This window comes from Stegodyphus dumicola, chromosome 7 (genome assembly GCF_044657685.1).
Source record: "Stegodyphus dumicola isolate Sdum_Otavi_A_Nest chromosome 7, ASM4465768v1".
In the NCBI taxonomy this organism is placed as follows: domain Eukaryota; kingdom Metazoa; phylum Arthropoda; class Arachnida; order Araneae; family Eresidae; genus Stegodyphus; species Stegodyphus dumicola.
Window position 1 is genome coordinate 25,887,107 of NC_140774.1, and position 113,701 is coordinate 26,000,807.

Sequence of the window (113,701 nt, forward strand, 5' to 3'; positions counted from 1 at the left end):
AAAGAAGTTTTTCGAATTTAATTGCAAGGGTGCTTTTATGATGGTTAACTAGCACCACTTGCTTATTCTTGTCCAGGCTTTCTTATCTTATCTAATCATAATTTCCTATCTTTTTCATTTGAGGTTTTGCAGCTGAGGATGGTGGTTAGGTAAAACCATCGAAACTAGTCCTGTGAAAATTTTGTAAATATAACGCTGATTGTTGTTGTTTGACTTCTGAATTAGTTTTGATTTGGCATGTTATTGTGTCTTAATCATATATCATTAGTTTATTTTCACTGCAATGCCAGAGCATGGATGATGCAACTTCTGTTAGAAAATTAGTTTCTAAGTTGTTTTATTCACAAATACAAAAATACTGCTTGGAGGAAGAAGCTCCTTTCAAAATTTTATTACTCTCTTCAATTTTATTACTTTTCTTCAGATATAAATCCCAGTGTGAATACTGTTTTCTTGCTCAAAAATACAACGCTGATCTAGCCTATTGAGCAAGGTTGCATTTCTGCATTTAAGGCAAATTACTTATGTGTTACATTTGCCCAGGCAATTAATACAGACTCTCAGTTTTGTGTTGATTTCTGGAAGCAATGACATTTTGAAGGGCATTAAAAATTTTTGCTGCAGACTGGGTTGGTTTAGTTGATTACAACAAAGCATACAAAAGCTAGCTTCCTAAGGGGAGGGATTCCTTCAAGGAGGACTTTCGAAGGGGAACTGGCTCTTATACACATTACACATGGGAAAAACCACAAAAACATGCACGCAGCCAGCTTGTTAAAACGAGTTTTGAACCGCATATTGAACTACCAGTGATCTGTGACTTTATCTCAGCAGCTTGGGAAAGCGTTACTATTAAGTGTAAGAACTGGATTTGGAAAATGGTTGTTAAGCGTTTTATAAATAAATTCGAATGTTTCAACAGACAGAATCATCTCCAAGGAATTCATGAAAACATTCTTAGAAATGCTAAAAATCTTTCCTTGGAATGCGAAGCTGAAGATGATGAAATTTTGCTTGCGAACTAGCTAATGATAAGTTGACTGAATTAGATGAATGAATCCAGTTTTGAGAGATTTACAAGAGAGAAATAAAATAGAAAGTAAAAGTTTATACTCTTGTCATGAAATCTATGGTGAAAAAAACAGTCCAGATGGAACTAACAATGTTTATCAAAAAGCTAATGCAAGGTATTGAGAAAGCAAGGTCTGTTACACATTGAGAGAGCAGCTGCAGCAAAATTAGTAATTGACAACGAGCAATAATGGAAGCAATTAAAAAGACATTTTCCGGCTTGAAATAAACTTTATACCTAGGCAACAATTTATTAATTGAACTTTTTTCTATTATTTGTATCAAGATACAAACGGTCAGTTGGAACTAAAGAGGAGCATAAGTCGACGATTGCTGAGCTGCAACAAAAATTTGTCAACAATGATTCATGCGTTAATTAACAGAAGCCTTTTTATAGTACATGGTTATACATCCTGAAATGTGTGGGGAAAACCCATTAGCCACACTTTTTTGTCCTTTCTCTCTCTTACAAAGTGAAACATTCAGAGTAAATTCGACATACAAGACTATTTCATGAAAAAAACAGGACCTTTCTGAGGAAAAAAGAGACAAACAACAACCCTTAGAGCAAAAGATCTTCTCTCAGTTACTGAAAAACTCTAATATAGTATTCCACCAATTTACCTCCTAAGGCAAGGGATTCCTTCAAGGAGGACTTTCGAAGGGGAACTGGCTCTTATACATGTTACACATGGGAAAAACCACGAAAACGTGCACACAGCCAGCTTGTTAAAACGGGTTTTGAACCCCATATTGAACTACCAGTGATCTGTGACTATCTCAGCAGCTTAAGAAAGCGTTACTATTAAGTGTAAGAATTTGATTTGGAAAATGGTTGTTAAGCGTTTTATAAATAAATTCGAATGTTTCGACAGAGGAAACTTTTCAAAGAGCGACTGTGTAATGCACAAAATACTAGGTGCAAGGACTAATAGGGAAATATAGCAGTTCAGCTTACAGCAGAGCCCACAACAGAACATGATTTCAAGTCATAGAATTAAATCTGGCTACAGCACATAGGTACCGTTTTCTGTGGTTCACTTGAAGAGTAATTGCGAAGACTTGACTTTCAAAGAAATTAGAGGCCAAGTGGCTAAAGCCAAGAAATACTGGTAGTTCACTATTGGTTTTATTACAGGCTGTGGAAGAGGCCAGTTATTTGGATTTCGCATGTTTTTCTCCATGCATAACATCAAATCCATGCATCCATACAACGCCCACCTTGACAATTGGGTTTATTTGATTATGGCAAAGCATGCAAGGACTATCTGCCTCAAAGAAGGGTCATTTTCGTGGAGGACTTTCTATGGCAAACTGGCTTGAATCCACATCCCATATGGAGGGAAGCCATGAAAATGGCAATGCAGGCAGCCCATTCTCTTGGAATCAAATTCAGGTCGAATTATCGTGGTTCAGCGACTTTATTGCTAGGCTGATGGTAGATCCTCGAAGAAAAATAGCCCATCCATACTTTGCTGTAATCAAACACATCGCACAAAATTCTCAACTTAGGCAAATATCTCATTCATGCTTTAATAAAATCATTTAACTAAATCATCTTACAGAACAAAGCTCTGCTATAGCTAATTTGCCTGCTAAAAATTTTCTGACTGATAATTTCAATGAATTGAGACTAAATGTTATCTTAAGACATCCCAATTTTTGTCATTTTTGTCAAATGTTTTTCTGCTTTATTTTTTTTAGAATAAACACACTTTTACTAAATGTAGTTACAGGGACTGACAAGCATATGAAAACTGAACAGTACATAATTTTTACAAAATTGATTTTTTAAATTTAAAAATGCATTGACATGAATACATGGTAAATGTTTTAAATAAGGGAATTATTTAAAACATTTTCGCAATTGAAAGTATGTGTCTATGATCAGTGGTTTCAAATAAAGGACAAAAAAATACTTTTATGAACACAGTGTTAAAACAACTGCAAATGCTTGGGGTTTTAAAAGAAAAATAGAAGGTCTAGGTAATAGTAAAAGTATTTTATTCCATAAATATTATAATTTTATAAAAATACATTTTATACAACAGCTTCACCTGTTGAAATATTTAAAGAGATCTAATCAATGCTTATATATGGCAGTAAAATGCATATTTGCATAAATCCTTTAGAAGCACTTTGGGCCTCGTAGGCTTCAGCTCCATAAATTATTAGACAATGGAAAATTATCATCCAGCTATTAAATACATTAATAATGAGTTTTAATTTATTAGTAAAATGTCCGCATGTATTTTCACAAAAAAATTTTCCCAACTTTTTCAAGTACCAAATGAAATAATACTTTCTAAACAAAATCTGAACAAAATCAAAATAAAGATTCAGCAGATCTTATCAAAACTTGATGCCAAACAATTACTTTTACTCAAAGGTTTTCTGATTTTATTTGTAGCTATGTCTCACATATTTCACATATTCATCTCATATTTTAAAATTCAAATCTTATTTATTAGCACACACTTTGTGTATAACCTGTTCTTGCAATGAATATGTAACTATCTATAGCTGATAACATTAAACATATTTCTATTCAGTAAAATCAAAATAATCTATTTTCTTTTTTTGACTCTGAGCTCCTGAATAGACATTTGTACTAGGAAGAGCTTTGATATCTCGTGCTAAAATTGGAGTTGGTCCTTTGCGGATGCCCATGTCCCGCTGAACAACAGTCATTATGCTAGCAAAAGGTAGATAACATTTTGTCCTAAAAAATAATAAAAATTACATTAGCATCTAGTAACAGTTAATGTAAAATATGATGAAAACTTTACTATACAACTCATTAAAAAATTTAATACAAACTGTAGAGAAATTTAACACCAAAATTATTTCTATTATAACTATCATATTTTGAAACAGTCTGCTTGACACTAAAATAAACTTTTTGACACTACACAAAAAACTTTCAAGGATATCCCCAAAAAATATAATCAATACAATTAACTAAATGACTCAATAGAAATAATATGAATATACAATTTGTTTCAATTTAAACTTGTCAAGCTTCAAGAAACTTTTAATAGGGGCACAAGTTGTTGCCCAAAAAGTGTTTACAAATTAATCAAGTTCCAACAATTGTTAATATGTCAGTACTTGAATTTTTAAATACATACCTATTAGGAACATCACAATCTCATGCAACAGCAGATTTGCATATAATTTTATATTAGATTTTCTTTCCTCAAAAGAAATCATTAAAAAGGCCTATGTTGACAGACACACACACCAAAAAAAAAAAAAAAAAAACTACTTACATAAGTAGGTGATTAAACACGCCCTTTAAAACACAATCGCTAGTTTTATTTAGCCTTCTAAACAAACTTTACACTATTTTTTATAATGGCCATGGAAAAAAGAATAAGTTTGTGTCAAAAGCTGTAATCATTTAAAATAGATTAAATGTTTTGGGATCACTCTTTTAGTTTCGAACTGAGAAAATGCAATATAGATAATTAGGTTTTATACTGCACTCATCTTCCCCACAATTCTTTATTCTATATTTGTGTTCTAAGGATCAATTAAAAAAAAGAAATAATAAGGGGAGGTATTTGAATGTTAGCCTGAACCTGTTTATATACTGCTTAGAAAACCAGACCTGACTCTGCTTTCCGTATTTTCCCCTCTTTTACAGTTACAAGCTTATAAATCACACGTTTGTATAAGTTCTTGCCCTGAGAACCAAAACATTTTCTATGGAATTGACATCCCCTCGGTTTTAGAACTATTGGTTAAGGAAATGATTATCCAAGGAGAGAAAACAGGTGATAGAGCACTGTCTGGGCAATAGGAGGACAAGGTAAGACTTCCCAACCAACAGTGTTGATCACCTTCTAGGTTGCATTCGCCATAAGAGATCTAGCATTGTCTTGAAGAATGATCATTCCTCTCCTATTAACTTACTGGCTGCATATAATACAATGCAGCTGCAATTATTTGCAACTAGAGCCAGCACAATGATGGTTTTGCCATACTCTAACAATTGAAAGTGCACACTACCACCAAACACAGAACACTACCTTCTGTTGATGAATGTTTTATTTGGAGGCAAATATCACAGAACTAAAAGATGACCAATGACCAATGATGTTTTCTTTTGCGGATACTGTACAACAACCATTTCTTATCACATGTCAATATCTGATTTAGGAATGGGGGCTTTCTTGTGCCATGACAGCAATGCACAGCAAACAGAAGGAAGTCACTAGAAGTTTGGTTTCCTCAGTCAAAATGTGAAGAACCTAATTACTGAGATTCCATGTCTTCCGAAGTTTGTGCAATCTGATCGTTCTGGCAAACGAACGGTTTCCTCCGACACTCCAAACTCTTGTGCAAGTTCTTTGCATGTTTGATGTGGATTATGCTCAATATCCTCTTTCTGCAGAGCTTTGTCAATATGTGGATAGATGGCCAATTCGAGGCTTTTTTGGAGGTTCTCATCTCTCAATGCAAATTGACAGAACCACTTTCGTGCTCTGCGCTCACTCCAATGCCTCTCCAAACACAATGCATATTTTTTTTAGTAGCTTCTGCAGCACTGTTGCCCAATTTGAACTCATAAATTAAACACAGCCCTAAAACCTCCTTTCACGCTGGCAAGTTAACTTCAAGATTGTAGTTCCTTATAGAGCTGCTTCCAACACAACTGAAACATTTCCCAATTCTGTACTGTCTGATGGCTAATGTGGATGTCAGTATCTCTCATCATCCCAACCCTGTTCTTTGTGTTTTGCTTTTTCACTCTAATAATATGAACTATTTTGGATCGTAGTTGTCTTAAAAAATAAAGGCAAAGGATATTTTAATTAAAGTTAAACATCCAAGGAAAATTTTATGTAGCATATTACTTTGGATTTAAGCTGCTCTTTTTATTCCAATTTTAAAAAGATGCAAAACCTCAGCACACTTTAAATTCAAAAAAAATATTTTCACAAATTATTGCTGCTGATTTCCCAATCTCCAGTGATCAGATTTTAAATAATAAGGTTTTAAAAATCAAAATAATTTTCTATAAATTATTTTTCAATACCTATTACAAAATCATTTTTACTTTTATTTTATTTCAAATTTAGAATCCTACTATTCCTATTTATTGTCCATTTATCAGGCAAAGGTGTTACCAAATAAAGATACAGCACATCAGAAAACATACGAGTGACATTGTATAATTCTGTGCACAAAATGGTATCAATCTTATCATATTATTGATGAAGGTGGGCTATTTTTTCATGGACCACCCTGTATTAATTTGACACCTTCTTAGATACAAATGGTAGAAAATTTTTCAGTTAAAAATATGAACTCACTTGTATGCAGTCACAACAACATTCTTCTTTGGCTCTTCATCATAACTCTGTGTTTCACAGCCAAAGAATTCTGCCAATTCATGTACAACTCTACGTTGATCTCGATTCATGGGAGGAAAGGAATGGCTTCGATATTTCTGTTTTGACTGAAAAAAATTTGGATTCAACATGCACACTCTTTCAAAGGTATCATCACAGAAAATTTGATCATTTTGAACAAGTTAAGTACTGATAACAGTATAAAATTATTTCAATTAAAAAAAAAAAGAAAAAAAAAAAAAAAAAAAAAAAAGAAGAAGAAGAAGGAATGCTTACACTTTTTGCTAACTGAACAAGTTCAGTGATTTTATCATAAACACCAGACACAAAAGCAGGATTCTTTTTTGCTTCATCTTTTAAAAATTCAGAATAATTTGGAGGTCCAGGAGAGCAAGATAAATCAGGATTCTGTATTTGAAGAGCTACTGCCAAACGCTTATTCCTTTCAATAACTGCACATTCTTCATTGCACTGCAATCTATATAAAAGAAATTAGAAAAATTGTATAAAAGAGTATGTAAAGAATTACATTAGATAATCATGAATAATTTGAAGAAAACAGGAGCGAGAGAAACAGTTTATCAAATTTACCAGCATCGAGGAACAGGAAAAAAAAAAAAAAAAAAAAGACTGGCCTTTTGATGAAATAATTTATAAATAATCAGAATGAATTTCCTTCCATCTATCTAGCAGCAGAGATAAAAGAATGTCTAAAGTTAATTTTTTAAAAGGGTAGTCATAACTGTTTTATATAAATTACAGGGTTTCTTTTATTTGCACTTGTCTTGGCTCAGAAGATATATTCAAGTACTTTTTAGGCTTTTATTAAATTACACGGCCACCAATTCAATTACTGAGCTTATTTCAAGGCAATATACTAGAAACACATAACTCTGATAATATTTACTGCCACTGAAACTTCAGTTATTATCTCAACAATACAGAATCTTATTACAAAAAAATCCCAGAGACTTATATAACTCTTTGGATCTTTCTATTAGTCTAAAGTTGTCTTTCCGTTTTTTAAGAACTTTAAACTAGTTTTACAGCAGATCTTTTCATTTTGTCATTTCTTTATATTTACTAATATAAGCAAATGAACCTGACATTACAGCCTGCCTCAGTACAGAAGCATCACACCTCAATTTTTGGGGCTTTTGACAATTTATACTTATTAGTAAGTGGTTTGTTAGAAGCATATTATATTTCTATGCTAGAACTCTTTGTAACCACGAACATCCAAGCCATAGTACTGTATTCATTAGATCCATTTAATTATTTCAGATTTCTTAAGCAGAAAAACTAAATCTTTTTGGAGTGACAGCAGCACAATAGAAAGTTGGCAATAAATTCTGAACCTGTATAGTAGCATAAGTTACACAATAAAGTCAGTCTCAGAATGGACTAAAGTATTTGCAGATGCTAAGGCACCTCTGAACTTGAAAGACATTTTTCAGCCCCCCCCCAATTTTTTTTTGTTTTTGTTGTCAATAAATATAGGGCCCAGATTTGCTTTGTTAAAAGCTGTTGACAGCTCTGAATAATCTAGATAGCAGTCACAGACACTGAGAAAATTCTTTAACTGATGAACATATTGAGAATGGCACCAGCCACAAACAGCATTTATCAACAGGATGACATTTATATTTTTGAAAACAATAACATGACTAGGTTAGCTAACCACAGGATAAAGAAGTTTATAGTTCAAAGATCTCAGATTCAGATCAGCGTTTTAAGTCTTGTAGCAGCTTTTATTTTATTTTATTTTTTAAAGTTCAGCATATTATAATAATGTCATTCAGCAATATTAGAAAGACTGCATGAAATAATCTTTTAAAAATTGTTTATACAGTAGAAAACTAAAAATCAGCAAATCTTTATGTAAACAAAGAAGTACGTATGGTTTTGACAATACTTGGAAACCATTAGCTGTCAAGAATTCCCTACTCAGTATTGATAAAGCAAGTTATCACATTCTATTGATTAGCATTTTAATAACTGTCATGAATAAATATTTTGCCAAAAGCTGGTAGACTTCTGCCCACAACTGAAATTCAGGTTCTGCTGGGTCAGTCAAGCAAGGTTGCAGTTGTGGGAATTTTTGGGCTCTTTTATTATTGATTGGTTTATTTGATTATGGCAAAGCATGCTAGGGCTATCTGCATAAAAGGAAGAATGCTTATGTGGAGGAGTTTATAAGGGAGACTGGGTCATACCCACATTACACATAGGGGAAAAACATAAAAACATCCATGCAGCCAACTCATTTGTTTGGAATTGAATCCAAGTTGAAATACAGTGTTCAGCGACTTTATCACTAGAACAACCTTCCATAACAAACAATACAAAACATTAACACTCACCATGTTTTGATCCTAGTGTTTAATCTGCAAGATTCTAACTTAAACAAACCATATTCTTTCAATTATCTCTGATAGAATTTTATGATTTAGCAGTTGTTAATGACAAAAAGTCTGTCTTTCAGGAAAAATGAATGTGAATTCATAGTGAGAAATTATCTTTTCAAGTAATCACATGAAGTTATGTTTTAGTGCTCATATAGCATAATATGTGCAAGTGCTAAAATGGCATAGCAACCAATGATCATGCCAAAAAAAGAAGTACAGAAAACTGGTTTGATGGAATTATTCCCTTAAAGAAACTAATATGCCTTTCATATATTTCACCGATGATTACATTTCTGAGCAGCACTGTTAAGTTGCAATCACTACTTCAAGACAAAATTCAGGCAAATATTTACGTTTGATGACACCTGCAGTATTTATACTTTTACTCTGATTAAAACCAAAAGTAGCATTTTTTCCAATATAACAGAATAGCAAGTTCTAAATACTTCATGACCTTCATGTGAGTAATAGTGAAAAAAAATTCAAAACAAAAAAAGTAAGCAACTTGTCAGAAATTAATGATTATGTCTGACTGGGTGGAACACAAACTAAAATATCCAAAAGTTTAAAATAAATTACAATGAACTGTATGGAAAAGGTAAAAATGTTTTTCTTTTATACTTTGTTCTAATGTTGTTCTTATATAAAATTATAACATACTTAATAATATTTGCTTTTCATTAAAAATATGAAAAATGGAAATAATTGCCATATAAGTGCATTTTATTGTTATTATGGTTCTTAAAAGCCTAAATCTAATTATTTTACTTTTATGTCTAAAATATTTAAAATATACACAATTTTAGGTTCCAAGATGTGTGGTCTGTGATCTACTTCAGTGTGTAGTAAGTATTCAAATAAAAAGATAAATAATAAATAAAAATGTTCAAATAAAAATGAAAAATAAAAGTGTTCAAATGAAAAGTCTAAAAGGCAGCACTTGGAAATTTCATAATATTTATATTTTGCAAAACACTGGCATTACACAATCATGAAGAATTAACATTTACTTGCCATATGTATGAGAAGGAAGACTAAATTCCAAAGCACAACATTAATCCTCTGATTGCTCAATTTGTGGACTGAAATCGCTTCCAAAATTGTGTATTTTTATTATTATTATTATTATTTTGCATATTTTAAATCTATATATATAAGAGAATTGAAAAATGCACTTTTTCTTTCTACAAAATATTTTTTATATCGATTTTTATCATGAGAAACTAAATTGCCAGAAAAACCAATTTCAGATTCTATCACCAAAAAAGAATCTTTTTAAAAATAAATTTCAGTCAATTTCTATTTATTGCATAATATAAAAAAGTAAAATGTATAAAATTTAAGAAAATATAAAGCGCTGAGGGAAAAATACCTTAGAAATGCAGTTTAGCATGATAGAGTTCAAAACAGGGTTCAAGGCAAAGTCTAACTTCAACATCTTTGCACCAGATTCAATAAATCTAATTAATAATTCAATAATTTAATTAAATAATTAAAATAATCACTGAACGTTTTCTAGCAACCATTTCTGTAAGAAAAAAGCAGCAAAAAGCGAAGCGAAGTTTGAGTGCTAATAACCACGTGCCTTCAAATGCCGCAATTAAGTGGACAACTAACGATATCTTTTGGTCAAAACGTAAACTAAACGCCTAATACTGTATATAATTTATTTCAATGATTAACAGGGAAAAAACAGGATCCGCTCCTCAATAAAGGGAGAAAACATATGCCCACGGAAATCGCGGGAGGAGCAAATTTTGCTACATTTGAGTTGCTAATGGAAATCGCATGATGATCAGCCGGAGGGTTAATAATATTGGTTTGATGGCATCTGCATTTCCTACTACATCATATTATTCAACATTTATAAAGTTATGAAAACTTTTGCATAGTTTTAGACACATATGATGGGTAGTACCATTTAAGGCCTCCTGAATGGAAAAGTAAAATACAGTCTACTCCCAATTAACTACGTCCTATCTTAAAAAGTACAGTTTATTTACTGTGAAACGATGGAAAAATTACTCTCACAAACCAATGAAGTAAAACAAAAACTATACAGGAAACTAAATATGTATGTGTATATACATCATATAAGAAAAGCTTGGGATAAGTCAGTCTGTAATTTATACAGTTCAATTACAGATCACAATTTAATTTATATACACATTGTTACATCATCTGCTCGACATTTACTCTGAATGAAAATGATTTCTTCATTTCAAAAAACTTTTACTCTACTATTATTTACATTAAATTCTTTTTGTTTTTAACAGCGACTGAACTTAAGTAACCAAATGAACATACTCTGCATTTGAGTTTTTTGAATGAATGGATACTGATACATATTTTTGATTGTCTAGCCATCCTTGCTGAATTGCTAAAAATTGAGGGTCTTGTTCAAGAGACCGAACCTCCATTATGACAACATTTTGCAGATTGCCAGACCTATCATCTTTGTCTATGGCACTATTTGAATAGACTTTATCATAGACAGGTCAACAACAATGAATATATAAATTGTAAATATTTTTGTGTTAATTGTAATACTAGTTGTTGCTTTTTTGCTATGTTTTTCAACTGCCTTAAAATTAACTGAAATCTTGAACTAAGTATGGACATCCTCCCAGGAAATCTGGTGTTAAATATATTACTGACTTAGATGTTTTTACATAAATCTTTCAACTTCTGTTGATTAAGGGAAAGGGTCAAAAATGTATGTTCTTAAAAATTTACTTAAAAAAATAAACACTAACCTGCCATTTTTCGATTTCTTCCCAAGAACATCATTCAAATTCACACATTGGCCATCTTTAATTTCTTGCATTTTACTTGCCAAAACTGTGCCCGATATTAAACGATATGATTTTGCGCTATCATAACAAGTACTCGTTTCTGAGCGACGACCACAAGGACAATTTAATGTAACCTGAGAAAATTAAGAGATTTTTCAATTATAATAATATAAAAATAAATAACAAAAAGCTGTGCTGTCTTGCATTATAACAAAATAAGTAATTAAACCTAAACATTATGAAAAAGATACATAAAGTAAAACTTTAAAAAAATCAGTAAATGTGCTTACTATTTGTAAAAGAAGCATTTAGTTCAAAGGTTAGTTACCCTGAAACATATCTCACCATCCTTCCTTTCATAATCAGAATAGTCTGACCTATAAAGTGATCGAGTTCCATGCACAAATAAGCTCTTTTGTGATGTATTTATTCTATTTTGACACTAAATTTTATCAGGATTTCAGTGAATTAGTAGCAGACTAAAAATGTTAACAAAAGTGTATGGGAATTCTACAATGATGATATCAAATATCTGTGGTAATAGTGACATTTCAAAGACCGCCTAAAATCCATGGACAGATGTAAATATTAATTTGACGCTGCAGTATATTTGCCAGGATCATTTTCAAACTTTTGAGAATAATACTAAGGTTACTTAGTTTATTAGGACCTTACTTACCGTTGCCTTTTGATGAAATTTCCTTACATGTCCCTTGTATGTAGGTGTAATATTATTAAATAACTAATCAATTTAAATATTTCCATTATATGTGTGAACAAAGAAAAGAAAGCAAAATAGTGTATAAGTTAGAACTGTTTAAATATTGAAATATTCCTAAGAACTAAAATTCATGTATACAGATTTTTACATAAATATCTATACATAAAACTATTAATGATAATGACCACATAAATTGCAATGATTGTATTCTTGTTCAGTCAACATAAGAAGAAAAATTCAATGAAATACCACATCAACAAATAAATGAAAATTTTGCCACACTTACTGGATTTAGGCAGAAATTAATTAATTTGCATTTTATTGCACAAATAATACAACATTTAATTTCAAGTTACACTATTATTAATAAATTCATCCTGTTTAGAAACTTTATGGGTGCATTACTGTTAATTTCTTTCAGTTCTGTACAGTTTTTTCCACTTTCTTCTAGATTTAGAGCTCACTCCTTTCTTCACAAAACCACAATAGAACACTGTGCCAATCCAAACACATTGACTCTAAAAAATACAGTGTGCCAGCTTTTAGCAAATGGCAGCTGTGAATGAACAATGTAAATTTACAGATTTTCAGAAAGACAATGTTGTTCAGTTAACTATGTAGATCATTCATAATCAGAGGCTGACTGAAATACTGCAGATTTTGTGCACGACTGTGGCAAGAATATATGCCAAGACTACATCATTACCTGGAAAAGTATCACCAGCTAAAGTTTGTATACCTAGACATCAATCTTGCAAGAATATGGTTTTTATTGCCTAGTCATTTATCAACACTTCTCTACATCAGTGGTTCTGTCTTCTACATCAGTGGTTCCGAACCTGTGGTGCACAACTCCTGGGGGTATGCGAAAGAATTAACAATAACAGAAAACTTGTATTACAATGAATACTGATGAAACAAATGTTTATATAATTCAAATTTGTAACTCAATATAGTGAAAAGTATTTGGTAGGATTTTCAGTTTTACCATGACTAATCAAAATGCATGCAAAAGCAACAGAATTCACTGTAACTAGCTCTATCCACCATTATTTATATTGCTTTGATCCCTTTAGTCATCAAATATAGCCTCTTGCTTTGTTACAGTATGTCATATAAAATGACTGGCAGCCAATAACATATTTACATCGAGTAAAACATCAATCGAATTATGTAGCTATTTTCTTTATAGTTACATTAGAGTCAAATTAGACTGCAGAGTTATATTTTCTTATTTTTATTTTTTCCTTTTAGATTTGTTAAAAATAACATTCATTTAAATAAAAATAGATGAGCGGTTAAAAAGTTCATTTTCACACAGAATTAAAAAACTACCATGGGTAATAGCTCTGCATCTATACCAAGCATTTCCAAAGAACTAGCTGGACTGGGATGAAGCTATAATATGGTAAGAGACAGCCGACTAGTATTAAGAGAGAATTTCAAATAGCGGTCTTTCTCGCAAGAAAAGAATAGAAACTAAATACTGTAATTACAAACAAATATTAATAAACATTTTTCATCATGTCTTAAGGTCCTAAAGTAAAATATGGCCCATGAAAATACAGATGAAAAAATGCAACTGAAGCTTCTTCAGAATAATGTATCACAAAAAGAGGTAAAAACCATACAATTGCTGAATCTTTCATTCATCTCAATGAATGCTTGGTTTATTTGATTATCTATCCACCTAAGGAGATGGATGCCTTCATGGAGGACTTTCTAAGGGAAACTAGCTCATATACTTGTATACACTGTACAAAAATGCCCATGCAGCCAGCCCGGTGTTCAGCAACTTTACCTCTCGGCTGCTTGTGGGTTTCAATGAATGTTTGAAAAAGAATATATTCAAAAAACTAACAGCATTCTTTTCACAAAATATACAAGTTCTTTGAAAAGCAAGGCCATGTTTGATTATTTTTGAAAATAAAGCAATTGAGAATTTTAAAAAGTCCCATTTCCCACCCCCTTTCTTTTTCATAACATTGACGAGACTACCAATGTACTGGACCTCCAAGATCAAGTCTTAATTTTTGCCTTAAATTTAGTATATATGAAGCTATATATTAATTCATTTTTAAATAGATATAATTTTAATATTTTACCATGATACAACACTATTTCAAGAATGCTGAGAATTTTAGTATAGGCTTACATATCAACAATGGTTAATAAATTAATCAATTCATTCATTTCTTTTTATTTCCATTTAAGGAAAACTCATATTCAGAATAATTACGGTATATCAATAATATTGTCTTTTGCTTCAAAATATACGTATTATTACTGTACTTATTTGAAATAAATAACATTATATTCAATCTTTATTTCATTATATTTTTCTGACATTATTCATTGCAGTCAATTAATTTTATAGAATTAAAAAAATAGAAAATAGTAGACAATAAGAATACAGTAAAATAGCCATAAATTAGACTATGAGAACAAGTACGAGTGGGGAAAGGAGACGTTAGAGCTACTCTGTAAAAATGACTTATCAAGAGGTAAGCAATAGATAAGGGGTTGGAAATCACTGTCCTAGACAAAGAATGAATGTGAACCAACAAGCCATGCATTTTGGTGCATAGATAGTTGAGAAGAATGCAAAGAATATCCAAAGAGCAATGCATCTCGAAATTTTTACAAATATCCATCTTGTCAGTTAGCTTACAGAATTTATTTACTGCAGTGTATTTATGAAATTTTCAACCAGTATTTTGGAAATGCTTTCAAGTTTATTGAATTATATTGTATCAGAAGGTTTTCTACAACATCTTTGATGATGATAAAATTATTTGTTGTTTCCACATACTGAACTTTTAAAGAGTATATAGATTTGTTTCAAAATTCCAAAAATAGTTAGTTTTTTGGCTACTATTAATTATTTATTCAGATCACACTCAGGTCCTCAGAAAACAATATTAAAAGCAATTTTATTGCCAAAAGAAAATGGAATGACACAAAAATATGAAATATATATGATTTTTATAAATGTATACAGCATACTGAAAAAAATTACTTCTAATTAAGAATCAACAAATATCAAGTGACTGAAAACATCCCAGACTGAATGTCACATAGCAGTTTCAAACACAGGCATTAAATTTAAAAGTGTAATAATTTTTAATCATATAAAAAAGATAAATACCTGAGCTTTGCAAGGAGTTTCAGGACAAAGACCTTCATGACATGGATTCCCACAAGGATGACCACAATTTGGTCGAGGTATAGAACATGGTTGTGTACATTTTGCATCAGGCTTTAGGCATTGACCTGGATGACAAGTTAATTGACATTTATGAACTCCACAAGGAAGTGTCTTATTGCAAGGCATTCCACATGACACACCATCTAAGAAACACATCACAGTTCCACATTGCTGTAATATAAAAAACATAATCAAATAATTTAAAATAAAACTTTTAAAAATGCCTGCTAAAAAAATACCCTAGCACTACTCAAAATTTAAAACCAAGACATAAAAATTACAATTTGTCCTTATGGTTCTAGTGTAGAACTGGGTGCCCCTTCGATTAGTGACAATTTTTTAAAAATTTTGGCGATGAAATCTCACTTCTGGTTACCATGATGGTTTTAACTTTGTTTTAGCTTCCTGATTTTATTTAAATGTGATGTGTACATGGACAAATTTAAGGCAGTGCGCAATGCCTAGTTTGTGCAATTCTAGGATGTTTTTTAAGTGAAAACAGATCGATGTGTACATGGACATAGAGTTTGTGCAATTCGACTTCTTGTTTTGTTTTTGTGTAGTGGCCATCTTGAAATTGTGCCTTCCTGGTGCCAACCTTGGCATAAAAAAAGAATTGCCAAAAAAACAAGGAGCACCCAATGGTAAACTTTTACCATCCTTAGATATAAACATTAAATATTATGCAGTTAACAATTATGCATTATCTGAAATCATATTATAATGAATCATATTATGAAGTTATGCTACAAGAAAAAAATTTTATCGACTTTGCATTTATCCCGTAAAAAATATACACAGCTAGTGTCCCATGTGTTACATTCATCATGTACTGCCTTGGATATTTTTGTATAAATGACACATCAAGAAGTGTATCGAAGGGGTGTAAAATCCCCCCTTTAAATTACAAACAACTAAAAAATCTGAGCATTAAAATAACTTTCCTTCAAAACTGAACTAAAATCACATGAGAATGTATAAGTTATGATTGAAAGTTTTTAGAAATATCAGAAAAATACAGACTTTGGAATTAGTAAAGTTGAATGATAAACTATAATAGGGAAGTAATAATAAAATTGAGTGATAAAATATAAGGAAGTTACTCTGAAAACATGTAGAATTCCTTAAATTCATGTAATCCTTCTGTAAGAAAATTATCAGTGTGACATGAATAGAGCAACAAACAATGTGCATGTTATTTTGAGCATTCTTAATGCTTTTACAATTATGATGAAATTTAAGCATAAAACAACTTCTTTTAAAATTCATGCAAATTTTAATTTTTACTGCACAATTTTTTGTTTACTTAATATAATTTTAACTTCTGTATTGTAACTTTTGAAGTTACATTTACAGTATCTAATGTTTTTCATGCTCCATCAAAAAACTATATCAGCATTTTTTTTAATGATTTTTAAAAATTCCTTTTTACTCCAGAACACCAATATAATTTTGAAAATATATTTCCTTTTTTTGCTATCGATATGTTTTTCCTTCAAAAACAGCTCTTCTTATAGTTAAAATAAAGAGAAAAAGCATATATAAACTAGTAATCACTCATGCAAGAATGTTTTAAAAAGCATTCTGGATTGAAAAATATAGAATTATTACTGTTATTGGATTAAATACCTTATGTTTTCCATAGCACCATTTCACAGTAAGAGATGTACATGGTGGACAAGTTTCATCACTATGACATGTATGCTTTACATCATGCTCACATGAATGACTGCGGGTACAAGGTTTAGGGCATTCGGGAGGCTTAGTTCCACAGTGAATTGGAGGATACGTAACAGAAAATCCACAATGACATCTTAACTCCTCAAAACCTAAAAATGGAAGTTCATTTTTATCTGGACAGTGAGAAAATAATAAATAAAATTAATAATTGTATTGTTGATCAACATCATTAGGAGCAAAGTAACTATGCCCAAGATTAATTTCAGGTTTTATGAAACTAAACCTGAAAAGTAAAATTTCCGCATATGCATTTCTACACATATCTTAAGAGCTTTTAAAACACAATGAAATTTTCGTATTGTTATGCTTACTCCATGACCAGACATAATAACTACAAAAATTTTGTATTAAACTGTAAATAGCTTTTGTAAAAAAAATTCCTGTTAACTATTTTGATCAAATTAGGTTAAGCTTACTACAGTAAAAAACTTCAAAACTATTAATTATAAATGTCTGTTTCAAATAACTTCAAATAGCATCACATTAATTTAGCATTTTTAGAAATGCAACATGTTAGCTTTAATGCAAACATGAGTTCAATATCCAATTGCTATTTCACCACACATTAATTACCATAATAAATGAATAAACTATATAAATAAAACACATACCTGATGGCATTACATAAATGAATATAGGTCCTACCAAGTTAAGTGTACAAACAAAGCTACGCTCTTAGTAATGCCAACATTATTTTTTTCAAAAGTTGGAGAAATAAAGACACAGAGTAGGGAAAAAGTTGTTTTGCAGCAGATTAGAAGTTAGTGACATCATACAAGAGTAAACCTGCTAGTATAGTAATCTTGGGTATTACAGAGCATAATACAAAAAGAATGGTGCAGATTAAGTCAGAGAATAATTTAACTTTCAATACACAGGGGCACAACACACACCATCAACAATGATAACTATAAATTTCTCTTATATTGATTACAATATTTCAATGTGCAGATCCTGGGTCATAAAACTCATATCCATGCAGTAATCAAATTCATTCTTAATTTGGTAAGTAATGCCTGCTGTAATGGCCTGCAGTGAGTTCACTTTCAATTGCAAATTTCCTGGATGATTGTGGGTAAAGGTGGTATGTAAATGCTGTCTTGAACAAACTTTCAAAGAAAATGCATGGTGTAAGATCTAGCAAATAAAGGCAAAGAAGATTATTTCCATCTGCAGCAAAGCTGATCCATAAATGAAAGAACACAACTCAGAAGCACTCATTTGTAAAACATTTCACATTCCTGCGAAAATGGGAGTGGGATATAGAACATAATCATCATGACTCATATTCAGTTGAGTAACACCAGTTTTCCAAAATGCCCAGAAATGTCATACTTACTTCAGGAAAGAAAAATGCCACTTTCTTACTGGCCACTGCACAGAAAATATTACATTTTGAAGGATTAAATCATTAAATGGCTAATTCAGAAATCAAACAACAAAAATCAGCGTTATATTTACAAAGTTTTCACAGGACTAGTTTCGATGGTTTTACCGAACCACCATCTTCAGCTGCAAAACCGCAAAACTAGTCCTGTGAAAACTTTGTAAATATAACGCTGATTTTTGTTGTTTGATTTCTGAATTAGTATTTATTCGGCGTGTTATTGTGTCTTCATTAAATGGCTTTAAAACCGTGCATGAAACTCAAGCTACTCTGTTCTTCATGATTTGGATGCCTCAAAACACAGCATTTAGAAAGCCTTCTGCTGAGAAGTCACTTTGAAAACTGACTCCAACACCCCTTAATAAGAAAGAGAAGTATACTGTTAAGGTAAACTGCTGCCAACAGTACAAGCTGTGTCCGAATAAGGTGAGGAAATACATTTATTATTAACTTTTAAAACTATACCATTCTTTTGTGCCTACAAGTGCATATATGAATAAAACATAACTGATTAAACTATGAAAGTGCTAGATCTGTCATAAAGGGGAAGTGTGATCTTCATGATATATATACAAGATACAAGTTACTTCCGTACTATTTTGATTACTTCTGAATAATAGGATTTTTACCAACTGTGCAAATTAGAGTATTCAATTATATGACATTAGAAACTAAAAAACACATACTGACATTCCCACACTGAGGACAGTTCCCCATGTGGCAAGTTTCTTGGCAGTTATGCAGACCACATGAGAGCTTCTTGTTGCATATTAAATCACATCTATGTTCAATATTGATGCAACAGTTATTTAAACATTTATGCCTTCCACAGTCTTTACGTCGATTACAGCGCTTTTCACAAAGATATAGAAAAGATGGATTAATAGTGGCACATTCAAACTCTTTGGTAAAAGCTCCACAACGACACTTTAATGAAGTTTTAAGAGGACAGGGTGGGCATTCTCCTTCATGACAAGTTGACTGGCATTTATGAGGATTATCTATAAAGAAATGTATGTAACATAAATACGTTTTCTTTTCATTAGTTACAAAATTAACACACAGTTGTAACCTAATTTAAAACAAATGCGCAAAACTCAGAACCTAATTTAAAACAAATGCGCAAAAATGCTTATTAAACATATCACAGTAATAGAAGAACTGAATAAAATATAAGTTATTTAGATACAACACAAACAAAAACCTTTATTTTCATTTGTTGTAAGAAATAAGTATTAGAATTTGAAAAATATCTATTAATAACAATCTCTATTGTATATTAGATTTGTACTTTTAAAAATATAAGAATATAAATAAATTGTGTTTCAAATTTTGGTACACTGTTAATTTAGATAATCTGCATTAGCAATAATTTCTCCAATTTTATTTTTAAGCATGCATAATATTTATCTTCCACTGATACAATGCCAAGTATTTCAGTCAAGAAATTAAATAAAAAACTATTATTCCTTTATAAATGCTGACAAATTTGTGGAATTGAAATAAACAGAAAAATTCTTTTATACATTTTCTGAGTGTAGATAAACACAGATAAGAGCAGACTGGAAACAAAATACTAGGATATAAATTTCAGTTATATTAGCCCTCCCCCCCCCCCCGGAAAAAAAAATTCCTCCTTAAAATAAGGAAGAATTTACAGTATCGAAGACACTGCAGCAAAACAGTAAAAAACAGAACAATTATTAAACAGCTAAAAAAATTTAAAATACAACAAAATTAGCAAACTTACTTTATTGTACCTATTTTATTTTATCGAAATACAGCAAAAATATGATTTTCCATCTTACAATTTTAACTCCTATTTTAATGTTACACATAATTATATATCAAGTTTGTATACAACTAAGTGAGTATACTTATTGTGGAATAAATTTCTGCATATTTTAACAATATTCTCAGTTTCCAAGAATATCTAATTTTTTTGTAAATGTCACATAACACCAGATATTTTCAACTTTATTTTATAATTTTTATCCTAATTGCTACATTATTTTTCATATTTTAATATTTTAACTCTGCATTTGTTAGAATTTAGACAAGAAAACATGGAAAATCTTAAAATCAAAATTAGAGCTTATATTTATGCACTTACCAAGATTTGCTATTAAGTTCCTAGGTCCAGCAAAGGTTTGCTAGACTTTTGGAATACAACATAGTCATTTTCCTAAAAAACATAATTTTGCTACTTGTATCTTCAGTACCTACAAACTATGCAGTGGTAAATAATGATCTAATTTTAAGACTGAACGCAACCATTCCTACACTATGGGGAAGGGCAATATGGGTATGCAAAATAAAATGTGTCAGTCATCTACATAACAGCATTTCCAACACAGTTAATAATTTATCTTACAGAATATTAAAACATTTCTAAATTTATATACCAAATTAAAGGAAATTTTGTTGCAAATTACATAAACTTACTAAAAAGACATCAATTTGAATTTGAAAAACAAAGGAATTAATTTTAAAATAAAAACATATTCAACCTTTAGGACCACAAAAGAGAGGCTTTTCACATATTTCTCCACATAATGGAATTGGATCTTTACAAGAGCTTCGTTCTGCTGTTTTCCCAGATGCCACTAAGCTTTCAATAGTTGATTTACCACAACAGCAAGTCTTGATAACTTCAATAGAAAAACTGCATGGATTACAAATGCCAGGATGACAAATAGAATCACAAATGTGATTCCCACAATTTAATGACTTCTCACACACTTCACCGCAAGAAAAGTCCACACATTTTGCTGATTCCAGAGTACAAACAACTGAACGGGATGATTTGCCACAAAAGCATTCTGAAAACAAAACAAAAGAATAATTGAAAAATATTTTTGGAATATTTCATTAATATAGAGTTACAAAAGGAAACAATTCAATGTTGTATTTACTGCAATTAAAATGAATGGAAAATAAAATTTAAAAAGCAGAACCTATACATATGAATCAAACATTTAAAATGAATATTAATAAAAATACACTTATATATTATTAAGCAATTAATAGCACAGATGTGCTGTTAGTAAATATAACTGCATTTATGTACAGATACAATGATATTAATTTTTTTCCCATAGCTGCCAATCTTGAAAGCAGAAAAACCAGGAAGGTTTTATGTTGTACAGCAATGCCATTTCAAAGGAACTCCAGCACTTTATAGTGCACGATTCAAGTTATTGAACTAAGTACTGTTCTATTATCAGGACCGGATAAAGAAATGTACATATGTATGCATGGATGGATGTGTTCATGTATGCATGCATATATGTACGTACGAATGTATGTGTGTATACATATATGCACATACAAACACACATGCATACATCCATACATTTCTGAATCCGGTCCCAATAACAGAACAGTATCTTGAACTATTTGTAACAAAATTCTGATGGAAAAATATCAGTATTTAATTAGAAATTCTAAATTTTACACTCTTTGTGTAATTTTACTTACAGTTTTATACTGAGAAAAATCCCAAATACAGAAGAAAAGCTTTTATTTATCCAAATACTTGAATGAAATGAAAATTTAATAAATAATTAGCATCATAACATTTACCTGGATAAATTTAGTAATGTACCATATTATGAAATAAAATGAAACTAATACAAATATTAACTGATTAAACATTGGCTGAATTTTCATTTAAAAATCTACAAATGTCTGCAGTATATTAAGACAACTCAGATAAAATAAAATTTAATAAGAAAAGGAAAAAAAAGAAAAAATGTTCAGTTGAAATAAAATTTAAACAAAAATCATTCTGAAAATCACAAGAGGGAGGAATAGGATTTCCACAATTTAAATTTCATTTATTGCTGGAAAAAAATTTCCTTAATAAAATCTAAAAATTAAAAACCAGGATATTTGGCAATCTACCAAGAGTCTGAGAGACATGATGAAAAACCGGAAGTCTCGCGGTAAAACTGGGAGAGCTGGCAGCTATGATATGTATTACCAGCAATGTATGAAAGCCAGCATTCTATAGAACACTTAGGGAATTTATAGAATGCTGAATGGCAATGTATGAAATTATTAATGCTTCATATACATCCTAGGCACTCCACAGAATACCAAATGATAAACCTGTAAAATATGGAAAAACTAAAAAATAAAGACAAATTCAAGAAAAAAAAAAATTTCCACTGCTTCTTTGGGAATTACTGTGCAATTTCCTATTACTGATATCTACAAGGGACGAGGTGATTTGCACAATGTAATGGCATAATGAAATTTTAAAACAACTATATGCAAAACCACAATTCAATTCACATTATTGCTCCAAGAACTTGAATTGAAGATATTCCCCGCTATGAAATTTTTCTCTGGTTGCAGTTGCTCAGTCCAATGAAAGTGGCCAAGGATTCATCAAGTGTATGTTTTAAACAAAGTGCCAAAATAGGAAATGTCTTTATGTGAAAAAAGTTAATACCAAAATAGGAAATGTCTATGCATGAAAAAAGTGTTGAAGTTGAATTCAAAATGTCATTCAAGTCTACCATGTTGCAACATGTAGGTTAATTTTAGTTTATTTTTTATATGAAAATTTTATTTTCTTTAATATGAAAAGCATAAATTTTGTTTTCTACAACTTACTTGTTGAACTTTCTTTTGTACATATTTCTTTACATATTTTGAACAAAAGTTTTTTTAATAGCACTCTTTAATTACTTTCTTAAAAATAACATTTGTATTCTTGAGAAATGAACATCTTTTAAATAACAACCTTACGATCTTTTTCCACACTTTGCCTTAACATTATCTGTCATTCCATAGAATGCAGAGGTATTATGTGCAATGCCTAGAGAAAATATATAATAGATCTCATATTTCAGACTTTGCTTAAAAACATCAAGTAGTCTATAAAATGCATATGTATTCTATAGAATGCTGGCATTTTATACATTCCTGGTAACATACATAACAAATATTTAAAAAAATTAAATCGATAATGGTATACAGTACAAAATCCGAAATCTGGACTTTGGCGATTCTGAATTTTGTATTTTTCCGGATATTAGATCAGTTTAATCTAGTAAGATGACATGTAGAAATTATAAAACTATGAAATACAGAAGCATTTATGGTCTTAAGGATTCAAAATTCATACATGTGTGCATACATACACAAGAAAAATTATCTCAGTATTTATTTATTTGTTTTATTAAACATTTCTTTCAACATAAGCTGCTTGATTTGCTTTGTCTTTGAAAATTCTTTCTTTTTAATTCTACAAATAGTCATAAATTTTTGTTCAATACAAAGTTCAATTGTTCAAATCCTGCATCTGTCATGTCGAGAATTCCATGTTAGAATCTCCATAAATGTTTGTTTGTATGTGTTCTCGCATTGTGATAAAACAATGGCACCTAGAGATATCAAATTTTGAATAACGCAATCTTCCACCAAATATGGGGTTCTGGAAGCTCTAATTTGGAATTTGAAGCCACCAATTTCATATTTTGTAATGCTTCAATGAATTTTTGATTAACAAACTCAACCATTTCAGAGTAAGTAATGGCAAAACAGTGCAAGGGAGGGAAAAAAAGAAAAAAAAAAAAAAAACACTCCAGCATGCGAGACTCTGTACCGGAAATTCTAAAGATATGCACATTTGCAATATTGAATCAAATTGCTATTGAATTCAATTTTATGGTTTAAATGCAAAGAACATTTAATAAATAAAGGTAACACACAAAAGGTTAAAAAAAGGGTCCCTTTGGGCATAATGTAAAATCAGAAAGCTTTCAATTATTATTACTTCTTTTTTTGTTATTTCTTAGATGGTGCCACTAATATGCTATTTTTAGATTCAAACATATAATAAATACAATAAAATGACGGGGGAAATAAATGATAAAAAAGTGGCAGATAAACACACTACCTGGTTACCAAAAGAATCAAATATTAATATAATCATTTGTTTAATTTTATATTTTACATCAGTATCTTTTCAAATTATATTAAAGTTACCAGCTAAATAGTAATTTCATGAAAGAAATATCAAATGATTCAAGCTATTTCATAAAAAAAAAATTTTAAAAATAAAAAAAGCTTAATATTGATTATAATCCACTGCACAATATATTTTTCCATTTTCCATAAAACTGAAATAAAATTCAAGTTTACGATAAAGATCAATGACTGCATAAACTCTCCCGAAGCTTACTCATAAAAATCAATCAATTGCCAATAAAATCATAATTAGGTACTTTTCCATTATACCCCCGTACAATAATTGTCGTAATGGGAAAGAAAACAAATGTAATAGTAAAAAAAGTATTGGAAACTACTAGGAAAAAAGGAAAGACATTTTATTTACATTTTATAAATTAAATAATTATCATTTATTGACAAAACTTATTTAAACACCAATGTTTATTTCTGGTGGAAACTGCTCAGCAATCACTTCGATGATTGAGTCGAATGAATCTTTTTCATTTACTTTTTTCTTTTCTCTACAGGAATTCTGCCAAATATGATGGCAAATACTGTCTGGCGATATTGTGATGTTTTTTGTTCTTTTTTTTGGTGGACCCACATAGGTGCTGTATCGTCTGCATATGAACATTGGTTTCTGGATTCAAGAAGTTGAACTTGTGATTCACTTTAAAATACAAAAAGCCTGTTTTTTCAAGTTCATCAGTTTTGTAAGCTCTCCAACAATTGGAGTAGATGAGGCAGCTTTCGTTTACATTTTCTTTGATGCATTTTAGCAGACACTCTGCACTTCTGCTCGGAAAGGCAACAAGGAATGTATCCTTTGCATCAAAGCAAATTCTGCAAAAAATCCATTGTGGCAGAAAAATACACCCAGTGTTATTTTCTGTCTTGGTGAATAGACTTTCATCTACTTCAATGATTTAGCCTGGTCCTTTTATTTTTCTCCGCTTCTGGCCGGAAGCATCTTCAGTACAAACTTCTCTAAGATAATTGTTCCAATCAATGACAGTAGTGTGCGACATCAGAAGTTCTTTTTCACAAAGTTCGTTGGATGTCAATTCAACCATAAATAAATATATCTTATGGCTGTTGTGAAGGGTAGACGAGAATTCTCGAACCAATTGCCCTTCCCGATTCCGATTTCTTTTTTATACTTGTGACATCACCACCTTACCCCCCTTTCTAAAACCATATTATGCAGATTGGAACATTGTTGTTCTGAAGGGAAAATTTCACATCATTGAAAATACACTATAGAATCTGCTTCATTATTTGGGGGGGTCGAAATGAAGCATCATTACAACGTGGAACTTCAAAAGCCAACTAAAAAAAGATGGCCACGACAAAATAATGAATTACGACGTTTATCGATTATTTACGTTTTTTTCGCTTCTCAGCAAGAAACATGCTATTTCTTTAGGATATTTGTTAAAATTGCAGGGGTATAATGGAAACGTACCAATAATTATTATGGATAACTACAAAAATATTTCTTTTAATCTATACTGAAAATGTGCGATATTTTATTGCTATGAGCATTATTAACAACCTAATGTTGGAATAATAATAATATAGGTTATAGCTGAAAAGCAACAACAAAAAGGATAATTAGTTCTTCCTATAATTATTCAAGTCTATTGTTACTCAAAAATATTTCTTGTAACATATAAAATTATAAAAAAAAAAACTTATAAATACCTATCTTATCCCTTTTTTAACTATTAAGATAATATATAATAAAATTTTTCTGTTAACTAATGCTATTCAAATGAAGAATTCTAAAAATTAATAGAAACATCTAATAGTTATGCTAAAGTATGTAGCCGTTTTTTAATAAAAGAAACTGGTACTCAAATTTTTAGTGATAAATTTTTGATAACAGAGAAATTTTTGGTGGTAAAACAACCTCAGTGGCATTTTGGCAACCCTTATCTATTGTTGCATCAAATTTTCTTTCCCAAAGTATCTGAAATGTTATTGAGCGCCTGACTACATTGTTTACAATTACCTCCATTAAAGCTTATAACTCTCTTTTCAACTTTTTCAAAACACAGTTGCTTGACAAGTGCTGCCACTAATACATTGTTCGAGTCGTACCTTTCAGCATAGTTTATCTACTTTATACAACAATATGCAATAGCGAAAGTGTACGTTTTATTGGCACTTTTTTTTTAAAATATATTTTATGTCGAAATTCAATTTTATGAGTTACTTTGTTTATTTTCACCTTTGGTACTTATGTTTTGTTTCTTAGGAGATGGAAGTTGCCTAAAAATGTAAAGGCAAAATAACATATATATATGTAAAAATTTCAGTATTATACATTAGTCTTGAATTTTTAGTTAGACAACTTAAATATGAAGCTATCACTGCTGTGATAGATGATGTATTGCTGTTAATACAACCAACAGATGTAAGAAAATTATCTAGACCAGCCAACTTACTCTTGAATATCTCTGAAAATTTCATTTGAGAAGTTACATAACACTAACTCATTACATCATTATGAATATTTTGCTAATTGGATTTTCCCTCCCCACAAAAAAATTATTTTATTTTTACAGGATTCTCCCACACACAATTTTGAAACAGTTTTCAAAAAAAATTACCTTATTTTAAGAAACATTTCAACTACATGTCTAAGATAAATATTTTAAAAAATAAAACTTGTATTTTTTAATCCTCATTACATATTGCTATTAAAAAGTAAGTTCTGAAATATAATAATACCTGCATCTGACAGATAGCCTTAATCTGCCTATGCAATATTACGTCTTCAACGACTAAGAATGCATCATAATTGAAAAGCTCATACGGTGAAAAGCTGACACACGGGCATTTTGCACTAAAAATGTTTAAAAGATAATAGAAGGTTCCTGCCAATTGTGAAATTTGTTCTGTAGCTCGCTTCTTGAATGCAAAGAATATGCAATCATGAAATCCATAGGCAAATCTGAGATGCACAGCTATGAGCGAGGAAAGGGTTAGAAGATGGGTTCAATCTTTCAACTCAGGTGAAATGAATATGCATGATGAACTGCTCTGGCAAGTTGATAGGAAAATTCATGTGAACAGATGTTTCATGATCTCCAATCTTTCACTGTTCCCTGAAGTTTTACATACCATACTATATGAACTTGTTACTCAATGCTTGGATTACTGTAAAAGTGCATGTACAGTGGGTAATGAAAATGCATACAGAGGACCATAAAGGCAACCATTTTTTTACTGCTTTGACCTCTCTCAACCAATAAAATGCTGAGGAGGAGGAACTGTTGAACCACACAGTCACTTCCAATGAGACTTGGAAGTTCTCAGTCATTCCATCAGTGAAACAATCAATGGAATGGAAGTATCTTGCCTTGCCAACCTGGTAGAATTCAAATCGACTATTTCCACACACAAAATCACATGCACCATTTTTTGGGAGAGAAAGGTTATTAGTAGATTTCGCGCCCACAGATCAAATATATTACATCAGCAAACAAAAAACATAAAGAGATTATAAAATTATCTTTTAAAGATCAAAAGATTTCTTCAGTTAACAACAGATTTACATAATTAACCTGTGACTTTTAATTATAGGAAGAATTTAATGTTTTAATGTATTAAAAAGTCTCCTGTTACTATAATTTTACTACATACTTCATATTATGTATTCATCATGCCATTTGATTACTCTAGATGCTGGGTAATGCTTTTTATAAGTATAAACATGATTATATACAGTGCTTACAGTACATGATATACCACTGCTTACAGTGCAACAATGAAAATCCACAATGCCATTTAAAATGACAAACATGGCTTGCTTAATGACAGTGCCATTTCATTGCACAATAATGCCAAACCACATTCTACTTGTGCGACTCGGTATCTCATTCATTCCTTCAGTTGGGAACATTTGAATTATCCACCATGTACCCCTTCAATAACAATGAAGAAATCAAGGATGAAGTAACATTATGACTAACCTCACGGGTCACTTTCTATGATGCTAGCATACAAAACTTTATTTCTCTATTTTATTTTTTATTTAAACTTTATTTTTATACAATAAATGGCTTAATGTGCGAGGTAATTACATTAAAAAGTAGCATAATGTTTGAAAATCATGAGTAAATATTTATCTTTGTCCACATCTGTCCGTTTCCTTTTACACAGTAACGGACTTAACTTTCTAAACAACCCTCATACCCAAACCTATTACTATATCTAGAATTCACACATACTTTTTCATTACTGCTGTGAAACTAAAATTGTCATAATGTAATTGAAGAGTTGAATTTATACAATTGGAAAGTTAAACACTTACTTTGGGAAACCGTAACTGTGCATGATGGACATTTACCCGGATGACAAATATTTTCACATCTGTGCAACCCACAATTCAAAACTTTGTCACAAACATTTTTACATGTCTCTTCAACCACACGATTGCATGGCGATGTCTGAAAAAGATTAATAATATATTTTAAAACATAACATAGAAAACATTTCCTTTTAGTATTATTGATTCATTTTTAAAAATATATTACATCAGCAAACAAAAAACATAAAGAGATTATAAAATTATCTTTTAAAGATCAAAAGATTTCTTCAGTTAACAACAGATTTACATAATTAACCTGTGACTTTTAATTATAGAAAGAATTTAATGTTTTAATGTATTAAAAAGTCTCCTGTTACTATAATTTTACTACATACTTCATATTATGTATTCATCATGCCATTTGATTACTCTAGATGCTGGGTAATGCTTTTTATAAGTATAAACATGATTATATGCATGCATACAGATAATACTCTGTAATACATAACAACTTTAGTTATAATACTTTTATCTATTCAGCAAGACTCACTCCAAAAGTTAATTCAGTGCTTGTCATGATGTAGTAAAATTAATTACCTAATTATCCTCAGTCATGCCATCAAAATTTTTACAGGGATTTATTGGGAAAGAGCATGATTTCCTTCAGTTTCATCATTGGGAGAATTATATGACTTTACAAGGAGAATAACATTTTGTAGAAAAGCAGACCAATATGAAATCTAATTTAAGGCATAATTCAATCCCGACTCAACATCAGTTATAAAGAAATTACTTCCCTCCGAAAACAGCAAACAATAATAGAATTCTGTATTGGCAATTGACAAAGATGCATGGTTAATTTTTAAAAAATATTATCAATTCAATGCAACTAATTACAAGCAATAATGGAATGCAATAAAAAACCAGATGGCTTCCATTAAAAATTTGCTGTCCATTAATCTAACAAGAAAACAATTTTTATTCCTAGCAGGTTAATTAACTTGTCACAAGAGGTATACGATGCACTGTTTGTTCTGAAGTCAAAATAACTGTATCAACACAAATAATGGTTAGTTAACCCAAGAAGAGTGCGCTACCTAATTGTGCTTTTAACTCTGCTAGTGTGAATTTTTTTAAAAAATAAAATACAGAAATCTGAAAAATGGTGTTTCAATAAAGTATGTGTGTTTTATATCAAATACAGTGGACTAAAAAATGCTGTTAGATTTCATGCAACCACCCTGAAGAAATTCATTTCCTATAGGCGTAAATTTGCCATACATATTTAGCACTTACGTATCATCCCGTCAAACATGTAAGTTGGCAAAGATGCCAGCAAAGTTGTACCAATAGTCAGCTTTTTAGTCAATAAAACATTTATCAATCTCTCTGCACAATAGCCACTGCTGTGGAAGTATTCAAACAACTTCATTTCTAAGCTTCATGAAAACAGCTTTTGTCAGTTTTTACTCTTTTGTTAGGCACTCTGATGTTACCAGAAGCCCTGTTTAGAACACTACAAGTACAAACTCTATTATTGTTTTGTCAGCAATATCCAGCTATTCCCCACTTCATCAGATATTAATTCTTTTGATGAACCGAAGTGCAGTCGCAAATGATGTGTATGAATGTATTGGTCTGCATTTGCGACTGCTATATTTGTTTTTTGCAGTTTGGTTAAATGTGGTTCGAGGGCTGTAGAATCACTTCGATTCATTACAGCCCTCAAACCACATTTAACCAAACTGGAAAAAACAAATATAGCTATAACAGCTAATTTATAACTTTGCTTTTAAATCCAAAAGATAAGTTTATTGAGAATCATTAGGAGTAACATTAAAGGAAATTTTATTAAAAGAAATTACAATTTACGAGTGTTGCGACATCATGGTTATCCATAATTGCTGCTAAATAGTGCTGCTTGACAACAGCTTTATGGTATATGAAATAAAACATATCCTGCATTCTCATGATGCAAAACATTTCACTAGTAACATTAAAGAAATTAAAACCTTTATAAGTAATAAAAAACCAGACAGAACTCCAGCTTATTATTCATCTACTGAAAACACTGAATAGAAACTCGGTCCACCTGGAGCACCAATTTTGGAGGACTTTAAAGAAGATCTGTAATTCACAACAATTCAACAAGTTTCTCACAATAATATGAACTGAAAGAATCTTAAATTTGAAGTCTGTCTCCTATTAGCTAAGGAGGATGATTTTAGAGTTTGAATTCCCCTCTTTTTTTTTCGATTATTAAAAAATAAATTTTATAATTTAGTCTTATTTAACTAATTTAAATGAAAATCAATTTAAAAATAGGCATAGAAAATCAAAAATTGGGCAACTGATTCAGAAAACATGACATCGCAGTTACTTGAGCAAATTACGACAAGACTGTAAATGAAGATTAAAGAAACAATGATTATGCTGAAAATTTAGTGTTAACATGATGTAGCAGATGAAGATAATTTATCTACTTACAAATGAACTTTGGGTAATCAATAATCTATCATGTTGATAAGAACCATGATATCAAGATAAAAACTGAATTTGATGCCTTAAAGTGAACGGGTATGTCCAAAAATGGAAGGCCTTTCCAAATATCTCTTTGTGTCTAGTCCATGCCAAAACTAAAATCCCTTTTAAGTGAATAATTCATAATGTGTTGTTTTATACTCATGAATTTTCAATGAGTATTATATCTTATACCATATTGTATTACAGTCAAAAGTCGTTAATCCGGAATGATCTATAATCCGGACCTCAAAGCTACAAACTTTCTGCGCATGCGTCAACGCATAATGCATTCACTCATGCGCGTAATACCTTTACGCATGCACATAATACATTTACGCATGCACGTTTAATGTATAACGGACGGTATAAGCTAAGCTAAAATTATCTAATTATCTATTTCACTTAATGTTGCAGATTGCGTTGTTCCTTAATCTTCGAATTGGATCCGGCTTATTATTTTTTGCAGACTGTTAGAGCAATTTTATAAAAGTAAGCTTGAACTTTCGATTATGTCAAATAGAATTTCCGATGCTGGATACTGCCAAAGGATCTACAAAGCGAAAGCACGTTTCGATGTCCATCAAACAAAAAGTGGAATTGCTGCAAAAAATGGATAAAGGCATAATCCTTTGTTTCTCTAACCATTCCGAAATCTGTTTATCAATTTCACGCTGCAATGCGGGGAAGGGGAACGTCGCAGCGCGCAATGAACTGGAAGTTGATCTGTCAGCACTATCCTTATGTTTAGGGCAGATGTTTTTATTTTATTCAGCTTATAGTTCATTACTAAATGTAGTATTTCATCTCGATGTACTCTGTCTTTGATATGATTTAAATCACATTCATTATAAATATCACGAATACACATCAAATAGTTTTTTTGGTTGAAATTTTCTAATTTCGACTATGCGTAATGTATGGTTTACGTATGCGCGCGTTGAAAGAAATGTTTAATAAAGTAAACAAATAAATACTAAGCTTTCTTTTTGCAAATTTTGATACCCTTTAAATCATAATTATTCTTCATTTCATAAATTACAGTTTCATATTTTTAATTTTATAATTTCTGCATGCCATCTTACCAGATTTAAACTGATGACCTATAATCCTAAAAAATCAATACTTCCGGAATCGCCAAAGTCCTGACGAGTCCGGATTAAAGACTTTTGACTGTATTATTAAAGTGTTATGTTTGAATTGCATGTTTCTGAATTTTCTATGCATTATGCTTTTATGTACTATTTAAGAAATTCCTCACATTGATGGAATATTTTGTAAATACTGGAATACTGGATGTATGCTTGTGTCTAATCAAGAAATCCCTCTCAATGATGGAATGTTTGTAAATACTGCAATACTGGGTGTATGTTTGTGTGTAATCAAACATCTGAACACCTGTAAGCTGTAATGCATTAATCAGTCTGGCAAATGTTGTTGACCAGTGCAAATTGTTATGAAAATTAGTGTGTTCATCTATAATTCTATAAAATTTTAGTACACAAAATTGTATTTTCAATAGTCAATGTTATAAGACCAAACACCCTCAACAGAATGTCCATCTAAGGTTAAATTTTGCTTGCTTTTAAACTGGAACATTTATTTTAACATCTAAAATTTGTGCACATACATCCCTGCCTGTTCAGAACAATGCAATAAATGAAAAAAAAAAAAAAAAAAAATTGGGAGGGGGAGGTTTCTAACCCTTGATGTTTTCCTTGCTTTAGCTAATTCCAATTTAGCTCATACTGCAATGATTAATACAAATGCTTACTTACTATGGGTGTTTTCCCACAAGCACAAGTTTTGTGGACCACAATTAAACATGGTGGGCATGGACCAGGATGGCAAAGCTCTTTACAAAGATGGGAACAATTAGCTCGCTTTCTACCACAAATTTCTCCACAGCTATGTGGTGTTAAATGATAATTAACATCAGGGTTCTTATGCTTTCCACAAAAGCAGTAGTAATCATATGGTACTTTGCTGGATAAACTCTGACAAGCAGGACATCGCCATCTCCCACCTAAAGAAAATTTAAAACTTATTTTATTTTAATCAAAATACATTAATATTTAATCAAGAAATGAGATTATCCTCATCAATCTTCTATATATTATTAAGTTACAGAAATAAACTTTACCAACCATTATACATAGCAGGGTAAAATTAAGAAATATAAAACTAATTAAACAACTGCATATATTATTGATAAAATTTAATGATCCAAATTTAAATATATAGTTAAATTAATTACTTTATATGGTAAAATATGCAGACGAAAAATCATATATAATAAACTCATATACAATCATACATAATATTAAGTATTTTAGAAAGTTTTATTGATTACCATCAACAACAGCTGCTGATGATCGAGCCCACTTTCGTATGCAACGCAGATGAAACACGTGATAACAGCTAAGACAGTGCCAGGTTTGATCTCTTACCCGAATAAGTTCACAACATACTAAACATTCACACTCCCCTTTTGTCAAGCGCTGAATTAGTAATTCTGGAATATAAATGAAAACATAACAATATACAAAACATTGTTAATAAACATAATGACAATTAATTTAGCAACTTGAATATTACAAAACAAATAAAATGCATTTGACCAAAATTCTGTTCTAAAAGTTTGGTATTATCCCATTAACATCACTCTTTCAGAAAGCCTTCATTGTCTACTGCTATTTGAAATGAAAAGCTGCTGAGAGTTATTTTGAAGATTTTTAATATGGCCAACAACTGTACTGTTCTTGTTTTTTGATCAGTTTATACAGGCAGTTCAAGTTAGATAAATACACACTTAATTTAATCAATATATATTGAATAAAGAAATTAGAATACATAATAAAGAGGCTGTCTTAAATCTCTAAATATAAGTTTCAAAGGGAATGTAGAAAACAGATATGTATTCTATTCACATATGAAATAAGGAAAGGAAACAGATATATATATATATCTATAGATATATGGTACCATGCAGCTCAAATCTCTAAATACATGCTTTCAAGGCAGGTAGAGAACATCAATATGCATTCTATTCACATAGGACCAGAAACAGGTATGTGGTAACATGTAGATAGCTACAAGCTTCGGACTGGTACCTGAGATTCCTCATTAGGACTTGTGATATTATGCAGATAATATGCCTTCTTTTAGGACTGCTGAATTCTCTGATATGAACTTCATGTACGGACAGTAATGAACTAGCTGTTGAAAGAGAGAATGTAATAGGACAGACATGATAGATTTGTGGCATGGCTCCCCAGTTCCCACGATTTATCTAGTATTTATTTCTCCTGTCATGGACCTTTCAAAGCTACGAGGGCCATCCAGGAAGTAGATTACGTTTCCGTCTGTGTCCGCTAGGGGCGGGGCTAGCGCGGCCATCTTGGGGTCAGAGCGTTGCGCAGCTCAGTCTGCATCTAGCCGTGCTAGTGAGAGGTTCGTGCTGTGCTCCGTTCAGATACTGTGACGGTTTGAAATGTCTGCGTTAATTGAAAATCCCGCGAGCTGCGAGGTGCGCTCAGTAATAAGGTTTCTGACTGCAAAAAACTGTAAACCGATAGAAATCTATCGGCAGCTTCGTGAAGTGTATGGGGACAACATTATCACTGAAGGTGGAGTGCGTCAGTGGGTCATAAGATTTCAAAATGGCCGAACCAATGTTCACGACGAAGATCGAAGTGGGAGACCCAGCATAGTGACCGCCGAACTTCTCGAAAAAGTCGATGCTAAAGTCCGTGAAAATCGAAATTTCACAATAACGGAACTTTCTTTGAGTTTTCCACAAATTTCGCGAAGTTTGTTGCACGAAATCATCAGCGAAAAGCTTGGTTACCACAAGTTTTGTGCAAGATGGATTCCAAAAATCTTGACAGAGGACCACAAAAATCAGCGAATGGCTGCAGCGTTGAACTTTTTGGACGCTTACCATAAGGATGGTGACTCTTTACTCGATCGCATCGTTACTGGTGACGAAACATGGGTGAAACATGTGAACTGTGAAACGAAATTGCAATCAATGCAGTGGGGGCACACAAGTTCTCCCCAAAAACCCAAGAAATGCATGCAAACAATGTCGGCAAGGAAGATGATGGCGACTGTTTTTTGGGACAGAAAAGGTGTAATTTTGGTGGACTTCCTGAAAAGAGGCACTACAATAAACTCTCAAAGGTATTGCCAAACTCTCCAAAAACTCAGAAAAGCAATTCAAAACAAGCGCAGAGGAATGTTGAGCTCTAAGATCTTGTTGATTCACGACAACGCCCGGCCCCACACGGCAAATGTCACTCGTAAAGTTCTTGAATCTTTTAAGTGGGAGTTGTTTCCTCATCCGCCGTACAGTCCCGACCTGGCACCGAGCGACTTCCACCTATTCCCAGCAATGAAGAAGTGGCTGGCTATGCAGCGTTTTGATGACGACGCACAGCTGCAAGAAGAGGTAACGAAGTGGTTGAAGGCGCAGGCAGCCGAATTTTTCGACGAAGGAATTTCCAAGCTCGTACATCGCTACGATAAATGCCTTAATTTGTATGGTGACTATGTAGAAAAGTAGTATTTGAGTGTGGCTTTCATCTGTATATAATAAAATTTGTTTCCTATACTTTGTTTATTTTTTTATTCCAAAACGTAATCTACTTTCTGGATAGCCCTCGTATCATGTCTGAAATATGCATTTCTTCCAATATGTACCTCTGACAATAATCACCATTACTACTACTGATATCCATGAAGCTCCAGGTATATATATTTTTGATAATATTCGACATTTCCACGAGACATTAGAATCAAGCATGTATCATCATCCCTATGAATGGTTGGAACTTTCAACATCTCTTATGAAATAGTATTCTCTGTCTACGAGTTGATGTACTATCAAGTTTTATCTAATAAAGTAATTTACACTTTTCTGGAGGTATTGTGTTCTCGCTGTGTCTTAGTGTCCCTTCCATCTCCTGAATATGGTTCAGCCTGATGCTCCCTATATGGAATTCTTGCACTTTATGCATGGAAATTTAAGACACTCTGTATGCAGTAAACACATATAATTGAATATGATGTTTTAAAATTTAAATTTAATAACACATGTTGATCTAAAAAAGTTGTATGGTTAAAATGCACATATGTGATACAATGAGATATGTTTTTAAAGTAAATACCGTTTAAAATTTCAACGCTGCAATTGGCACTCCACGCATGCACATTATTTACCAACATCGCTTTGGCAAGTCACAGAAATCATTAGAGAAATTTTCGACAATGTTAAAAGTTTGTTTTCAAGTATCTATAATAGCTCTGCCAACTGAGAATCCTTCTACCTGTGAAGTACGATCGGTGATTTGTTTTCTTAGTGCTAGAGATGTAAAAGCGGCTCAAATTCATTGTTAGACAAGTATACAGAAAAATCATTATGAGCAATGGAATGGTATAGAAATGGGTTAGAGCTTTTAAAGATGGCTGTTGTCTTCTTTCACTCCTAGTTACATTCATTAAATCCATTTTCTGCTTCCTTGATTTTCATATAACCTTCTCAGTCAGAATTAGGCCAAAACACCTTTCAGTTGCTGTTTCTATACTCTGAAGCATAATTCACAATTTCAAATTTACATGCAATAGTATACAACAATCGTCTGTATTTAGATCCCATGAGGATACTCTAATTTTAACTTTTATTTTCATTAATTTATACAGTCAAAAGTCGTTAATCCGGACTCGTCGGGACTTTGGTGATTCCGGATTATACATTATCAGTTTAAATCTCATAAGATGGCAGGTAACCATCATTATAACACTAGTCCCCTTTAGTCAAGCAATGCAACCACTATTATATGCATTCCTTTTCATGCTATTCAAACCCTCCCAACAATTTTTATAAATAAATCATGTTTTTTTTTTTTGCCTTAAGCATAGTTTTAAAACATGCACTAGTGGAACCTGGCAGCAATGGAAGAAACTGTGGTTAAACTTCTGCAAGGAAGCAGAATTTCCCTGAAAATTTTGTAAAGGGAACAATGAGGAAATGCACTTCCTGGATAGTAGCTGCATGAGGCCGAGTTTTCACAAGCAAAAACTAAGCAAAAGCAGATTGTTATGTACTTTGGGAGAATAGCGCAAAAAAATTACAGAAAAATTTGAAGTACAATGTAAGTGTTAATTTTTTTAATGCATCATGTAATCCTTATTTAATAACTCAAATTTATATTTTAAATTGTTAAAGTATATTTTCTTTCCACATGTTGATAATGTTTACTGACTGACGATAAATAATGATAGTTTAAAGTTTAAGAATCTTTCAAAAAAAAAAAAAAAAAAAAAAAAAGTGTGAAAACCACCAACTCACACCCAAAAAGCAACTTTTACCTTTTCAGCTGTAAAAAAGCACCAAACTGAACCAAGATGTTTATACTAATATGCAAGCACCTTAAAAGGTATTATTAAGTGTTTGCTTTCTTTTAACTCCCACTTCTTATACGAATAAAATTTTAAAATGAAAATATTAGTTCAAGATGCTTAAATTAATAGTCATACTTACATGTAAATATTTTAAATAAACAATAAATATTCAAAATTTTGAAAAAATAATTCAGAGATACTTAATCTCTAATTTTTACATTTAAAAAAAGTCCTCAGAGATTTAAAACTACAGAACATGAAAATAATATAAAAATATATAAAATATTCAGAATTTACATGCATGATACAGTCAAAAGTTGTTAATCCGGACTCGTTGGGACTTCGCCGATTCCGGATTATTGATTTTTCCGGATTATAGATCATCAGTTTAAATCTGGTAAGATGGCATGCAGAAATTACAAAATTAAAAATATGAAACCGTAATTTATGAAATAAAGAACAATTATGATATAAAGGGTATCAAAATTTACAAAAAGAAAAAGCTTAATATTTATTTGTTTACTTTATTAAACATTTCTTTCAATGTAAGTTGTTTAAGTTGCTTCGTTTCATGTGATAATACTTTCTCTTTAATTCTATTAAACAGACATAATTTCTTGTTTAGTTACAAAGTTCCGCCGCTCAAGTCCTATAATTGCTGTGTCGAGAATACCCACTAATTTGTCAATCGAAATTTTTTCGTTTTCAATAACCTCTGTCACTTTCTTCACTATCGGAAGCGAATTATAATGATGAGGAACTTGTTTTAAATCATATCAAAGACGGAGCACATCGAGATGAAATACTACATTTGGTAAGGAATTATAAGCCAAATAAAAAATAAACATCTGCCCTGAAGATAAGGATAGTGCTGATAGATCAACTTCCAATTTATTGTGCGCCGCGGCGTTCCCCCCGCCGAGCAGCATGAAATTGATAAACAGATTTCGGATTTCGAAACATACTTTCGCTTTAGATCCTTTACATATTAACAAATATATATCGGAAATTCTATTTGATATAATCAAAAGTTTAAGCTTACTTTTATAAAATTGCTCTAACAGTCTGCAAAAAATAATAAGCTGGATCCAATTCGAAGATTAAGGAACAACGCATTCTGCAACATTAACTGAATTACATAATTTTAGCTTAGCTTACACCGTCCGTTATACATTAAATGCGCATGCGTGAACGTTTTATGAGCATGCGCACAAGCATATTTGCAGCCGTAAAGGTCTTACGCGCGCACGTCAACGCCTATTTGCATGCGTCAACGCGACACATGCGCAGAAAGTTTGTAGCTTTGAGGTCCGGATTATAGATCATTCCGGATTATGGATGTCCGAATTAACGACTTTTGACTGTATAATACTATGTCTAATAATGATTTTGTAATTAAATTCTGATATAAGTTACAATACATGCACTTACCACGCTGAGTAGCGTCATCATTTTCTTTATAGTTCAACCTTTTTCCACTAGCATGTCTGTAATTTCCAGATTTTTTAGAAATAGCTGTAGGTTCATTCTTTATATCCAGTGATAAATTACTATCATCAGATATGTTTCCAACAGTCCTTTTATGATTAAATTGTGAGGGCTGCTCTTTCATATTTGATGATGAACTATCACAATCAGATGTGTTTTCTTTTGTCCTCCTTTGACTTATCTGCAATTTTTCTTTAGCAGGATCAAAAGTCCTTTGTTTGTAATCATTACGATGATATCTGTTTTCATATGAAAACTGCCTCCTTTGATTTGCACTAGGAAGCTGGACAGTTTCTTGATCATTTGTGTAATAATTTTTACTTGAATTGCTATTTGAATAATTCTGTTTATTTTGATCTTTCATTTCATTATGCATTCTTAGCTCTTTGGAATGAATAGATTTATTAGACCTATTAGGTTGTTTTCGTATATACCTACCACCTACTATTTTACCTCGCTGTGATGCATACTGTTCATCTGTATTGAAACTGCTTGCACTATTATCACATAAGTCAAGATTACAAGAATTTTCAGAAGATTCTTCACATTTGTTACTATTGGCGGATACACGATTACTTTGAGTGTAAGTATTATCAATGTATTTTCTTCCTTTCTTCAGCTTATTATCCCTAAATCGTCCTCTAAGACCAAATGAACTCTTGTACATATCAGACCCTTTATCAACGGCAGTTTGTTGTTCTTCCCAAGAACTTGTATTTTGTTCATTTTTATTTTCAGCACTTGCACTATTATCATAAGAATCAATATTACAAGAATTCTCAGAAGATTCTTTGTATTTGGTACTATTTACAGGAAACTTAGATGCATGAGTATCTGGAGGATAATTATAAGTGTTATCACAGTATTTTCCTGTCCTTGGCTTATACCTAAATCGTGTTCTACCATTACAGGAGCTCTGGTACATATCAGACTCTTTATAATTGATGGCAGTTTGCTGCTCACCTAAATAAACTGCTTTCAGTTCATCTGTACTATCAGCACTTGCACTATTATTACAAAAGTCAAGGTAACAAGAATTTTCAAAAGATTCTTCATATTTGGTACTATTTACAGGAAACTTAGATGCATTATTAGTTTGAGGATAATTATAAGTATTATCACAATATCTACTTCCTGCCCTTGACTTGTTATACCTTAATTGTGACCTACCATTACATGAACTCTGGTACATATCAGACTCTTTAGAACCCATGGCAGTTTGTTGTTTTCCCATACAAACTGTGTTCTGTTCATTTGTACTATCAGCACTTGCACTATTACCACAAAGGTCAAGATTACAAGAATTTTCAGAAGATTCCTCATATTTAGTACTATTTATGGAAATAGGATTATTTTGAGTATAACTATTATCACAGTATTTTCTTCCTGTCCTTAGCTTATTACCTCTATATTGTACTCTACCACTAGATGCTCTAGGTTGCCTACAATGAAAGTCAGTTTGTTGCTCTCCAAAACAATTCACTGATGCACTACGTATTTCAGCATTCATATTATTAAAATATCTGTGTCGCGTCACTCCTCTGCCATCATGAACCACATTTGGGCCTCTGACATTGTACACAATTACTTCACTTTTATTTAATTCAATTGGCTCCATATTTTAGTTATTCTAAAATGAGAAAATAAGCATAATGTTAACAAATTTAGTAATAATATAAATATCAAATGAACTAAATATTACAAAAAATGTTTTTAACAAGAAGCAATTGTACCCATGGCTATTATTAAGAAAAAAGTTTGTACGATACGTGGAAAAAAATGTGAAATATTATTATAGCAGCCACTGCATAGGCCTTTGGCAACCGAGTCTGAGAATCAAATAAGTTACATATCACAAATTTGGTGATTAGATTTTTGTCAATTTTAACAACTTACATGGTAATCACTTTTATAAGCAAGTAGAAAAACATGTATATATATAAACTTTTGATAATACTTATGGATAATTCTAACGTCACAGGAAAATGTCAGTATACTCTAAACTGAAAATTAATCTACATATTTTAATACACATTGAACATCTTAAATTTTGCTCCTTCTCTATTTACAACTGGAATACGTTCAAAGACAACAATTAGTTCAAATGCATTTAGCTGTTTAAATATTTTAATTATTGAATGAATATTAGATAAAAATTATAAATTTGATCACTTGAGGATCATAAAGCATTCAGTAATAGAAATGTTTAGTAATTCTCATAAAATTAATTTTATTTTTAATCACAGAAGATTATTAAACAATTAATAAACAACACTGAACATATTTCTTCCAATAACACTATTTTAGGGCATCAATTATGGTTATGTTTATGAAAAATTCCAAAAATAATTAAATATCTCCTTAGAAATATTTCTTACTCATAAAATATAATTCTGTGTACAAATGCACCATAATTAATTCTAATATAAGTCTTGAATTAAATAGAATTAGCATAATAATATAAATTACAACAACTATCAAATCATTTAACATGAGCCAAAACAATCAAATACCATGACTAGCCCCCTTCCCTTTCAAAAATTTCTTTTTCATACATATTAGGTAAGAATCTGACATGACAGTGCTAATTTTAATCACCCTTTTACAGGCTGTTCATACAGACTAGAAAAAATTCTCATTTATAAATGAAAGACACATTTTTTATTATAGAAATCAAGTTTCAGCTAGCTATAAAACAGACAGTGCACAAAAATTCAGAAAAAGTTTTTTTTTTTTACTTTCCTAAAAGAATATAAGTATGCATAACATATAATATTAATAAGAAATTCATTTGCTATAATTCATAAAACTTTCACATTCCCAATTAATTGGAAACACTGGCCAGTAACTACCATTTTGTAAAAGGAGGACATGCCCTTATTACAAGTTTTCACCGAAAATAAATTTTTTTTCTTGTAAAGGGAAAATCCCCTTATTATGTGAAAGGGAATCTTGTTCAGATTTCATGGTGAAAGGTGCTAAATGTTTCTTAGTAGTTTTTATCATAACACAAAGGAACAATTTAAAACTGTAGAGGCAACTGTTGAACATCTGATGACATTTATGAATTCTGATATATCAGATATTTCTGATGAATATTTAACAAGAATACAAACTAGTTTCTTTCAGAAAGTCCTCCATGAAGGCATCTCTAGTCTTAGAAGGGCAGACCCGTGGCTTTACCCAATTCAAATAACCTAACACGATGATGAACTTGAAATACCTCAATTTCTATCTGATGAGACTGATCACATGTCTAACGAAGAGGTGCTGAAGATAATACTCTTAGTTATGTTGTTCTTTCTGATTGTGGACATGTTAATATTATTAATGGATTGTCAATTGGCTAAAACATTTTTGAAGAACAAGTTACACAGCAAACTTCAAATAAACAACAAAAGAAATGAAAAACAATATACAATTCTTCTAAAGTAAAGCCTATTACTAGTTGCCACTAACCTTATGTCAACTATTATTAACCCTTTTCAAGAAGAATTTTTTTTTTACTTCTTATCATTTGATGAAAGGATTTGCAAATCCTGATATAAAGATACAGAAACTATCCCAGGACACTGAATCCAAAACTGTCTACTGATGTCTTCTAAAGAAATAAAAAAAAGGGGGGTACATTTGATTATCATTACGACAGATCAATATTTATGTGCCAATGGAATTATTAATTCTGTAGTCACTGCTTCTTCAAATTATTGCTTTCATCTTCTAGACCACTTAATAAAAAGATATTCACATCCCCCCCAAAAAAGGGGGGAAAAGTGGATAAGCAACAACCAAATTTGATTCATAAATATAATTCTGGAATAGGTAGAGTTTACCTTTTTTTTACCCCCCCTTCCAATCAGAAGGGTGGCCAATCCACTGGAATGTTAGAATAGTAATGGAGAAACCCCACTGTTATAATTATCTTTTGCAAAATACCTAGAGTGAGCACACATGCTTAGAACAGAGTACTTGTGAAGTACACATGTATTTGACGATAGAAATTACCTGTTACAAAAAAAGTTAAGTAACTGCTGTCCCCAACTTCACAATAAGAAATGGTAGTGACATTTATTTGTAAATTCATTAAATATGGATACCATGTCTGCAGGGCTTTTAGATGCAGGAACTCGCTGAAAAAATAACTATCTCACTCATTTGAAGCTTCTTCAGTAAGTTACAATTGCTCTTTTATGATTGTAGCAAGAAAGGATAGGCCTTAACCAGGGCCAAAAGTTCCCCAATCTATATCACAGCAGAAGAATGCTGGTCTTTACTTTATGGCAACAATTCAAAGTAGATGTGCACAGTATGGAATAAATGTAAGATTGGAATGCAATGAGTTCATTGCTTTCCATGGAATATAAGTAAAATTTTTTGCAGGTTCTGTACAAAAAAAAAAAAAAAAAAAAAAAAAAAAAAAAAAAGGGGGGGCGGGAATTGTTTTATTTAAATTTATAAATTTCATCTAAATTCATATCTGTGCTTAAAAATAAATCTTTCATAATTTCTTACTTCTTTGCTTATTACTTAGTCTACTCATCATCACTGTCTATTTTTAAAACCAGCATAGCATAGTGAATTCAATCAGAAGTGCTCAATGTTCCCAATTGGGATTATCAAAATTTTTTTCTTCCCAATTTAATGACTGATATCTTTAAGCTAAGTGAAACACGCAAAAAGGAAAAATAAACCTGGATCTCAATTCAGACTTTAAAAGGTTAATAAATCTTCCATACCACCTTTGCACCTTAGCCACAGCACAGTTTAGTTGCTAACACTGAAACTGTAGACACAATAATCTTACAGATACAAATGACAAGATATTTAGAGATGGTCATCATTCTCTCTCTTTCCTCCCACTGAAGGACACACCTTTCATTACTGAATTTTAAATGATTCAACACATCCTTTATTACTGTTCCCCTCTTTTATTGCTTTAAGCACTCACTCTTTTTCCAGTACTGGAGGATGAAACTACATTGTATGCATAGTATTCCTGTTCATTCACATTACTTTATCCATATATTTCTCATCTCCTTATTTCTTTCATTGTAATTTTTAGTTTCACGAGACGTGTGGGACAATTTAATGTTTCTCTGAAGATGTGAAAGCACTCAAAGTATCTATCTGTATAAATTAATGGCAACTGTTCATTTTGTATCATTTCAGGATATGAAAAGTTCCCATTTACTCTTGCAAAGCAGAGGAAACTTGTACAACAAAATCTACAATGATAATTTATGGTTCCAGATAATTTTGATCTATATCATTTGTTCTTTGTACTTTACTTTATATATATATATATATGTATATATGTATATTTAAAGAAATACTGGTCACTTTTAAGGATGGTTATCTACAATACGCAGTTATTCACAGCATGTTCTAACGCCAGAAATAAAAAGAATAATTAAATGAAAAGTTCAAAGCATACATAATTTTTATTTTAATAACTTGTTTACATAAAATAATTTACTATAAAAAGTTAGCTATAAATATGATTTGGTGAGTACAGAAATTTACTATTGTATCATAAATATGTTATTAATTTTGATTTTTCAAATCTGAATTTTATTTCAATATACATTTAATCTAAGCCATCTAACTGTTTTGAAGAATTATTATTCGTTAACCCTCTCAGCATTATGCACACAAAATTCCATACAGAACTTTCTTACTCATTACATAGAAAAATTCTTGCCAGGTTTTAATGTATCCAATTTCAGATCGGAAGTATATTACAATAAAATAGATCAAGGCACAATGTGAGAGAGTTGTTTTTTAATTATAGTCAAGAAAATACGATTTATTCATGATATTTTGAGGAACTTTAAAATTTCATGGCTAGAACCATAAAGCTTGGAAAGTTAAGGCATCCTCTTTCACTGGGTATCGAATACGTGTGTGTGATTATGGCAAAGCCTCGAGAGCTATCTGCCTAAGGAGAGGGATGCCTTCGTGGAGGACTATCTAAGGGATTGGATTATATTACAGTCAAAAGTCGTTAATAGGGACTTCGGCGATTCCAGATTATAAGTCATCAGTTTAAATCTGGTAAGATGGCATGCACAAATTATAAAATTAAAAATATGAAACCGTAATTTATCAAATAAAGAACAATTATGATCTAAAGGGTATCAAAATTTACAAAAAAAAAAAAAAAAAAAAAAAAGCTTAATATTTATTTGTTTACTTTATTAAACATTTCTTTCAATGTAAGTTGTTTAAGTTGCTTCGTTTTTTATGTGGTAATACATTCTCTTTAATTCTTTAAACAGACATAATTTCTTGTTCAGTTACAAAGTTTCGCTGTTCAAGTCCTATAATTGCAGTGTCGAGAATACCGAGTAATTTGTCAATTGAAATTTTTTCGTTTTCAATAACCTCTGTCACTTTCTTCGCTATCGGAAGCAAATTATAATGACGAGGAACTTGTTTTAAATCATATCAAAGACGGAGTACATCGAGATGAAATACTACATTTAATAAGGAATTATAAGCCAAATAAAATAAACACATCTGCCCTGAAGATAAGGATAGTGCTGACAGATCAACTTCCAATTCATTGCGCAGCGTTAAAGATAAACAAAGTTTAGATAAACAAATGTTAAAGTTTAGATAAACAAAGAATATGCCTTTATCCATTTTTTGTAGCAATTCCACTTTTTGTTTAATGAACTTCGAAACATACTTTCACTTTGTAGATCATTTACATATTAATAAATATATATCAGAAATTCTATTTGACATAATCGAAAGTTCAAGCTTACTTTTAATAAATTGCTTTAACAGTCTGCAAAAAATAATAAGCCGGATCCAATTCGAAGATTAAGGAACAACGCAATCTGCAACATTAACTGAAATAGATAATTAAATAATTTTAGCTTAGCTTACACCGTCTGTTATACATTAAATGCGCACTTGTAAACGTATTTTGCGCACGCGCACAAGCATATTCTCAGCCGTAAAGGCCTTACGTCAATACGACGCATGCACAGAAAGTTTGAAGCTTTGAGGTCCGGATTATAGATCATTCCGGATTATGGGTGTCCGAATTAACGACTTTTGACTGTATTTAATTAAGGCAAAGCACACGAGGGCTATCTGCCTAAAGGGTAGTATGCCTTCGTGGAGGACTTTCTAAGGAGAACTGACTCGTATACATGTTACACATAGGGAAGACCACGAAAGCGCTCATGCAGCCAGCCCGTTCGTGGGATTCGAATCTTGGACTGAACTACCAGTGTTCAGCGTCTTTACCGCTCGGCCGCTGGTGGGCTACTTTCTACGGGAAACTGGCTCGTATACACATTACACATGGGGAAAACCACGAAAACACCCATGCAAGCAGCCCGTTCGCGGGATTCGACCCTCGGACCGAACTACTAGTGTTCAGCGACTTTACTGCTCGGCCGCTGGTAGGCTTTGGATATCAAATATGATAAAAAATATTCTGACATCACAAACATTTCACACGTTTGTTAAGCCAGAAATATTTTTTCTGACATAACAAACATAACACTTTTCTTATACTAAAACTTATATCTGATAGTTCAATTTCATATATGATAAATCTTCAAAACAAGTACTGTAATTTCCGGAAGAAAGGCCGCATCAGCGTAAACACCGCACTCGAGAAAAATTGTGTGAAAAAAATTAAAATTACACAGAAACGCCGCATCAGCGTAAACGCTGCAATAAATTAAATTGCGCATGACATCGTCGTGGGCCGTATAGATGCAAAAACTCAACCTAAGTCCTGATATATGACATACCAGTTAAGAAAAATGCATGAAATGAAACCATAACTCAAAAATAAATTAAAGGTACGAAATGTATAGCTTCTATGCAGTTTAGAGACATTTTCAAAAATTTTCCGCTCCCTATTCGCAAAAAGCAACTGAGTGGTCTTTTGTGTGGGAACAGCACCAATCTATGCACAATGACAAGGCCATCCAAACTATGTACAATGACCATCATAGGAAATATTTTATTTTTAGTGCACCTAAACGCCGCATGGGTAGAAACGCCGCACCCGCTGAAAATTTAAGTTTCAAACACGTAAACGCCGCAGCGTTTCTTCCGAAAATTACGGTAGTAGGAAAAAAATTTCAGTTGATCTTTGGATTATGGTAACTTGGCGATTTTTTGGCGAAAATTTGGCGACCAACTCTGCTACAGCAACCCTCTATTTTTTTTTTTTTGGCCGCCATTTTGTCTTCACAAAGTAAAGACATGTTTCTTTTCTTTTTATTTACTGAACTCTTTTTCCAACAATCTACTAGCGAAATTACACTTATGCTAGAAATTTTATGTAACAAAACTGCTTAATCATGACAAATATTAACTGCAAAATTGGGAAAAAGTGCACAATCGCAAACTCCTAGCGCGTTTTTCAGAATAGCACATACACATAAACCATTTACACGTCGACTTATTTTTACTTAAAAAAACATCCCAGAATTGCACAAAAATGGCATTGCACACACTCTTAACTTTATCCATCTACACTGCTTTTTTGTCATAAATTACAAAAATTTTCACGAAAATGCAAAAAAATTCTGTGAATCTTTAAACTCGGTAAAAAGCACATATATGAAATTACCTGATCGCGAAAAAATATATACCCTTTCCAAGGATGAACATTTCCACGTATAAAATATCCAAAAACTTTTACCTCTCAATTATCTATTACTATATTATAAACGTCACCAACGAATTCATACCTCAAACATTACAAATGGTTACAAATACTTAGTGTCAAATATTTAAATTATTTCCATGCACATTTACTTCAACTGAAACATATACCAAATTCCTACAAACATAAAATTCACAAAATAACTATCATTTAATTAAAATATCACTAAACCACTCGACACGTCGACTTATTTTTACTTAAAAAAACATCCCAGAATTGCACAAAAATGGCATTGCGCACACTCTTCACTATATCCATGTACACTGCTTTTTTGTCATAAATTACAAAAATTTCACGAAAATGCATGAAAATTTTGTGAATCTTTAAATCTGGTAAAAAGAACATATATGAAATTACCTGATCGCAAAAAAGTATATACCCTTTCCAAAGATGAACATTTCCATGTATAAAATAAATAAAATATCCAAAAACTTTTACCTCTCAATTATCTATTACTATATTATAAACGTCACCAACGAATTCATACCTCAAACATTACAAATGGTTACAAATACTTAGTGTCAAATATTTAAATTATTTCCATACATGTTTACTTCAACTGAAATGTTTACCAAATTCCTACAAACATAAAATTCACAAAATAACTATCATTTAATTAAAATATAATTAAATTCAAAAACACTACTTAAAATATAAATAAGCACATACATTAAATTAATAAAAATTAGCTTACAATCCTAATTACTTTAAACTAAATCATTGCTAATAACAATTTTCCAATAATACGATATTACTTTATTTACTCCTTACATTTAGAACAATGCATAAAAATAATATCCTCAAATAATTAAAAATACTAACTTAACCTAATCTGCGAATTTTTCCTCCATACTTCCTCCGCTAAATAAAAAGCAAAATTCTCTTTATCACAATGCCTAAATAGCCATTTCGAATTCACTTTAGTTAGGGCCATGGGATCCAAAAATTAACCAACATTGTTTCACACAACACAAAATAAAGCTAAATACAAAATTTCCAGATTTTTTTCCAGATTTCCCCCCTTTTGCGATTAAAGAACTGTAATTCGTCCATTAATGTCACATGACATATCTCATGATCTCTCATTTCCCTCACACAAAATAATGCATAATCGGAACTGACTACTTCTCACATTATTACCAAAGTCCTAGGTAGTAACCTTTATCGCCTCCAAAATGTCGCTAAACTACCAGTTACCATATTCCAAAGATCAGCCAAAATTTCCATTTTTTGAGGTCTCAGGTAAGAAAATAGAAAAGCACAGAATATATGGAATTTAATTTTAAATGTTGGGAAAAATATGCCCTTATAATATTTGATATTATGCACTTCGGCTTACTTATTACTTACTGAACTTAATTACTTAAGCTTACTTACAACTGTTTTATAATCGATCAGTTCACTCTATTATGAAGAAATTACCCTCCTTCACAAATTATAGGTTTGTGATCATTTGGCAATTTTGTCATCCCCATCTATTCACTTTGTGTCTTTGTGTTATATTCTGGGGATCTTTTATAACTTTTATGTAAAAATGAAGTCAAATAAACATAAGGTAGCTTCTAAGGGTTCAGAAGTTATTAGTGTACTCATTCTAGAAGTCTTCAAAAGAATATTAGGTGCATTTGTTATTTGGTTAATTTAAAAGGAGGTACCTCAGTCACCAAAATCAGCCAACGAAATTGCGAGATTTTTTAATGTGGAACATATTTCACTCTCAGATTGTTTTAATTAAAACATTTTTCATTCGATATCATCAATTCAACATTTCATTTTTGCTCTAAAATATTTACCCTTTTTACTTTATATAATCAATTAAGAAAAAGAAGCAATAACTTTAAATGATATTTACGATATACAATATATTTTATTTTTATGCATATTTTTAGACCTCGTATCATTCTTTCATTTGTTATTTCCTCTGTAAAATACTGACCATTTTATCTTTCTATTTAGTCGACAATAAACAGCAGTTTTTTCGTGATATTCATTCTTTTATACCCTTCATTAGATTTTCCTTTCAAAAGATAACAATATTTAATTTACCATCAACTGAAAAAGAAACGATGTTTTTCTTCTTTGAACATGAGATTTTGTGCACTAAGTGAAAATGCAAAGACGACAACCAGATGAAATTAGTTGCAAAGCATAGTATTTGGAGATGCAATGTATAAATCTACAAGAGGGAAAGAAAGGTCTTAGTGTCAATAACTGGTTTCATGATTCCAGGTCTTCCTTTCTTCTTTTTTACTCTTTATATATTGCTGGGCTGAAGAACTAACTATCATCAAATAAAGGAATAGACAACAAAATAGGAGTGAAAACAAAACAACTCTTTGAAACAACTATGCGAGTTAAGTTTGTTGCTCATTTTGGTTAGTCTGTATTTAAGGGTGCCCCTTGGATTATCGGCAAGTTGTTTCATTTGTGGTAACCTGAGTAGTTGAATGTTATGGAAACCCTATTATGATGCGATTGGTGGCAGTGAATTTGACTGATGGGAAAATATTTGTTGGATGTCCAGTTAAGAAGTATACCGTGTATTGTGTGCTTTGTATCGTAAAGTGAGTGTTTGGTCGTATAGAACAAGAGAGCGGCAGTTTTTTTTTCTTTTTTTTTTTTCAAGTGGTTAAGGACAGAAGAAAAGAAACTTTGTTGGATGTAATTCAACGGTATAAGTAACTTGTTTGTATGAATAAAATGCATATGGTCAAACGTAAAGATCCTTTAGATGGCTTTGAATGGGTTTGTCGCAAAAAAGGTTCACCATATTAAGAGTTCCACTAAAAAAGGAACATGGTTTCATGAAAGGGTTTGGATACTGTTAAGGAATTTTGTATGCCAGACACAGAAATTTGGAAGTAAGGTTAGTGGATATTTCCTTTATGTAGTTCATAGATACAATAAGATGTATTTTCTTTTTGATGTTATTTCATTGTCTGATTTAAAATTCAGTTTATTGAGATTATACATTGTTTGGTTGTAGCGTAGAATTGGATGCTCCTTCGATTTTTAAGTGAAAATAGATCGATGTGCACATGGACAAAGTCAGTGCGCAATGCCAGGCTCGGACAATTCTCCGGTTTTTTTAAATGAAAATAGATTGATGTGTACATGACACCGAGTCTGTGCAATTCTTTGATTTGTTATTTTGGTTTTGTGTAGCATCCATCTTGAAATTCTGCCTTGCTGGCCAATTGCCAAGGAGCACCCTTATTTATATTTTTACCCTCATTTTTATTAATTACTTGAAAGGTAAAATCGGTTGACCTGAGAAAAATCATGGACTAACAAAAGTCTATTTGTCAAGCAAAAGGGTAAAAGTATAGTTTAGGGTACCCCTTAGCGATTTTGGGCAGTACATGGATACCAATTTTGTGCAATTCTTTGACTTGTTATTTTGGCTTGCGAAAAGGTGATTTTTACGCCAAAAGTTGCCGCTACACAAAACCAAAATAACAAGACAAGCAATTGCACAAACTCGGTATCCATGTACACATCGATTTATTTTCACTTTAAAAAAAAATCCCTGGAATTGCACAAAAAACGGCATTGTGCACTCCTTTGACTTTATCCATGTACACGTCGACCTATTTTCACTTAAAAAAAAATCCCCGAATTGCACAAAAATGGCATTGCGCACTCTTTTAACTTTATCCATGTACACATTGACCTATTTTTACTTAAAAAAAAGAATCCCAGAATTGCACAAACTTGCATTGCACACTCCCTTTACTTTGTCCATGTACACATCGATCGATATACTTTCACTTAAAAAGTCAAAGGAGCACCAAATTCTACAATATAGGCGAACAAAAGGAAGCACTTCCGCAGAGAACCCGGTAAATGTAGACATCGCCAACTTTGGCGATAATAGTTCAAACCTGGTAACCTAGCTAATTCATCCTATTCGCTTATGCGAAGGTTGTCGTAGTTCGCATTTGGAGATTTATATTATTTTTCTCTTATTTATTATTATTTTTTCTGAATTTTTTAACAACGAATAGATAGAAATATTTTCGCATAATTAAAGAAGTTTTCGTCGAAAGATGCCGGTTCTCGGGTTGTCCGTTCAGGATCAAAGGAAGAAATTATGGCGGGAGGGGTGAATGCTAATTTGTAACATGGCTGTTCACATTATGTTCTTAATTATTAACAGCTGTAAGCACGCAGAACCATGAGGTTTCCAACCCCTATAATAATTTTAAAATGTATAAATTCTAGTTTTATTAAAAATGCTACTGAAGAAAATTTGATTACTGTTGAAGGTTATTTGTATTGTGAAATATATTATGAAAAAGGATAGGTATTTGTTTCAAAGTAAAATGCTTTAAGCTGTATGCAAGTAACTTGAAAAAGAAAAAAAAAAAAAAAAAAATACTTAAAACTATGTAAAATGGATATATTAAAGGTCATGCATTCATTAATTTATTACATGGGCATGGCTCTTACCAAAATACATCAATCAACAGGCAAAGTACTTAATAGTGAAAAAAGACACTTGTAATAGAAGTATTAGTATTCTATATGAATTAGAGAAAATACATATAAGTATATTGTAAACCTAAGTATAAGAATACTAATTGTTATTTTTTAAATGAATTTTTACTTCCCGTTATGTTTAATACATTGTTTTCTGTGCTAACTTGAATTTAATACAAATTTATTTTCATATATCATGTTTAACCTGTTAGTTTTATATCTACATACTTATTATTTGTGAAAATTTTTACTACCATTGTCTGCTAACTAGAATTTACATCACTAAAAACCACGTTTACAAAATATCATGCTTACAGCTCGGCTCATCCAAAGAGTGTCTATGCATATTCTTTGGCTCATCCTCGATGAGGCGCGAGCTTGGCGAGTAAAACTGCAACGGCGCCAAAGGGTTCTTTCCCGAAGCGCCAACAGGTTCTCTGCGGATGAAAACCCAAACAAAAAATACATAATCTCAATAAAATAAATTTTAAACCAAACAATAAAATAACATAAAAAAGGAAAAACATGTTATACATTTAAGCATTACCAAAAGCAAATATTCACTTACGATTTTCGAGTTCACTTTGTACACACCCAGAGCCACGCAAAAATCAAAATACCAATCGTACTCAAATGACTTTTTTCAAACCAGGTACTCTTTCTGATCAAACGCTTCACATAGTGACCATCTGAACCTTTCTTTCTACAAACCCATTCAAATCCATCTAAACGGTTTTTATGTTCAACTAGACGCATATCCTTCCTACATACAGGACACTTATAATGGCTACTAAGTAAACCTTCATTTACTCACCAGTCAATTAAAGCTCTTTTCCCCTTTCACTCCGAATTGTACAGAAACTTCAAATTAATCTTACTACATTTGGCCATTCTACCGTCTAAAGAATCAAACCAACACACACCACAAAAACGCTTACAAAACATCCCATGATTCAAAATTTCCCAGAATCATGCACCCAATTACGTCACAATAGGGTTTCCAGAACATTCAACTATTCAGGCTACCATAAATGAAACAACAACTTGGCGATAAATCAAACAGCAACTTTGCCATAATACAAGGGGTACCTTAAAGTCTACTCTACCCAGCAAAAGAACATAGTAAGAAAGTAGTAAACAGAAATTTCTGAAAAAATGCGTTTTCATAGAATTTGCAGACGAATGAATGTTTCCACCAGACTGAGGTGACAAAACTCTAATGGAGATTTTAAAAGAACATTCATATGAAGGATATATATTAAGATTACTAGCATGTTCATCAAATTTATGTTGAATCATGAATACAACTTTATAGATCCAAGACCTGTAGAACATATACAAAAAATCAAATGAATCTGAAATGAAGTGAAATGACAAAACTAAAGATAAAGAGGAACATTCACCAATGGTTGCCACAGTTATTTCTAATTTACAAAATTAATTTTAACCATCATCAAAGTATATAAGTTAGCTACTTTAATAAGGAGGTATTTAATATTTACCTATGAATAAAATACATCTTATCTTTTTAATGGTATTTTGAAGTTTTCATAAATTTCACATACTGAAACACTGCCTTTTTATATTGTATTTCACATAGTTTTACTTGTATTATTTCAACCAGTTGCTTAATCACATAAAGAATTACTTTGATTTATATATTTAAATCAAAATCTGCATTAATCAATTAAGGAAGTTTAACAAATCTACCCTAACGTTTTTCACAGCTTGGCATAATAGATCAAATACTCGTCTAGTGTAAACAGAGTACTCATATACATAACTTGCAATGTTTAGTATGGTCTGATGAGAAATTAAATCTGCAATATCTAAAATTATATTCCTATGTAATGACACTATGAACAACTTTTGAATAATACCTCCAATAAATCACTCTGTTAATAAACCACATATTTCACAAAATGCTATTAAAGTTGAAAAATATTTTTTAAAAAAAAAAGACAGATAGCTCCTGTTAAAAACGTCAGGAAAGCTGGAATTTCCAGAGAAAACATATCTAAATAAAAATTACTGGCAAATACACTTTTTTTGGCAGACTACACACATTTTATATTTCTACTTAATTACAGTTCCTGCTTGTATTAACAATACCCTTCCTTTTATGTTTCAAATTTTAATTTTCAAAATTACAAATGCACATTGGAACAAACTGTCGAAATTTATTCTACCTTGAAATTCCCTGCATTATATAATATATTGTAAAGATTGAAAGAAATAATTTATATTTTTATAGCAATTGTTAACATGACCACAAAATCTTATTTCATATGATCTGCAACACAAAATAACTGCTTGAATATACAGTTTATTATCAAATTTAATTAAATGCCCGCTTTAAGACATACTACTCACCCAATTCCTTTCCTTGCGATGGATGTAGTGAGAGCTTTCACGTAAACTTTACTGAGAGTACACCGTCTTTTATCATAAAAATTACACTGTTGTTACGTGACGTTGTGCAATGCTGCAACTGGAACAGATGTAAACTATTGCCAGACCATCTAAACTGTGAAAAATAAAAATTAAATGTTCATTCTTAATTTTAATTCCTGATAAATTCACTAAATTATATTTTATAAATTTGAAACAATAATGAGATAAGATATAAAATGTTGTTTCGTATTTAATGAAAGAACACAGCTTTGAGTGAAGATGAGAGTCTGAGTACATCTCATCTCCGCTCAAAGTGTGTTATGTTTTGATTTAGTTTAGGCGTCTGCTGTGCGAAACGTAATTTTTCGTGTTCCTGATTATTGGAAAAACAAAAAATGAGTAAACCGCAAGTAGCTGGCGCTGCAGAAATATTGCGTAGTTCACAAAAAGACGCTGAGTATATAAGTTATATGAGATATTTAATTTCAGATATTATACAGAAATCCTTAGGTTAGAAAACTTTTGTACCCGTTTGCTTTTATTACTTGTAGAGGATAATCTGAAACTTTATGTGTAACAATGAAATTCTAACAGCTTGTATTTAAAAAAAATTTCCTCCGAATTTAGTTTATTAATCAATCATTCATTATGGAGTAATTCTCTGATACAGGAATATTGAATTTAGTTTAAACAAATTTTAATAATTCCCATGCATAATTTAACATGCCAGAAAACATTTTGCAGAATGTGTAATGGAACATAGGAAAATATTAATAACATATATTATGCTGTTTGACTTGAAAAACAGCTCTAGTTAATATCGGAGAATAGTATGTGGTCTGATGCCCGCTATGTATTTAAACTGACTAGCGAATAGTAAATATTGGTTGTCATTTTCGTTGTATAAATCCTAATGTGTATATAAGCTTGCTAAATATATCAAAATTGTGAAATTATTTTTAAAAAATGAGTTAAAGTACCTTTTTAATTTTCAGAGAGCATTTCTGACCGGTACTTTAAAGGGACTTTTAGGATTTGTTTTATGTTTTGCATACGTTTTTCAACGTTTCATATAATTATTACACAGTATTGATTATATAGGCTATTTTTCGTTCAATATCATGAACAAACATATATTTTTCTAAAATATTCCAATTTATGACACTGTCTGAACCTTATCTTGAATTTGTTGATATAAAATTGGGATATTTTTTATTTTTAGTAATTATAACAAACTTGTCAATTTTCCATTCTTAAAGTGTTGCCAATCTGGTACTTATGCATTAATGCAGCCACCTTGGCACAGTTTGGCCGTTTTTCCCAAAAGAAAAAGGTGACTCGGTGAATTCTTGGATTGCAACTTGCAGTGGATATGGTTATGTAGAAAGCTGTTATATAGGATATCGTTACCTAAAGAACTGAGTGCATGATCGCCGGAGTTTGGTGACTTCTATTCAAGTGGTTGTGAAATACTTAAGTACCACTAATCTTTATGAGTTTGTAGTTTTAGCTTCTTTTTAAAGGCTATATGCCTTTCTGTGTTATTCTGTGTGTCTTACCAATTCAGTATATCTATATACAGTCAAAAGTCGTTAATTCGGACACCCATATTCCGGAATGATCTATAATCCGGACCTCAAAGCTTCAAACTTTCTGCGCATGCGTCGCTTTGACGCATGCGCGTAAGGCCTTTACGGCTGACAATATGCTTGTGCGCGTGCGCAAAATACGTTTACGAGTGTGCGTTTAATGTATAACGGATGGTATTAGCTAAGCTAAAAGTATTTAATTATCTATTTCAGTTAATGTTGCAGATTGCGTTGTTCCTTAATCTTCGAATTGAATCCGGCTTATTATTTTTTGCAGACTGTTAGAGCAATTTTATAAAAGTAAGCTTGAACTTTCGATTATGTCAAATAGAATTTCTGATATATATTTATTAATATGTAAATGATCTACAAAGTGAAAGTATGTTTCGAAGTTCATTAAACAAAAAGTGGAATTGCTACAAAAAATGGATAAAGGCATATTCTTTGTTTATCTAAACTTTGTTTATCTTTAACGCCGCGCAATGAATTGGAAGTTGATCTGTCAGCACTATCCTTATCTTCAGGGCAGATGTGTTTATTTTATTTGGCTTATAATTCCTTATTAAATGTAGTATTTCATCTCAATGTACTCCATCTTTGATATGATTTAAATCAAATTCCTCGTCATTATAATTTGCTTCCGATAGCGAAGAAAGTGACAGAGGTTATTGAAAACGAAAAAATTTCAATTGACAAATTACTCGGTATTCTCGACACAACAATTATAGGACTTGAACAGCGGAACTTTGTAACTGAACAAGAAATTATGTCTGTTTAAAGAATTAAAGAGAATGTATTATCACATAAAAAACGAAGCAACTTAAACAACTTACATTGAAAGAAATGTTTAATAAAGTAAACAAATAAATATTAAGCTTTTTTTTTTTTTTTTTTTTTTTGTAAATTTTGATACCCTTTAGATCATAACTGTTCTTTATTTCATAAATTACGGTTTCATATTTTTAATTTTATAATTTCTGCATGCCATCTTACCAGATTTAAACTGATGATCTATAATCCGTAAAAATCGATAATCCGGAATCGCCGAAGTCCCGACGAGTCCTGATTAACGACTTTTGACTGTATTATAAATAAATAGCAAAAGAACATTTTTCTCTATATATTGCACAATGATTTGTAATTTGCTATTTCCCTCCTAATTGTTATTGTACATGGCACTGGGCAGTATTTTGCTTTGACTGTCCTCTTTTATGGGCATGGTTCTGTGGTTTCAAAGTTTTCAGGTAATTCAAGACATTCAAAATGATGCGACAACTTGTTTATGATATACCAAATGAAGCATTCTCTGAATGCTTTGAAGAATGGTAGGACTGCTGCAACAAATGTATATATTCCGATATATGTCATTTCTGAGGTGACATGGTAATAAATTTTTACATTTCAAATAGAACACATGTTGTTGGAATTTTCTGTGTTTATTTAACATAGAAGTATTTTTTTAAAAATGTCAGGTATAAAAAATATTGGCAGTTTTTTTTAATGTGTCAGTTTAAACTGAGTTATTTTTTTACTTGACTGCTAGTGTAATAATTTTCTTATAAATTTAATTTTTAATGCAGGCATTCCCATTTGGATGAAGTGGAAAGACTTCAGTTCATTGTTTTCTGACCTGTTATTTTTTAGCCTTACGACATTATCAGGTATGACTCTTTATTTATATCAGGTATGACTCTTTATTCTGAAATTATTCAAAAACTTGAAAGAAATGTGTGTATAGTTAATTTAATAGGAATATAAGCATTATATTTAATATTTTAGTGTAATTAATTAAAGGATCATTAGCTTTTGACACTTTTTTTTAAGTTCTTTCAAAAAGTGTATTGATTGAGAAATCACATAAAGTCACATGGAAGTCTATCTGTCTTGAGTAATTCCTGAGAGAAGCTGGATTGTTTTACAGGCACTTTTTTGCTTCATTCTGTGTCCTCTGCGTATCCATTATAGGTAAATCACAAAAATTCCATGCTAAATAAAGGATGATCTTGCTTTTCAAATATATTTTTTTAGTTAAAAGTTTTCATCTGCCCTCTGTAACTTTTGATTAAGGTATTTTATCTGTTGTTAAGAGAATGACAGGCACTATAAATTAACAGCATAATCACCTTCCTTTGAGAAGAAACTGTTTTTGCAGATCTTGAACATTTCAATTGAATGCTATCATTAGTTATTAAATGATGGCTTTATTCTCTACAATGATTGTGTATTCTAAGATAATATTTGATACTTTTATAGTTAACGGTTTATACTTTTTTTGGCTTTAAAGGCCAGATGTTTAACATCTTTTTATCAATTTATGAGTAGCTGAGTAATGATGCAATTTCAAATATACAACAGTGCTTAACAGTGGACAGTGGTTAAAACCATGAAATACTGGGAGTTTGATCCCAGCATACATTGGTTTTTTTCATGATTTTTCAATGTGTAACATGATTGGGAGTCAGTTTCCCTTAGAAAGTCCTCCAAAAAGGCATCCCTTCCCTTAGGCAGATACCTCTCGTGTGTTTTGCGGTATTCAGATAATCTAATCTAACCAAATAAGCAGGAAGAATAAATATAGATCCAGTAATTTTCTTTTTAACATTATTTATTTATTTTGTCGAAGTGCTGATTTAAAAAAAAAAAAAAAAAAAAATTAACAAGGAGTCATGATTAAACTTGGTACTTAACATATTAATGCATCCACCTTAGTAAAAGTTGCCAAATTTTCTGAATGAGCTTAACTCTGGCAACTATGCTCATAACAATCCTTCGGTCAAGTAACATTGCCATTTTCATATTTTCCCCCGATTCCAAATTATAGAGAGTTTGTATATATATATATATATATATAAAACATGATATTTATTGCCTTAAACTCAGTTTTAAAGTATTTGATTGTGGAATTTGCTCTGAATGGAATCTGAAAGGAAGAATTGCAGGAATATGTATTTTTCAGCAAAATTAATAAAGGGTCTAATCATGAGTTTGTTTGATAGATAGCTGGTGCTCAATGCCAAGTTTATGCAATTCCCTGGTGTTTTTTTAGCAAAAGCAGATAGATGTATACATGAGGAGGAAAATTACAGGTTTTCATTCCTAAAAAATGTGTTTTATTTATTTATTTATTTTTTTTTTTTTTTTGTTTTAAGTTGCTAAAAACAAAACGATTTTTATGATAAATACCAATGATTCAGTTATCTTTTTAAAGAAAGTTGTGAAAGCCTCCAAACTTGCACCTGCATAAGTAACTTTTACCTTTTCATCTGTAAAAAATTGCCATATTGCAGCAAGGTTAATATATAAGGTTGCATTAAAATGTAAGTGCTGTATACCCTTCCAAAATAAAGATAGGAATTATAATGAAAGACTTCATTCAGAAAATCACAAAATCAGATTCTATTTTTACCACTGCATCAAAAAGGCACTGCTACAAAAGATCATGTTGCAGAGAGAAAAATATGCTCACTCCAAGGTTCTCTCTCTCTTTTTTTTTTTTTTTTAAATTTTATTTATTATTCCTTTAAAAAAAATTTTCTTTTTTTTTATTGCTCTTCAGTTTATTTGCTTCTAGTATGAAAAGCTAACATTGGTGGAATACACTCAATTGAAATTAGAATTGAACTACTGTAAAACTGTTGATTGGAATAATTAATGTTCTATTATTTCTGAATTTCTGTAATATTTTTTCATTCAATTGCCATTCTGTGCATGAAGATGTATATATTGTTGCGTTATTTTCTTCCTTTACATACGTACGGGGTTTATGTGGATTTGGAGTGAATAATGACAACAGCACTTGATGAAGTATCAAAACACACTTTATTGTCCAATATTCTCAGAACAGCTCCAAAATCACGTTTTTACAGTCGTCGAAGAACTACTGCAAACACGCTGAAACAATCAGCAACACAGCCTCCAGGCTATCAGGCTATAATGATAGAGACAACTTCACTGCAAAGCACCAGAGTACAGCTCCCGACTCTGTTTAGTTGTTCTTGCAATTCCACGTACTCTCGAGACTCTCCACGCTACAACTCGGGATGCACTCGACGATACACTAGAGTACAGCTTATGGAGATTTCCTATATGTTTTTACCACCAATCCTCGAATTCCATATCACAGATTATGTTCTTCTTACTACATAATATGAATATTAACAAGATATAGTGCACAATAAAAATTAAGCTTTATTTCGGAACTTCGCGCACACTTCCCGACAGCCGGCCTGTGTCGCTCTGCTCGCTACTCGTAACAAACTTCTCCTCTAGGGTTGCCACACTTATCGGAGGGCGCAAGGCGCGCTCCTTATCGCCATCACCACAGAGTTTCCCCCCAGTTCCTTTAATGGCTATTCAAAGGAACAACATAGGTTATGAAATTATCTCAGAGGATCCGTACTGTCGGGTATTTTTTACATGATTACAAAATTAGAAAAGATCAAAATGCAATTCAATATATAAAAATGTATTGACACATATAATAAACATGAAATAACAAGAAATATGTTAAGATATGAATTTTAAAAAAATGTTTTAAATTGTTATGTAAGAAGCAAGTTTCTTAGGGAAGTGAACATGTCTTCCCGATCTGGTGACAGTTTGTGTCTTATAGAGTTCGTTTGCAGATTTATTCTGCTGAACTGTCTTTAAGTCTTTATTTGTTTTCAGTTCAGGCAAATTAGAGTCCGAAAGCAAATAGGCTGGTTTCACACGGTCTATAGACACAGTAGATTTCAGACCGTTAATATCAATTGTGAAAGTTTTGTCCGTTCTAGAAAGGACTTTATGCGGACCTGTATATGGTTGGCACAGAGGTGGCTTTACTCGATCGACACGTAAGTATACATGCGTACACGACTTTAAGGTAGCACTTACATAACATTTTTCTTGGCAATGTGCAGATGTTGCTATTGGATTCAATTGTTGCATTCTATGCCAAAGATTCGTGATAAATTGTGTGTCATACGGAGATATCTTAGATGACGTTATCATATCACTAGGCAACTCATACCCAAAATGCGCGTAAATTCTACAAAAAGTGCGGATCTCATTTGAGAACCTTGTTCTGTTGTTATGATCGATGGGCAGCCAAAACGAGATATCCAACAGTTGAAGATGGCTCTGCAAATGGTTTCCGTTTTCATATCCGGGATGGGAATGGCTTCAGGCCATCTGGAGAATCTATCTATTAGAGTCAAAAGGTACACGTTGCCTTTTGATGGAGGTAACGGTCCGAAGATATCCATATGGATTTCTGAAAAACGTGCATCAGGAAGAGAGAATGTGCCCAGTGGTGCTTTAGTATGCCTAGTAATTTTCGATTTTTGGCAAGATTCACAGGATTTCACCCAATTTTTGATATGACGTTTCATGTTGGGCCATACATAACGAGAACAAATAAGCTTCGTAGTAGCTGCAATTCCTAGATGTGACAGATTATGCAGATGATTAAAGATGAGTCTGCGAAAGGAATTCGGAACAAATGGACGAGGAATGTCTGTTGATATGTCACACAGAATATTACCATCAGAATATTGGCACGGTTTAAATTCCAGTTTCAAAGATAATGTGTTGTTTTTGAGAAGGTCTTGTACCTCCGAATCATGCCGTTGAGCTTCCGAAAATTTTTTTAAATCCAAAAATGGAGATTTTGTTATGGAATCAATTTCGATTCTTGAAAGAGCGTCAGCAACGACGTTTTTTGAACCTTGCACATGCCTAATATCAGTAGAGTACTGAGAAATAAAATCTAAATGTTGCAATTGTCGAGGTGAACATTTATGAGGGTTCTGTTTAAAAGCGTATATTAACGGTTTTTGATCCGTATAAATTATAAAATTTCTGCCCTCTAACATGTGTCGGAATTTCTTAATTGCAGAATAAATAGAAAATAATTCCCTATTGTACGCGGACCATTTCTGTTGACTTTTATTGAGTTTCATAGAGAAAAATGCTATAGGTTCCCATGTTTGTTGAGACAACTGCATAAGTGTGCCGCCTATTGCGACGTCTGAGGCATCTATCCAGATGCTTAGCTGGGCTCCGGGAATAGGTGTCTCAAAAGGGTAGCCTGAGCAATGGCATTTTTGGCAGCAATAAAGGCTTGTTCAGCATTCTCGTTCCAATTTAATTGTGGGGATGAATCCTGAACACGCGAACGAGATTTCTTTTTATTCATATAGCCTTCTAACAATTTCATTAAAGGAGAAAGAATATGTGCTGCTTTAGGTATGAAACATCTGTAAAAGTTAAACATGCCTAAAAATCGGCGAAGCTGAGTGAGAGTGGTAGGTTGAGGAAAATCTAAAATACATTTGACTTTGTCAGGAAGAGGTTCAATTCCATTTTCACTAAGGTGAAAACCTAAGAAATCAATAGACGTTTGACCAAAGGTGCATTTTGAAACATTTATGCAAAGTCCATATTCCTGAAGTTTGGAAAATAAAGCTTTCAAATGCCTGCAGTGTTCCTCAGAATCTTTAGAGGCTATGAGCAAGTCATCGACGAAAGCGTAAACATCTTCTAAATCCCGCGTAACTTCATCTATAAAACGTTGAAAAGTCGCGGATGCATTGCATAAGCCGAATTGCATACGGGTACTTTCGAATAAACCGAATGGTGTGCATATGGCGGTTTTGTGGATGTCGGCTGGGTTAATTGGTATTTGATGGTATGCCTTAATCAGGTCGACATGACTAAAAATTTTAGTACCGTGCAATGCAGCAGTAAAATCGGCTAAGCATGGAATAGGGTATTTGTCTTTTATTGTTTGAGCGTTCAATGCTCGATAATCTCCTACAGGTCTCCATTCCAGACTTCCCTTTTTTGGAACCATGTGAAGTGGGGATGCATAATTGCTGCTCGAAGGTCTCAAATGCCCCAATTGCATCATAGTTTGAAATTCTTGTTTTGCTATTTTTAAGCGATCTGGAGCTAACCGACAAGGTTTTGCAACCACAGGTGGACCTTTAGTTATGATATAATGAACGGTGTTGTGTTTAACAGGTTGGTTAGGATCTAGTAATCTAGTAACTGAAGGAAATTCTTTTAAAATTTTGTGATATGGTGTATCACTAAATACAGTTTTTACTGAATAAATGCTTGCATTTTTCACGCAACCGACGGTTTTAAAATGCGTTTTTAAATCTTTGAGACATTTGTTTCTGAGATCAGGCACCAATTCAAAGAAATGGAGAAAATCTGCTCCAAGAATGGGTGTACTAACATTTGCTATAAGAAAAGTCCATTTAAACTGTCCTCTTAATTTGAAATCCAAAGAAAGTGTTTTTTGACCATAAACATGAATAGTAGAAGAATTAGCAGCGAAAAGTGTTTGTTGGGACGAATTCCGTTTTTGAGAATTATTTGCTGGAAGTAAGGACACGTCAGAGCCGGTATCGACCAAGAATGAAAGGTTTGTTCTACGGTCACGAACGAACAGGTGACGTGAAACTTGAGGCAAAGAATAAGTCGCCTCTATTCTTTGCTGGTTTCGTTTCCCTGCCATGAACAAGGTTTTGTACATTTGTCATCTCTACACTTTTTCCCAAAACGTCTATGATACCAGCAAACAGAATAATCTCTCCTTTTGGAATTGCTTCTTTCCTTATTGCGATCTGGCCCACCAGCGGCCGAGTGGTAAAGTCGCTGAACACTGGTAGTTCGGTCCGAGGTTCGAATCCTGCGAACGGGCTGGCTGCATGGGCGTTTTCGTGGTTTTCCCCATGTGTAACGTGTATACGAGCCAGTTTCCCTTAGAAAGTCCTCCACGAAGGCATCCCTCCTCTTAGGCAGATAGCCCTCGAGGCTTTGACATAATCACACACACACACACACCTTATTGCGATCTCCGCGATTTGGCGAGCGACCACGAGAAAGAGAAATGCGATCAATACGTTTGTTTAATTTTTCTATTTGTTTAAATAATTTATCCTCAAGAGACTGATCGACTGTGCGAGAAACGGCACAAGTCCCTGGGGTTGGATTTACTTCTAAAATTCTGTCGGCAATTTCTGCAGCTTTCTAGAGTTAAATTGGAAACCGATGCCAAAATAGACTGAACAGTCGAAGGCAAACGTTGAAGGAATAATTCTAACATTAAGTTATCAGGAACATTTAAAGATTCTGCTCGACGTTTCATATTTCTAAGCAAATCGAAAGGTTTTTGAGAGCCTAATTCTTCTCCAGATAATAATTGGCGAATTTCTTGCTGAGAAGATTCTCCTGAACGATTTATTAACTCAGTTTTGAGCTTTGTATATGGATCAATAGGGTCTGGTTTCATAAGTAAATCCCGTACTATTGATGCAATATCTGGAGGAAGATGAGCAACTACATAATTATATTTAGTAATGGATTCTGTGATAGGTTTGGGGGTGGCAAGAGCAAAGGTACTTTCACACGTAATAAACCATAAAGATGGGTCTGATCGGTTATAAACCGGAATTTGGACGGCATGAACATCAGACATTGTGCAAGGTTTTTAAGCCAAAATAAAAGCAAAAATTTAACTAAAGAAAATGAAATTAAATGATAAGTAGAAAACAGAATTATAAAATGATCTATAATTACTACTCATCTGTGATTCGGAGGATGAAAACCGATGTAATCCATTACTTCTGGTTTGGAGATCTTGAGTGATGGCTTGTAGTCAAAACCGAAAGTGCTTGAGAACTGTTCATACGGGCTTGATTTAACACAGTCCGGGTTACCATTATGGTGATTTCCTGTTATGTTTTTACCACCAATCCTCGAATTCCATATCACAGATTATGTTCTTCTTACTACATAATATGAATATTAACAAGATATAGTGCACAATAAAAATTAAGCTTTATTTCGGAATTTCGCGCACACTCCCCGACAGCCGGCCTGTTTCGCTCTGCTCGCTACTCGTAAGAAACTTCTCCTCTAGGGTTGCCACACTTAACGGAGGGCGCAAGGCGCGCTCCTTATCGCCATCACCACAAGCTCTCGACTCCTCAGTTCAGTCGTTTCCAGAGCTCAGCACACTCTCTTGACATGCACTAACCGCGATACACTAAGAGACTCTTTAGTGCATTCGACAACCAACTCAGTACTCACTGACTGTCTGTCAAATCAATGGACTCTCACTAACTCCACACGGACTAACTAGATGAGACACTAACTAATTCTCCATGTAACAGCAGGGTTTATATAGCTTTTGGCTTGTGTTTGAGAACATTCTGGGCTAAGCCAGTAAGAATTTGTTCCAGAAGGTTCTCCTTCCATCTATGGCATATTGCCAATTTTGTTGTGAAATAGGCGTTTTCTCGCCAAATGTGGCAACCCTGCCTTCTCTTGCCATTGTCTGACAATTCTAAAACCTGCTTTGCGTGGAAGCTTTCTTACTGTGCCTTGACATTTCATAACATTGTTAGGGCTTCATTTCTATTTGTAGTCAGATTTCATGACAACATTTACATTTGTTGCCAAGTCAATCAGAGTTATTATTAGTTAATTATATAAGTACCTAATATTTTTTAAAAAAAGAGATGATTGATTATATTATATATGGAACTTATAAATTAAGAGTGCAGTGTGATGGATGCATATTTAATAAACTTTATTATCGTGCCTTTAGCTTGAAAGAACAATTGCATTTGCACTTGAAAGGTAACACTGAATACATCTTTATATATATGTATGTATGTGTGTATATATGTATATATACACACACACACACAGATGAGCCAAAACATTGACTACCCCCACATTTTTCAATGAACTTGTCTGGATGATATGGAGGGCATGTAATTGAGTGGGATTTAGCTGCTGATGCAGAAGGTAAAGAATCATTCTTGCATTTACATGCACAAGTGATGTGAAAGGCTGCTGGTCTAAGCGAATTTGATAGAGTGTACATTCTAATGCCTTGAAGACTCGGAATGAATATTTCCAAAACTATACCAGTGGTAGATTGTTCATGATCTGCCATTGTTAGCATCTATGCAATGTGGATAAATGATGATCAAACCAGCAGTAGATGCCAAGGTGTTTGACATCCACATTTCATCGAAGAAAAAGGATGTTGGAGACACTGACTTGGTACAGCAAAATCGGCACCAGACAGTGGCTCAGCTGACAGCCCAATATAATGCAGGTCCATGTGCTAGTGATTTGGAATACACAGTTCAGCAGACACTGTTGGATATGGGACTGCAGAGTAGTCCCACTTGTGTGCCTCTGTTCATCAAGTGTCATTGTCAACTATATCTGCAGTGGGCCTAGGAACACTGAGAGGGAACCACGGATAAGTGGAAGACAGTTGCCTGGTCGGATGAATCACGGTTTCTTATTAATCATGTCAGGGCATACATGCCATTTTCCAGGCGAACAGTTACTCTCTTTCTGTACAGCAGGTCATACAGACTGGTTGGCAGTACAGTCAAAAGTCGTTAATCCGGACTTGTCGGGACTTCGGCGATTCCGGATTATCAATTTTTCCGGATTATGGATCATCAGTTTAAATCTGGTAAGATGGCATGCAGAAATTATAAAATTAAAAATATGAAACCATAATTTATGAAATAAAGAGCAATTATGATCTAAAGGGTATCAAAATTTACAAAAGGAAAAAGCTAAATATTTATTTGTTTACTTTATTAAACATTTCTTTCAATGTAAATTGTTTAATTTGCTTCGTTTCATGTGATAATACTTTCTCTTTAATTCTATTAAACAGACATAGACATAATTTTTTGTTTAGTTACAAAGTTCCGCTGTTCAAGTCCTATAATTGCTGTGTCGAGAATACCGACTAATTTGTCAATCGAAATTTTTTCGTTTTCAATAACCTCTGAGTCACTTTCTTCACTATCAGAAGCGAATTATAATGATGAGGAACTTGATTTAAATCATATCAAAGACCGAGTACATCGAGATGAAATACTACATTTAGTAAAGAATTATAAGCCAAATAAAATAAAAACATCTGCCCTGAAGATAAAGATAGTGCTGATAGATCAACTTCCAATTCATTGCGCACCGTGTCGTTTCCCTTCCCCCGCAGAGCAGCGTGAAATTGATAAACATATTTCGGAATGATTAGATAATCAAAGGATATGCCTTTATCCATTTTTTGCAGCAATTCCGCTTTCTGTTTAATGGACTTCGAAACATACTTTCGCTTTGTAGATCCTTTACATATTAGTAAATACATATCGGAAATTCTATTTGACACAATCGAAAGTTCAAGCTTACTTTTATATAATTTCTCTAACAGTCTGCAAAAAATAATAAGCCGGATCCAATTCGAAGATTAAAGAACAACGCAATCTGCAACTTTAAATAGATAATTAGATAATTTTAGCTTATACCATCCGTTATACATTAAACGCACATGCGTAAATGTATTATGCACATGCGCACATGTATATTCGCAGCCGTAAAGGTCTTACGTGCACGTGTAAACGCCTATGCGCATGCTTGAACGCGACGCATGCGCAGAAAGTTTTTAGCTTTGATGTCCGGATTATAGATCATTCCGGATTATGGGTGTCCGAATTAATGACTTTTGACTGTATTATGCTTTGGGGGACATTCTCATGAGTGACTCTAGGACCTTTAATTGTGGTAAAACAGACCATGAAAGCAGCAGACTATCTGAACATAATTGTGGATTAGTTGCACCCTTACATGGCATGTGTCTTCTCAACTGGAAATGGAATCTTCAAGAAGGACAACGCCTCATGTCACAATTCTCAAATTTTATTGAAGTGATTTGAGGAACATAAGGATGAATTCCAGTTAATGTCCTGGCCACCTAACTTGGCAGATCTTAACCCGATACAGCATATTTGGGATGTCATGGAGCATCAGCTCAGAGCTCAAACACCGCCATGATAGAATATCTCAACTTTGTGTGACTGTTGCTTAGACGGTTGGTACAACATGTCTCCAGTCATCTAAGAACTTGTGGTATTCATTCCAAGGTGAATTGCATCTGTTTTGCAGGCCAAAGGTAGTGCAATGCGTTATCAAGTATGTGGTCATAATGGTGTGGCTCTTCAGTGTCCATATTCCTATAGAAAGTTTAAAATTTAACATAAATTTTCTTTTTTCTCCCCTTTTTTCCTCATTTTTTTTTAAAACTTTTTTTGCAGATATAATTATAGGTACTTTCTCATTATTCACCCCCCAACTGAAAAGACCACATACTTTTTTGGCAAGTATGCAGTGCTGAATTGCACCAATTCCAACTTTGTGCAATTCTCTGGTGTTTTTCTTAAACGAGAACAGAAAAACAGGTGTTTTGGGAGAAAACAACAAAAGATACAAGGATTTTTCAAAAAAAGCATTTTCATACTTTTTTTTAAATTTTATTGATCGATTGCTCTTGTACAGAATTCTTAGTACATTGTCATTTTGAAAATGACTGTCTTTTGTGCATTAACTTGTCAAAATATTAGTTGCCATTGAGTTTGTGAATGCTGTCCAAAGTAGGCAGTGATTTCACGACTTTTTGATGGGGGTTGTGTATAATCTGAAAGCATCTAATTATAATCTGAAAATTATATTTTTCTATATATAATGTAATATATAAGTAAAATGTATGTATATACAGGGTGATTATAAATTGTTTTTACAAATTAAGACAGATGATAGTACTCATCCAGATGAGCCATAATTACCATAGAACATTCCACTCTGAGAGGCAGAAAGAGGAATATCAGAATTCCAACCTGAACTTACGACAGTGTTGGGAGAGCGAATGAACAAGACCAAAAGTTGTGCAATCAGTTTAGTAAAAAACTCAGAGTACATAAAACGAATAAAACCGAAAAATTGGTGTTCGAGCTCAGACTTTGATGGCAAACACTCAAATGCACATCTTTGGTTCACAAGGTCTCAACCTTACAAACGATTGCAACAAGTTAATTATCGAATCAAGGGCTGAATATTATCAACTAACTCCAACTTCCACTGTATGCCGAGATTAGAATCAAGTTCATGCTGTGTTTCGGCTGTCAAAACTTCGTGCCCCATAGAAGATCGCTTCAAGTAGAATGTGTTCTAATGCTGTTTTGAATTTTTTATGCATTGTCATTCTTAACTGAAGGCTGTTGTCAGAGCTACACCAACAGTTTTATTTAAGATTTTTAAATATTATTTTACTTTAATATTAAATGCAAAATAGCCTGCTGCCTAATAATGTATTTTATTTAAACATATATATATATATATATGTAAGATAAAAAATATCAATTAAAAAACTAACTGCATTATGAGATCTGCATTGTCATAAGATCTAGTCCAACTACTATTCATGACTTAAACAAAGAATTTGGCTCTTTTATATAACCCTTTGCTGAAATGCATTCACTTTCACTACTTGCCCTTGTCCTGCTAGCATGTGTCATTGTTCCACTGTGTAATCTATTGTCCTGAAATGTAATAAGTGTATATAAATTTATGGGGTGCTTGTCATCCCCCATAGTGATGGGAAAATATGTGTCTTAATAAATTCATGAATACCCAGCTAATTGTGGTTTCTATCCATCTATTGTACACAGTGTTTTGATTATACAGTCATAAGTCTTTAATCCAAACGTCCATAATCCGGAATGATCTATAATTTGGACCTCAAAGCTACAAACTTTCTGCACATGCGTAAACGCCATTATGCTTTTACGCATATGCATTTACGCATGTGGATGATAATTTTACGCATGCACGTTTAATGTATAACGGATGGTATAAGCTAAACTAAAACAATCTAATTATCTATTTCAATTAATGTTGCAGATTGCTTTGTTCCTTAAGGGGTTACATGGGTTTCATCCGAGTAAAAACGGCGTATTTTCAAGATTTTGTTTTCATATAATAAATGAAATATTTAATTCATTTTTTTTATTATCTTAAAGGTACATATTTAATAAACAATTTCTGAAATTTTTGAAAAAATATTAAAAACTCCGCCATTGTGACGTCATTCCCGGCGAGCCCTCGGAAAAAAAGTGCATTCGCGTTGACAGCAGAACTCCAAGCAGGATCATCTGAAGTGAAAAAAAAAAAAAAAATCCGTGTTTTAGTTAAGGCTTCAAACTAGAAATTGGACGAAGGGGGAAAAAAATGAAAATTAAATGTTTGACAGCGGTTTTTACATAAAAATGCGAAATTCGATAAAAATTTCGTGGCATTTTGAAAAAAAAAAAAAATAGTTGTAATTGAAAAAAAAAATTCTTCATCCAAGTTCTTGTAAATTGTATATCGAAGACCTGTTTAAAATTTCATCGAGATTGGTGGAGTAGTCTTCGAGAAATCTTGACAACGAACTTTAAAAACATAGTTTTGAGAAAAACGCATTTAAAGTTTTGCTCCTCAGGATTTTTAGGATTGAACGACTGTCTCCGTTTCTTGGGTCGATCTTTCTTACGAGCACCGTCCACTAATTGAGATCTTAAAACTTTGGGCATTTTTTACGTATAATTTACTTTGGATACTTATAACCTCAAAATAAACCTTGTGGTTCAACAAGTGATCACCAAATGAAGTATTTCAACTAGTTGCCCTTAGAAAAAGAGAAAAGTAGCCATAAAGGACAAATGATTAATGATAGGCAAGCGGCTGCACTTTTATACCTGCGGCAAGCGGAGCCCAGGTAGCCTTGAGTGCGCCACTTCAAAAGGCTGTATCTCTGAAACTATTACTCGGATCAACTTGAAATGTTCGGACAATATTCGAGAGATGTTGTAGATTTTAATAAACAAAAAAAACAAACAAAAAAAAAAAAGATTTTTTTGAACTTGTGAAACCCATGTAACCCCTTAATCTTTTAATTGGATCCGGCTTATTATTTTTTGCAGACTGTTGGAGAAATTTTATAAAAGTAAGCTTGAACTTTCGATTATGTCAAAAAGAATTTTCGATTCTGGAGCTGCCAAAGGATCTACAAAGCGAAAGCATGTTTCGATGTCCATCAAACGAAAAGTGGAATTGCTGCAAAAAATGGATAAAGGCATATCCTTTGTTTCTCTAATCATTCCAAAATTTGTTTATTAATTTCACGCTGCTCTGCGGGGGGGGACGTCACGGCACGCAGTGAACTGGAAGTTGATCTGTCAGCACTATCCTTATCTTCAGGGCAGATGTTTTTATTTTATTCGGCTTATAATTCCTTACTAAATGTAGTATTTCATCTCGATGTACTTTGTCTTTGATGATTTAAATCAAATTCCTCGTCATTATAAATATCACGAATACACATCAGTTTTCTGGTTGTAATTTTCTAATTTCGACCACCGCGTGTTGAAAGAAATGCTTAGTAAACAAATAAATATTACCCTTTTTTTTTTGTAAATTTTGACACCCTTTAAATCATAATTGCTCTTTATTTCATAAATTACGGTTTCATATTTTTAATTTTATAATTTCTGCATGCCATCTTACCAGATTTAAACTGATGATCTATAATCCAGAGAAACCGATAATCCGGAATCGCCGAAGTCCCGACGAGTCTGGATTAAAGACTTTTGACTGTGTATGGCAAATGTTTTAGAATAATAGGTTTGTATTTTTCTTAAGGTTTTCAAACACTTGGGGAAGAGTATGCCAACATTATTCAAGTTGATGCAAGTCTGAAATCAATTCCATCAAGACTGGTATTGTTAAAATTTTATGGCTATTGTGTTCTTCATTTGTATTAGTTTGAGTTAATTTTGCATTTTGTGCATGTATGCTTTGTTCAGATTAGTGTCATCATATCAGTGTATAATAAGATTTATTCTGCATCAGTTTGTTTTGGTTCCAATAATTTTCAAACTACATAATTTGTTTCAACTATTTCCTGTCTTGTTAAAACTGAATTCTTATATTAATAACATTCAATTTTAATTTATTTATATTTCATTATTGTCTAAAGGGTCTTCTTTCTTTTCTTTTCGCTAGCAATTATGAAGTTATTTTTCTCATGATTTCTCCTTCTGATAATTTTATTGACCTAATAAGTGAATTGATGGTGTTCTGGCTTTAGATTGTCAGGTTCAAGTTTTAAAGAATGTTTTCCAAGTAGATTCTAATTTACATTAACACTTCATATTGGGGGGGGGGGACCTCATGATACGAAGTAGATCACAGTCTAATTTAACTCAAATTGCATAAAATTTGCATAAAATCATATTATTTACTGTCTTCGCAAGAAAAAGGTTAGGTTTTTGTAGTTATTTTTCTAAAAATAAAAGTTAGTTAAGCTACGAATCAATTGCATTGAATGTTTCTTTTAATTTTCTTTTGCATTTTAAAAAATACTGTTTTCCCATGTTTCTTAATTAATTTTTATCATTTTTCTCTAAAATTTGTTAGAGCATAAAAGGAGGCACATAAGAATAGAATTGAGGAAATTAAATTTGCTATTAATAATTTAATTTATTTGGAATATGTCTGCCCATTTATTATGAAATCAGATAATTTTGAGTATTTTTTTTTTTTTAAGTCTTTAAAAAAAAGATTAACACTTCAATTTATGATGATAAGCATAGAATTAATTATTGTTAGAAAAGAAAGAAGCAGTGACTTAATTGTTAGTTTTATTGTTAAGATGAGGCATAAAGAACGTATCCATACAGAAACAACCTCATTAAAATCTATATTTCACTTTTAATAACATTCAGGAACAAAGCTTTGTTTTGATCAAATTAACTAGTATGAGTAATGGGATGAGGATGAAGTACCATATAATAAAAGAACTGATGAAACTGAATTGTATATGAAAGTTTATTGTGATGCAATATTTTTATTTTATTTTATTTACTTTTTTAGAGAAGAACAGCAGATGTAAGTTTGCAGGTATTTGGATCTTATTTCTTACTGCGTTTTCAAAAATGGCTGGAAAATGAAATTTCTTCATTACCTACAGGAACTTCCAAATCAAGTAATGATTCATTTGAAGAGAATCTCTTAGCCTTCATACCTACTATCTTCAAGATTATCTCAGTTATCCAAAGAATTCACCTCATTGCATTTTATTTTTCTGGTGCCTATTACACATTTTCAAAGAGATTAACATGCATAAGATATGTAAGTATATTTTGGGGGATGATTTTTTATGTATAAAATATCTTAAATAAAATACAAGGTACTTTTATGTATAATAAAAATGTTTTGCATAATTCAGCGGTAGACCAAAAATCTGCACAGCCTGGATCCTGCCACTGTTCAGATTATGAGGATACAATAAATGAAAAATTATAAATCTCTACTAAATAAATCAGGAATTAAAAAAATTCCATAATGCTCATAAAAGGAATTTATTTTTTTTTTTTTTACATTTGCTCAGAGAATATTAAATATGTATAGAGAGAACTTTATTATTTTATAGAAAAATCTGTAGTAAATATATTCTAATTTTTACATAAAAAGCAAAGAAAGAAAGCATATAATAAACTAATTTTTTGTATTTTTAAGCATATGTTTAACAGTTGAATAATGAAGGAAGAATGTTACTACTGTTAAGTAATGAAGACTCTGTTATGTATGTTTGTACATTCCTTGCATTGCAGTAAAATGGTGCACCTAGAGCCTCTAAATGTGGAACACACATAGGCCGTAGATCATCCTTAGCTATTTGGCCTCAACTACAGAGAGTTTTTGCGAATTGTTTTTAGGTTGCCATTGGCTGATTGCAGGTAGTAAGAAAGTAAGATATACTTTTGTACATCTGTCACTTGAAGACATGAATACAACATGACCCAAGTCAGGCGATTTCTAGTTGTGAAAGGATGGAGATAAAATTCCATGCTTGGCAGAAAATTTTGGGAGCAAAAAGGAGGATTGAACCCTCAAACTTTCTATCTGCAATTTTTCTTCTGAGCCTTGTACTGTCGGGTTGGAGTTTCATCATCACTGAATGGTCAAATTCCTTAGTCTGCACTTTCTCTAAATTTCATAAGCATTACTGCAGCTTGAAATCCTGTCTTAAAAGTTTTTTCACTGTTGTCTTTGTTGCTTTAATTTTCTCTACATGGGGAATGATAAAGCTTAGGAATTAATTTACCTTTTTATCTTTCAGTCATGTGACTGCTTCTGATATTTCTTTCAGGGGGGCAAGACTGGAGCTTTCTTTTTAGTTTTTCACTATAAAGAGTTTTTGGTTGATTGCTCCTTGCTGGGTATTCTCTAGTTGACATGTTTGGGAAATTTTATGAGTTCCCGAATTTTTCGAAGTTATTCTTGCATGTTCTAATGAACTGTTTCACATTCAGCACCAGAATTTCCTACGTTCTAAGTCCTGGAAAATTGCTTCTTCCTTGACTCAAGCAGGTAGGTTTTTCTGGATTATTTTCAATGTGTTTTACTTACAACTTAAGTTGGTATGAGTGGAATGGAATGATTTGTTCTGTGAAGATTTCATCATTTTTCTAAAGTCCTGTAAGTTTTTTATTTACAGAAAAATTGAATTGCCTTCATTTGAGCTTCGTGCTCTTCTGTACAATTCTTTCTAAAAGGTTTATCCATGGTCAGCCAATCCACAACGTTTTGGGAAAATACAATAGGTGGGCGCATTTGACCAGTCAATGCTCCTTCTTCTGTAATAACTTGCTCAATATTCCATACTCGGCATCGGTGGATCTTGATGTGTTATATTATCAAGTAAAGACACTTTCCTTTAACTAAATCTATTTAATGAAGAGAAGTCTATGTACAAGTATTATATACAGGTTACAGGATATCTAGTTTATACCTCTCTCAAACACTCTCATTAACCTCTCAACTCTCTCTGGTGAAAACTTTTAATTAGCTAAACATACGGGCGGTGCAGCGCTCTCTATCTCTTTTTTCTACATCACTCCCCACCCTAATAAGAGTACACCAACTTTCTTACATAACAATAATAACATTAATTAATAATGGATTAATACTGAATAGTATGACATATATAAATGAATAATATAAAAGAATAATCTATACTAGTATATATCAAAACCACAAATGAACATAATAATTAATAATATAATAATAAAAACTCAATAATATCAAAAGTTCTAAATTAAATCTCGAAGGGATATAACATCTGCATCGATCTTGTGCATTGTCCTTTGGGTGTGCGAACGAGGCACGCTCGAACATGTCCATCTCTACCTATAATCACGTTTTCAATTACACCCATGTCCCAAGGTAGTTTGGATTGTTTTTGTCCTTCTACCAACACAACGTCTCCAATCTTAAGGTTCTGCTCAGTTTTAGGATTAGCAAAGTTATGTGCATTTCTAAGATAGAGTAAATATTGCTCTTTCCACTTGAGCCATGTTAATTATAAGAGCCTAGATTGGTAAAGCTTCCTCCTAGTTAAAGTCTCTTTGTCTGACACCTTGTTAAAAATTTCCAAGAAATACTCGGTAAAGTTAAATAGTAAGTTATAAGTACCACATTCTGACAATAAAAACTGTGAAGGAGTGAGCGGGCGAGGTTCACCCAGCTCATTGTTCTCATACGTTAAAGGTCTATTATTTAACAATTGATGTGTATAAATAAACTGGTGGAGTCTGACCCTGAACTTAACTTCTTACTCTCTCCCCCCATTCTACCACTGAACGTCCAACCGAATATGCTTTCATGCAATACTAAATAGTCTGTTAAACGATGTGTTTTCCCCGTTAAAATGCAGTTCAAATAATCATCCCCAATTAAAAGTTGTACCTCTGCCACTTCACTATCACAGCTGTCAGATAAGTCAAATCCTTCTTAGTGAAGCTTGTTTATAATTTTTGCAGATGGCCTGGGTAATGCATTGGAACATATGATTTTTACTTCAAGTGCTTCGATGATTAGAATGAACCCGATCTTATTTTTTAAAGAAAGTCTTTTCCTTTTAAATTATATTACTGGCGGATTTGAAGATGCAAATGTATAAATTCTTAATCTTTCTCTACCAGTAGTTGGTAAACTTGCTTTCCTAGAAATAGACTGACAAACATAAGATCTTTCGGAAGCTGAGTCACATAACAATCTAATGTAAATGTGGAATTTTTTCCGAGTAGTTGGCCTCTCAATGTTTGATAATGAATCACGTCATTAGGAATTTGCTTACTCAATGTTTCGAGGAACAGTAAACTAACGTTTGTCTCTTTTGCTGTGCTTGCAGCATTTTTTATGGATTTATTTTCTTGCCCATCTGCATCACACAGGCTCTCTAAATGTGACATAGATTTGCAAATATTACATTTAACCCATTTCGCCTTACAAAATGGTTTTTGTGACCTTTTTTTAAACAGCGCTTGCACTTAAATTGATCGTATAAGGCTTTGTGTTTCTCTGAAATACTTAAGTCGCAGTCTTTTGAGAGGTGAGATTTAAGACAAAAGTCGTACATGTAATTTTTGACTGATGTATTAAGTGCCGCCGCTGATACCATTTTCTTTTTAATTGGAGCAACACTTTTAAAATAGTTGTTGGTATCTCTTTCACTTGATTTCAAAAGTGTTTGTTGATTAAAATCCAGAGTTAATGACTTTTTGCCCGCTTCTACTTCTCTTTTTAGAACCAACAATAAATCTGACACTGTTTTATTCTGTGCCAATCTTTTGCTCCCTACTAAACTGTAACACTAAATCTTGCAGTATACACTTATATAAAACAGGAAGTAATAGATTGCCGTAAGAATTAAAATTAATGTCTAATGTCTCTAAACTTCTTTTTTGAACAGTTATTTCATCATATAGTTTTCTTAAACTGGATACATCACTTGAACGACATTCTGGCTCCAAAGCTAGGAGAACATTCATATGCACACTAACTAAGATTTCTTTTTTCCCAAATCTGTCAGTTAAGATTTTGGTGGCCTTTTTATAGTTTTCTCCTATTAATGGCAATCTGCTTATAGCTTTCGCTGCTGAACCGGTGAGTAAAGATCTTAAATAGTTAAATTTCTCAACATCTTGAAGCATATTGTTTTCGTGAATGGCAGCCATATACTGAGCCCAAAATTCAGTAAATATACATAAATCACCGCTGAAAGTTTCTAAAGTAATGTGAGGTAATTTAGTATTGTAATTGGTTTTGATTTCCGAAACTTGTGAAGTTGTTCCGGTTTTACCCACATTTTGAATATATCTTTTGACTTTTGATTTATATCTAATGATGGATTCGCTGTATTCTAAACAGTGTTCTACCTCTGTCTAATTCCTTAACAGTGCTTTGAGCATTAATAACTTCATCATATTTTAACAAGCCAGTTTCTCTCTCGATTAACACTGAAAGCGATTCCTGCAACACTTCTAGGTTCGGATTCTCTCTTTGCAATTCCTCTTCCAATTTCCTTATTAATTTTGTTACACTGGTATGAACCGAACCTCTAATTTTTCTATTTCTCTCGATAGTTTCTTCAGAACTTGTTGTATGTAATAACTTACTCAATATTCCATACTCGGCATCGGTGGATCTTGATACGTTATATTATCAAGTAAAGATACTTTCCTTTAACTAAATCTATTTAATGAAGAGAAGCCTGTGTACAAGTATTATATACAGATTACAGGATATCTAGTTTATACCTCTCTCAAACACTCTCATCAACCTCTCAACTCTCTCTGGTGAAAACTTTTAATTAGCTAAACATACGGGCGGTGCAGCGCCCTCTATCTCTTTTTTCTACACCTTCCTCATCATCAGCAGGCTGAGATTCTAGCATCTGGAATCGATTTTCTTCGGAGACTTCCATGGTCTCAGCATAAGCTGGGACTTCTGCAGTCTATTTGGGGAAAATCTAAACTTTGACTTTTTCTCCTTCAGCTGGCTAGGCTTGCTCCTCAATGCACAGCTTTTTGCTTGTTTGATCATCTTTCTCAGAACTTCCTCAACTGAGAGCTCCAAGAATGGTTTCAACTCCATGTTTCTTGATTAATTTCAGCAATTCATTAGTATTTTTCATCATCCATCATTTTCTTTGATGTTGAGGGCTCACTTGTTTTTTCAGAATCAGACATCACTTTGGCTGGCTTCCTCCCTTTGCTTTCTTGGGCTTTGCTGGGCATTTCAAGAATTCATTGCATCTTGAAAAGATTGGTTGAGATTTCATAGATAATTCAGATAATCACTATTATCATCATCATAAAGGCTAGGTGTGCTGAAAAAGGACATTTTGTCGTGAAACCCGAAGGAATCCCTAACAGCAGAATTTTAGTTAAGTCAAAAAATCAGAGCAACAGTGCTACTTGCAACACATTTAACAACTACTTGCCAGGGTTTGAAGCATTCCAAAAATGTAGTGACTTTTATTTAGGTAGGTAGTGACTTGGGTAGATTATAATAAAAGTTAAAAACTGCAACTACTGTAATCTTGTAATCTTGTTCAGTTAAAGAGTACAGAGATAATCCTTGATTAGGGATACAAATCTAGCTATTTGTAACAAAACAGTAATAAAAAAATTATTAATGAATTTATAGCTATTGATCATTCTATCAACTACTGGTTGCAAGTAGTTGCATAAGCAAATTAGGTAGCTGTCTAAGGTGCCAATTTTCTAATGGTACCAAGTAGTTTTTTTATAATATATGACAATTAATTTAATTAACTTAAATAAGTATATGGCAATTAACTTTTAGTTATTTGTATTAATATATTTAATGTATATGAAATATCATTAACCACCTATGTCTTAAAAATTGAAGGATGTGTGTTGATTTCATCTTAATGTTTTTCTGACTACAAAAAGTAATGCTCTTACATTAGTCCTGCCCTCTTAAATATTGTTGTTAAAGAGTTTTGTGTAATCCCTAAAGGTTCTTCTTCAATTGGGTGCTTCTGATTTTATTTTGGAGAAGAATATGTCTGAAATGTATTTATGTACAAGTAAATGCTTTGCATAAAGTATTGAATCATATAAAAAGTTCTCCAGGTTTCATTTTCTTTTCCCCCCCCTTTTCTTTCTTTCTTTTTTTTTTTTTTTCCTTTTATGGTAAATGAAGCAATATAAAAGCAGGAAAACTTTTATTTAATCACATAAGCAACATTTTATTTGATGACCTTTGCTGTCTGAAGCAGTTAGAAAACTTTTTTTTAAATGTTGTTAGGTATATTCATGCAGAAGTTATTGATGTAATATTTGATACTCTCCAAAGGAGTGAAGTCCAGCCATTCAGAGAATTTTGATGTGATCTGAAGAAAGGAAAATCTGAGAGGGCAAGGGCAAATGAATGTAGCTATAACACAAAACATCATTCATACTCAATAAGGTTTTGTCTGGCATTCATCAAAATCTGGAGTTAAGCATTGTCACAGTAAATAACAATACTTCAAAAATTGGTCAGCTCAAGGTTCTTTGTTTTCATTTCTGCTTTTGAAACTGCTATTTTGGAACAGCATTTTTCTGAATTTATTGTTGGATTTGATGGCAACAATTATAATGCAAGTATATATAAAAAAGAATTATTTAATATGTAAAACTGACTACGGATTAGCAATATTTGTGTTCAGTTTTATTTTAGCAGAAGCATTTTTAGCAATGGTATTTCATCGCCTTCTTCATTTGCTACTAAATAGAAGTAAAATATCATAAACTCTTTCTGTTTATGTAAAGTTTAATATTAATTAAACTTTACATAAACAGAAAGAGAAATGATTTAATTTCGAGAATTTTCTTGTAGGCAAACAACAATGCTTTCTGTAATGAAGAAAAAAAGCAAAATAGTTAGAGAAAAGCAAAATAGTGAATGTCATCATTAGATGAAAAATGAAATCAAAGTATAGTTGATATATTCGTTATATTGTGAGTAAAATTCAAATTAGTGACATGTGCAGAGAGAATTTTGTAGATATGAAAAGCCTTAAATTTTATTTATCACTCAGAAAATATATTCAATAATTTTGGTACAAGCAAAATTGATTTTGGGATTTGCAGTATGGGCAATAGATGATTTTTTTGTTTTGATAGAAAAATTCAATGTGTTGATAATTTCTTTTTCACACGAGATAAAACATAAATTTTTAACTAATTAAGCAATTTTAATTCATTTGTGCTGTTATTTTAAATTGCAGTTTAAAATGATATTCTGATCCTTTGTATTAATTAAACTTTACATATAGTTCATTGTTAATGAAATGACAACAAGGCAGATATTAAGTATAATTATTTTATGAAGTCAGTATTTTTTTATTATTATTATTTTTTTTTTCATAAATATGGTATTAACATAAAAACTTAAGTACAAATTTGTTAGTTTGGAAACAGTTTTGGGCATGATTGAACTAACTGAAGGACAAATATCTGTTTTTTTTTTATTTCTTTTTGTCATAAAATAAAAAATTGAATAACCACAAAAAATATTAGCATTTCAAATTTAATAAAATGAAGTCCCTTTTCTTGCCTTGGTATTCCAAAATTCTAACTTTGAGATTAATTCTGTTGTATAATTTTATTTTATATTTTAAATAATTTGCAGCGAAATGTTACACTTTGTTGTATTCAGTTTCAGTGAAATAAATATAGTTTATCTCATCTTTTAAATACAGTCATCGACAGGAAAAAATTGTTTCCAGAAAGAAATCACATTGAAATGCTATTAGAAAGAAATTTGTAGTCTTTAACAACAAAAAAAGGTTAAAAATGGGAACTGTATGACAAATATTTATTGTAAAACTTATGAAAACATTAAAGCACCCAAGAGCACATCGGGCTGCCATTATTTTAATGCATTCAGCCACATGTCACATTATGAAATTGTAGAGGCTTCTTGTGTAGTCTTGCATTAGCTCACCCCATGCACTCTGGTTTGTTGTTCCTGCAGATTTTAGCTCATTTTTGGTGTCTTGAGAAAGTGCCTTGGAGGTTCTTTGTTGGAGACATGTATGGCAATATAAGTGGCCATGGCAGAGTTTCCATAATTGCAAATTAATCAAAGAGATGTCAGCAATTTGAAAATGAGTATTGTCCTATAGGAACAGAGCTCTAGGGCAGGCATTTACAAGTGTCAAAACTACTAGTTGAATGATCTTATCAGCATATCATCGGACTGTCAAAATGCCTGCGATGAAGACCAATGGCAGACACTTTATGCCACAACATCCATTGATCTGCACATGTAATGCATGTCAACAAAAAATTGTTATAGTTGGAAATTTTGCCTTCACACATGGATGCATTAGTCAACACAAAGTTAAGACTTATTACAAAAGATTACTTAGTGTGATTTAGCATAGCAGTGTTGCAGTGTGTAATGATATCAAAGGAATTATCATGAGGGTACACATATCTATAATCCAGAGGCATGCTGTCATCTAGTAATGGTATTTTACTTGAAGGGACTGCATAGAGGATCACTGTCAGTAGCCATGACAAATGAGACAGTTTGTGCTTGTTGAAACAACCCTTTGGTTTTCCCTTCTTATTGTCTGTTAATATCTCTGAGAACCTGTATATGAATGTGTATCTTCTTGAACCATGTGACAATAACATCCAGGTTATTTATATGGCATGCAATGCAATGAAATAACAATCCTCCTTCATGCAGCCCTGTGATGCAACACTACTCAAATGCATCCAGTTGTTCAAATTGCTGTCATATTAGTTTAAAAGGCATTGTTTACTTTAAAGTAATGGTTTTAAAACAAACTAGTCAAAATAAAAATTATGTACTAGGATGACCTTTTAAAATATGGCAGTTACGGCGATAAGAATCACTTGCTTACATTATTTATTATTCACAAAAATATTATTTGTGTGAAACTTGAATTATTTGCTTATCTAACAGACAGTGATGAATTTATATATTTTTAATTTTGTTTATACAGATTGCTGCCTTGTGCATGCCCTCATTTTTGATGATAAGATATTTTGATTTGAATTAACTGCATTTTTTTTTTTTTTTTAATTTCATTGAATCTTTTTTACAATAACTGTATATCTGAAGTGTTAAAACTTTCTTCTACACTCTTTCAAAAATTTGTTATATTTAATGATATATATATATCAAGAAAATAATAAAGTAGTCAAAAGCGCTTTTTAAAAAAAAATGAAAGAACTAAAAAGTCTAAAATTCGTGCCTTGAGCTGCTGAATTTTTATAAACTAATCTTAAATAGTTAAAGAAATTAAAACCTATAACCCTAAAAAGAAATTTTTACAACAAGAAAAGTGGGGAAAAAAACAGAGTATGAAAACTTTTGTTAATTTCCTCTTTTCAAAAGCTTCAAACAGAACTTGTCAAGGGAAAATGTTTAGAAGCTTCAAAACACACGCATATATATATATATATATAATATAACTGTTCCATTATTGTGATAAGATGACTTGGTGGAAAGTAAGATGCAACAGATTAGCGGTTGTTCTCGGCATTATAAATGCATAGTTAACAAGATGACATTTGAAGAACACTCATAACAATAAATTCCACACATAATTTTATTCCATGGTAATGCACTTCATCACTATGGGTACTCTATGCACCCTAGAATTTTATACAGCTTACATTTTTTAAACAATTGACGAAATTGGAAAAGTAAACTCTGTGTGGCTAGTGGCAATGCAAAGCAGTGAAACAAAGCAAGAAAGAAGAAGAGAGGGAGCTGTGATGCAATTAACCTTTTATTCCATTTCATATCACATGACAAGTTAATGTCCAGATATCGGGTTCAGATTTCATTGATACGTGCACATCAGAACAGCAGGCAGTTTTAGTTAGAAAATTATTGCTCTGTTATTTTTAAATGAAGACGGGCATTAAAGGGCTATTATTAATTTATTATTTGAAAGATTTTGAAAGATAGATATTTTATATTTTACACACACACACATATATATATATACTTTTGGTGCCACCGATTGCAACGAAAAAGGGAGATGCACAACTGCATGTTATAGCAGTCCTATATACAAAATTTCAACTTTCTGAGGCTACTAATTTTTTAGCTATGCGAAATACATACGTACAGACAGCATGAATAAATCTCTTCTGAATCCATTTTTAAATCAATTTTATAATTCGTTTCGGGGAAAAGAGTCCTATATTCTGTCCTTACATACAGTTGTCATGCAAAAACATCGTTAAATTGCATTTGATAGCAGTCCTTTACTTCAAAAGAGGAAGTAAAAAAGCCCTTTCCTATAATCATTCATTTCCATCTTTACCTTGCTGACCTGTTTTTGAACATTTTTCTAATACATTTGTAATTTAAAATTATTGTATTTACTATGAAATTTCATGTTCATTTGTTTAAATACAATGGACTGCAATGATAAATGTACTGTTTTTGGGTGACAGGAAATACGCCTTAGGAATTCTAATTGTGAAATCATTCCATACTGTGTTTATTTAGCAAATCCACCATTCTTTCTTTTTCGTTTGGGTAATTCCCGTTTATTATTTTGTTCTGCTGCTTCATACCATTTATTGCAGCATACACACTCTTTTGCAAAAACTCGAAGCACCAAGAAGGACTTTTGCAATCCTGACGAAATTTGGTATGCGAAAACATCTTGATCGAATATGCAAATGTTCAAAGTTTCAAGGCAAATGAATAGGAATTGTGATCATAGCACACATTTCTAGTGTGCAATTTGCAAAGTATGAAACCAGTAACAGAGGCGGAAAATTTATCTTTTTTTGTTGCTGCCATTGTAATTCCGTAAAGAAGCACCTAAAGATGCCATTAAGATGATATCAAAGACCTTACAGACAAATAAAAGGACTTCAAATGTGGTTGCATTATAGGGTTGCGTGAAGCTGGGTGGTCATACTAAGCAATAGGCTGCCACCTGCAGCGTACAGACACTGCTGTGCAAAGACGTTGGCAGCAATGGTTGCTACAAGGAAATTGCTGACAAAATGAAGGCTTTGGAAGGCCGAGGAGCACAAATGCGGAGCAAGATAGGACGATTGTTCGCCAGGCCCAAACCGCCCCAACGGTATCATTGTCGACTATTCGACACACTACAGCCACGTCCATACCTCCTGTGGTACCGTCCACCATCTGACGACGCTTGTTCTGAGGTGGAGTTATGCTCTTAAAGGCCTTTAAGACGTTTGTCTTTGACCCCACAACATTGGTGGAGTCGTCTGGAGTGGTGTCGTAGCCAATCATCATGGCTGCCATCAGACTGGCATCATATATAGTGTTCAGCAATGAAACCCGCTTCACTCTTGAAGCAGATGACCGCCGTGTTTGTGTCTGGAGAGGACTTGGCCAGCGGTCCCAATCAGCCTTTGTTTTACAAAGGCATACAGCCATAACCCCTGGTGTGATGGTGTGGGGTGCTATTTCTTATGACAGCAAGTCATCTTTAGTTATCCTCCGTACATCTTTAATAGCTTAATGATATGTTGATATCATCCTGTGGCCGGTTGCTTTACCCTTCATGGCACGTCATACTGGGGCCATTTTCCAACAAGATAATGCCAGGCCACATACCACTTGCATATCTCTGGACTGTCTCCATGAGGTTGATACTCTTCCTTGACCAGCAAGGTCACCAGACCTTTCACCAATCGAGCATGTCTGGGATATGAGGGGCCACCAGATTTGGGCACCGCAAAATATCGTAGATCTGGAGTAAGAACTGATGAATGCCTGGCAGAATGTGTCACAGGATGACATAAGGAACCTCTACCACTCCTTACCTCCATGAATTCAAGCATGCATTGCCGCCAGACGAGGTTCGACCAACTACTAATTTGCATACTCAGTGAGTGATTGTGAGCCGTAAACAGGTACTATAACCTTGATTTTTTAATCATTTTATGATCTGTGTATGAGCTATACACATATTCAATTTCATAAAAACAACCACTTCCTTCATGGTGCTTCAATTTTTTTTTTTTTTTTTTTTTCAAAAGAGCGTACATTAGCCTGAATTTCACGAATGACATCTGTAAAGGCAAATATATTAAGATAGGGATGGTAAAAATTCGCACTGAATTTTGAATAAAATGCATGCATTTGTTCTTTTTCCATGAAATATAAGCTCAAAGTATTGGGGAAAAATTTCTTGAATTTATCTCTTGTATTTATTACTGTTATTCAAGTAATTAAACTGCTTATTAGATAATTTTTTACTTGTTCTCGTGATTTGCTATTATATTTCTCTATGTTTCTTTTCCTGTTGTCTGTGGATTGGATAAATTGTTGATTGGTATAAAATTTTTCAATCCATTGCATTAGTGATTTTGTAATTTGCGTATAAATCACTAATGCAATGGTTATATCACTAATGCATTTGCTTATAAATCACTAATTGTTTATAAATTTGCTTTGTTTAAATTTTTTTTATTATTTAATAATATGTGATTCCCATTTTTGTACCGTGTTGAACTATTTTAGTGTTTAGTATTGAACTGTTTTCTTTAGTATCATTTATTATTATGAGTAGTTATTGTTGCAAATATTGAAAAAATGCCTATTTCAGAAAAAATTTCCAGAGAGGCAACTGTGTTAGGAGGATTCGCATGGGTTTTTTAAGTATGTAACTTTTGGTATGTATGTTCAGCCACCAGCGGCTGACCGGTGAAGTCCGGGCCAGGGGTTAGAATCCCGGTAAAATAGCTGGCTGCATGGGGGTTTCTGTCATTTTATTCATGCATAGCTTGTATACGAGCCAATTATTCTTAGAAAGTCCTCAGGCATCTCTCCTCTTAGGCAGATAGCCCTCTTATGCTTTGACATAAGTAAAGAAACTAAACCATTTGTTATGTATATTTCTTTTATAACAAAAATGGCACATAAAGAATTTCTTACTATAAAATTGATTTTACATTTTATCTGAAACCCTACCTATTTCTATGTTTATTAAAAAAATTAAAATTTGTTAGAGAAACTTAAAAGAAGTTGGGTGAGGGCAGCAATTTTTTGGCCACCTAGGAAAAATGCTAAATCCAGCACTGCTGTAACTCACATTCTCTGCCTCCCAGCAAAAAAATATTGATAAATCTCTATCAGTAACTGAATTTCATGATGTTGCTTTCCTTAAAAATAGTTTTGTAACTAAGTATAAATAAATTAAACTGTCAAATAACTAAGTATCACTACATTATTATTATTGAAATAGGTTAGGCTGAAGACCTGAAAATGATTAAAAATGATTATATGTACTAATTATTAATATTTATCAATAATTTAGTTTAAATTAGCATTAGTAATCCATGCATAGCTGTTAAATAACTATGTGTGTAGGTTTTCATATTTAAAATGTGCTTTAAGCAAGCCAAATTTATTTATAACTGTATAAAAGTGTATTGATTTACATATCATTTTATGTTAATTACGTTTCTCTGCAGGTTGTCATAAGACGTTGGTTGGCTCATCCTGCTTATCAAAAACCATATCGAATATTGGGCTGGATAGCTGCAAGTCAGCTCTGCTTGAGTTTGATTATGACAATGTATTCAACTAGTATGAAAGATCCCCTAAAACATAGTAAATTAGAGAAAGTTAAGTATGTATTTTAAGATGAATTTCCACTATAAATTATTGCTTTTAGTTTAAACAGATTCTGAAGTGTAAATTTAAAATTAAGGAATTGCTCAAACATACCTGTAACAGATTTTATTGAATTAATAATTGATTGAGAAATGAATTATGGGGGAAATTGATGCTGTCAAAAAATATGCTTTGCAGTTAAAGCATGTGGACAGTTTTTTTTTTTTTTTTTTTTTGGGGGGGGGGATGTGTGGTTAATTTGCTTGACTTAATTCTTATTATGTGCTAAATGAAGAGAAAAAACATTAATAATGCTTTATCACAATTAATTGCAGGCTGTGCATTTAACTTTTGCATTAGACACAAACTTTGCTCAATGATTTTGTTATATTTTAGGAATTGCTATTTTTGAACAAGATATACTGTGCAGAGTACCACAAATGAGAGAACATGCATATTATTTCAAATACAGTAATATTTATAATTTGTGATTTATATGGAAAAGTAAATAAAAATTAAACTCAAATATAGAATAATATTTATTATTCTTATTTCTATATATGAAACATGTGAAAAGAGTTAAAGAAAATCTCAAATCGTGTCAATAAATTCTTCAGTAAGGATTTTCAGATCTCTAGATATTATTTTCTTATTAAGTAACACCTGTCATCAAAACTTTAAATTGTAATTGGCATAAAATTTTCATGGGCTTTAAAAGTGCTTATTTATTTTTATTTCTTAATTAATTGAAATTGATAAATTTCATCCCCAAACGAAGGAATTAAGCTTGTTTTAACTGCAAGTGTAATAATATCATTGACCTATTCTACAAGTTTTAAGTGCTCAGAGTTGCTTATGCTCCCCTGCTTTGAGTAAAGATATTAGGAGATTTAGAGCAATTTGAAAGAACTAATTGACAAACCATCACTTTTTTCTTGAATATTTCATCAATTAAATAAATAAGCTGAGCATTGCAGTATAATTAAGATCTTGGCTGGAAACTAAGCAAAAGGTATAAACAAAGATTTATTTCAATTATTATTCACTACTAACTATACCTGTGAAATTACACTGGCTGATTTTATTAAAATAATTATATATTTTTTCCTTTGTTATAACAATTATTAAGGCAGCTGGCCATACAAGCTGTTAGTCTCCTAAAAAGCAAAGAAAAGTAAATAAGAGTTGCTTGATGTGGAATTTTTAAAATTCAGTAGCATTTCTGCCTTCTGTTATAATCATCAGTACAATAACTATATGTTATAAAAATCATATGACAGCTGTGATGTAGCTTAGTATATTTCCCTGGGCTACTTCAAAGCAGTTGTATCAATTGCATTTACCTGACTATTATGAAATCATCACATTGCTGTTGCTTTATTATCAATGCATAAGTAAAAGAGTTTTTATTTATATTTATTGTAATATATAGATTTGCTTAACAATTATATAGATATTTTTGATTCACTGTTAATTACCAAAAAGAGTTCCTGTAGATTGTTTAAAAAAAATATTAAAAAAATCTGAAGGCTTTCAGATTTTATATTAAGTCCAAAGGGACATTTTTTTAAATGTTTTGTGTGTTACCTTTATTTATTAAATATCATGTTCTTCACACTTGAAACATAAAATTCAGTTCAACAGCAATATTGCAAAATAATATTAAAATGAGCATATCTTCAGAATTTCCGATACACAGTCTCGCACATTGGAGATAATTCCCCCCCCCCCCGTACAGTGTTGCTATTGCTTGCTTTGAATTTTTGAGTTTGTTAATCAAACATTTGTTAAAGTGTTACAAAAAATGAAATCGATAATAAAACAACTTCCAAATTAAGCCTTCCAGATGGAAAGGTACGTTATTCAAAATTTGATTGCTTTAGGTACCATTGTTTTATCACATTGCAAGAAATGCGCATATATTTATGCAGAGTCTTCATTATTTAATTTCTTTAAATATAACACAGGGTGATAATATTTGGTGGGAACAATTTGAAAAATGAAGCGGACATTTAAAGTTTTTAATGCAAAATGCCAAAATGAAATTAATAGCCTTTCTGGGATAATGGGCTAAAAAGTAATTTGCTCGAATTAGTTTAAATGAATGGAGTTTAAATGTACATGGAACTGGTTGCTTGTTTCTGACATTGTTGAGCACAGTAGGACATTGTGAGGTTCTTGAATCATATTACTATATCGATTAGTAAACATTTTGCTTAGAACACATGCAATAGTTTTCAGTCCACAACTGTAGAATTTTAAAAGCTATGAGCAAATTTTGTAGTCTGTATTTTTAAAAACAACATTTTAGTTAACATTGTTTTTGAAGCATTTTGTTTTTTGTGTGTTATATAGAGATAGTACAAGTACTTCTGACCCTGTACCTGCAAAAAGTTTGTGTTCTTTATGTCTAGAGAAAAGAAATCGTAGCACAGCAACACCATGTGGTCATTTATTTTGTTGGTCATGCATAACATCCTGGATGCAAAACAAGGTAATGTTTTTCTGTTTAAAAATTTTTTTTGTGTAATTTTACTTCCACTTGGCATACAAATACTTTGATTCTGCTTTTCATGAATTTCTGCTTAAATTTTGTGTAACTGTAGATATTGCAACGTCACAAAAGACTATTACAATGTTCATAAAATCTTTCTTAGATCCAAATTTTGCTACAAAAATTTATAAAAATTTTTGCCTCTAAAAGAGTATAAAAATGCTTTAAAACTCAAATCATTAATGCCAGAATTTATAGATTATTTGAAATTACTCTGCTTCAAGCTTACCCAGCAATAAAAGTAAAACAGTAATAATAACTAGGAAAAAGAATATATTTTGAATAATTAAAAATGCAAACTTTATGTAACTGAAGCATTACTTTACATTTTGGTATTTTTGTTGAAATATGTCATATTTCATGATAAATTGATCCAAGTATTATTAAAATGATAATGCATAAATTCATACAGGTTGTTATTTTAATTCATATCAAAATATGTTTTTTACATACTTCACACTGTTTTCTGTGTTTAAATTTAATACTTGAATATAATTTTATTTCAGATAATTTTATAATAAGTTATTTTTTATTTCAGGAAGAATGTCCTTTATGCAGGGAAATATTTACACCTTCAACACTATTGTGCCTTCAGAATTACTATTAGTTTTCTGGTCATTTTGTACTGTATTGGTTGTTTGATTATATTTTTATATGACTGAATGTTTGTTACCTATGGCTCATTAATGGTTTATATTTTTATATTAATTTGAGGACAGCAAGGAAAAGAATGAGGGTAAATAAAGTATATAAGTATGGACTTGTATTATTATTATTAAAAAATATTATTTTGTGTTAGGACACATAAAACTCACTTTTTTTAAAAAAAACTTTTTGAAAATATATTTTATACTTCCTGATAAATTATGCTTAATGCTTATACAGGAAAATTCATTTAAGTAGTTGTAATCATGTTAATTCATTCCAGGATAGCAGGTTCCATGATAGGTTATTATAACTGAAAGGTCCAGTTACAAGTATGCTTGAAACACAGAATTTGGGCAGCCGTAAACTCCACTGTTAGTTCACTAAAGTCAGTTGTGTTATGTCATAACGTCATTACAACACTGCAGGACAAGCTGTGTTATGAAAGTAATCAATAGAAATTAAATCATAGTGGACTGTAGAGAACACACAGTTATTGTTGAGATATTTGTAATTGCATTCTTATTGGTTAAAAAAAAAATTATAGCTTTCTGTCACATCCGATGCAATCTGAAACTTAATCCTATTTTATTTGTTTATATTTTCTTTATGTTATTTTTGATTGGTTGTTTATTGTGTCTTGTTTGTGATTCGCTAAATCATGATCTGCTGTAAAGCTATATATATAACCTATAACCTCTGTAAACTTTTTCTCTCTCTGCATGCTGCTCTGTAATAAATGTTTGTTTTTCAAACCACAGCATTTTAAATGTTCAACAGCCCGAGTATGGTTCGTCAAAATTTAGAATGTGCTGATCTTTTATTTCATCTAACCTTCTTTGCCAGTGTCATAATGTATTGTTCACGTGATTTTGTTTTGTTTTCTCGTGAATGATTGCTTTTTCAAGTGGAAGTGAAAAAGAAGTTTTTGGTGCTGCGCCATTTGATGGCATTAATAACTTTACTGTTTGGTGTCGAAGGGTTCAAGCAGTATTTACTGCAAAGGAATTGGATACATTTTTAGAAACAGAAGCAAGCGCAGGCAGAACTGCAGATGTTTTGAAGTCAAAAAAGGCTGATGCCTTAATTCTTGCACTTTTAAGTGATAATATTCTTGCTTCTCTTCAAAGTGAACACATGGCATGTAAAATATGGAAGAAACTGCAAGCTACGTATATTGCTAAAGGAGCAGTGAGTCAAATTGTAACGCATAAAGCTACCATAAGAAATGGTACCATAAACATATTCCATGTTTAGCTACCATAAGAAAATCTAAAGATGTGTCAATGAGACAACATATCGACAATATAATGAACTTGGTTAGTAATTTACGTGTCTCTGGATCTGAAGTAAGTGACTTTGATATTATTAATTACATTTTAATGTCATTGCCAAAGGAATATGAAAATGTTAAGGCATCACTAGAAAATCAACCAAGTGATAATTTGAGTTTGGATTTTGTTACAAACAGACTTATTGATCCTGAATCCCTTATTGTTCGATTAAAAAAATAAAAATATTCTAAACTAAATATGGACAACTCTGTTTTTATTAGTGCCCATAAAGAACTGTTTTGTGCTTATTGTAAAAGAAAAGGACATTCTGTTACATTCTGTAGAAAAAAGAACTGCGTCTACCATAGCTGTGGGAAAACTGGTTATTTCAAAAGTGAATGTTTTGATAATCCTAAAAAGCAGGCAAATTCAAAAAGTAATCAGTATGCATCACCTGCAATATCTTTTATGGCTGGAAATGTTGTGCATGGTCAATTTATTATTGATTCTTGTGCAACTTCTCACATGTCTTGTCACAAGGAATGATTTACCTTAATTAAGCCTAAAACTGGAACTGTTTAATGCACGTCTTAAATTGGCAGTTTTAGAAGTGGAAGGCATTTGTGACATTTGCGGCAAAACTAAGAATGGTGTTTAAATAATGCTAAAAGATGTTCTTTATGTTCCGAAATTAAACGGACAATTAATTTCTGTCAAAAATATTAAACAGCAGGTTTGAGCGTTATTTTTAAAAATGAAATGGTTTACATTGAAAACAAATGTTTTAGATATGGATATTTGAACAAATGCAGACAATATTTTAGTGATTTTTTCACCAAATCTCTTTACAGCTTTAGCAGTAAAGAATGATGATTTATGCCACAGAAGATTAGGATACTGCTGTGATCAAAAATTAAAACTAAGGAATTGCCTATAGGAAAGTGTCCTCTCATAAAAGAATCCAAACTGTTTATAACTAAACACACTGATATATGTGGTCCAACAGAACCTCAAACACTCCATAGGGGAAAGTATTTCATAACTGTAATTGATGACTACTCATAGTTTATGGAAATAAGACTGCTCAAAAGAAAAAGTGACATTATTAAGGAACTTAAACTTTTCTTTAAATTGTATCCAACTGTCACTAAACTGTGCTGTGACAATGCCAAAGAATATGTCAGTGGAGAACTTTATGAAGTTGCTAAAAGAGCAGGTGTAAAAATAGATCCTGCACCTCCCTATACACCTTTTCTAAATGGTGTCGCTGAAAGAGCAAATAGAAGTGTACTCGAAAAAGCTAGAGCGATGATACTTGAAGCAAATTTACCAAAATTCCTTTGGGGTGAAACAGTACTTACGGCTGCTTATATAAATAATCGACTCCCAAATAGTTCAGTTGACAATCATGTTCCTTATTTTCTGAAGTACGGTGAAAATCCTCATTTGACAAACATGCATGTATTTGGCTGTGATGCTTATACTCTTGTGCCACCATCCCAAAGAAAAAAACTAGATGAAAAATCTGTCAGAATGATATTTGTAGGTTATTCCACAATGGGAAGACGCATCAGTGTTTCCAGAAATGTTAAGTTTAATGAAGAAAAGAAGATTGTAGAAAATCAAAAATACATTTCCGATAGTTCTGATTTGAGTGAAAATGACATTGATGACATTAAAAATGAAGACAAATCAGTTTCAAACACTGATAATGGTGAATTAAGTGCTGCAAATAAGATGGAGGAACAAAGAAAATCTACAAGAGAAAAGACACAACCAGTTAGGTATCTCAATCCTGAGACTTATGAAGTGATGTTTGCACAACAAGATACTCTGACATTTGATGATATTGCAAATCTACCAAAAGAAGAACAAAAACTATGGAAAAGAGCTATGGACTAGGAAATGAAATCTACGGAAGTTAGCAACATCTGGGATTTACAAAATTTACCCCCCTGATAAAAGAGCCATTTGCTGCAAATGGGTTCTTCGTGAAAAATGAGATGGAACTTACAAAGCCAGGCTTGTTGCTCATGGTTTCATGCAAAAGGAAGGCATAGACTATACAGACACATTTTCTCCAGTAATTAGTATGTGCACTTTGTGTTTAATCCTAATAATTATCAACAATGAAGGTTTACAGACTTTTACTTTAGATTTCAAGACGGCTTTCTTGAACAGTAAGTTGGATGAAACCATCTACATAGACCAGCCCAAAGGATATGATGATATGAGTGATAAGAAATGTAAACTTAAAAAGAGTTTATATGGGCTTTTAAACAGTCTCCTTGACAATGGTATCAGAAATTTCTTAATTTTGTTATTAAATTAGATTTTAAGCAATTGGACTCTGAACCATGTATTTTCATCAAAAATCTAAATTGTAAGAAAGTAATTATGGCTCTTTATGTGGATGACTTATTAATTGCAGGTTCAGATGTAAAAGAAACAAGTATTATAATATCATTGTTATCTAAAGAATTTCAAATGTCAAAATCTGAAAGTGTCTCAGAATTTTTAGGCACTAGACTGAAGTTTGAGTCCAGTTGTTTATATTTAGATCAGAAACTATATATTGAAAAATTACTTGATAAATTTAAAATATCTGATTTTAAAACTGCCCAAACTCCCATTGAACCAAAATCTACAGCAGCTGATTTTCAGAAAGGAAATGCATTTCATGGCCCATACAAAGAATTAATTGGATATTTACTTTACTTAGCATATATTACAAGGCTAGATATTTTATTTGCAGTAAATTGCTTAAGACAACTGCAGGAGCATCCTACTGATGTTGCCTGGTGTGCTCTAAAGAGAATTCTTAGGTAATTGAAAAACACCTTAAATTTAAAATTGATATACAAAAAGGGTGATTTGGAAAAGGCAAACTTATGTTTGTATATAGATGCAGATTGGGGGGAAGGGGAAACTTGAAAATCAGTCCACTGCAACTAACAGATATCAGTTTCAGGTAAGTTCCTGAAAAATACTATTGAAACATATCCTCAGCAAAGTGTTTATTCTATTGCAGTAAAACCTGTTACATACTACTGGCAAGGAGCTTACCCTCCCCAAAGCACAGTATTTAAAGGGTCAGGTTGATGTTCCATACATTTTGGCACATAGAAGGGGATGTGAAATCTTCAGTTTACCCTAGGTGCTGAAAACCCTAACTGTGCCACTGTATACACCATAATAGCTTTTTTTGGAACCTTCATACTATTGGTGAGTTAAAAAAGTTGAATACATGAGTTGACACAGTTGACAAGATATGGCATCTGAAAGTGTCAATTTCCATAGTTTGAGGAATAAACAAGAGGAATTCTACATCAAATTCTCATGCATGACCAAAAAAAAAAAAAAAAAAAAAAAAAAAAAATTGGATATTGCATGAACATCACAAATGATTGGCATAAGAATTATAAACAATCACCACAGCATCTTCTCAAATAACTTCTCTCATACAAAAAAGATATTACTGCTGCAATTAATCACTACAACAGAAAGGTGTTTCATTGTATATTCCTCTGTCATGGCAAATAATCATTGCGAATCATTATAGTGCTGAAAAGCATGAAGTGCAGTGTCAGCTTGTTGTCATTAAGCATCCAAGAGTGGTTTACAAAGCCAGTGCCCTTTTACTACATATGAGAGTACCTGCTGACACATGCACATCTACAAATGACTGTGCAGAAAATTACAATATGAATCCCTTTCTTGCTTGCTATATTCTCATCATCTTGACCTCTTCTTAGCCCAAAAAATTTGTTGGTGTCCGAAGGGTCCCATATGTCATTTTTAAATTTTTCCCCATCACATATTTCTGACCTTTTTTCACCAACGAATCAGATCATTGTCAGAATGATTGCAAAAATGTAAGGACACCATGGAAAAGTAGTTTGACCAACCAAGTGTTATTGATTTTATTTGTGTAATATTTGAAAGTGCTGCATGCCTATAAATACTAGTATACAGAATGACCACAGTATCATAAATATAGAGAAAGTTGATTATGCACCTTCCATCAAAGTTTGTGTTAATTTACTTAATACACATAAAAATTACCTGTATGTTAATTAAGCTATTACCACTTGTGATCTAAAAAATTGAATGATCTATAGAATCTTTAGTTTTATTGCAACCACAAATTAACACTGGTAGCATGTAGAATATGATTGACCGGATGTTTTACACCCATGAAATGACATTTTCTCCAAGGTCTGGCATGCTGTTTTAATAGATCATATGAAAGAAAATGTCAGTTTTCAGTAGCCGTACTTCTCGAGTTGAATAAATAATAGAGGCGTTTACAAAAAAATAAAGCAAACAAAAGTATGGCTAAATATTATATAACTGAACGGTATTATGTCAGAAGTAGGACCCCATCAGTAATTGAATGGTTAAAACCATTGAATACTAGTAATTCGATCTGCGGTTACAGGGCAAAACGTCACGGAGAAACAGTGCAAGGGAAAACGTCGAACAAAACATCGTGGGAGGAAAAAATATCGCAGTTCTAAAACACCGTCGTAGAACATGGAGCGGCTCATAAACATTGTCTTGAGGGGTATCAGCAGCCCCTACACCGACAGTGTTAAGTTGTCCATTTTCGATATACCTTTCCTCAAATCTGCTGTAGATACACGCTTGGAATTTTTTGTGTAATTAAAGTATACCTATCTGATTATACTGAAATGAGCTTTTGAAACATTTTGAATTTTAGAGTAATTTACTGAATATTTTGTTAGGCATAGTAAAATTTAGCACTTTCCTCACACACACAAAAATTGTTTAGTATTTTTTTCCTTAGTTTATCACAAAAAGCTCATTTCGGTAAATATTAAGAAACCGAATAAAAAGGCCATAAAAATTTTAGATACCTGTGAGCAGTAGTTCCTGAGAAAAGGTACATCGAGTATAAAAAAAATCGCGTTTGGAGAAAAACGCGTTTTTGTGTAAAAAACCTCATTTATCAAAACGTTCGATGACATTAAAACTAGATTTTTTACAGTTCTAATTTTCTTAGAGATTAAAGAATGGTATTTTTAGAAAGATAAAAGTGTAGAGAATTTGAAAATGCAAAAATCCGAAATCACCACTTTTTGAAAATTTTTGGCTTCATCGCGTTCAGATCATCCCAGACATGTGTTTTTCAGACTTTAAAGGTTGCAAATGCACCTTCGCATGATGATTTGCAAATGCAAATAAGAAAAAGAAATATTTTTACCTCTATATTTCATATTTTTGGATTAATTATTATTATTTTTGCATAAAATGCAAGAAGGAAACTTTAGCATTCAAAAACTGCAAATGAGTTAAAAATTAAAATGCTACTTATGGCAGTTAATAGAATTTTAAATTTATCTACTTAAGTATTAAAACTCTTTATTTTATTAATCTCCATGACATTGTATTGGAAGTTTTTCATGAGAAATGTAGCCTAATTTTTTTTTTTTTTTTTTTTTTTTTTTTTTTTAAGAAGATGATGAATAATTGTCTTAGGTTACCTATAAAATTGTTTTGTTAATGATCAGACTGTAAAATTATTTTCTTTTGCTTTTGTGAATTTGATATTTTTTCAGTAAAAATTAAGTCTTGCCTTGTTTCAGTACGTCTGTCATCTCAAAGTGTCATTAACAATTTTATGTACAGCCTGTAGTTAATGGTTTGGGTGTCATTCGTTAGTTATGAGGGAACATGTCTGGAGGAAGCTCCATAATATTTCAGTAGAAGATTTGGATTTATTGAATTATTGCAAAGTACGTTAGGACAGTGTGTTTAAGGGGAGAGAAACTTTTGTGAAGGACTTTCTGAGGAAATGCCTCGTGTTCATTTTATACACTCATGCTCAAAAATTACGGAAAAAACGCTGAAAGAAAAGATAGAATGTAAAAAGGAAAATTAAAGAATACAGGTTTACATATGAAGTAGAGGTTGCACCCCGAATACAAATAGAGAACCAAAATTAGCCTGAAACGCAATCCCGCAGCCACTCCAATGCCGGACCTATGCGTCAGTTCGCAAACAGCGGTAATTCTGTGCAATCCGAGACAGCCAAAGCGGAAATCGTAAACTGAAGACACCATCAGCACGATGAAATGCGTTGGACGGCTGTAAGGATGTTGAAAGCTTCTGTAAGACAATCTACTTTTGCGAGAGAACTGAGTGTCATCAATAGGCTGTGGAATCGTTACCAAAAGGATCAATCGTTACCTGTAGAAGATGTGGGTCGGATAATCGCTATCACTCGGGGCTCACTAGAAGTGTAAACCCGCCTTTACTAAAAGGATCAAAACCCCTGTAGACGACAGAGAATTCCACAATGGCTATCTGCTGCTATGTGCAAGACCCCGTAGATCACTAACAGCACGACAGCTGGCGTCGCATCCATCTCTGTTGCTGCAGGATGACCCATATCCCGCCAAATTGTGTTGCGCTGACTGCATGAAGGTGTACCGTACCAACACTTTCTTAAACACCGGTCACCGTACGCCGCTGAATAGGGCTCGTGAACATTGAATTGGACTGTTGGACACCAAAGCAGTGTGTCACATACTCTTTAAGGATAAATCTCGATTTAACATCCAGAATGATTCCCGAAGGGCAATGATATAGTGAAAACCAGAGACACGAGACCATCACTAGAACAGCTACACCATCATTTCAACTTTCAGCTTTTGTGCTCTATTGATGGAAACTATCTACCATCCGCTATCAGCGGCATTTATTTGAAATAAAGTTTTACAAAGTTACAATGGGTGTACAAAGTTACATATTGTAAGGATCTTAAGTTTTACTAACGTTTATTTTATTTTAAATCTTTACTATCACTTCTTATTTTCTACTTCCGGCCAGAATTATAAGCGTTAAGGATTTTATGCAAAGTTTGTCTGGCGAACGCCAAGTATTTAAGTGTGGCCTTTTTGCCAAGCAGAAGAGAGGAAGCAGTGAGTTCGAAGCAGGCCGCTTACCTTAGAAGTTACGCAGTTGCTATTTGCCTTCCGGGCCAGAGGTATTAGTCCTCTTGATAAATTAAACGTATTGCAGTGTTCACAGTCTCTGTGCTACATACGCTTCCTGTTATTATAAGGCCAATCTTACACGTGTATTAATTTTTAATACACGTTATTAAGTTAAAGTAATTAAGTTAAATTTGAGTTTAGTTTTATTTTGATATCTTTTACGTTAGACCCCGAGTGGAGGGTCATTGTATTCCGAAGTACGGAAGTCATTGTATATAAAGAAAAATAAAGGGTTTTGTATACCCTTCGTCTGTATCCTGTCTACTTACTACAATTAGTGAACATAGCTTTAGTAAGCTCTCTGTTCTAGTCAGGTCATTGTATGTTTCCGAAGAAGGTTAGAAGAAACATTGAACCTGATAATATGACATACAAAAACAGATTACGCAGGTCTTGTGGTGTTTGCATAGATGGCAATGTTTACAATAAAGCTCATAACATAGTATTTAGAGAATTGTTATATATGTTAAAAATTTATGTTTACAGATTTTTATATATAATTTTGAGAATAACCAAATTACATAATACAAAATATCGTTATACATTTTAAAGAATTTAGACGTGTAATTTACAAATAATTAAGACAAATCAGAAAAGAATAAGAAAAACACTAAATAAAGGATAAACATTAAATAAGTTTAGAAAAATGTAGACTACGTAAAAATATTTAGATATGCTAAAAGTACATAGTAAGTTAAATAATAATAAATAGATGAAATATTAGTTATACTACAAAAATATCAAAATTATCTATTTATAAAGGAGTTAAATAAAGAGAAAGAAATATAAGATAGAAAAGTATGTGTTAATATAGATAAGGAGATACAAATAGATGATTATGTTATGAATAATGTTAAGTACTTTAGTAATTTAAAAAAAAAAGAGGAGTTATTTAAATTTAAAGAGAAGAGAACAGTAAAGAAATGATGTTAAGAATGTAGAAAAATGATATAGAAAAGTGATTAATTGATATCCAATGTTAAATTGTAACTAATACAACATTGCAATTAAATTATTGCATTGTAAAAGAAGTATAAGTACAGGGTGATCAGCGAATAAGCCCTGATTTCAAAATTAAATATCTCTACAACAAAAATCGATAGAATTATGCGCTAAACTGTACATTTATTAGCAAAACTGTAAAAATGGTGTACAGAAATTTAGAAAATTTAGTTTCGAAAATCGTTAACAGATGGCGCTCTGCACTGAAAACTCTTTCTCTGAAAGGTGTTAAAAAATAAAGTGAAGCAGCCTTTACAATCAAAATATAACTTTTTCAAAATGTTCACCGTTCGAAACAATGAGGTGGCGTAAACGAACAATAAAATTTGACATCACGTCTTACAATGTCTGGACGGAAATGGAATCACATGGAACACCAATCAACGATTCAAGCTCATCTAGAGTAGCAGGATTATTTCGATAGACAGCGTCTCTCAATGCATCCCACAGAAAGAAGTCACAAGGACTCAGATTTGGAGAATATGGAGGCGAAGCTATTCCTGTGTCAGTAAATTGAGGATAATCTAACGCAATTACTCTATTCCCAAAGTATTCATAAAGAAAATGAAAAACATTATTTGTTCGATGCGGTCGAGCCCCATCTTGCTGGAACCAGGCAATACCCGGTCAATCCTCCAACGCTAGGAGGCATCGGAGGTAGGTGAGAGGAGGTGACCATGCGTCACAAGGGGAGAAATACCAAGGAGAGGCTGGTGTCGCGCAATCTGACAAGTGTCTGTTCGTGACATATACATGTATAAAGCAATACACAGAAAGTAAAACTAAAATAAAATTATTTACAGGGTACATAAATACACAAATAAGGTACAAAATAAAATACAAATCCAATTAAAATAAATATTTACATATGTACAAAGTGTTCGTGCGCTATCCCCATTAAGTAGGGAAATTTGCATTCCTCGTGATATGTGCAGCGTACGGTCTTATTTTGTAGTCCTCTTGCAGAGGTATATAATCAAACGTGTTGAATTGAGCAAGGTACAGGCAATTGACAGCTCTATCGAAGAAACTACTGTTGGTGCGGTGAAGAAATTTGTCAACAGGCTCAATTTTTAGGTCTCTGTGAAGCGTGTCATTAGAAACAAAGTAGTGTGCGTTTGTCATTAAACGCAGGGCTTTGTTTTGGAGAATTTGCAATTTATTTATATCTCTATGTGTGGCCGCCGGCCACGCCGGGGACGCGTACGAGAAAATGGGACGGATAACCGCCGTATATAAATGTCTCTTTTTAGAGAGGTTTAACTTTGAGTTTTTACCCATAATGGAAGAAATACTAGTAAGTGCAGCCATGGCCTTACTTCTGGCTTTAGTCACATGGGGTGTTTCCAACTGAGTTTATTATTTATGACGACACCAAGCTAAACAGCCTTATTTACAATAGGCACATCTATATCAAAAAGTTTTGAAGTCACATTTAAAGGAGTTCTAGGAGTCTTCTTACAAATAATGAGCAACTGCGATTTCTGCGCATTGATAGTAATACGCCATTTTGTGCACCAATGTTCCACTGCGGGGATGATGCTCTGTAATTTAGAAACCGCTATTTCGGCTCTGAGGGAAGTCGTAGCTAATGCAGTATCGTCCGCGTAGCATCCTAGGAAAGTATTGTTGTCCATGTTATACTTTGGGAAATCTGCGACGTAAAACAAATAAAGGATAGGTCCCAAAGTTGACCCCCTGAGCCACGCCGGCATTTAAACGTTGACATTCATATTTGTCACTACCAATACTGACATTGAATTTTCTGTCCTTGATAAAGGAATAGATTAAAAGTATGAGGTCTCTATCCAAATCAGCAGATATGAGCTTAAAAATGAGCCCCTCATGCCAAACGCGGTCGAAGGCCTTCGCCACGTCCAGGATGAGTAAGGCAACACTTTGATTCTTGTGCAGGGCGTCACCTGTGAATTCCATAAGCCGAACAAGTTGTTTTGTAGTTGAGAGGCATTTTCTGAACCCGAATTGTTCGGGTGGGAGTCTAGACATGAAGGGTTCAAGACGTTTGAGAATTACGCTCTCAAATATTTTCCCAAATCCTTGGAGTAAGCTGATGGGACGGTATCCGTCCGGACGAGTAGCATCTTTTCCAGGCTTATTCAGCAGAATAACTTTTGCGATTTTCGACTTGTCAGGGAAATAATTATGCATTAAACAGGCATTCAGAATACTTGCATATTTAGAGATGATATTCAAAGGCAAGTACTTAATAGCAACGTTCTTAATCGAATCATATCCGGGGGCTTTTCTATTTTTCAGCCGCTTAATGATTTCTTTAATTTCCTTGGGTGAAGTGAAATTCGTGCAGTTGTGCGCCCCGGGGCCGCTGATCTAGTCTTTGATAAAATAGCGTACATCGTACGCAAAAGTAAGATCACAAGGATCTGAATTTGGCATAAACTGATCAGCCAAATGTTTAGCCATAAGAGACGCCTTATCCTTGTTGGTAAGTGCTATGCAATTTCTATTATAGATGGGTTTGTTGCAGTGTGGCTTGCGTCGTAGGTTTCTGGCAAAAGTCCAAAAAGCATTATCCGCCTCATTAAAATTAAGCATTTTCTCATTCCACGCGTCTACGCGGTGAATCTGAATATCCTTTTTGATTTCTGGATTTAACTTATTAAGCGCCTTTTTAACACGAGGGTCCCAGGAGATGTGATATCTTTTGCGCAGTCTGTTCCTATTATTAATCTTATCACGGATAGTGCGAGGTAATAAATCCGGATGCTGATCAGCGGGAATTCTTCTCGTAGCAGAATTGTAAGCACTTAGGATCGTATTAGTCACGGCATCAATTGCATTATCAATATCCATTGTATTTTTGAGACATGAAAAGATCGGCCCGCTATTTATCAAGCAATCATTATAAACATTCCAGTCTGTACGAAAATTGTACTTTTCATCCAAGCATTGATTAGTACCAAGCGTAGCAATAACTGGTAGATGGTCGGAAGTTAACTCGACCTTAACATCAAGGTACATAGGTACTAAGGTAGTGGTAAGGAGAATATCAAGAATGTCTCCTTTCCTCGGATTTTCGGGTGCATAGGTATACTCTGAGGGAGCATAGAAGTAGATCGGATGATTATTAATGAACTCCAAGAGAGTTTCTCCGTTACGGTTCATTCTTCTGCAACCCCATTCAGTGTTTTTGGAATTTAAATCGCCCGCCAGTATCACATTTTTATCGTTGGGGAGCAATTCTGTGAGGAAGTTCTCGTCAATTGCATTCTGAGGTGGGTTATATAAAACAGTAAGGTACACAGCACCGTACAATGGCAGTAAGATAGAAATAGTGAGCGCTTCTAGTCCATTAATGCGGTAATCTGCGATATGGCATGACTGTAATGAGTTTTTAACATAAATGGCCACTCCTCCTCCTCGATGGCTTAGCCGATCACAGCGGTAGCCCCTGTAATTTGCATCTTCAGACTAAAGCACGGAGTAGCAAAAGTCTCTGTAATCATAGCAAAATCGATATCATACGTCAACAAGAAGTTATGTAACTCCATAATTTTATTAAGCAAGCTGTGTGCATTCCAGTTCATGACTTTTATGGGGGCTCTTTTAATCTTATTTGTTCCCATTATCATTAGTATTTTTATTAGAAGCTTCTGGATTATTTTTATTTAATTCTTTAACTTGCTGGGTAAGTTGTAAGAAACCCGCTCTTTTAATTATGCTGACTAATTCTGCCAAGTCAGAGAAGACTTTTTTGGCGTCGTTGATAGCTTCGGAATAGATACCAGTCGATATCGCCTGAGCGTACGACTTACCCTCTATGATTCTGCTAGAGAACTTCTTTGGGTTTTCTGCTTTTTCAGATTTATTTTTGGGGTATTTCTCACACCCTTTAAAGCTTGATGTATGATTTCCATTGCAGTTGGCACAGCAAAGGGGTTTATCTGGGTTATTTCTATCAGGGCACTCCTTGATGTAATGTGGGCCGCTGCATCTGACGCATTTAGGTTTATAATAGATTATTTCTTGAGTATGGTTGAAACCCTGACAGCGAAAACACTGTTTTGGGCCTTTCTTCATTTGTATTCGATGATTTTAACAATTAAATCTCCTATATGTTTTTCATGATATACTTTTCGTGATTGTTCATTTTTGGGAAGCGTGACAAGAAACAGGGGAAGCTTTTGGACTTCTCCTCCTCTACGTCTCGACATTTGCTTAATATCCATGATTTTATAACTCTTACTTACTAGTTCTGATTTTATTTACTCAATAGGGGTGGAAAGTAAGAGGCCATTAATGACCACTTTCAGATTTTTATCCTCAGAAGGATGTAAGAATGGTGTTCTATTTTTAATTCCTTTAACATTTTCACTATTCCTAGATAACTATCGGGATTCGTGGTTATGACTTTGATTCCTTCCCGGATTCTGTTACCCACGAATTCAAATTGTTTTTGGCGAAACATCTTGGATAATTTAGACCAAACAAATCTATTTTCTTTTAATACAATGGGCGGTAGTCTAGAATTTTGTCTGATTTGTTGTGTCGCATCATGATTATTGCTGTTCTGCTAATCATCAGCAGTATTTGTATCCATGTTTTCATTTTCAGTTGGATTATTATCCGTTTTTCTTGACTGTTTTGTTCAGTGTTATTTGTGTCAGAAGTATCATTTACCTTATCCTGATCTGCCATAACAGCCGGAGAAATTATTTGAGTATAGGTGTTCAGTTTGATTTTCTTGAAACCTACACGGGAATTTTTTGTGCATACTGTCTGATCGCCACGACGGCGCGGTGGTTCATCTTCTTCGGAACTCGTGTCCTTATCCAAAGTTTTTTCCTCTGCACTATCTGTGTCTACGTTAATCAAATTAATAGGACTTCTAGCTCTTTCATTATCCTGTAAGCTAGTGTTTACACATGTATTCTGACTCTTAACAACCTGCTTTGTGTTAATAGCATTAGCATTACTAGCATTCTGATTAATTAAAGCATTAATTATTTCCAATGAGCTGTGAAGAAAATTATAGAATTTACCTTCTATTTCTGACAATTCACCTTTCGATGCTTTAATTTGATCGAGTTCAAATATTTGCGCCTTATACACTTCAACCAACCTCTCCATGATCACTCATGAAATGCAAAGAAATCCAGCGTCCAACTAGGTTCGCTGTAGGCAACACTTTCGACTTCGAAGCACATTTTAAAGGCTATCGATACGTCATTGCGATTAGAGCGCCATCTATTAACGAATTTCATAATTAAATTTTATAAACTTTTGTACACCATTCTTACAGTTTTGCTAATAAACGTACAGTTTACCGCATAATTCTATCGATCTTTGTTGTAGAGATATTTAATTTTAAAATCAGGGCTTATTCGCTGATCACCCTGTAAATGCAATAACAGTAACAATTGTTTGATGGGATTGCTTATTCAATGATATATTACACTTGATATATATATAAATAAATTATATTAAAATATATATAAAGTAGTAAGATTTGTTATAATAACGTTGATGTGACAAGAAAAGTAACTTTAATATAGACAATATAGTAATTAAATGAGATTAATAGTATTACTTATTCTAGACAAATAAAGGTAATGATTAGTAGTATTGATATATGAATATTAGGTAATAAAGGAATAATCTTATAGTTATGAGAAAAGAAGTATTAGGTAAGAATTATAATTGCTAGAAGAAAAAAATAATTTGAAATTTATTGAAGAGAGGCTACTTAAGGTAAGTATTATGAGAAAGAGGCGAATAGATAATAAATTTAAAAGCGAAAGACTTGGGGAAAGATGATTAATATTGAAACAATGTTTTATAAATGTTGAAATATTACAGCTATAAATCCTGATAGCTAAACTACAGAGTTCACTATAATACTAATACACATAATAGAAAATTATAATATTAATAATTAAATGTAAATGATATAATGATCATCAGAATTGCTATTATCAATATATGAAACACTAAATGTAAAAAGTAATAACAATTTTAACAATAAATAATATTAGTATTGCATAGGAGTAAAACTACTAGCTGATTCTAAGTTTGCTGGAACTGCAATGTGTTAAAAAAAATCATATAATGCAGTAGAATATGACAGTGTGATTTAAAATGTAAAATAAAAAATAAAAATATCTGAAAGGTTTCAGATTTTAAATTACGTCCCAAGGGGCTTTTTTTTAACATTTTGTGTGTTACATTTATTTATTAAATATCATGTTCTTCGCACTTAAACCATAAAATTCAGTTCAAGAGCAATATTGCAAAATAGTTTTAAAATGATCATATCTTTAGAATTTCCGATATACAGTCTCGTGCGCAGGAGATTTTTTTTTCTTTTTTTTCTGTGCAACGTTGCCATTTGCTCGCCTTTAATTTAGAAGTCAAACAACAAAAATCACCGTCATATTTTCAAAGTTTAATTTAGAAGTCAAACAACAAAAATCAGCGTCATATTTTCAAATTTGAAAATATGACGGTGATTTTTGTTGTTTGACTTCTAAATTAATATTTGTTCGACGTGTTATTGTATCTTAATCCTTGAGTTTGTTAATAAAAAATTCGTTAAAATTTTACAAAATATGAAATCGATCATAAAAGAAATTTTAAATTTGGGCTTCCACATACCCATATTCGTAGGAGGTTTACATCATTCAAAATCCGATGGCTCTATGTACTGTTGTTTCATCACAATGCGAGAAATATACATACATTTATGCAGATTTTTCATTATTTAATTTATTCAAATATAATGCAGGATTCTAACATTTGGTGACAACAGTTTGAAAAGTGAAACGGACATTTATAGTGAACCAACGCCAAATCGCAAAACGAAAAAAATAGTCCTTCAGGGACAAAGCCCTTTTGAACTAGTAATAAAATTAAAAATGAAGTAGATTAATAATATTAAAGATTATTTATATTAATGATTAGTGTTTATTAATATTATAGATATAAGCGATTAAAGAGATGAAGAGTTGAAAAGAGAATATTAGGAAAAAATATGGGATTAGTGTTAATATCTTATATATTGCTAGTTATTAAGGAAATCTGACAGTTATGATCTATAAGATAGATAAATGATACATGTATTAGTTAACAACTAATGAATGATAAAATCTAAGATAAGTAAACATCTAAGGAACAATAATAAAATAAGATATTAGAATAGAAACTTAAATGAGATGATAATATACAAGTATTACTGCTCATATATTTCAATATACAAGTACTTATTAATTGCTAGAGTATAATAATATTAGGGTATAAAACATTCAGTGAACGCTAATAGTATAATATAGAACATTGAGATAGTTGCATTGATAAGTTGATGAGATGTATAAATGTAAGATAGTTAAAAATGTAAATCTTTGCATAAAGTTTATAATGATGAGTAGTGGTCTACTGTACAAAGGTGTAAAATATAATATTAGTCAAGTCAAGAACTCAGAGTTTTAGAGTTCTTTAAAGTAATCCAAATATGCAGAGTTTTGAAGTCCAAGTATAATAGGTCTAAAAAATTGAAGTTTGAATATTTAGTCGTTTTTTTACAGTTTCGATGTTAAAGAATGTTAGATTGTGGTTATAAAGTTAATTGATAGAAGTCCCATATTGAAGTGTCTATATTTTTTAGTGTTCATAATAATCATAATTTTCTTGAAAGAATATTTTTAATATTCTTTCAAGAAAATTATGTTATATTGTATATTCTTTCAAGATATTCTTTCAAATTATGTTATATTGTATATTCTTTCAAGATATTCTTTCAAGATAATTATTAGTTATATTGTATTCTATATAAATGTTTTTAGAAGAGAGTCTAGAAATAAATTAGTAGTCCGTAACTGTAGAGATAAGTGAAAGGTAAACAGTCCTTGAGAATATAAGTAGTTCTTGACTATAAGAAGAAAACAATCGTTGAGTTGGTAGCCTTTAAATTAAAAATGTTTGACTAGAAGTTCATTTAAGTCAAGGTAATTATATGTATGTACAATGATTAAGCCAGTAAGGGTGTAGAGATATTAGGATTTTTTTGATACAGGAGTCATGATAAATGAGCAATACCCTCGCCGGGATTCGAACCACGGACCTCTCGACCACGCTCCGAATGTGCTGACCACTATACCACGAAGGCATGCTAAGAAGGTGGGTGAACTACCATATATACTTCCCCTTTTATAGGTAGACTAGGGAATAGGGGACACAATCGCCAAATCCTGGAGGTGGAGAATCATCACCCACCACCTTTTTTTAGTTCGGGCGCCAATGTAGAGTCATTAGGATATTTTTGATGCAGGAGTCGTGAAAAACGAGCAATGCCCTCGCCGGGACTCGAACCATGGACCTCTCGAATACGCGTCGAGCGTGCTGGCCACTACACCACTAAGGCATGCTCAGAAGGTGGGAGAGATAGAGAGGCGGAGAGTGGGGAGGACGTAATTTGGATAATTAGATTTTCTATATTAAGTAATTCAGAAAAAGCATGATGATATCATATTATATGGAATTTTGAAGAAGAAGGAATCCATATTTTACAGAAGTTCTCAAATGGGAGGGAGTATGCTACGTAAATATTTTCGGTGATTTCAGATTGTCACAATTTAAAGATAGATAAGTGATTATAAGTGACTGCGGTTTTTTACGAAGGATGTTGCTTTTCTTGAACCAGATGTTGAATTATATGGTTTAAAAAGATATTGTTTCTTTAGTAATTTCACAGTGAAACAGATATTGTTCCATCGTATCCACAAATGCATTGGCTTGAAGAATGTAATCCAAATCTACGAAGATATTAAGGAAATGGACCATGATTCGTGAGTAGGATTGTGATTGCAGGTTTTTTACGAAGGATATTGCTTTTCTTGAACCAGATGTTGAATTATATGGTTTAAAAAGATATTGTTTCTTTAGTAATTTCACAGTGAAACAGATATTGTTCCATCGTATCCACAAATGCATTGGCTTGAAGAATGTAATCCAAATCTACGAAGATATTAAGGAAATGGACCATGATTCGTGAGTAGGATTGTGATTGCAGGTTCAGTAGATATTAGATTTCTTGAAGGGGTTGAAATAAATAAAAAGGTGCGTCTGCCTGTCCTATCAGAGATTCATTTTTCTTTCCAAATTGTTTTGAGAACGTCTCCCAGGTGGTTAGTTAAATATTAAAGATTTGTTAGAAAATGTTGAGGAAGTGATGAATTATTTGCTGCATATGTTGCCAATTGGTCTGCCATTTCATTGCCAGTTGTACCTGAGTGAGATTTTGCCTATTTGAATTTTAGTCTGAGATTAAGTGTAAACAGAGACGTACGCGACATACTGTTGGTGATCTGCTATGGCCAATTTTTGCAAAGATGCTGGATGCACTATCAGTAATTATGATATTTGTAAATGGGGCATACTTGCCTGTCCTATTGAGAAATGTTCTGCTTGGAAGACAGTATTATTTTGATAAAGACGAAAGTATTGTTTTAATATATTATTATTTTGGAATACAGAGTATGCATTGCCAACGGCTGAATCTGATTTGGATCCATCAGTGAAAATTTGAAGATTGAAATTATGAATTGATGAAGTTGCAATTAAAGATTTTGTTAAAAATTTAGAAGGTTTTATATACAGATTGTGTTCTAGGAATTCATAATTATTTGGAGAGTAAAGGTTATTGTTAATTGTGATACGTAATCTTGAGACTTTATTTTTTTTTTATTATTATTATTGAAAGATTGATGGGTGGTATGCTAGTGGTGATTTGAAGTGCATTTGTTGGAATAGTTCTATGTGCTTTCGGTATTGATAATATAAATCTTTGAGCGGACTGAGTGTCCTTGAATATGAGTTCAGGCAGATGCTCCATGAAGAAGTATTTTTTCAATAACTGTAGAGTACCATATTTTTTGGAATATCGGATTGATGCCCCCAAGTACTTGTACAAGTGGTGCGCAGTGAATTGGAGAGTATAAGCGTTTTGTTTTTTAAGTATTTAATATGTTGCTGGAACGATATATGATCGTCTATTACTATGCCAAGGTAAGTTAAGCCTTTTTTAAATTTTATTTTATTTTGAGATAATTCTATAATAGGATTTCTTATATTTTTTTGCTGAAGATCCTATTTTTGGTATATAAAGAGCTCTGCATTTTTCTACTGAAATTTTGAGTTGATGTTATTTAACCCAATTGCCGAAGTTAACTAATGAATTATTAGAATTTTCTTCTATTATTTTGTGATTATTGGCGCTGACTATAAGAAGAAAGTCATCGGCGTAGGCCTGTGCATGAGTATAAGAAATATGATCATATGAGAATAATACGATATTGGCGTTTAAGTTCCAAAGGGTTGGCTCCAGGCATGAGCCCTGGGGACAGCCCTTAATTTATTGTACCACTATTTGAAGTATATCGTAGATTTCTATTATTTAAGTAGTCTTATGTTAATTGTTGGAGTCTAATATTAACTGTCTTCAGGATGTTGATTATAGCTTTCTATCTTATTGAGTCAAAAGCAGATTGAATATCCAATGAAATTATTACTGAATACCGTTTTTGATTTTTATTGAATTGGATAACCTTTAAGAGTTTTTGAAAAACGTGATCGATCGATTTATTTGGGATGAATCCAAACTGAATTTTGTTGATAAATATATTTTTATATAAATAGTAGGATAGTGTTGATGATATGATTTTTTTCAGTAATTTTACAAAGAGGCAGATTTGTCTATAAGATAACGGATTGTTCATGGGTTTATTCTTTTTCAGAAAAAAATTATTTCTGCATTTTTTAGTATTGTAGAAAAGGTATTGAATTTCCAACATGCTGTAATAAATGTTTTGATGATAATTTTATTAGAGTAAAAAATTTGTTTTAAAATGATGTTATCTATTCCGTCTGGACCTGGAGCCTTTTTATTATTTAGTTTTTTATAATAAAATCTATTACATCCAAGTCTGGAATATTTACTCTGTTATAAATTGCATTATTTCCTGTATTTGAATGCTATGTATCATCTTCTTGCAGAAATATTTCTGAAATGATTTTGAGAGCAACTGTAGAAAACTGATTGTTAAATTTTTGTGCGTGTATGCATATAACTTCACGTGTTTAACGTTTGTAACTTTGTAATTCTAAGTCTGGCAACTGAAAAGAATGCAAAACATTCTTATTATTATGTCTTTGTATTCGTAGTTAGATGAATTATAAGCGTTGTAACTATTAATGTTACGAAGAATAAAAAGAGTGTTTTGTTAATACATTGTATATTATTTGAGTTTTTGAGTATTAGGAATATCGATTTATAGCTGAATTCTGAAATTGGTATCGACATCTGGCGTCCGTGGACAGGACATGGTAAAAGCGCAGAATAGGCTGCATCAACAAAGTTCAGTAGGAGGAGCTGTGTGACGTCCATAAATGGGTGGGACTAAGCTTATGACGTCACAATGTAGTGGCGTCACAGTGGGCGGGGCGTGCGTCACACACATGTCGGGAACAAAGAGTAGGGACGATTTAGTTTATCGTAACACTGAAACATAGGGCGTTTGTATCACATAACTCTTTTTAATTATTAAATGTGATACGTTGTATAAATGGTAAGCGTAATTCTTGTCTAAACATCATTACTTTGATAAAACGGTAAAAACTCTAAACAAAAAATTTATGAATTTACTTTTGCCTACAAATAAAGTAAAATTAAGTAAGATTGATAGTACATGATGCTATGAAACAAATAAGGTAAAATTAAACAAGATTTGGTAATTTTTTAAAAAAATTTTATGAACATTTTCAGGCAGTAGTAGGAAATATTTATCTTTCCAAATGTTTATAGAAACCAAGGATTGTTTTATTTATTTTTTCTGTTTTCAAAATTATTATGGTATTAAAAGATGATCCTTTATGACAATATTAATAACTCATAAAATTCAAAGCATAAACTTTTCTGAGTGTAATGAAAAATTTTAAAAAAAAAATTCGCAGTAAATAAAAAAAATCTTATGCGGAACTAGAAATAAATTTAAAAAAAATTTACTATAAAATACAAGATATTATATGTCCAATCTTAAATTTTTGTTAATGCGCCTAAAGTAACCTTGCAATTTTATATACCTGTAAATACTTTAAGCAGAATGACTATACATCTATAAATACATATATATGAAAGTAAACAATTTAGGATATTTGTTGCATTGAAAAATTCGCTTACTTCACTTTTTATTTCAAATATTTGTGAAAACAAGATTATATCTATTTATCTATTAATGTAAATACACACACCTATATATATATTTATTTAGAGAGAGAGAGAGGAAGAGAAACAGATAATATGGTTTATTGATGCTTAAATAAAATTAATTTAGTAAATCTGCTTCGAATATTTTCTCTCTGTTTAGATTCATTGTAACATGCAACTGCATGGTGCATTCTGATTTTTAAATATTGAAATATCACTGCTTTAATTAATTTAATCAGGTGGTTTTGATCTGGCTCAACATCATAAATATGGTCTTGAAAAGAAGGAAATATATGTGTTCCTACGCTTTTTAAGACTTTTAGAGTCATGAAATTTATAATATTTTTTTTTATTCAATTTAAACTCCTTTTCAGTCTGCCTAAAAAAATATTTCTGCATTTTTGCAGATCATTCGGACGTCACTGGAAGGAGAAGTCAAACATTTACATCCAGATTTATAATATTTGAAACCTAGCAAACCATCATACGGTTCTGTTGAAACTAAAGCTGAGAAACAGATATTACATTTTACTCTATAAGCTAAGCTTTTAACAACAAAACCAGCTATATAAGATGTATACTTTTCGTTCTTAAATATTCTTATTTTTGATTAGTTATAATGCTAGGAATTAAAATTTACCTATAATTTAAAAAAGCAGCAAAAAATTATAAATTTTAAAGAAAAACTTTCAAAAATTCATTTTTAGGCATTTTAGTATTTAGCTATAGTTTAGTATTAGTTATAGTTTTAGTAATTGTAAGAGAAAATTACTCGGTTGAATTTTTCTGTTAGTTCAGATTTAAAATATTATTTTCTAAAAGAAGTTACAAATTCGCTTACATCATAAGAAAAGCTAAAAATATATACAAGCCTGAAAGCATGCAACAGCTTTATAATTATTTAGAACGTTAATTATGCTTGAAAAACATGCTAAGTATTTAAAAAGCAATCTCAGTGTCAAAAATAAAAATATTTAAAAATTCTTACTTGTGAAATGAGGCACTACCACCAGCTTTTTCGTGACAATTGTACGCGCTGCAATAGCAAACAGGTAGAATATTTCTGAACGAGGTGATTTAAGAATTAAGTTAATTTTATGCCAAATGTGTAAAAAATAAAATAATAAATAAATAAATAAAAAACTGAAAGCTTTCAGATTTTACTCGTACATTATGCCCAAAAGGGGCGTTTTCTTAACGTTTTGTGTTACCCTTATTTTATTAAATATCATGTTCTTCGCACTTAAACTATAAAATTAAATTCTGCAGCATGCTAATTTCTGGAAGTCGTCCCTACTCTTCCGGATGTGATCAAGGTGACAGGGTTAGTCTATTTCTTATAAGGTCCATGGTAGTCTCGCATTTACACTACGTGTACTTTCTACTATTTTCTCTTAAAAATAACAATAATAAATTGTTTATTATTGTAAATTAATATCAAATTCTTTACTTTTAATTTACATTTATAACATTTAAGCTTAGGCGTTACTGATAATAAGTATAATAAATTGTTTATATTTAAAATTATCCTGATACAGTGAGCGAATTCTACCAATTATTAAAACGATAAACAACGTCGGAGTCTCTAATACTTGTAGAGCTTCAATATTTTCAAAGATTTTTATTAAATTATTATTTTTATTAATTTTTTTATTTATACAAATAATTTTTTTTTTAAATTTAAATTCATATTGTGGAACATTTCAATTTTATCATTTTTACAAATTACCTTCTTGCTACGTAACGACATAATTCCTTACATACCAAAAATTAGACAATTTTCATTATTTCTAAAAATTTTAAACTTTACATTAATAAAAAAAGAAGAATATTTTTTATTGCATATGAACATCATTACACAGATTTCATATCAGTTTCTAAAATTCCTAAATCACGTCATATTCTGTGTAGGCATGCTAGAATTCTACGCATTAATAAATAAAAAAATCTAATTTCTCAGAATGAAAGAAAATAATATAATAAAATAAATACTACAAACTTGGAACACTAAGCAATGCTTCACATACGCACACACACACACATATTATTAAGTGC

General features: G+C 32.1%; 2 protein-coding genes across 3 annotated transcripts; one reads left to right on the forward strand and one right to left on the reverse strand.

Annotated features, from left to right (window-relative positions):
- Nucleotides 1–3,058: 3,058 nt before the first annotated feature.
- On the reverse strand, nucleotides 3,059–55,093 carry stc (nuclear transcription factor, X-box binding stc). Of its 2 annotated transcripts, XM_035352291.2 has the most exons (14): nucleotides 54,942–55,093; nucleotides 52,884–53,005; nucleotides 39,329–41,015; nucleotides 33,846–34,007; nucleotides 33,271–33,518; nucleotides 28,976–29,111; nucleotides 21,201–21,512; nucleotides 19,377–19,691; nucleotides 17,193–17,392; nucleotides 15,504–15,734; nucleotides 11,596–11,768; nucleotides 6,708–6,909; nucleotides 6,393–6,538; nucleotides 3,059–3,793 (listed from the first exon to the last, which is right to left on the reverse strand). In XM_035352291.2, the coding sequence occupies exons 3-14, from the start codon at nucleotides 41,001–41,003 to the stop codon at nucleotides 3,616–3,618; spliced, it is 3,978 nt and encodes a 1,325-aa protein (XP_035208182.1). In that variant the 5' UTR covers nucleotides 41,004–41,015; nucleotides 52,884–53,005; nucleotides 54,942–55,093; the 3' UTR covers nucleotides 3,059–3,615. The 2 variants fall into 2 exon arrangements, with proteins under 2 accessions (XP_035208182.1, XP_035208184.1); XM_035352293.2 differs by lacking the exon at nucleotides 52,884–53,005 and having other exon boundaries at nucleotides 54,942–55,085.
- Nucleotides 55,094–55,272: 179 nt separating this feature from the next.
- Nucleotides 55,273–90,228, forward strand: LOC118182906 (peroxisome biogenesis factor 10-like). Its single transcript, XM_035352294.2, has 7 exons — nucleotides 55,273–55,472; nucleotides 58,132–58,212; nucleotides 72,098–72,174; nucleotides 73,331–73,588; nucleotides 86,773–86,930; nucleotides 89,270–89,408; nucleotides 90,007–90,228. Exons 1-7 carry the CDS (start codon nucleotides 55,358–55,360, stop codon nucleotides 90,073–90,075), a joined length of 897 nt encoding a protein of 298 aa, XP_035208185.1. The 5' UTR covers nucleotides 55,273–55,357; the 3' UTR covers nucleotides 90,076–90,228.
- The last annotated feature ends 23,473 nt before the right edge of the window (nucleotides 90,229–113,701 follow it).

Bases quoted from the DNA above. Each gene is read 5' to 3' on its own strand.
- stc (XM_035352291.2), bottom strand. From the start codon at position 41,003: ATGGAGCCAATTGAATTAAATAAAAGTGAAGTAATTGTGTACAATGTC. The intron at 19,692-21,200 runs GTTGAATATGTT...ATTTCTTTATAG, and splicing joins TCTCTTTTGTGGTCCTAAAG to ATAATCCTCATAAATGCCAG. The intron at 3,794-6,392 runs GTGAGTTCATAT...ATTATTTTTTAG, and splicing joins GTTGTTGTGACTGCATACAA to GACAAAATGTTATCTACCTT.
- LOC118182906 (XM_035352294.2), top strand. From the start codon at position 55,358: ATGAGTAAACCGCAAGTAGCTGGCGCTGCAGAAATATTGCGTAGTTCA. The intron at 55,473-58,131 runs GTTAGAAAACTT...TTTTTAATGCAG, and splicing joins TATTATACAGAAATCCTTAG to GCATTCCCATTTGGATGAAG. The intron at 73,589-86,772 runs GTAAGTATATTT...GTTTCTCTGCAG, and splicing joins GATTAACATGCATAAGATAT to GTTGTCATAAGACGTTGGTT.